This window comes from Gigantopelta aegis, chromosome 8 (assembly GCF_016097555.1).
Source record: "Gigantopelta aegis isolate Gae_Host chromosome 8, Gae_host_genome, whole genome shotgun sequence".
Lineage (NCBI taxonomy): Eukaryota > Metazoa > Mollusca > Gastropoda > Neomphalida > Peltospiridae > Gigantopelta > Gigantopelta aegis.
In genome coordinates this window covers 62,220,113-62,346,979 of record NC_054706.1, presented here as the reverse complement: position 1 = coordinate 62,346,979, position 126,867 = coordinate 62,220,113, and the positions used below count along the sequence as shown (strand labels likewise).

At 38.1% G+C, this 126,867-nt stretch overlaps 2 protein-coding genes across 3 annotated transcripts; both read left to right on the top strand.

Moving 5' to 3' along the window:
* The first annotated feature begins 5,279 nt into the window (after positions 1-5,279).
* Positions 5,280-32,060, top strand: LOC121379883 (VPS35 endosomal protein-sorting factor-like). Of its 2 annotated transcripts, none has more exons than XM_041508548.1 (25): positions 5,280-5,323; positions 7,163-7,253; positions 8,170-8,367; positions 9,448-9,595; positions 9,754-9,830; positions 10,773-10,901; positions 12,295-12,457; positions 13,135-13,279; positions 14,054-14,147; positions 14,819-14,896; positions 15,225-15,394; positions 16,355-16,466; positions 17,800-17,916; positions 19,223-19,276; positions 19,796-19,939; positions 20,922-21,007; positions 21,461-21,541; positions 24,584-24,746; positions 25,499-25,576; positions 26,562-26,676; positions 27,705-27,841; positions 28,760-28,925; positions 29,559-29,677; positions 30,418-30,564; positions 31,560-32,060. In XM_041508548.1, exons 1-25 carry the CDS (start codon positions 5,307-5,309, stop codon positions 31,653-31,655), a joined length of 2,925 nt encoding a protein of 974 aa, XP_041364482.1. In that variant the 5' UTR covers positions 5,280-5,306; the 3' UTR covers positions 31,656-32,060. The 2 variants fall into 2 exon arrangements, with proteins under 2 accessions (XP_041364482.1, XP_041364483.1); XM_041508549.1 differs by having other exon boundaries at positions 30,418-30,620.
* Positions 32,061-48,412: 16,352 nt separating this feature from the next.
* LOC121378764 (protein CLEC16A-like) lies at positions 48,413-116,900 on the top strand. The gene is made up of 23 exons (XM_041507066.1): positions 48,413-48,591; positions 57,342-57,470; positions 58,319-58,452; positions 59,019-59,086; positions 59,538-59,618; positions 60,072-60,177; positions 61,136-61,259; positions 63,113-63,302; positions 64,874-64,924; positions 67,015-67,125; positions 67,791-67,968; positions 69,241-69,400; positions 69,923-70,023; positions 81,772-81,824; positions 82,692-82,761; positions 83,615-83,769; positions 84,763-84,813; positions 85,690-85,818; positions 86,804-86,924; positions 110,562-110,604; positions 112,079-112,190; positions 113,430-113,703; positions 114,626-116,900. Exons 1-23 carry the CDS (start codon positions 48,515-48,517, stop codon positions 115,711-115,713), a joined length of 3,606 nt encoding a protein of 1,201 aa, XP_041363000.1. The 5' UTR covers positions 48,413-48,514; the 3' UTR covers positions 115,714-116,900.
* The last annotated feature ends 9,967 nt before the right edge of the window (positions 116,901-126,867 follow it).

The following is a 126,867-nucleotide window of genomic DNA, read 5'->3' as shown; positions in this document are numbered from 1 at the left end:
TACAATAACATGGTTGCTGGTGCCGATTATGGTTGTGTTATGTGAAGACGAATATGTCGAGCATTAATTTTGCGTGATTTGTTGACTTATTTATTGAATTTGTTCTTAGAAATGGCAAATGAACGAGTGTAATTAAATCATTCTGAATTTATATCTGAGTGTGAATACCTGCCAAATACTGTAAAGGAAATGTACATAATAAACATATTTACCTATGGCGATTGTTTTGCGTATTGTTTTTTGTTTTTGTTTTTTTAATGTTTTCCTCAAGTACCGATTCAATGGAGCAGGGGTGTGCGGTAATTATTTTATGTCTGGTGGGTTTGCTGGAATGTTTATTATTATTATTATTATTATTATGCATTATTATTATTATTATTAAAGTAATAATATACAATTGTATTTTTTGTGGGTGCGGAAAACAGTTCCTTCTCCATCCATTAACCCACAGTTCGAGTCCGGTTGGAATTTCTAGAAATTTGATTGGTATCAGTCAATCAAATACTTATGCACTCTGCACTATATTGTCTGACCATACATGTATATTGTCTGTCTCTACATATGAACACAGATAATATAGCGTAGCGCATAAGTGTTCCATCGACTTGTACTAATCAAACACCTAGAAACACCAGCCAGGACCCTAAGGCCCGTCCATTAAGCCAACATGATCGAGACTGCGATGAAGTTCAGACACGTACTTTCGTTGACAAAATCGTTCTGAAGTATTGGTTTTACACCCCATTACGGTTTTCACCAAATTTCAAACTGTTTCTTATGAGTGGTAACTACAAGTGCATACCCAGGATCATTTGTAGTCGGGGATGGGTAGGGGATAAATCCCTGACAATTAAGTAAAAATATGTCCTACATTTTGCTGTTATTATGAAAGAGATGCCTTTTCATTTGTCGGGTATTACAAAATAATAAATAATTTTAAAAAGTCATATAGAAAATTGAATGTTGCAAGATACCGTGAAAATTGAAGGCACCGCGGCAATATTCACAGCATTGCCCAATTGCCGTGGTTAACTGCGAGGCTTGCGGTAAGGAAGGAGTACAAGGGACTTTTCCTTTCTTTTCTTTTTAATGAAACACAGGGCTAACTCTGGGTCAGCAGAACATTTCGCCACATTATCTGTTACAACTTCAAAAATGGCAGAATCTCTGTTATTTTGTAACAAAATATCAATTATTAATTAAATTTATTTTGACAAATTAAAATACAATTCGCCAATTGTTTTTGAAATTCGCAATTGGTGAATTTGGCGAGTGCCAGAGCTAGCCCTGAACGAATATTTAACGACACCTAATGGGAAGAGAGAGGGAGAAAGAGAGAGGGGGAGAGAGTGAGAGAGAGAGAGGGAGGGAGTGAGAGAGAGACAGAGAGAGGGAGCGAAAGAAAGGGGTGGGGGACACACAGGCTACTACTACTACTGGATAAACATACTGAAGGATTTTTATATGTAATTTCCCACAGACATGGCAGTATATACCACAGCACTAGATGACGAGAGACCTTACGACACGTCGCACCTTAGGCGAGCGATCTACCACAGAGTAACATACCACCTCTTGTTTTACACCAGATGGGAAAAAAATGAAGGAAAATGGTTTATTTAACGATGCAGTCAACACATTTTATTTACGGTTATATGACGCCGGACATATTATGGTTAAGGACCACACGGATATTTATAGGAGAACGAAATTTAATTCACAACACACATAGATTTTTGTAAAATGGAAATACGTCAACTTCGTGCATCTTAGATGATGAACGGTCTCGGGGGCGTCGTGGTTAGGCCATCAGTTTACAGGCTGGTAGGTAATGGGTTCGGATCCCAGTCGAGGCATGGACCTTTTAATCCAGATACCGACTCCAAACCCTGAGTGAGTGCTTCGCAAGGCTCAATGGGTAGGTGTAAACCACTTGCACCGACCAGTGATCCATAACTGGTTCAACAAAGGCCATGGTTTGTGCTATCCTGCCTGTGGGAAGCGCAAATAAAAGATCCCTTGCTGCTAATCGGAAAGAGTAGCCCATGAAGTGGCGACAGCGGGTTTCCTCTTAAAATATGTGTGATCCTTAACCATATGTCTGACGCCATATAACCGTAAATAAAATGTGTTGAGTGCGTCGTTAAATAAAACATTTCTTTCTTTCTTTCTTAGATGATGAATTGTATATAAAACATGTCGGGGTTTGGGTTTGTTTTCATGCAAATGTAAAGAAAACAAGGATTGAATAGGAATTAAACATAACATTTGCAAAAGTCTTAGGGTCTAAACAATTGAACAGAACTATATAGTCTATGTGTACCCCCCAATGTGGGTAGCCACCAAATATAAAATCCTAGCTCCACCAATTCCTATGCACCCCACCTCCGACTCAACGGTCCCGGGTCTCGTTCCACAAAGCGATCGCAGCGTTAAGATCACCGTAAATACATAACTTACTATATTATGCACTTTAGGTGATTTTAGCGCTAAGATCGCTTCGTGGAACGGGGCCCTGATAAACAAAAAGTTGGTTTTGTTTGACGATACCACCAGAGCACACTGAAATATTAATCATCGGCTATTGGATGTTAAACATACAGTCTCAGAGAGGAAACCCGCTACATTTCCCCATTAGTAGCAGGGGATCTTTTATAGGCACCATCACACAGACAGGACGACACACACTACAGCCTTTGATATACCAGTCGTGGTGCACTGCAGGGTTTCTAAAAAAATTATAAAATCCACTAGCCATGGGATCGTTGATTTTTAAAATTTACTAGCCATGTTTAAAAATTCACTAGACTTAACTGCAACATTTGACCAAATATTTTCACTAGCCGTCGTGGATGGCAATAGTAGTTATTTGCTAGCCCAGTATTCAGTTTGACTAGCCATGAGAGTGGCGCTACCATAATCTAGAAGCACTGCACTGGCTGGAACGAGAAATAGCCCAATGGGCCCACCGACGGTGATCGATCCGAAACCGACCGCGCATCAAGCGAGCGCTCTACCACCGGGCTACGTCCCCCCCCCCCCCCCCCCCCCCCCCCCCCGCCCTCCTATAAACAAACAAACAATCAAACACTTACCTCTCCTGGTTCTGGTTACTTATCCACTCAATACTTGTAGCCTAGTTAGTTGTCGTCATTGAGTAATATTAGAGCCATACACATTTACATGTATACTCTTAAAATAAATATGCATATAAATGTCAAACAGCGATTCTGTTCGCACATTGCTGAAGTTAAAATTATATTCAGAAGAATGTACGTTAGTATCGCTTTGACATCAATAATCATATTAAAAGGTCAAACCATTGTTGACGTCACGTCAAAGGATCGTTGACGTTTATATGGTAACGTTTCCGGTGTAAAAGGTGGTGCACTGGCATAAATGTACGAGTGCACCTTGTTCTGTAACCAAATCACTCTACCTTATTTACAGACGACGCACTAGATTGTTTGTTTTTTATTTAACGACACCACTAGAGCATATTGATTTATTAATCATCGGTATTGGATGTGAAACATTTTGTAATTTTTACATATAATCTTAGAGAGAAAACCCATTACATTTGTCCATTAGTAGCAATGGATCTTTTATATGCACCATCCCATAGACAGTATATAACACATACCACGGCCTTTGATATACCAGTCATGGCGCACTGGCTGGAACCAGAAATAGCTCAATGGGCCCACCGACGGGGATTGATCCCAGACCGGCCGCGCATCAGGTAAGCGCTTTACCACTGGACTATGTCCCGCTCTACACTAGATAGAGATTCATGGAATCAACCACTATTTTGCCAAATGCCCATTCGACTTTGCATTGTGCCGAGATACGGCCCTCGTGTATTATGGCTTTGTCGTTCAGATTTACAAACATTTATAGCTTGCCTTATTAACAGGCTGTTTAATTAGCTTGTTAATTAGATAATTACAGTCATTAATATACCTTTTAAATTTTGAATACCTGCCTAGTTATATGTCGATACATCTGATACTCTATTTGTATTGTTCTGATACGAAGATATTCTTCACTATCGTTTTTCACACAAAAATAAATAAAAACAAAACAATGAAGGCTACAAACACTATTCATCTGTCCTCATCATCATTGTCGTCATGGGAATCGTTGACTCTTCTACAAAGATACCATACTCGCCATCTTGATGTTTTTCATAAGGGCCAACATAGATGTACCAGACACGACGTGCTTTTTGTTAAGGGCAGTCAACCCAAAACAAAGACGACATCTGCCTTTGGAACAATAATAGGCTCCTACTTGCTGAATTAACTTTATTTGCCCCTCTGGGTAATTGTTCTGAAATTGTGTTTTATTTAACAACATCACTAGAGCACATTGATTTATTAATCATCGGCTACTGGATGTGGAACATTAGGAGATAACTCATGACAAATTAATATGCTATAACGACAATTTCGATATAACCACAAAGTGACCCAGGGACGAACGTGGTCGTTGTAACGAGGTCATCGTTTCCAAAACAATAAAAAATAATTTGAAATAATTAAAAAAATATAATAAAATAGGGTCGGCCCTTTTCTCTAGGTAGGGTTGTGAGTCGTTAAAACTCTCTCAGGTTGGGAGCCAGTAGCAGGCTGCGAACTGTAGCTGTACGTACCAGCCTTATGTCTGATGGCTTAACCACGACACCACCGGTCGACAAAACAAAACAAACCTGACAGAAAACACTTAGTGGCGTAGTGCGCCAAACGAAGTGTGAAAATCAATAGGAAAGAATAGAAAGTAAAAAAAAAAAAAAATCACTGTAAGTGTATAGGTTGGACTATACCAATTCAAATCCCATAGGCGACCATGTTAACGTTTGTGTTTAAAAACACTATATGCAATATATCAACCAAACTGTGACCCATAAATATCAGTACTACAACCCCTACCTCAAAGTATTAACTGCAGAAAATGGTACCTTTCATGGCTCATTTTCGGTATAACCAGATGTTTCTGCAACACCCCTAGTTTCGCACAAAATTTGAGTACTTTTTTTTACAGGTACCCCATACATGTTCCAAGCACAAGGCTACTTGACACGGTGGTACTACATCAAATAAAATTGCATACATTTTTAGCCCAGATGAAACTAATTTTTTTTTACAACCAACACACTCACATTTATAAACAATCACAGGACTTGTGGTGTTAACTTCTCTATCAAAAGTTCGGTGCACCTCGAACTTCGACCCAGCCGGAAATTAATTGGTATAGTGCAACCTAAAGGGAAACTACTCGTAGCGTTTACTATCACGTGAACAAAAATGGCTACCATCGAATGGTATATCGCTTCCGCGATGTTTTTATTTTAGTTTTATTTACATATATAATTTTTGGTTTTGTTACATTACATATTGATTGCGCAGATAATATCTTCTTATAGTTTTGTTTGCAATTCATTAGTGCAAATGTGTTACTTTTGATGAATGTATTGACAAATTTCATTTAAATTTACAGACAGTCGATGGGGGAGGTGCCCCTAAAATTTAGGCTTACGTTTTACAATTAAGCAAGGTTTTTATATCATAAATAATAAATGAAACAGGTGTATTTTTTATTCATTTATTAATTTTGTGTATTTTTTACTTAAAGTGTCCGTTTCAAATTTGCATAATTTATTTTTTATTATAATAGTTTTTAAATTATTATTTATTTGTATTATTTTTGTGTTTGTTTTTAAATTTAAACTGTATACATTGAATTACATGTCTACAAAAACACATCAAACAATTTCATATATTGTAATTTCATTTAAAACTAATTTAATTTACTAAGGCCATGAGAATGAAAGTTATAGATTTGCGTCCACCGCGATGTGATTGGTCCTTCTGTTTCAGCACATCGAATAGACCAATGGAAAACTTCGGCTCTCGCACGTCCACCTTCAAACATGTCAAAGACCTCATTTGGACTTGAATCTACTATGGAAATAATAGATCAATAAAAATAATGAATAATGAAAAAAAGCCTCATGTGTTTTTAAAATTGTTCGGACGCAAATCTATAACTTTCATTCTTTTGGCCTAAGTAGGGCCTACATATGTATTTATAGTCATGCTAGCCTAAGTACTTTGATGGTAAGAGAGCTAGACGGACATTTGGACAGTTGTTAAAAACTCTCTTACTGTCAGAGACCAACCTATGTAATTATTTTGCAGTCACTGCCCACCAAACTGTAGTCAAAGATTCCCGCTCTAATTATACTAATACCACAACAATCCTATGTTTGACGTCAAATATCTTTACATCGATCATTTTCGAGTTCCTTGATCAACAAAAAATCCACATATCACTAATACATACACTACAGGAAGAAACCTGACAGCACGCACGTGCATCTAAGCTTTGGCAAACTTCGCCAGCAGTATTCCAAGCTCGCTGACCTATATATCATGACGTAGCATCACATGATCACTATTACGGCCCTTTCTGTGATTCATGAATATGAGGTAACGGATATGAATATGTATTCATGTCCATGAATACCAAAGTGAAAAGGTTTTGCGGAAGGGAAGAACAGTATTTATTTGTATTTTTAAAGTAAAAACTAATGAGGTATTTTGTGACTGAAGTGAAATCATGGTACACGTAGGGTACCAGTCCAAGGCGTTGAATAAAACAGGATTGGTCTATGTGCTTGATCTACTATAAAACCGGTCTGGACATTACCAAACCAATCGAATCAGTATTGCGTTATGGTTAGTGTGAATTAGAAACATAAATTGTACAGTTAGCATTACATAATATTATATACATTCATGTATTCGGTTCAGCTAGTGACAAATACAAATGCAACTATGATATAGATTGCTGTTCGGTTCACCATATATTTGAGTATATCATTGTCATAAATATATATATATGTACATGTATGCAGGCATCTGATAATTGAAAATTGGCGTAATCCATTTATGGTTAGGCAAAAACAAATTCAGTTAACCCATTTTGTTTTTAGGTAACCATTCATGAACATGTAAATGATGTCATAAATTCAATGTGTGAAAAAAAAATGGGTTATGCAAACTATACTTACGTGAGCGACGCATGAACGAAACTGTCGCTTTCGAAATTTTCAGAGGCCTGTGAATGTACATTTGTAACTTGTATCTACTCATTTCAGGTACCCTCGGCAACGAAACTATGATTCCGAGAGGAATTTCGAGGCTTGTATACCTCAACCTGCCTCCAGTCATCCGCTGAAACCTGTGACAGTGAGTTGTTGTTGAACTTTACTTTGCATCTATTTCATAAGGGCCGTTCTAGATATGATCACATTGGGGTGGAGGTACATTGGAAGCATTTGTTTACATATATCTCCCAAGCACAAAATAAAATGTTACCGCTCAAAAGCGGATGTTTTTCATGGTCCCTTTTTAAATATCAGTACAGAACAGAACCTCTCTAAACCAGATACCACTACAACCTGACTTTTTACTTGGTTTCTTGGGTGTCCTGTTTAGAGGGGTTTTACTGTATTTAATCTAAGTATACAAAGGAAAACGTGCCAGAACTACCAGAATTAAACAAATTACTGGGTCTCCCACCTCAATCCTTTATGATCAATTTGGAAAAGCTCTAAGGGCTTTTATAGTAATTTTTACATAAGTTTGCTTTTTTGGGCATTTGTCTACCAAGGGTGTGTGATGTAGCTTAGTGGTAAAGCATTCACTTGATGCGCGGTCGGTTTGGGATCGATCCCCATCAGTGCATTACGACTGGTGCATCAAAGGCCGTGGTATGTACTATCCTTTTTATGGGATGGTGCATACATTGGGCTATTTCTCGCTCCAGCCAGTGCATTACGACTGGTGCATCAAAGGCCGTGGTATGTACTATCCTTTTTATGGGATGGTGCATATAAAAGATCCCTTGCTGCTAATCAAAAAGAGTAGCCCATGAAATGGCGACAGCAGTTTTCCTCCCTCAATATCTGTGTGGTCCTTAACCGTATGTCCAACTCCATATAACCGTAAATGAAATGTGTTGAGTGCGTCGTTAAATAAAACATTTCCTTTCTTGTCTACCGAAGATAGACAGTTGGTAAAACAAATAAGTCACCTATCTCTAGTTGACTTTACTGTTATTTTGTGATATTCAATCTTTATGTCACATATTTTCCTCTGTCAGGTGACAGAAATGAAGAGAGCTGAAAAGCGTGGAGGCAGTAACACCCCACAGAAGTCCAGCACTACCACGAAGACCGAATTTGTTGATCCACTGAGTCTGAGTGATCCACTCTTTCAAGCTTTGGATGGATCAGATCCACTTTCCCAGTTGGCAGCGGAGAAAACCTCAAAATCATCAGGCAGATCAGCAAGTTTTGAGGTATTTCACTGTGCAGTGGTGATATAATGCTTGTTGTTTTAGTAAATGGTCTAATAAATATGGAGAGCTAGTTTACATTTCATTTTAACTTGATGGGGCGGGATGTAGCTCAGTGGTAAAGCGCTTGCTTGATGGATAGTCGGTTTGAGATCAATCCCTGTCGGTGGCCCCATTGGGCTATTTCTTGTTCCAGCCAGTGCACCACGACTGGTATATCAAAGGCTGTGGTGTGTATTACCCTGCCTGTTGGATGGTGCATATAAAAGAACCCTTGCTGCTAATCAAAAAGAGTAGCCCATGAAGTGGCGACAGCAGGTTTCTTCTCTCAATATCTGTGTGGTCCTTAACCATATGTCTGATGCCATATAACCAACCGTAAATAAAATGTGTTGAGTGCGTCATTAAATAAAACCTTTCTTTCACATACTAAGGGGAGGTAAAAATTACTCAAGAACTTTAACTTGATTTTTATGCTTGTATCCAGTTATGGTTCAAGCATGGTGTCATGGGCATATACATACATGTAAGCCAGCTGCAAGGCCAGCTCTGGGGTTCACCAAATTTGCCAGTTTCAAAACAATTGGTGAATTTTATTTTAATTTGGTGAAATAATTTCATATAATAATTTTTATAGTTCGCAAAATTACACACCCCCCCCCCCCCCCCCCAAAAAAAAGGTCTGCTGTCATGGCAATTTGTCCAGGACTAGGTCTAATTAGTTGTTAGTAGTCAGTGAGCAAGACAAAAGTGTAGTGCCCTGACACTTCTCACTAGGCTTTTAAAACTCTGGGTGGGAGCTGGTACTGGCATCATGCAGGCCTCGCTAGTACTAATTTAGGTTTTACAGTGTTCAGGTATGTGGAGTATTTCCTCAAAAATTATTCAAAAGTGGTTAATTTAAAAATAATTTTATTAGCCCAAAACTAAATGTTGTAGCCACTTTGTATATAAATTAGCAATTGGCTAATTTGGCAGTGGGCATACTAGACTACATGTTGCAGACATTGGAATATTTACTCTCTTTTTTTCTCTCATTTAAAAACATGTTTTTTAACGTATCTCAATTTTTCTTCCTTTAAGGGTAAAGGTGATAAAAAGTCATCAAATGAACTGGATGAGACATTTGAACCATGGTCACTTAAAAAGGCTGGAATCCTGGCTAGATTTACAACCTCCGAAAAACTCTCCATTACAACAAGTTTTCTCTCTTCTGCAGACAAGGAAAGAGGTAACACTGTAGCACAAGATGTATGAAGGGTAAAATTATGTAGGCTAAAATCTTGGAAATTAATGGATATATTTTTAGATAGTTATATAGTATGAGAACTTCTGTTTAAAATTTTGTCAATGCACAAATTTAAAATGTTTTTTTAAAATATATTCTAGTTGTTATGAAGACACAGACTACCACAGTCAGTGACAAGGTGAAGAATCGACTTGAGCAGCTTGATGATTTTGAAGAGGTTCGTGGTATTAGTCCTCTACTGGTCTAACCAGAGGGGACTATAGGTTTCACCTCCATGTTTTTGTGTATAGCTTTATCATGTACTGTTCATAATGATTTACACATTTTTCACAGTTATGGCTCTTGAACTTACAAGATATGAAAATTAGTTTTCTGGACTTTCTTTTCTGCAGTACCTGAAGATATTGAAATGAAATTTTGTGTATTGCTTTATTACTTACTGCTACAGATCAAGTTTTAACTTTCATGGCAAGTTACCCATTTTTGCTCAGAGTTATTGCCCTTGAATTTAGGAGATATGAAAGTTTGTTGGGCCCAGCAGGGAACATGTATTGCTTTAGCAGTATTTTCAGAATGCTTGTTTTATTTGTAGGGACAAATTCGGGATTTTGTGAATGGGTGGAACAGGGCCATGTGCTAAATGGAATATACACTATGGTGGATATTTAACTGAGCACTTGCTTATAGTGTTATGAGTTATCAACTCGATTGTCTGTGGGGGTTTTCACAATCCCAATCAGAGCGTCCTGACTAGAACATCATGCTATATGAAAGTGCATATAAGAGATAATTTACAGTTATTTGGTAAGAGCATCCTATGTAGCAATGTGCTTTTTCTGCCTTTTTGGGGGGGTAGGGGTATCAATCCTTGTTGGTGGGCCCATTGAGCTATTTCTAATTCCAGCCAGTGCACCACGACTGGTATATCAAAGGCCGTGGTATGTGCTATTCTGTCTGTGGGATGGAGCATATAAAAGATCCCTTGCTACTAATGGAAAAATGTAGCGGCTTTCCTCTGTAAGACTATATGTCAAAATTACAAAATGTTTGACATCCGACAGCCGAATGTGCTCTAGTGGTGTCGTTAAATAACACAAACTTCTTCTTCTTCTTCATTCTGCTGGTTGCTATAACTTATCTGATTTTGTTTAACTTTCAGGGATCTGTCCAGGAGATGTTGAACCTTAGTCAGCAGGATTACGTGAAGCGGATAGATGATCTAAACCTAGCTCTAATCAACTCCTGGGACCAGGACCAGAGGGTCAAGGCTCTCAAAATAGCAATCCAGGTGAGTCCAGTCAATTCGTTCGGACAGAAAATCATTTGAGGTATGCAGGGCTAGCTAAAGCACTCGCCAAATTTGCCAATTGTGAATTTCAAAAACAATTGGCAAATTTTATTTTAATTTGGAAAAATAATTTCCTGTAATAATTGTTACAAAATTACTGGGTTTTTGAAGGTTAATAGATTATTTGGTGAAATTTCCTGCTGACCAGAGCTAGCCCAAATAGTATGTAATAAAAACAAATTATTGCACACCAGTGTAAGATATTACGCATGTCATAACAATCTCTCAATATCTAACTAGTGTAATATTGGCATGTCATAGATCACTTGCTGACCCATTTTGTAGAAATTAACATGTAGTAGATCTCGACATCTGCTGACTTCTGCCTTGTGGCTTGTTTGCAGTTGGTTTGTAATAAATAAAATACTAAACTTGCTTGCCTGTTATTCCATTTTTATGAAACTCATGAACTGTGTTGGTATCTGACTTGCTTTCGCTCGTCAGATACCAAAACGTTTCACTCATTTTATAAAAAATGTTATGACAGGTATGCTCATTTAGTATTCTATATACATATCGTAACTGCCCATTCTAGACATGTGATTAATGGTTTGAATTTGTTACAGGGTTCTTACACGTTGTGGAAATCCTAGAATGTCCTGGAAAAAGCATTAAATTTTTATTGTTCCTGGAAATTTAACCTGTCTAAATTCAGACAACAGTTTGTTATAAAACATTCATTGATTGAACATTTAATGTCCTGGAAAAAAAAAATGTCCTGGATATGTCCTTGAAATTTATGTTTTTATCAAGTGTAAGAACCCTGTTTTAAAAATAGACATTGCGTTTCATGTATTTCACAAATTTTAAATAGCAGTTCTCTTACTATAATATTCTTTCTAAAAAAATGTTTAATGTATCCATTAATTTCCAAGATTTTAGGGTACGTAAACTCTCCCAATGTCGGGAATTTGTATTATTTCCCAAGTAAAACTGAAAGGAATAAGACAAGTTTCAATGTCATAAACTTTAAATACAACTGAAATTCAATTAATTGTAATAATCGAAAGTAAGCAGATTAAAGGCCATGGTATATTCTGTCCTGATTATGGAGAAGTATATATAAAAGACCCCTAGCTGCCTTTTGGAAGGAGTAGCCTATGTGGTGCCAGTGGGTTTCACAATAACAACATGACTGAAAAGACTGTGAATAGTCTAAATTTAAGATGTGTTGAGGTGACGTTAAACAGTCATTCCTTTACTTAGTAATGTTTTAAACTTACGGGTGGAAATAACAGAGAATTATATGTCTCCTAAATCTCTTGGCAACTTTGGGGTTAACATATTGTACCCATTTTCACGCATGTAATCATTGTCTATTTAATTTTGCCAGTGTTCTAAGCTGTTGGCTGATGTGTCTGTGATTCCGTTCTACCCCAGCAAGTTTGTCCTCATCACAGACATTCTAGATACATTTGGGAAACTCGTGTACAACCGACTCAAGGAGAAAGCGCAGTACTACCCACCAGGTAGTGGAGTTCCTGTTAAGTTACCTGGTAGGACCTTCTTTTGCAGAGAAATCATTGCTGACATGTTTATTTAGTTAGTTCACTATTGAATGACAACGTACATGTATGCAGGGCTAGCTCTGGCACTTGACAAATTCGCCAATTGCAAATTTCAAAAACAATTGGCAAATTTTATTTTAATTTGGTGAAATAATTTCATGAGATAAACGATGTTTTGTTGGAAAATAAATGTGTTTCTGCAGTTTTTGAAGTAGGATTGATAATGTGGCGAAATTTTCTGCTGACCCAGAGTTAGCGCTGGTATGATAGAATCTTTTGTGGCTGTAGATCCCTGTTAATGTATAAGGTGCATGTTAGGTCCATGCTTTGTAGGAGAGTACCTTTCAGTTTACCAGGAAGGTCCCTGTTTCATACTGAAGGTCTAGTATCCAGGCACATGTAGATCCATGTTTTGTAGCAGAGTGCCAAATGGGTCAGGTAGTTCCCCATTTAGTACTTAAAATACTTTTAATTTACCAACATCATCTTTATCAGTTGTATTTATGTGTCTGATATTTTGTACTTAATGCTAATTTTATGACTGTACAATGTTATTATTTTTAATGCTGATTTCAAGTACTATAGGTTTCATAGATTTTGATGAGTGATACCCCTGTAAATATACATGTATGTAACACAGAATTTTAATGTATTCTTTATTGTAGATAATTTTACCCCAAGTCAGGTTCCAGAATCGGCCAAAGAGACCTGCAGGAATTGGTTCTTCAAGATCGCCTCCATCAGAGAGCTGGTGCCTCGCTTCTTCGTGGAGTGTGCAATTCTCAAATGTTACAGTTTCCTTAACCCAGGGTAGGACACATGTCACTGAATGTTTTTCCGTAGCCAGGATTTTGATTGAGGGGGTAGGGTTATAGTGAGGCACGAAGTGACTCACACAAGGGCGTAAAGCACCCGAGTTGCTTAGGGGGCTCCGGGGGCTTATTGGAAAAAAAAGCCACCGGTGGGTGGGGTCGACCACCACCCCTCCGACCCCTCCATTGGCTACGGGCCTGCCGTAGACCATACATTATTTACTTGTGTAATTACAGTAAAATGTTGTCCTGAATATACAGTAGCTATACTTGTTGCAGATGCACAAACAAAATAAGTGACTTGCTAAAATGAAATACATAATAGTCAAGGGCATTGGTGGATTACCTTTATATTTGGACAGATGTTTTATTTTCAAACATGTATTAGGAAAAGACCAGTGGTAAATTATCTCAATAAGAGAATAATAAAATAAACTTTATTGACCTCATTAATATTATGTCAAGAATTATGTATTATTTTCAAAACAATGTTTCTTTATTATTCATAAAGTAAAAACAAATAGACATGGCTAATTTATTCTAGAGAAGGAGAAATACCCGATTTTGCTATTTGTAAAATGCTGTTTCTCTAAATAATTTTGCCCAAAACAATAAACTATTCAAAAGACTACCCCTTCCACACCGCCCACCCTCAATTTGTTTATAGCATCCCATACATGCAACCTCTCCCTATCAAAGCATTACAAACTTATGGAACATCTCCATTTATAGTGACCATTTACTTTATTATCTGGTTTGTGTGTGTTTACAGAGAGTATGCCGAGGCTCTGAACCGACTCACTCTGATGACGAGGGGTATCGGCAATCCTCTCGTCTCCATACACGCCAAGTGTTATCTCAGTCGGGTAAGTATTTTCTCCATCCCAGATAAACACTGTCAAAACAAGGCTGATTAAATAATACATTCATTTGTACTGTATTATATGATTTCAGAAGATGCTAAGATGCAAACCCAAAACCTACCTGCCTTAAAAGAATGGCTTAACCATTATAGGTTGCACAACACTATTTACTTTTATATACATTTCAATAAAATTTCTGTGTCAGAATAAATTCGGTGAAGTGTGCTATTTTGGGGTACTACTGTTGGGGCCCCATTTCAAGAAGCGATCTTAATGCTAAGATCACCTTAAGTGCATAACTACCTTATACACTTAAGGTGATCTTAGCACTAAGATTGTTTCATAACTTAACTTTGCAAAAAAACACAATATTGATTGATAATAAAAATGTTAAGTTATCTGCCCTTATATGTATATATTATATATATTAATGACGACCTGTTTTCTAAGCCTGACTATATTAATGAAGCTGCTACACAAAACAGCATTAAAGGAAATGGTGATGAGGTGCCTGTACAACTGAGTCCAACTCTTTATTAGCAGCATGCATGGGAATTTTTTAAGGTTTAGTAAATTTACACTCATCCATTTTCTGGTGATAAATATGTAATGACATTTCTGAAACTCATCTTGGAATTTTCATCATCTGATTATATTAAATTTGTTTGATTCAGGTTGGAATCTTGGTGGCACCAAGCATCAGAAACCATCTCATGCCTTGCTTTAATGATTTTCTGATGGCCTTTTCTCAGGTGAACTACTTGTTTTGCATTGCAACTTTCCATTAGTTTTTTCATAATTTCATATCAGGTGCTGATATAAAACAATATGTCACATTAGTGCATGTATTGATATATAAAACCAAATCATAAGTTTATACTTTAGAATGAGATGAAGTAAGGTAGAGAATATTGTTTTGCCTTTTTTTTTTTTTTTTTTTTCTTTTTTTTCTGGCTTATATTAGACAAAGAACCTATATAATTGGCAGTATTAAACCTTTTAATTTTTCTCATCAAACTGTCTACTATTTTGAAATTTATGTTTATCATTATTTCTGTAATAATAACATATTTGTTTCAGTTGCACAGTGATAGTGTTCAGAACACGTTAGCTGTTCAGAAGCTTGAGATGTCGAAATACCTGACACTCTACTCCCCAGCCCTCGACTGGATTCTTCAGTGTATTGCCAACAAATCTTCCGAGAAAACACTTTCAGAGATTCTGGAGAAATGTCAACAAGAATGTAACAGGTTAACTATTAGGCAGCTTTAAGGCTTATATAGACTGGATGCTGTGTGTGCGGTCTGGCTAAAAAAAACAATTGCAATACATTGTCTTCAATTAGAGCATCTAGACTGGATGTGTGCGATGTTTACATCTGCAAAACTCATGTGGCCAGCCGCAGTGAAATAACCGTATATGGTGTATATGCCCAAAGGAGCGAGACGTAGCCCGGTGGTAAAGCGGTCCTGTCAGTAGGTCCATTGGGCTATTTTTCGCTCCAGCCAGTGCACTACGACTGGTACATCAAAGGCCGTGGTATGTGCTATCCTGTCTGTGGGATAGTGCATATAAAAGATCCCTTGCTGCCAATCGAAAAGAGTAGCCCATGAAGTGGCGACAGCAGGTTTCCTCCTTCAATATCTGTGTGGTCCTTAACCATATGTCCGATGCCATATAACCGTAAATAAAATGTGTTGAGTGCGTCATTAAATAAAACATTTCCTTCTTCCTTTATAGTATATGTCCAAAACGTAAGCTTTTGACGCAACATTCGGACTGCACACACCAGTCTATACAAGCCTCTAAATAGTTTGCAGTTCTTCTTTTTGTTTTTATTCATTCATACATCAAAGGCTGTGGTATGTACTACCCTGTATATGGGATGGTGCATATAAAAGATCCCTGGCTGCTTATCAAAAAGCAGTCCATGAAGTGGCGACAGTGGGTTTCCTCCCTCAATATCTGTGTGGTCTTTAACTATATGTCTGACGCTATATAACCATACATTGACTGATCCAACATCTTGAATCTGGACATCCACCTCCACACACCCTTCAACAATAATACTTTTTAATCTTGTCAGTTTGTCTGAAGATACTAAATTTGAAGACAAAAATATTTCATTCGGCACTTGTATTGTTCTCATAAACATTTCATAATTTCCAGTCTTGTGATAAATAAAGAACAAATATTTCTCTTTGTTTCAGTGCCCTGCTTGTTAACTCGATCATGGCAGCATTCCAGCCTGAATTCATTGCCAATCGAGCAATAATGTTTACTGAGATGATCAAAGATTGTGAAGATACTGGTTTTCCTAAGGTATCTATTACTTTTATAGCCCAGTGGTAAAGCGCTCGCTTGATACGCGGTCGGTATAGGATTGATCCCCATCAGTGGGCTCATTGGGCTATTTCTCGTTCCAGCCAGTATAACTGGTGTAACAAAGACCGTGGTATGTATTATCTTGTTTCTGGGATGGTGCATATAAAAGATCCCTTGCTGCTAATCGAAAAGAGTAGCCCATGAAGTGGCAACAGCGGGTTTCCTCTCTTTATATCTGTGTGGTCCTTAACCATATGTCTGATGCCGTATAATCATAAATAAAATGTGTTGAGTGCGTTGTTAAAAAACACATTTCCGATTGCTTTTAATTACGGATCAGAATTAAGTTGAGCTTAATCTTCTTGTTCTTCTTTTCGTTCAAGCTAATCGTGACTGTTAAGTCCTAAATAGGTTGCTTTTCCAACTTAAATGATTCTACCTGACATCAGGGTGAACTGGGCAGTTTTCGTAAGGTGTTCTTTGTCGCCATGTAATTTTCCTGCCAGGGATACTTTACGTAAACATGCAATATATGGTCTCTTATTTACTGGTGCTGGCTGCAATCCTGTAGGAAGTGGGTTGTTGTCTCTTCTCCCTGTCCACGTAAGCACAATGCTGTATTCGAGAGCTTCAGTCTGTGTAGGTGGCTGTTCAGTCTGTTATGTTCTGTTCTCGGTCTTAAAATGAAGTAAGGAAATGTTTTATTTAACGACGCACTCAACATATTTCATTTACAGTTATATGGTTAAGGACCACACATATATTGAGGGAGGAAACCCGCTGTTGCCACTTCATGGTCTACTTTTTTTGATTAGCAGCAAGGGATCTTTTATATGCATCATCCCATAGACAGGAGTGCACATACCACAGCCTTTGATGTACCAGTTGTGGTGCACTGGCTGGAGTGAGAAATAGCCCAATGGGTCCACCGACAGGGATCGATCCCAAACCGACTGCTCAGCAAGCAAGCACTTTACCACTGGGCTACATCTCGCCCCCCGCAGTCTAAAAATGACGACTTGCTCCTCCCTTGTCAGTCCTTTGATTGAGTTTAATGTCTTTTTGTTGTGACATGATGATGTCATTATGCATATTACTGTGATTGGCCACCTCAGATACCTGGATTGGTATCCGTACTGTTCACCCCTGTGCCACGTTGAGGCTCAGCAATTAGACAATTAATTTTTTAACTGAATTTTTTTTAAAGTTTAATTTTAATTTTTTTTTTTTTTTTATTGCATTGAAATGAACATCTAGCAATGCAGCTTTTTAAAAATAAGATAATGTGCAAGGGTGTCGTTAAACAATAAAAACATTCCTTTTCTTTCAGCACCTGCTGTACCGGACCCTTGGAATCTGTGTGGTGATGGCTGACCCGCCCGAAGATCAGCGACTGGCTGTTCTCAATGAAGTGTGGAAAGCCGTCGTTAAGCTGAAGAACCCAATGGTGGGTGGAAGTCAGATATTTCATGAAGCTTTGAGTAAAACAAGCATTCTGAGAGTACTGTTAAAGCAATACATGTCCCTATGACCGGCCTCTGTGGCGCAGTGGTTAAGCCATCGGACTACAGGCTGGTAGGTACAGGGTTTGCAGCCCGGTACCGGCTCCAACCCAGAGCGTGTTCTTTAGGGCTCAGTGGGTAGGTGTAAGGCCACTACACCCTCTTCTCTCTGACTAACCACTAAAAAACTAACTCACTGTCCTGGACAGACAGCCCAGATAGCTGAGGTGTATGCCCAGCATAGTGTGCTTGAACCTTAATTGGATATAGTTGAGATGAAATGAAATGTCCCTACAGTCCCCTCCTGTTGGACCGGTAGGGTTACTATTATATTACTATTATTTTATGAACATACCACCTGACTGTCATCAGGTCTTACTTGTTACTCTGACTGTAGGTCTTGGCAAATAGAGTGGAGAGTGTTCGTTAAAGGGACGTACCCTAGTTTTTAAACACTAAGGCATATTTTTGACTACTATAGCCGTTTTTGATTTCTGTAATCTCGAAGTGTTTTTGGTAATCCTGGTGTTTTTAACATCACACAATAACTAAAATCATACTTTACTTAGATTTTATGGTTTAGATTATCAATTTCTGTACATTCGAAGTGTTTTTGGTCATCCTGGTGTTTTTAACATCACAAAATGTATTTCTCATATTTTTAAAAATGCAAGTGCATCTGAGAAGTAACAGTTATGGAGTCGAATTTTAGTCAATGTTTAGAGGGTATTTCACCATTTCAAATTCACAGACTCATGTTTCACTGAATTGTAACTTTATCCAAATGTGTTACAGGTTTGTAGATGAATTAAACTAAGTGAGAAATAGCCTAATGGGATCACTGATGGGGATCGATCCTAGACAGTTTCGCATTAAACTTAGTGAGAAATAGCCTAATGGGCTCACTGATGGGGATCGATCCTAGACCAATTTTGCATTAGGCAAGTGCTTTACCACGTTTTGCCCTCTTGTCAGTGAAATAATGTGACTAACATCCCATCTTATTGACACATGAGATCTTATATCTATCTTGACAATCTTGTCAACACTTCCTTTGAAGTCAGTCTTGTGCAGAGGGGTGAACTTGAAAGGGTTAATGGTTTTGTCATTTGGATTTAATGAGATTAGATGTCTAGTATCCGTGCTTTGAGAATTATCATCTTCAGCTTTTAGTGTATTGTAATCCATGGAAGTACATGTAGATATATGCTTCACTAATGACAGATTAAATTAGTTTTTTGTTTTTTTCAGGATTACATTGGGTGTGCTGAAATATGGATAGAGTATGTTGTCAAACATTTTGGTGTAAGTACAGTTTAGCACATTAAAAAAAACTAAAAACTTTAAAGTGGTCTCATACTCATAGAGATATACACATGGAATTATATTTTATTTTAACTTCTGACAGTCAACAGATTTCTTTTTCAATATCGGTACTTGTATTCATATATATTTTATGGCTTTTAAATTTGACAGCTATGAATTCTGAATCCAATATTTGGACAAAGGCCAAAATTCACCACTTTTATGGGTTTTTTTACTCCCAAGTATTATTAATCACTTTTTATTTTGTGCAGTGCACTTTATCTGTATACTTACCATACTTCACCTATATATCATACATAACAGTACATTGGTTTTTATTATGCTTTTGTTTGCCTCTAAATATTATAAACCACTCTTTATTTTGTGCAATGCACTTCATCTGTATTATTATGATATTTCACCTATATATCATACATAACAGTACATTGGTTTTATCATGCTTTTGTGAATACCAGTACATACAGAGAATGAGATTTCGTTGGTTACGTTATGTTGTAGAAAAGAGAGGTGACCACCATTCTGTCCGACATTATAAAGCACATGATACCAGATCGTGCGTTCGAAGACTTTTACCCACAGCTGCAGTCTGTGGTCTCCAAGATCCTGTCTTATCAGCACGACTTCTCACTACTCTTTGCTCTGGTGCGTAATTTACTTTGAATACTTCTATCACAAAATAGTTAACGTGAAAGTTTGTTTTTGTTTAACGAGTGCTCACTCGAGGTGCTTGTGTCACAGGATCCAACCACCTCAGTGGATACATTCAACTGATTGGAGAATTTCTCTTTCCAACCAGTGCACCACAACTGGTCAAAGGCTGTGGTATGTGCTTGTGGGAAAGTGCATATAAAAGATCCCTTGCTGTATTAGGAAAAAAGTAGTAGGTTTCCTCTGATGAGGAGATTGATTTATTAATCATCAGCTATTGGATGTCAAACATTTGGTAATTTTGACATATAGTCTTTGAGAGGAAACTTGCTACATTTTTCTATTAGTAGCAAGGGGTCTTTTATGTGCACCATCCCACAGACAGGATGCACACACCATGGCCTTTGATATACCAGTCTTGCTGCACTGGTTAGAGTGAGAAATAGCCCAATGGGCCCACCGATGGAAATCGATCCTAGACAGACCTCACATCAGCAGGATGTAATACCATGTAGTAGTCCTGTAAACCTCTGAAAAGAAAAGGGGGGAAATATTTTAACAAATAGTATTTTAAATGGCATAAAATTTGCTCTTTACATGTTTTTTTTTCAATATAGCATTTGCTGTACTCAAAGATTGAAGTTTTCTGGCTTTTTAATCATCTGTACCGTATTTCCAGGTGTTCAGCTGTTTTTCCACAATTTTCCATATTCTCCATCCATAACTTAGGATATGATTTTAGCTGCTGCTTGGTATACATTCTGAATGAGGGCTTCCATTTTTGACCATTTTGAACTTTAACCCTAGCTAGCTAGCCAATCTTAGTACCCATGCCTCAAACTCTTTTGAATGTAGGCATGTATATAAAGTAACAATAACAGTACCTGACCACCAATATTAAAATTTCAAAAATATTTCATAACACACTTTTATTTCTGTGTACTAATGATGCACATACCAGTACTATTACTTTCAGGACAAATTTATGCCATTCATTGATCTGTTCCAAAGAGAAGCTGTCAAGGTGGAGGTGTGCAAAAACATAGCAGAAGCATTCTCAAAGTAAGTACTAAATTGTGCAATAATTTGTGTCGTGGGCAATGTCTTATAATATGACGAGTATGATAAAGAGAGTCACCTTCCAATATGTATGTCAGTAATTATTACAGATGTGATGATGAGCTTGTGCACTGTTAGTTGTATTTTACTTGTACAAATTTAGTTGTACAAATTTAACCTCATTCAAAGTCTTTGATTCGCTGTGTAATCAGTTTGTAGATTCAGGCTTGTGTGCAGAGTGACGGTTTTGTGGGTCAGATTTTCTATCTCAATATATTTGGAGTTGAGCATGACTTAACAACCCTATAAACTTTGGTCATCAAAGTCTGGATCACCTCTGCTAAAATTGCTGCACACACGTTTTTTCAACAACAGAGTCAAAAGATGTCTTTAAGAATGTCATTTGTAATATATTACTGTTTCTGTACATGTCTTGTTTTATGTCTTGACTTTCAGACATCAAGTTGAAGTTACAAATGACCCGATTGTTATCAATGCGATGATGTTCATCTGTAAAACCATGCATGATGCCGTAAAGTAAGTGATTATATTGTTATATGTAGATCATTTATTGATTCCCCATGTACATGCAATTAGTTTACAAGTGCTACAAAGTAAAGAATATCCATGGCATTTGGGGAAATCTTCATTGAGGATGAAAATCTATTTTAAAAACTCCTTGTATCTAACTAAAACATATGAAGCTTGGTGGTAGAGTATTCACCTGATGTGTAGGATTAATTGGCCTTTGTTTTTTTAGGGGGTGGGGTTTGGTGTTGTTGTTTTTTGTTTTTTTTGTCATTCCAGCTAGGGAGGAGCACAATTTTTTATGTTGTAATTTGATACGTTAGTATTTTTGCAAATGGTGGAGTCAGATATGCAAAAAGGTCCAGCCTAGGATAGTACAAGACAGCACATCTGGAAACAACCAAGAAAAATCAGAGAAATTTGTTTTTAGTTGAGAGGACTTGCTGTTGACTCTTGACTTGAATATTTGTTTTTAGTTGAGAGGACTTGCTGTTGACTCTTGACTTGAATATTTGTTTTTAGTTGAGAGGACTTGCTGTTGACTCTTGACTTGAATATTTGGCCAGGATGTAGCCCAGTGGTACAGCGCTCACTTCATGCACGGTCAGTGTGGAATCGATCCCCATCGGTGGGCCCATTGGGCTATTTCTCGTTCCAGCCAGTGCATCATGACTGGTATATCAAAAGGCTATGGTATGTACTACCCTGTCTGTGGGATGGTGCATATAAAAGATCCCTTACTGCTAATTGAAAAGAATAGCCCATGAAGTGGCAACAGCTGGTTTCCTCTCTCAATATATGTGTGGTCCTTAATCATATGTCTGACGCCACATAACCATAAATAAAATGTGTTGAGTGCATCGTTGAATAAATAAATAATCTTTTTCTTGACTTCAATGAGGCAGTAAAACTACTGATCTAAGTTTCAAGAAGCATTATGAAACTGGACACAGAAGAAGGGTCAATATAAAATTAAAATCAAAAGTACATGTATGTTGTGGGTTATGATTGTCTCTCTTACCCCATGTGATCAGTTTCAGGAACATTTTTTTATTTAAGAAGCGAGTGATTGGCAACTTGATCTGCAGCTTTGTCCGACAAATATCCTTTATTTATTATCAGTAATTATGTTCTATTTCTCAGTGCGTTAACGCTTGACGATGAGAAACGAGTGATTGGCAACTTGATCTGCAGCTTTGTCCGACAAATATCCTTTATTTATTATCAGTAATTATGTTTTATTTCTCAGTGCGTTAACGCTTGACGATGAGAAACGGGTGATTGGCAACTTGATCTGCAGCTTTGTCCGACAAATATCCTTTATTTATTATCAGTAATTATGTTTTATTTCTCAGTGCGTTAACGCGTGACGATGAGAAACGGGTGATTGGCAACTTGATCTGCAGCTTTGTCCGACAAATATCCTTTATTTATTATCAGTAATTATGTTTTATTTCTCAGTGCGTTAACGCTTGGCGATGAGAAACGGGTGATTGGCAACTTGATCTGCAGCTTTGTCCGACAAATATCCTTTATTTATTATCAGTAATTATGTTTTATTTCTCAGTGCGTTAACGCTTGACGATGAGAAACGGGTGATTGGCAACTTGATCTGCAGCTTTGTCCGACAAATATCCTTTATTTATTATCAGTAATTATGTTTTATTTCTCAGTGCGTTAACGCTTGACGATGAGAAGCGAGTGATTGGCAACTTGATCTGCAGCTTTGTCCGACAGATATCCTTTATTTATTATCAGTAATTATGTTTTATTTCTCAGTGCGTTAACGCTTGATGATGAGAAACGGGTGATTGGCAACTTGATCTGCAGCTTTGTCCGACAAATATCCTTTATTTATTATCAGTAATTATGTTTTATTTCTCAGTGCGTTAACGCTTGACGATGAGAAACGGGTGATTGGCAACTTGATCTGCAACTTTGTCCGACAAATATCCTTTATTTATTATCAGTAATTATGTTTTATTTCTCAGTGCGTTAACGCTTGACGATGAGAAACGGGTGATTGGCAACTTGATCTGCAGCTTTGTCCGACAAATATCCTTTATTTATTATCAGTAATTATGTTTTATTTCTCAGTGCGTTAACGCTTGACGATGAGAAACGGGTGATTGGCAACTTGATCTGCAGCTTTGTCCGACAGATATCCTTTATTTATTATCAGTAATTATGTTTTATTTCTCAGTGCGTTAACGCTTGACGATGAGAAACGGGTGATTGGCAACTTGATCTGCAGCTTTGTCCGACAGATATCCTTTATTTATTATCAGTAATTATGTTTTAATTCTCAGTGCGTTAACGCTTGACGATGAGAAACGGGTGATTGGCAACTTGATCTGCAGCTTTGTCCGACAGATATCCTTTATTTATTATCAGTAATTATGTTTTATTTCTCAGTGCGTTAACGCTTGACGATGAGAAATGGGTGATTGGCAACTTGATCTGCAGCTTTGTCCGACAAATATCCTTTATTTATTATCAGTAATTATCTTTTATTTCTCAGTGCGTTAACGCTTGACGATGAGAAACGGGTGATTGGCAACTTGATCTGCAGCTTTGTCCGACAAATATCCATTATTTATTATCAGTAATTATGTTTTATTTCTCAGTGCGTTAACGCTTGACGATGAGAAGCTAGTGATTGGCAACTTGATCTGCAGCTTTGTCCGACAGATATCCTTTATTTATTATCAGTAATTATGTTTTATTTCTCAGTGCGTTAACGCTTGACGATGAGAAACGAGTGATTGGCAACTTGATCTGCAGCTTTGTCCGACAGATATCCTTTATTTATTATCAGTAATTATGTTTTATTTCTCAGTGCGTTAACGCTTGACGATGAGAAGCGAGTGATTGGCAACTTGATCTGCAGCTTTGTCCGACAGATATCCTTTATTTATTATCAGTAATTATGTTTTATTTCTCAGTGCGTTAACGCTTGACGATGAGAAGCGAGTGATTGGCAACTTGATCTGCAGCTTTGTCCGACAGATATCCTTTATTTATTATCAGTAATTGTGTTTTATTTCTCAGTGCGTTAACGCTTGACGATGAGAAGCGAGTGATTGGCAACTTGATCTGCAGCTTTGTCCGACAGATATCCTTTGGTCGGGACTTTGAGCAGCAGCTGAGTTTCTTCGTCGAGGCACGAGCTTCATTCAGCAACCTGGATGCCGTGTTAGTCCAACTCATACAGGTTTGTCTACTTTAGTCCTTAAAGGTTTGATGACTTACATCCTTAAAATAGTACAATTTGACGATAACACCATTTTTTATGTTTATATTCTTTTCAGGTTCAATCATGATATCCTTAGCAGATGCCGTAGCTCTCTGGGAATAGTGTGTTTGTGGTTAGTTGTTAGTGAGAAAGAAATTAGTATAGTGGTCTAACACCTAGTCGTTAAGACATTAAAACTCTCTCTAGGTGGGAGGCGGTACAGGGTTGTGTACCCAGTAGCTACCAGCCTTGAATACCATGGGGCGGGATGTAGCCCAGTGGTACAGCATTTGCTCGATGCGCGGTCGGTCTGGGATCGATCCCTGTGGGTGGCCCATTGGGCTATTTCTCATTCCAACCAGTGCACCACGACTGGTATATCAAAGGCTGTGCTAATCGAAAAGAGTAACACATGAAGTGGCGACAGCGGGTTTCCTCTCTCAATATCTGTGTGGTATTTAACCATATGTCTGACGCCATATAACCATAAATAAAATGTGTTGAGTGCGCCGTTAAATAAAACATTTCTTTCTTTAATTTTTTGAGTACCATGGCTATACCACTGATGCCATTTTGTAGACATATCAGAGCCACCAATTAAATAGCTGAGATTTTATTGAACTGATATTTCTTTAGAAGGTTATTCGTTTTAGGAAATTTGCTTTCTCTCTTTCTTTCACATTTCATGGCATTTCTTTCCTAAGTTTACCATTAGTATTTTGTATTTTCAGAGTGTTAATAACCTATCGATTGGTACCCGCAAGGTGGTTAACGGAAATCATTCAAGGAAGACCGGAGCATTTGTCAGGGTAAAGTATTTTGTCAAATACTTCAGGATTAGAGCACATTGATTTATTAATCACTGGCTACTGGATGTCAAACATTTGGTAATTTTGACATACAGTCTTAGAGAGGAAACCTGCTACATTTTTCCATTTGTAGCAAGGGATCGTTTATGTGTACCATCTCACAGACAGGATAGCACATACCACAGCCTTTGATATACCATTCGTAGTGCACTGGCTGGAACGAGAAAGAGATGGAGATCGATCCTAGACCGACCGCGCATAAGGCATGTGCTTTACCACTGGGCTACGTCCCACCCCTTTTTGTCAAATACTACAGGAGGGAGATAGGAGTTTTATTGAGATGCGTTTTTAAAAAATGTTATGATATTTATCAAATCAGACAATACACGGCTGGGCCTGTGCTTCCTGTACTTAGGAGCCATAACATGTTCGAAACAAGTTTCTTCTTTTCATATATAGTTACTAAAATACAGCCAGTCAGCACTATTATGTTCTTTACAAAATGATTTTCTATCTAGTATATATTACCAAGTTTGAAACCAAATATAACTACCAACACAAAATCTATTATTGGTCAAATTTACATCATTATGTAATTTGACAAGCATTATGTAATTTTAAAGGGGCAGCATCGTTAGAATTACCAAACCAACAAGGGGGAGGGAGTATAGAAAAAAAAGGTCAAATTTTGCTTAACATAATGGTTGAATGGCACCCTTAGAAAGTATTGTAAGTCTCCAGACTTGAATTAAATGAATCTAGTTTCAATTAAAGCCTTGAGTTTATATATGCTGGGACAGATTAGTTTCTTAATAGTTATTCATTGTTAAATTCAATGTCAAGACTAGTAAATTAAAAATATTTGTACTATTTAGTAAATTAAGAATTGTATATTGACTATTTAGCCATACGAACATGCCTGATTTGTATTTTATTTTATTTATTTATGTTTGGGTTTTTAAAATTATTTTTCCTTTAACTGCAGGCTTGTGCGGCATACTGCTTCATTACAATTCCATCACTAAGTTCGGTGTTCTCTCAACTCCAGCTGTATTTACTGTCGGGTCAGGTTGCTCTTCTAAATCAGTGTTTTTCACAAGGTGAGCATACTGCCTGTACTGTGTATGTTTGTGTTTTTAACAGTGAAGAGTTCATTGTAGTCCGTTGTGATAAAGTGTCACAGTAAAATTTCAAAATGGCTGCCAAACCAAAACACACATCGAATGGAGTAAGTGAAAAAATAACACTTGTAAAAGATGAAATTTAAGAAATACACAAAGAAATAAGAAGAAATGTGGATAAACAAAATCCTCTTAAAAAACCTTCAACTAAACCAACACAAAAACTGTGATGGTTTGGATAAACTGAAAGGTAAATAAAACACATTCAGATCGTAAGAGTAAAGGAGAAAGAAGGAAGAAGCTGTCACTTGATTGGAACAGGAAGCAGAGGACACATTGGCAGATTTAAGCTATTTCATTGGCTGTTGTGATGTTCAGACCAGTCTATTGTAAAAGGGAGAAATACCATTGGTTAGAGGTCAGGTTAAATTGAATAGAAAAAGTATCACAATAAAATATTTAAAGTCGCAGACCCTAATTTGAACCCATGGAAACAAGACAGTAATTTTAGTTAATCTACAAACCTGTAACATATCTTAATAAAGATGAAATGGAGTGAAACAAGAGTCTGTGATGTTAACACGGGAAATTCCCTTAAAAAATATACTAAAGCTTCTCTCCATAACCGTTCTTTCTGAGATGCTCATATATTTTTGAAATTATGAACTTTTTTTATTTTGTGGCATTACAAACACCAGGATAACCATAAACACTGCGGATGTACGGAAATGGATATTGTAAACAACAAAATGTAGGTAATGTCTGATATTAATTATTGAAAATGGCCTTAATAGTTAAAAATTTGTGGTAGTGTTTAAAAACTAGGATCTGTCACTTTAAAATGTTATGTTTTTGCTGAAAATTATATGTTAATTTGTGCAGGGTTTTTTAAATGAAAATAATGGTGTTTCTTTTTAACTTCTAGTGTAGAAGGAAAGATAGTTTATAAATTTAATTTGCTTGGTGTGTGATGTCCTGAACTGTAGTTAGTTAATTTTGTTTTTCAGCCGATGCCTTTTTCAAGGCTGCCATATCACTTATTCCTGACCTGCCAAGAACGATGGAGTATGACATGAAAAAGTCATCAGAGTCTTTCCTCTTAGAATATCTTCACCACTTTGTGTCAACTCTGCTTGCCGTTCCTGTAAGTTTCTAATACAGCTAAACCTGCTCAAGTAGCCATCTTTTGAAATTTCATTAGGTGGCTGCTTAACATAGGTTTTATTGTTGTTGTTTTTGAAAATATATATATACTGATGGAGTAAAAGTTTGTTTTATTTAACAACGCCACATTGATTTTTTCTTGTCATCGGCTATTGGACGTCAAACATATGGTCATTCTGACACTGTTTTTAGAGGAAACCCGCAGTCGCCACATAGTCCACTCTTTTACGACAGGCAGCAAGGGATCTTTTATTTGCGCTTCCCACAGGCAGGATAGCACAAACCATGGTCTTTGTTGAGCCAGTTATGGATCACTGATCGGTGTAAGTGGTTTACACCTACCCACTGAGCCTTGCGGAGCACTCACTCAGGGTTTGGAGTCGGTATCTGGATTAAAAATCCTATGCCTCGACTGGGATCCGAACCTAGTATATTTGTACATACCAGCCTGTAGACCGATGGCCTAACCACGACACCACCGAGGCCGGTCGATACTGATGGAAAGAAATATGGAAACACATGGTATTGTAGACCACATTTAGTTGACTACTAGCACAGTAATGTCTGTATAACAATACAAAGATGTCATACGGGATTAACTGTCTGTAATGTGAATTGAATGTAAGGAACACAGTTATCTTCCTCATACTATGGATGAGGGTTCTGGTTGCTGTCATTGTTTGCTGGTTTTGTTATGTGTTCCCTTATTTCTTTCCATCAGTATATATTTTAGTATGTGTTTGTGAAAAGTAATATTAATGTAAGATAATCTATCATATGGTTTATTTTGGATAAGGGTTCAGAAAATGGAAATTTTATTCTACAATCATTTAAGCTAAGCTATGATGTCTTACGAGTGAGTTGTATTGATTCAATGATTTCTTTTTTCCTATTTCAGGATAACCCTGAGTCGGGTGTCTTGTATCTTCTGCGCGGTCTACTGAACGTTCTGCAGGACTACACATGGGATATCAATGGCGACGCGAAGGTTATCTTTTACACCCGAGTGATAGCGATGATGTCAGCTTCCTGTCAGGAGTTCTACCTGTATCATGTTGATAAAGGTTTGTTTTTACTTGACTGTAATAATATTTCCATATATTTACCTTTTCTGATACCCAATAGCCGATGTGTATGTTTGTGCTGGGGTGTCCTTAAACATTCATTCATTCATTCATTCATTCATTACTTGACTGTAAGGCAGCCAATGTACGAGACTGTTTGAGAAAAGTAGGAAGCATTGACGTGTATAATTGTAAGCATGAAAAGTAGTTTGTGGTTCAGGCTACAGTAGCCTCCGAAATTCAGTATCTTTATTAACACATTTTTATACATAGTACAAACTCTTAAGGGGATGATTCAGTATCAATCCATACAATCAAATTATTAACTGTTAATGGCATTCTTTTACAGAAGTACTTTGTTAAAAAACATGATATTGATACTATTGTAATGTTCAACTATCAATTAGTTTAGTTTTGAGTTTGGTACGTCCACCTCATTAGGTTTTGGGGGTTTTAATGTATTATTATAATACACAAACTAATAAATAATTTTTTTATGATATTTGATAGTACATGTTAGTAGAGAAATTTTTTAAATAAAAGTGTTATTTAAAAAATAAAGTAATAGACTGTTAAAATGTTTAATCAAATTACTGCAGACTAAATGTTTACTATGATTGGTTTGATTTTCAGTTGATTCCAATGACATGATGTATGCATCGGATCCCAAGTATGTCAATGAAGTGAAGACAATGGCCAACACTTTAGTGAATGAAATCCTTTCTCATCTGAAAACACTGGCATCACCTGAGGTATGTCTCACCCATAACCGATACACATAGGATTAAAACATTAGTTTCCATAAGCAGTCAGAATGTCACAAAATGTTAGGACAAATTTGATTGGATAACCATACTTACTCATATTTGAACTGGATTTAGAAGTAAAATAATGTTTTCTATAAGCATTCAGAGTGCGACAAAATGTGAGGACCAATTTGATTAAATAACCTTGACCTAAAGACATTAATTATACTCCTAACTGGACCAGGTGTATGCTTGGCATATATGGTGTTATTTCAAATTTGTGTAATGTTGACTGAAGCAGAAATCAAATACCCTAATGTGACCTTGGTATTGGACCTCAATAAAAACAATTTATTAAAAATTTATCTGGAATTGAAATGGTCTAAACAATTTCATGAACCAGATTGCAAACATATTTTATGTGGTAGGAATTTCTTTGTGGGTTTTTTCAGTGATTTTGTTTTTACAAAATATATCACAAAATTGTTACATTCATCATTTGCCAAAGATGGTATAAAAACTTCTTTTTTCTAATACAAGTAGGCTCTAGAGGGATGGTATATGCACTTTGTAAGATGTCAGGTTAAGGATAGGAAATTGTAGAAGTTTTCCTCTACGGAATACATGTCAGAGTTACAAATGTTTGACACCAATAGCCAACGGTTAATTAATCAATGTGCTCCATTGGTGTCAATAAACAAAAAACGTTTAATATTAATTATGTTGTTGACTTTCTTTACTTGCAGACTGCTCGTAGACAGAGTTACCTGTCGTTGGAACTGGTCCAGACAATAATTGCCCATGGAGATGTTAGTGAGGCGTCCCTTCAAACTCTTGTCACAAATCTCTGGAATTTGGCTCAGAAGAATAAACAGGGGGATTCCAAACAAATGGTAACTGTATAATTGTATTAGCACAGAAGAATAAACAGGGGGATTCCAAACAAATGGTAACTGTTTAATTGTATTATCACATGGCTGTACTAATTTAACTTTACGGACAATAGAATTTATAGGATATTAAACAAGCTTCCATTTCATATCATGTCCTGAGTGAAATAATTTTTAGTTGTCACAAGGTTTACTGAGTGACAATGAAAATTATTTCACGAGGGACATAAACATGATAAAAAATGGTAGCGAGCTTAATATCCTATTTATTACCTATAATCGATCTTAATTTATATACGTTCTTGTAAGGTTGTAGTGCGCCAATTGATGACGTCATCGTGCGATGTCAAAGTGATATGTCCCACTTGGCGTTCTAGTGGGACGTATCACTTTTATATGTACCAAGACATTTTTAACCGTATGGGTAATAAATTTATATATGATCTGTTTAAAGGTATGACATGGTCTGAACTTTGATTTGGCCCGATATAATTTGTAGTTTACCAGACCAAATGTCCGACAGAAATATCAGCTAATTTTGACCCATGTGAACCTAGGACCTTTTTCTCTACATTTACTTCAAAAACCTTTATAAATAGTCTAATATTAAACAGCGAAAATTGATAGCAGTGGATTTGTTTTTTGCTCATACTCTTACATTTTGAATAATAATGAATAAAAATATAAATGAGTTAACAATCAGGACTGGCTGTATGAATGTTCGAAGAAGGGGGTTAATGTCCAAAAGGGGCACTGCCGATATTCCAAAGTACATTAACAGGCATTACATAGAGGGTTTCCATGGTTGTTTGAGAAGTTGAGGGGAGGGGTGAAACACCTCCAGTACCCTCCATCTCAATCTGTTTTTGACAATTTATATTATGCATGTACACAGACATTCCTTTCCTTCCTAGTATGTTATCGATGTTTAAAATACACATACCTGCATCTAATCACTAGTATTATGGTAAATGAAGCTGTCTTTAATCTTATTCCAGGCACGGTTGTTGGACTATATCAAACGAAGAGGAAAATCGTCGGATGGCAGAGCATTTCAAGAACTATCCTCAAAGTTATCTATCAATGTACATTAGACCTCACAGATGTGTAGTGACTTTTTCATATTTTTCATAGCCATGTTGCTGATAAAACCGACTTCGATGTCAGGATGTGTTGAAACTTTTTCAAAATTAATGGTGCAATTTTAATACTTCAATGTACTCTGTTAATGTGGAATACTGTAAAAATATTAAAGGATGATTAACCAAAAGTGATAGTCACTTGAATTTGAGATCCAGGATGGGTCATTCTTTGTTTCAAACATCTGTTTTTGTTTCTGTGTAAGCCTAAGAGAACAATATATATGCTGTGCCAATATTAATATTATAATATATTGTATGAATGGTGTTTATGGTGTGCATTTATATGTGTGTGTGTGTGTGTTTATGGTGTGCATTTATGTGTGTGTGTGTGTGTGAGTGCATGCGTGCGTGCTTGCGTGCGTGTGTGTGCGTGCATGTGTGTGTGTGTGTGTTTATGGTGTGCATTTATGTGTGTGCGTGCGTGCTTGCGTGCGTGTGTGTGTGTTTATGGTGTGCATTTATATATGTGTGTGTGTGTGTGTTTATGGTGTGCATTTATGTGTGTGAGTGCTTGTGTGCGTGCATGTGTGAGTGCATGTGTGCGTGCGTGTGTGTGTGTGTGTGTGTGCTTGCGTGCGTGCATGTGTGTGTGTGTGTGCTTGGGCAGATTCAGGATATATTTTGTGGGGGCGGGTGCTAACGGAGAAAAGAGCACATGGACAAACTCATCAAAAGGGCATTCCAATGGGGAAAAACATTAAAAGGGTAAAAAGGGGCACTTGAATATTTTTAAGGGGGATCCATTTCTCTGCGTGTGTGCACGTGTGTGGGTCTGTGTGTGCGTGTGTGTGTGTTCGTGTATGCGTATGGTTGAGAACATGTTGGTGAGTGTACATATAATATAATATGTAACTGCAAAAGAGTAATAAACTATTTATTTAATAATGTTGTGCTTTCTTTGACATTGAGACATTTTATTGTGGCTTAAGGCATGTTTTCACACTGTAACTTGTAGAAACAATTTATTCCAATGATCAAAGAGAAATGTTTTATTTAACGACACACTCAACACATTTTATTTACGGTTATATGGCGTCAGACATGGTTATGGACCACAGATATTGAGAGGAAACCCGCTGTCGCCACTTCATGGGCTACTCTTTTCGATTAGCAGCAAGGGATCTTTTATATGCACCATCCCACAGACAGGATAGAACATACCACTGTCTTTGATGTACCAGTCGTGGTGCACTGTTTGGAGTGAGAAATGGCCCAATGAGCCCACCGACGGAGATCGATCCCATACTGACAGCGCATTGAGTGAGCGCTTTACCACTAGCCTACGTCTCGCCCCTCCAATGATCATGTTACATTAATAGCAGTGGTGGATCCAGCGTAAAATTGAACGGGTCACAATGAGGCTGTGATTCTAGTAGATGGGGGGGGAAAGGTGAGTGGTGGTAATATTGCATTTTTTAAATACTGTCACATGAAGCAGGGGCAGATGTAGAATTTTTCTAGGAAGGGGCTGCAACACTCAAAAAGAGGACATTAATATTGAATTACTCATTTATTTAGAACTACAGTGTTATAACATGTATTATCGATATGGTAATCTTCAAAAGAAATATTAAGCTGACCATTGTAAACATGTTCCCTACGAAAAACGAATAAATGCATTATGTTCTGCTAAATATTGGATTGTTGGGGGACCCTTAAAATTTTGGAGGGTGTGCGCACGTTCAAGACCGTTGAGGGCAGTTCTTATGATTAAATTAATACTGTAAACTGATCTGAATTAACCTCCCAAAAACTTCTTGTAGTCTTATAATTAGATAAAGTGGAGGGGTGAGGGGGAGGGGCGGCGGAGATTTGGCCCTCCTCGGTCCCACCCCCCACCAATGTGAGTGGCCCTCAAAATAAAATCCTAGCTACGTCGATGCTTACGCACTCCTGTCTCTCACTTAATGGTCCTCATAAATAAACCATAAACCATGGCCTTTATTGAACCAGGTATGGATCACTGATCGGTGTAAGTGGTTTACACCTACCCACTGAGCCTTGCGGAGCACTCACTCAGGGTTTGGAGTCGGTATCTGGATGAAAAATCCAATGCCTCGACTGGGATCTGAACCCAGTACCTACCAGCCTGTAGACTGATGGCCTAACCACATGCCACTGAGGCCAGTTAAATGAGTGTGATGTCATAACAGAGTGTGATGTCATAACAGAGTGTGATGTCATAACAGAGTGTCATAAACAAAGTGTGATGTCATAACAGAGTGACATCATAACTGAGTGTCATGTCATAACAGAGTGTGATGTCATAACAGTGTCAAAAACAAAGTGTGGTCATAACAGTGACAACATGACTGAGTGTGATGTAATAACAGCGTGTGACGTCATAACAGTGTGATGTCCTAACACTGTGACGTCGTAACAGTATGATGTCATAACACAGTGATGTCCTAACACTCATGTCCTAGCACTGACATCCTAACGTTAGGACGTCCTAGCACTGTGACACCCTCACACTGTGACATCCTAACAGTGTGAGGTCCTAACAGTGTGATGTCATAACAGTGTGATGTCATAACTGTGTGACCATCAGTCTACAGGCTGGTAAGTACTGGGTTCGGATCCCAGTCGAGGCATGGGATTTTTAATCCAGATACCGACTCCAAACCCTGAGTGAGTGTTCCGCAAGGCTCAATGGGTAGGTGTAAACCACTTGCACCGACCAGTGATCCATAACTGGTTCAACAAAGGCCATGGTTTGTGCTATCCTGCCTGTGGGAAGTGCAAATAAAAGATCCCTTGCTGCTAATCGGAAGAGTAGCCCATGTAGTGGCGACAGCGGGTTTCCTCTCAAAATCTGTGTGGTCCTTAACCATATGTCTGACACCATATAACCGTAAATAAAATGTGTTGAGTGCGTCATTAAATAAAACATTTCTTTCTTTCTTTCATAACTGTGACGTCCTAACAGTGTGACGTCCTAACAATGTGATGTCATAATATAGTGTGACGTCATAACAGTGTGACGTCATAAAGTTAATTTTGTTTTATTTAACGATGTTACTAGAGCACATTGATTTTTTCATCTTATCATCGGTTATTGGACATCAAACGGATGGACATTCTCACACTGTTTTTTTTAGAGGAAACCCGCTGACAAACTATGGCCTTTGTTGAACCAGGTATGGATCACTGGTCGCTGCAAGTGGTTTACATCTACCCACTGAGCCTTGTGGAGCACTCACTCAGGGGTGTCATAAACAAAGTGTGATGTCATAACAGAGTGACATCATAACTGAGTGTGACCGGCCTCGGTGGCGTCGTGGCAGGCCATCGGTCTACAGGCTGGTAGGTACTGGGTTCGGATCCCAGTCGAGGCATGGGATTTTTAATTCAGATACCGACTCCAAACCCTGAGTGAGTGCTCCGCAAGGCTCAATGGGTAGGTATAAACCACTTGCACCAACCAGTGATCCATAACTGGTTCAACAAAGGCCATGGTTTGTGCTATCCTGCCTGTGGAAAGCGCAAATAAAAGATCCCTTGCTGCCTGTCGTAAAAGAGTAGCCTATGTGGCGACAGCGGGTTTCCTCTCCAAATCTGTGTGGTCCTTAACCATATGTCTGACGCCATATAACTGTAAATAAAATGTGTTGAGTGTGTCGTTAAATAAAACATTTCTTTCATAACTGAGTGTGATGTCATAACAGAGTGTGATGTCATAATAGTGTGATGTCACAACAGAGTATTATAAATAAAGTGTGATGTCATAACAAGTGACATCATAACTGAGTGTGATGTCATAACAGTGTGACATCCTAACAGTGTGACGTCCTAACACTGTGATGTCATAACAGTGTGATATCATAAAATAGTGTGACGTTATAACAGTGTGACGTCATAAAGTTAACTTTGTTTTAAATAACGATGCCCCTAGAGCACATTGATTTTTTTATCTTATCATCGGCTATTGGACCTCAAACAGATGGTCATTCTAACACTGTTTTTTTAGAGGAAACCCGCTGTCGCCACATATACGCTACTCTTTTACGACAGGCAGCAAGTGGTTTGCCCCTACCCACTGAGCCTTTCGGAGCACTCACTCAGGGTTTGGAATCGGTATCAGGATGAAAAATGCCATGCCTGGACTGGGATCCGAACCCAGTACCTACCAGCCTGTAGACTGATGGCCTAACCACGACACCAGTTAAATGAGTGTGATGTCATAACAGAGTGATCATAACAGAGTGATGTCATAACAGAGTGTCATAAACAAAGTGTGATGTCATAACAGAGTGACATCATAACTGAGTGTGATGTCATAATAGTGTGATGTCAAAACAGTGTCATAAACAAAGTGTGATGTCATAACAGAGTGTCATAAACAAAGTGTGATGTCATAACAGAGTGATATCATAACTGAGTGTGATGTCATATCAGAGTGTGATGCCATAACAGTGTGACATCCTAACCTCGTGACATCCTAACACAGCGAGTCCTAACAGTGTGACGTTTTAACAGTGTGACGTCCTAACAGTGTGAAGTCCTAACAGTGTGATCTCATAACAGTGTGACGTCATAACAGTGTGACGTCATAAAGTTAAGTTTGTTTTATTTAACGACGCCACTAGAGCACGTTGATTTTTTTATGTTATCATCGGCTATTGGACGTCAAACATATGGTCATTCTGACACTTTTTTTTACAGGAAACCCTCTGCCGTCACATAGGCTACTCTTTTACGACAGACAGCAAAGGATTTTTTATTTGTGTTTCCCACAGGCAGGATAGCACAAACCATGGCCTTTGTTGAACCAGATATGGATCACTGGTCGGTGCAAGTGGTTTACACCTACCCAGTGAGCCTTGCGGAGCACTCACTCAGGGTTTGGAGTTGGTATCTGGATTAAAAATCCCATGCCTCGACAGGGATCCGAACCCAGTACCTTCCAGTCTGTAGACTGATGGCCTATCCGCCACCGAGGCCGGTTAAATGAGTGTGATGTTATAACAGAGTGTGAAGTCATAACAGAGTGTGATGTCATAACAGAGTGTGATGTCATAATAGTGTGACGTCATAACAGTGTGACATCCTAACACAGTGACATCCTAACACTGCGACGTCCTAACACTGATGTACTAACACTGTGACGTCCTAACTCTGTGACGTCCTAATGGTGTGACGTCCTAACAGTGACATCCTAACAGTGTGACATCCTAACAGTGTGATGTCATAACAGTGTGACGTCATAACAGTGTGACATCATAAAGTTAAGTTTCGTTTATTTAACGACGCCACTAGAGCACGTTGATTTTTTTTTATCTTACATCAGCTATATGGTCATTCTGACACTGTCTTTTTTTTTTAGCAAAACCCGCTGTCGTCACATACGCTACTCTTTTACGACAGGCAGTAAGTGGTTTGCCCCTACCCACTGAGCCTTTTGGAGCACTCACTCAGGGTTTGGAATCGGTATCTGGATGAAAAATGCCATGCCTGGACTGGGATCCGAACCCAGTACCTACCAGCCTGTAGACTGATGGCCTAACCACGATGCCACCGAGGCCGGTTAAATGAGTATGATGTCATAACAGAGTGTGACGTCATAACAGAATATGATGTCATAACAGTGTGTCATAAACAAAGTGTGATGTCATAACAGAGTGACATCATAACTGAGTGTGATGTCATAATAGTGTGATGTCATAACAGTGTCATAAAGAAAGTGTGATGTCATAACTGAGTGACATCATAACTGAGTGTGATATAATAACAGTGTGATGTCATAAACAGTGTGACGTCATAACAGTTTGACGTACTAACACTGTGACATCCTAACTGACAGTGTGATGTCATAACAGAAAGTGATGTCATAACTCAGTGTGATGTCATAATAGAGTGTGATGTAACAAGAGTGTCATAAAGAAAGTGTGATGTCATAACAGAGTGATATCATAACTGAGTGTGATGACATATCAGAGTGTGATGTCATAACAGTGTGACATGCTAACCCCGTGACATCATAACACTGCGACGTCTTAACACAGTGACTTCCTTACAGTGTGACGTCTTAACAGTGTGACGTCCTAACTGTGTGACGTCTAGTGAACTAAACGTGCTATATTACATATACTTTACATAAGATCTTATCTCTGATCATACCTAGACGAGCCACGCGGGTATAACTGCCCGTTACAGATAGATCTAATAGATATACAATTAGGAGAGATATTTGGATAATCGTGTTTCATTCAGTTACGGGTATTGTAGGATCCCCGTGACAGGAGTGAAAATTGGGGCGCTCGCCCCGGATCTGAAACGGGACATGCATATTTAAAAAAGTATTGTTTGTAAATGGGGGCTTTATAAATTATTTTTACAAATTAACTAGAAGTAGCAACGTTGTTCACTAGAAAATTAATTAATAATAAGTGCGTCATATCTAAACATGGATAAGAATTTGCTGGATAGGCCTACGCTCAGTGTAGTGGAGATTAAGCGAGCACGTAAGGCCGAGTTAGTTGAAATCGCGAGTGAGCGGGTAATTGATTTAACATCAGCTAAAACCTTAGGAGATATAAGGACAATTATTATCCAGGAAGTTTTTGGTGATAGGCCTGTTATGGAAGACAGTGAGATTGTTCCAGAGATAGAGATAAATGAGTTAAGTGTGGAACAACTATTAGCTTTTAAAAAGCTTGAGTACGAAAGAGAAGAACGTGCATTAGACAGAGAGAGAGACAGAGAGAGAGAGAGAGAGAGAGAGAGAGAGAGAGAGAGAGAGAGAGAGAGAGAGAGAGAGAAAGAGAGAGAGAGAGAGACAGAGAGAGAGAGAGAAAGAAGAGGGATAGAGAAAAAGAGATAGAGAGAGATAGAGAGAGAGAGAAAGAGAGAGAGAGAAGAGAGGGATAGAGAAGAGAGGGATAGAGAAGAGAGAGAGAGAGATAGAGAAGATAGAGAGAGGGAGAGAGAGAGAGAGAGAGAGAGAGAGAGAGAGAGAGAGAGAGAGAGAGAGAGAGAGAGAGAGAGAGAAGATAGGTATAGAGAATTCCAGTTAGCAAAATTAAAAGTGGAACATGAGTTAAAGTTGAATACTGAAGAAGTTAGACGGGAGGCCGGAAATGGGTTTAACATGTCGAAGGATTATAGATCAGTGCCTGTATTTGACGATCAGGAGGTAGATATGTTCTTCCAACTTTTTGAACGGGTCGCTAAGCAGCTAAATTGGCCGCAGTCTAAGTGGACATTGTTAGCCGTGTCTAAGTTTAAGGGGAAGGCTAGCGTAGCTTATAATTCAATGAGTGATGAGCGAGCAAGTCAGGCTGCAGTGTTGAGGGCTTATGAATTACGACCTGAGGATTATCGTTTACGGTATAGCGAGTTGAGAAAAACGCAGGGTCAGTCTTATAGTGAGTTTGTGGCTAAGAAGGCAGGGATGTTTGATAAATGGGTGGTTTCTCATCAGGTAGAGTCATATACCGAGTTACGGGAGTTGTTGATCTTACAGGACATTAAAAATGGATTACCAGTTAGCTTACGTATTCATTTGGAGGATCGTGATGTCAAAAAGATAGAGGAGGCAGGCATAGTGGCCGATGATTACGTGTTAATACACAAAGCTGAGGCAGTACAGGGTAGCTCTATACAACAGGGTGATAAGAAGAAATTTCAGCCAGGTTTTTCCCGGGAAAGTAATTATCGGTCCTAAGGCAATATCAATCTATCGAGATACCGGCTGTAGTCAGTCACTGATCACGTCGGAGTGTTTAGCTGGTATTGAGAATTCAAATACAGGACGTAGTTTGGCCTTAACCTCGGTTACTGGAGAAACAATGGTTGTCCGGTTACATAACGTTTTCTTGTGTTCGAAGTTTGTGACGGGACCAGTCGTTATGGGTGTTTTGTTGGGTAATGATTTGACTAGTCAATGTTGTCAGCCGCAATGTGACCAATTGTTAATTGAAGACAGCCCTTTACCAATAGAAGAGAGTGAGGTTGATGAGATTAGATATCCTGCGTGTGTAAAGACTAGAGCTATGGCCAGAAGGGTAACACGAGACCCAGAGGATATTTGTGATTTGTCTGATACGTGTGTGAGCCATGAAATTGAAGTGGATGAGGTTATCAGTAAAATGGTAGATAAGTCAACTGAGGAACTAAATGTGGTAGAACCTGTTGATCTCCCGCAGTTGTGTTTGATAGAGGGGACTTACCTTGTAATAGACAAGAGTTAATCCTAGAGCAGGGGGCTGATCCAAGTTTGTTGGCAGCTCGCACTACATTGTTAACTGAGGGTGAGATGGAGGATCAGATGTCAGGGTATTATATGGACAAGGGAGTATTAATGAATAAGAGAGTTAGAGATAGGAGGTGGCAGGCAACCGAACTAGCTAGGAAGCAAAATAAAATCAGTGTTTCATAGGAAGGCTAGGAGTCGGGAATTTAAACCAGGGGATAGGGTGCTGCTGTACCTTCCCATTAAACGGGGTTCATTGCAGAACAGGTATTTCGGGCCCTATGTTATGCACAAACGGGTTAATGAGACAGGGTATGTGATAAACACTCCTGATAGGGTTAGGAAAAGTAGGTATTGTCACATCAATTTGCTAAAAGGTTATTTTGACAGACTGCCGATAGTTCCAGAGTTACCGTCCAAATTGAGAGCCACTCAATTTCCTGTGATGACGTCAAGACTGCAGAGATCAAATTAACCAACAGCCAGATTCTAGCAGACTTGAGCCCCAAGCGAGAAAAGTTGACTACGTTGAAACAAGACAATGTTTCCATTTGTCAGGACCTTCCAATGGTTACCAATACCTTAAGCCAGGATGTGCGCTTGGAACCCAACGCTACACCGATTCGACAGCATGCCTATCGGAGAAAACCTGGAAAACGTGCGACACTGAAAAAGAAGGAAACGAAGTTCCAGTGGTCAGATGAATGCGAGAAGTCATTCAACCGTCTCAAGCAGATGCGCTCCTCGTCTCCCGTGGTGGCAGCATCAGACTACCGAATGCCTTTCAAGCTGGCTGTGGATGCCAGTGACGTGGGAGCTGGAGCTGTGCTGTTCCAGGAAGACGAAAATGGACTGGACCATCCTGTAAGTTTCTTCTCCAAAACGTTTGACAAACACCAGGTGAACTATTCCACTATAGAGAAGGAAGCTTTGGCCATGGTACAAGCTCTGAAGCATTTTCAGATCTACGTGAAATCGGCAGTGCATCAAGTGGTTGTCTTTACGGACCATAATCCGCTCACTTTCATTCACAGAATGAAAGCCACCAACCAGAGAGTTTTGAGGTGGAGTCTTCTTCTGCAGGAATTCCCAATTACCATTGAACATATCAAGGGCACATCCAATGTAATCGCTGATGCCCTGTCCAGAAGTTGAACGTTATGATAATGTGTTGACATTCTTGATTTCTGTTTTGTTTTTATATATTTTATTGTATACCAGGGACTCAGAGACTCAGTGTGATTACTGGTAGTCACCTTATTACTATGTGTTATAAATGCCCGGATGCGTCGGTTAACGCACGTTTTGTTTTAATATAGTATATTTCCCTATTCCTAGAGTAGAGGAAATATCCTTTTTGAGGTGGGGGTGTGTGACGGAACATGCTCTTAATTTTGTTTCCGCCTGTGGCGATATTAATTGTTTTAGAGGGCCGTGTGCAGTCTCAATATGCACTTAAGCCCAGGTGGGCACTTTGTTACTTAATACCTCTGCGCGACGATGGTCGTGCTGTTTTCAATACACACCCAGACTCGGTGCGGAGGCCATGTGGCCAGTAGTTACGTAATACCTCCGCGAGTGCGGTTTTTACGACCGTGATTTTGGCGACTAGACGTCAGCAAGTCTGGCCATCTAAGGGAAATTCCCGTCTTGGTCGCTGTGGAAATATCACTTGTAGGTATTCGGTACCGCGATGTGCCCCCAGGCGATATTCGGGTTTATAATAAATAGCTAGGGTTTTAGAGATATGAGAGAGAAACATATTGGAAGGCTTCCAGGGAACGCGTCCGTTTGGACTTGGTAAATATTATTTCTGCTCTGTTGTATAACCTTGATGTGATTGATGTGACTTTAAATATTTTAATACTGTATTATACCAATATTATTTAGACGGTGTTTCCGGTAATCTGGCGAAGTAAACTGTAGGATTCATTGTTCTAAAAATTATTAAAGCTTAGCCAGTCATCCTAGAGGACCTAGGTAAACTAGGTTATTGTCTTTATGGTGATATGTACCAGTATTAATTCTGTATTACAAGGTTACTGAATGAGTAGTTAAGGGTTAATTAAAAATTAACCAGTTAGGAATAGAGTTGTAATTCCTTTATTAATTAAGTTCCCCTGGAAGCGTTTCTCAATTATCACACGTGTGGGTGTTGTGTCACAGTGAAGTGATGAGAATATTGTGTAAACTAGACACCTAGAGATTAACTAATTAAGTGATCAGTTCTGGGTTGTTATTATTTGTTGTTGTTAATTAACTACTGCGGCAGTACATTTGTCAGCGTAGTATTAATACAGATTCCAAAGTGTATTGTGTTTTTGTTGTGTTTTCTAGTGAACTAAACGTGCTATATTACATATACTTTACATAAGATCTTATCTCTGATCATACCTAGACAAGCCACGCGGGTATAACTGCCCGTTACAGAGAGATCTAATAGATATACAGTTAGGAGAGATATTTGGATAATCGTGTTTCATTCAGTTACGGGTATTGTAGGATCCCCGTGACACCGACCATAGAGTCAGGCTATTCTGGCCGTGTTGGTTTCTGCGCGACATTCGCTATACTACCTACTGAACTAGCAGCAGGTGAATGGGCCGAAAGCTGTGGTTGACTTCCATTATTGTTCATGAGCTCAGACAATTCATGTCTTGATGGTTGACGGTAAACATCTGGACAAAAAGCACTAGTGTACTGGTACTCACTAGGTGCAGACTCCAACATGTGGGAAGCTTGGCGAGAACGTAAATTTCCAGCCGGACCATCAAAATGATCCACTCTCCAAGATAGGGAATTACTAACTAAATAATTTTCCATTTTATTTCAATTTAATTCTAAAGTTAAGATTTATGAGTTATTAAAATAAATCCCACCGCTGCCACCATTAAGCTGTGACGTGTTGTGGGGGGGGGGGGGGGGGGGGGGGTGTTGTAAATATCTTCAAGTAGCGTTTTGGGTTTCTCTCCCCGTCAAACCACCCAACAGCACAGTTTACCAATAATTCTGAGTGAATAGAATAACACACTCGCTGTTTAATAATGAAATTACATTTATTGGTTATCACGATTAATATATTTCTACAGTAGAATTATAAAGTAACTCCTAGACTAGTATAAAAACGTAGTCTACGGAAAAATCTAAATAAACCACTGTAGGCCTAAATTGTAAATACTAATAATTGATTTCCTCGGCGACAATTACACGGCCTTTTGCCAGAACTGGATCTCCTAGGTGTCAAGACTGGAAACAACTTTCCTCTGTCGTGATTGGTAAAGGTCTAACTTACTGGCCTCTTGTTATATCTCCCCATTACTGGAAAAAAAATATAATTACGATATTTTAGGGGTACAAATTCAAATATAATTTTTTGAAATAAATGAAATCTTGGCTTAAACCAGGAGGAGCAGACGAAGATATGCCTAAACTATAAGAAATGTTTTGGATGAACAATTATAAAATGACTTTCCAAAACGTATTTGCTTAATTTAGGTCCCAGGGTGTACAAGCTTTTATCATGACACTTTCAAAGTATATAAATATAACTTGTTTCGGTAAAATAACACCAAAATGTTTGATCATGTTTGTTTTAACGTCAAAACAACGAGGTTTTTCTTCAATAGCTTTTTTTTTTGGTTGAACAAAATCGAGAATTACGTAAACATATGGATAGAGTAATCATTCTAAAGCCGTATCGCAATATTATTTTAATCAGAAAGGCATCCATCATGTAGCTGTAAGACAAAATGTACTCACCGTCGTGTAGCGAAGCGAGCTTTATCCGCCATTTTGGTAGTGGTATACGAAGTTCAAGCATGTATCATACGGTTTAGGTTGGACCCCATGAAGTTAGTGACGTCATTCCCGGTTGACGTCATACGTCTTTCTGAAGCTGACGTCATAAAATTCCCCGTCGTAAATACCCCTACACCCCCCCCAACACGTCACACAGAGTGACATCATAACAGAGTGTGATGTCATAACAGTGTGATGTCATAACAGTGTGATGTCATAACAGTGTGACGTCATAACTGATGCCATAACACAGTGACATTAAGAGTGTGACGTCATAACAGTGTGACGTCATAACAGTGTGACGTCATAACTGTGACGTCCTAACAGTGTGACATCATAACAGTGTGACGTCATAACAGTGTGGTGTCATAAGTGTGACGTCATAACAGTGTGACGTCATAAAGTAATTTTTGTTTTTATTTAAAGGAGCTTCTCAATCACGGATTTAGTGGGCTTGTTTCTCTAAATATGCATTATAAATGAAACTTATATTCATTTGGAATACCAAACCTAGTTATTGTATGATCCAAAATATTTTAATTGAATTACGATCAAGGGAATTCCATGATACGCTTCTGTTTTAAAATTTGGAACTCTTCTTGTGATGAGACATGAAAAATACGGGAAAACGGACTATGAGGCTATATATACGACAACCGTATAATGTATTTTTGGATTTTATATAAACGATCGTCTTGTATAGAGACTTGGCAAATGAGGGCCGGTGTAAAAGAAATGCAAGTCCTGCGGACCTCGGTTCCTAGGAAGCGTAGTCCTATCGGACCTCCATTCCTACACATGTAAGTCCTACCCAGACTTGCATTCCAAATATATTTTTCTGGGTTTTTTTTATAGTAAGCCTAGGACTTGTATTCCTACCGGACTTAAATTCCTTTTACACCGGCTATATACATGGCAAATAATAAAAAATATATTATTTCATGACGAAAATAACCGCGAATACGCTGAAATAAAATAATAAACAGTCGGAACATGAACTCACCATTTATTATTATTATTATTATTATTATTATTATTATTATTATTATTATTGATTATTATTAGGCGCGTGTGCAAATTAGTTTGACTGGTTCGCAAAGTGGTATTTCGATTTTAATGTATAGCGTAAAAAAAACAGTGTACTGTTGCATGTTTTGTCGTCCAAAGGTTGGCTAACCCAGTTGAATTCAGTTCTACGTGCAGGGACAAGTTCAGCCTGCCGTTTGTGCGTGTGTGCACGCACGTTAATCTTGCATTTTATAGCCAAAACTCCTCCAGATAAAACACCGCCCCTCCACCCCAAAAAGTAGTAGTAGGCTAATAATAATAATAATAATAATAATAGGAATAATAATTGTGTATTATTATTATTATTATTATTATTATTATTATTATTATTATTACATGCATTATAATGTTGGTAAAATCACGTCGCGGTGGGGTGGGTGGGGGCGGTTGTTACAAAAACATTAAATAAATTTAGAGGGGGACCCGCGAGTGGTCCCCCTCTAGTAGTAGCCTATATAAAATGTATTCTGAGTTTTATTGCCCCTTGCAATTTTGAGTATTTGAAATGTGACTAAATACAGCAAAATAACCTTTTAGTCATATTTATTTACAGTAAAATTAACGTTTTTACAAAATTTACGTAAGCAGCCTCAAAATTGCAATCTGTGAAAAATTATTACGTTCAAGCCCTATTGTTAGTTTGTGTACTGTCCGTAGTTAGTTTCTCTTTCAGTTAATCTACCTCAGCCGCTGATAATTTGTAATTGTTATTTTTATTTATTTAGTTATTCATCATCATCATCATCATCATCATTATCATCATATATTGATCTATTGATCTATTTATTTATTTATTATAATTAATTTTTTGTTAGTACTGTAGGAACAATATGACGCTATTCATATGGAAAACGTACACAAAAGGGTCCGCTAAATTCATATACTCCCCCACTCCCTCCCCTGTTCAGAAAATGCACTGTTCGTACAGTACTTAATATGTATTCCTCCTATTCCAGATGGTTCGGTAATATGGATCAATCAAATATACTGAACAAAAAAAGAAACTTTCGATTTGTACACATAATATTTGTTGTGTTAAAGAATTCATTGTGTAATGAAATTATATAGGTAGTATTAGCTTTGAGCTGTATTATCAGGATTCATGAATTTTATCGATTATTTTTGCACTGTTAATCGTCGACAACGTGAAATTCAATTTGCACGTGCATGCATGGTTCGACATGTCCCGTGTAGTATTCGGTCAATTTGTTTTACTTGTCTTACTGACATTGTTGTCAAGTGAACGAAAACGCTTCAAAATTTGTAAAAAAAATAACGTTTTTTACATTGTAGCATTTTTAGTATGCCAAGAATACCCAATAATTTACGCGAATGGGCGATTGGCATGCTTGATGCTGGCATGTCGACAGAAGACGTTACAAGGCATGTTGGGAGTTCTAGTCGAGCGATACGAAATCTTCGCGTAAGATTTCGAACGACAGGAAACACCAACGACTTGCCACGTCGTGGACGTCCGCGTGTTACAACGCGTGGTCAAGACCGCTATATCATGAACACGCATTTGCGCAATCGATTCCAAACTGCCACTGCTACTGCTGCTAACACACCTGGGCTTCATAATAACCGAATCAGTGGGCAAACTGTTCGTAATCGTCTGCGGGAGAACGGTTTACATGCACGACGTCCTTACGTCGGATGCGTTTTAACGCAACGTCATCGTCTAAATCGTCTTAATTGGGCACGTGTACACACTCGTTGGATACGGCGACGCTGGAATACCGTTCTTTTTTCGGATGAATCCAGATTTTCTTTACAACGTGGTGATGGCAGGGTGCGCGTCTACCGTAGGAGAAATTAACGCTATGCTGACTGTTGTGTTTTTGAACGAGATCGTTTCGGGGGTGGGGATTCTGTTATGGTCTGGGCAGCCATTGCCCATGGTTATCGTTCACCACTAGTCGTCATTGGTGGCAATTTAAATGCTCAACGTTACCGCGATGACATTCTCGCTCATCACGTCATTCCTCTGTTCCATAACAACGCCAACATCTCGATTTTTCAGCATGATAATGCCACCTCTCATACAGCTAGAGACACTGTAACTTTCTTAGGACAAATAACATTGATTTCATTGATGACTGGCCCGCTAAAGGTCCTGATCTCAACACCATCGAGCATGTCTGGGATAGTCTGGACAGACGATTGAGGCGTCGTCCCAACCCACCCGCTAACGTCAACGAACTTCGTCAAGCGCTCATTCAGGAATGGAACAATATTCCACAGGCAGAAATCAACACTTTAGTCAATTCTATGTGCCTGCGATGCACTGCAGTGGTCAATTGAAGAGGTGGTCATACCCGTTATTAAGTGGGTGGGTTTTTTTTTTAATCCCTACCACACTTGGTCAAAATTTCTCCTAGTTTCTGTTAACCTATGACCATGATTTTGCACCAAACGATGCATCATGGAACACTCTTTAAACGCATATATAACAATTATTCCCCCGGTTTGTTTTCATCAAGTTATGTTCAAGCAAAGTTAGCGGAAGTTTCTTATTTTGTTCAGTATACATGTACTTATTTACCGCCTATATACATTTTTGCTGTGAATATAGCCAGCCCTCGTTAGTGGAGGCTATAGACGCGGCCTTCGTATATATAGTCACATCGTATATAAATACCGTCTAGTTCAGAGTATTCTTTTAAAATGTAACAATTCCTATCCCAAGTCCGCTGTTATGGCATATTTTATATAATAATGAATTTGACAAGGTGGAAAATGACGGTGTTTGTGATCCAGATTTTTAGAGTTTTTCGCGTACGACTAACGATAAATTTACCTATAGATGCAAAGGTCTAACTAGTCGGGATTGTCGACGTTTAACATGCTTCTGTTACTAAAACAAATTAATGTATTTATAAGCTTATTATCATTCAGTACATGTTTTTATTATTTTTTAATAACTTATTTTCATTGGGGTTTTTTTGTGGGGGGTTTTCTATTTACCAGAGGACGGTTAAGCGTTCTCGTTACACGAGCTTGGTAAATCGTTTTGGCACTGCGGTTATTCGGGGAATGCCCGTCACGTGACTCAAAATAATACGTCACACCTCTGCTCTCCAAATAGCCGTTATTTTTCTCAGAATTATGGATCGTACCCATAATTCAATTATTTTTTTATAAAATATCAATAATAAGTGTGATATGGTGGTTATGTAGATGGTTCAATAAAGTACTTTTAGGTACAAATCAAATGTATATATTGTCATATAATACCTTGTTGGGTCAATAATTAGGTCAACCATCTGTGAGAGAGCGCATTTAAATGATAGAACAGTCGATTTTCAGCTAGACGATTTATCTCATTCCCAGAATTGTCTTAAAAATATGAATGACAGAACTGTATTTCTGAGAAATATACTAGGTGCATAAAACATTTATTTACGTGGTCCGTATGAACCGTATATGATACATGATACATATATTCTTTGAAGAAAAATATGTACATTACATAATATGTCCTTTAATTATGTTGCCGTAGCTCTTTTTATTTGTTTTCAACACAAAATATGGTTCAACACAAGGCATTTTCAGCAGAATAACATGATCTAATGCCAGATTATGTGGGTTGTGTTTGTGGTCCACGTCTTTAGGTAGAATTTACACCAAACGACAAGCAATGGACGACTTGTTGACGAGTGGGGGTGTTTGACAGCAATTAAAACCGTTTAGTTGTATTAATCTCAAAGACTGGACTTAAGAACACTTCTTTTTATTCCCTAGAAACATAATGTTTCAACGACCGCGGAGTTGGTTTTCTCAAGCGATATGGAAACCGAAAAATTTACATTCCTTGGAACATCTCAAGTAAGACATCAAAATTCGGAAAATATTTTTCCTTCCCATCGACCATAACATTGTTGTTTCTAAATTAGGGACCGCGGACACTTTTTAAATATGACAAGAATGACATTGATTGTTTGTTATACTGAAGAAATACCTTTAAAAGAATTTAAAAAAAACAAAAAAAATTCAATTAGCCCTGACCCCCCCCAAAAAAAAAATTGTAATCAGGGTAGGTAATTCCGTTTTGCAAAAAAAAGAAAAAAGATTGGCACACTCAAAATTGTAGGAATGTATTCATTATTTTCCAGTAACATTTTGTCCTACATCCGTTAATTATAAAGATGTGGTTATAGGGATTTTTTTTTATGTGATTCCCTAGCCCGAGTACTCTGACTGTAAGAGAGCTAGACTGACATTTGGACATAAACACGCTCTCATTACAGTCAGAGACCAACCTATGTCTTTTTTTGGCAATTCCTGACTACCAAACGGTAGGCAACGAGTCCCGCTCTAATACCACAACAATCCTATGTTTGATGTCAAATACCTTTACATCAATCATTTTCGAGTTAAGTGATACAAAAAAATCCACATATTAATCACTAATACACTTACTACAGAAAGAAACCCGACAGCACCCACATTCAGCTACGCTTCGTGACACTCCGTCGCAACAATTGCAAAGCTCAGCGATCTATTTCGAGACGTAGACCACGTGATCGCGCACTGGGCGATTCCGCCTTGTGCAGCAGTTACAGGGGCCGTCTCATATAAAGCGAAGTTACAACATGGAAGAGTTGGCTAATGCCGTTTTGGATGAATTTGGATTTCATTACGTCATTAAACCAAAACAATTACACATTATTGATTCCATTTTGAATTTGAAGGATACATTTGGGGTGTTATCGACAGGATACGGCAAAAGTATGTGCTACGTACTGCCTCCTCTTATGAGACGACCCCTGTAACTGCTGCACAAGGCGGAATCGCCCAGTCTCGAAATAGATCGCAGAGCTTTGTAATTGTTGCGACGGAGTGTCACGAAGCGTAGCTGAATGTGGGTGCTGTCGGGTTTCTTTCTGTAGTATGTGTATTAGTGATTAATATGTGGATTTTTTGGTATCACTTAACTCGAAAATGATTGATGTAAAGGTATTTGACGTCAAACATAGGATTGTTGTGGTATTAGAGCGGGACTCGTTGCCTACCGTTTAGTAGTCAGGAATTGCCAAAAAAAGACATAGGTTGGTCTCTGACTGTAATGAGAGCGTGTTTATGTCCAAATGTCCGTCTAGCTCTCTTACAGTCAGAGTACTCGGGCTAGTGATTCCCTAACAACAGATGTGACAGGGCCACAATAAATGTATTCATAATAACAAATCATTGAAAATGTAAACAAATATCCTCCATCTTGGATTGTAGTAAACGGATCGTAGTCATAACGGCCCCAGTACTAAACGGCCAAAGTTAAAAAGTCATAACGGCCCTTGAAAAAAGTCAAGACGGCCTTAGATTTATATTTCAAAAATGTATTTTATTTACACAAGTGTCGAGAAATGCAGGAGAGTCTTGATGCGTCCTTCAAAATAAGGATGTGTGTTGATCATGACGGTATCAAAGATCGGTCTATCGGTCTTTTCAAGTACAAGGTCAATTGGTGGTCTTAATTATATTAGTAAATTGGGGAACAGGCCCGTTGTGGCCCCCGGGTGAGCAGCGCCACTAGGAACTCGTTCAGACGATATGCACTCACCCGAAAATCCTAGATGGTCCACTACCCCCACCCCCCACCCCTTCCCTTTTTGTGATTGAATTATTAAAATAATGAATTACAGGGCGGGCACGCACGACACCCGACGAGTAGCACCACATGGAACTCGTCCGGGGGGTACGGCCGGGTCGGTCTATCAGTGTTGTTAACTAAAATGTTAATTGGTGGTCTTAATTACAATAGTAAATTGCGTTGTGTAGGTTAATAAATTGTTACCAGTGATTCCTTTGTTTTGGTTGTTTTTATACATATTTTTGAACTGCCTGTGATATAGGCTGTATTGATTACTAATTATTACTAATGGGAATTAATTTAACGTGATAGTACCTATTGGCCGTTCTGACCATTTCTTTTGGCCGTTTTGACTTTTTTCTTTGGCTGTTTTGACTTGCATGTTCAGGGCCGTTTCATCATCTCGCACATGTCAACAAGGTAACAAAGGTGTGAATAGCCAGTCCCAATTAATTAAAAGGCTAATATAACTGAAGTACAACCCCAGTCATGTTTAGAATTACTCTGTTTGTCTTATTTATCTATTGTCTTCTAATTTAATGTCTCGCTTAGTTGTGATAGGGATGTTGACAATCGGGGAACGCAATAACAGAGCGGGCTTAACCTGTTTAATTTGTGTAGCAGCTTGGATAACGTTTCACATCTGTACAAGATCATACTTTTTTTGGTCTAGATATCAATTAAAAAGTTAATTCTTGCCAATATATTTGTTGATATCTGTCTGGCAATGGATATATTGCCCTGTAGGCTACTTAAGCAACTGACATCACCGTTCCTGGTGACAATTCACTACCGAATACGCTGAACAAGACCATACATTATCGTGTTACATTGTATTATGCATTAAATTCTTTTGTTTTGGGTGGTTAAAGAGAGGAGTTTGTTAAATTACATACCCACCTAATTTATTAATTTATGTTTGAAATTTCATTCACCACTACAGGTCGAGATAAATTTTCACTAACTAATACTTATACTAATAATACTGAATTTTTTTTTATACTCATGTACATAAAAAAGGAGCAGAAAACAGGTCAGCTGGGTTTTTTTAGGTACTATAGGGGTTGGGTTCCTTGAAACATTGTTTTTCAGGCTTATATAAAGTCTGTTTTGGACTATTGCTTTATTTTGGTGGGCTAGTGAAATTTACAAACCCACTAGGCCTGTGGCTAGTGACTTTTAAAAAAGATTGTCATACCCTGATATATTTAAAATTTCATTGGCCTTACTCTTTTACACAAGTTGGGACTAAAAATTATTTTTAAAACGGTCAATAATTCTCGGCTTCAAAAGCTTGAAATTTGAATAATCTATTGCCATTCTTTGTTCTACAGATGATTAGGCATTCAGGGTATAATCTAGACGTTTTAACTATATATATATTTAAGGGTCCCTTTTTGGTGAATTTGGGAGGAAAATAATGTTTCAAATAGAGAAAAAAAGGGATTCTCAAGAATATAACCAATACCAATACACTGATCAAATTAGTGTTCTAGTTTTATATATTTTCATCATGGATGCATTTAAATTATGTACACACGAATGCGTAATAGTACTAATTAATATATGTACTTCATCCATATCCTTTAATTCATGTGGGACAGTTTTGTATTATTTACATGGTAAAAGTTCAGTAACATTATTACTTGACACTGTTCAAACTGGAAAATAGAAAATGGTAAAAACAACTGGATTTAAAAAAAAAAGGGGAAATGGAATTTGCCAAAATCTGAAACAGAAAGTCATGTATTACTTAATTTACTGGGTAAGTGCTGTAATGTAATTAATTAATTAAAATCACCATAAATCTGTGTCAGATTTGTTTCTTCTCCTTTTCCCCCTTGTATATATACATATCATATACATATATGTATGTACAATATATACAGCCAGTGCTCCATAACTGGTTTACATTATAACAAAGGCCAAGTTATATCTATAGTGTGCATTGTATTATCCTGTCTGGGAGTATAATGCTTTAAATATAAAAGATCTCATGGCTATTTGGCAGCTGCTAATCTGGAAAACAAATAGTGACTATATATATGCATGGTGGCTGTGGGGTTTGTCTCATTATGTGTGGTCCTTAACAATATATATTTCCGATGACATATATATATATACACATACACACACACACATTGTTAAACTGTATTTAAAATGTGATGAGTGAGTCGTTAAATAATACATTGCTTCTTTCCTACACATGTACATGTATGTATGTACGTTTTTAGGGGAAATGGTGTGTTTTTGTTATTTTAAACTCTAAACATTTTTCTTCTTTTTTTCTGTCAAAGCAAGCTACATGTAGATGGGTATTAAAAAGACTGACTGTCCTGAGTTTGCAGTCATAGTAAAAAAAACAACAACGTTTGGTTTGTTTAACAACACCACTAAAGCACATTGATTTATTAATCATTGGATGTGAAACATTTGGTAATTTTGACATATAGTCTTAGAGAGGAAACATGCTACATTTTTTCATTAGAAGTAAGGGATCTTTTATATATACACCATCTCACAAACAGGATAGCACATACCACAGGTTTTGATATACCAGTCATGGTGCACAGGCTAAAACAAGAAATAGCCCAATGGGCCCACCAACGGTGGTTATAAGATGTCTCTTTCTCTGAAGATAACAAAGTCTTTTTGGCAACTAAAATTACATATATTCATTATATTTTCTTATTTAGAATATAAGTGTCTGTATACATGTATATCCAATGTCTGTATATCTAATGTGTGACGGTTATGTGCTAATGTCTGTAGTGCTTAGTGATTTTTCATTTTACTTGGTAATATATATTTTCTCCTACATTTAAACAAAATTATTGGAAGTAAAATCTGGTTTGGGCCACTATGAACATTAGGACGACAACAAACACCTTGTAAATACAGATCTACTGGTTTACTGATATTCTAAACTGGAAAATATCTTTATGGTAATATATAATTTTTGGTCATAATAGATATCGGCTATTGGGTGTCAGATAAAGGTAAGTACATTAGTATGATTAATTGCAATAAAAATTGTATAATTATGTCATCAAAAAGTGTTTGTTAGTTGTGAACATGCTACAATGGTAACAAACTTAAGGGATAGTGCCTGTAAAAAGTAATTCCAGTGTAGTGGCTGGGATTACAACATGGGTGTGGTGATAAAAACAAGTGTAGCACACAAATAATGTGGATTAATTTAACATTCCTGACCATGTCATTTACTAACTAGCCACAGGTAGTTGCATTTAAGCTTCAAGTTATGTGAAATTCTTACAAACTTTACTCTGACATCAGGAAGTAATGAGAAACATTAATAAGAAAACATCTCCATCCACACGTACATGTACCCACCCACAGTAACTTAATACATTGATCATGTATATCTATGTATACAGGTCTGTAATTAAATGATGCTGTATTATAAATGACATGTACATGTACAAGGTACATTAATTAATGTAATCTTTACATTGTCATTGATACCTGTGCATATATAATATATATATATATATATATATATATATATATATATATATATATATATATATATATATATGCTGATCCAAAAAAGAAACTTCCTATTTTCAGATTTTCAGACATACACATGTATATACAGACATGTATGCTAAGTTTTTTTAATTGATTGTACTCACCGTGTCTGTAGTGGAACAAGGTGACAACGTGAAAGTTTATTTGCACGTGTAAGCATGACTCGACATGTTCCATGTCTTTTGAAGTGAAGGTTTTTTTAATCAGTTCATTGACTTTGTAGTCAATAAGAATAAAGTCTAAAATTTTGTAATTTATTGATAATTAAAAAAACACCAATTGATATGCCCAGAATACCAAGAAATTTATGTGAACACGTTTTCGGCATGCTTGATGCGGGTATGTCGATGAAAGAGGTTGGTAGAGCTGTTGGGAACGCTAGCCGTGCTATTTAGAATTTTAAGAAACTCTTTCATCAGACAGGACATACCAACATTTACAATGTCTAGACAGACGTGTAAGGTGTCAACCCAACTTGCCATCGAATGACGGTGAACTTCGACAAACATTAATTGAGGAATGGAACAATATTCCACAGACAGAAATCAACAAACTTGTCAGTTCCATACGGCGGTGATGCAACAGTCATCAATTCGAGAGGTGGCCATTCCCGATATTAATGTGTGTTTTTGTTTATGATCCCTACCACATATGATTTTATCAATAGATTCTTTCTGTTATAAAATTTGGCCCATATTACTTTTCCAAATAAATTCACCATAGAACACTCTTTCAATATAAATAATTTATTAAATTATAAAATATATTTTAGTTTGTTTTTAACCTTCCCAAATATATGCTGTTAAAGTTACCATAAGTTTCTTTTTGGGTTCAGTATATATATACTTTGTACTTTGTAGTTACATAATGTGACGCACATACATGTACAAACTACAATGTTCATTTGTGTGTAGCCCATAACAAGCCATACCACAGTAACATGTATATTTTGTAACTGATAATGTTTCTATTTTAATAAATATGTGTATCGTGTATCTGTCTTTAATCCATTGATTTAATGGTACCTATACCTGTAAATACACACCAGGGGCCTAGCATCCATATACGCAGGTACACAGCTGCATACCACCTGAAATTACAAAAAATGTTGGGGGGGGGGGGGGGGGCGGCCCACAGCCAATAGCGTTTTATTCCATTACTAAAAAAGTCTGCTTACCACCTGAAAATCCCAAGCTAGGCCCCTGCACAGGTACATGCATACATGTATGTACATGTGTATGTGGATGATTTACAAGAAAGGAAAAATCTTTTCTTCGTCTTATATTGGACAACATGTACTTGCAGGTTTTGTTTCTGTCAGGTCCATCTGTCGCCATGTACATTGTATAGTTTTAAAAACTTTTTTCTGAATACCTCAAGATATTGAGCTGAAATTGTGTGTATAGCTTTATCATATACAGTTTAGTTACAGATCGTGTTTGACGTTCATGGGGATTGGCCCATTAATGACAGAATTTTGGCCCTTGAACTTAGGTGATATGAAACATTTTTCAGCTCTGTAGGGGACATGGGTATGGCACTTTGAAATTGAATGCCAACACAGTCAACATGGGGATATTGGGGGGGGGGGGGGGGGGGGCTCCCCAGAATGAAAATGGGTTAAGTTTAATGTTAGGGTTAAGAAAATCATACATTAATGCTAAGAGTAATTAATTTTGGTTAACTTAAAACAACATTGCAAAACATTTGGGTGTGAAGCCACACAGTAATCAGTTTCAGGTTAACTTGACGGCACAGAACAATCAATTCCAGTCATCCTTATTTTATTGGATGGTATGTCCCTGGTGACCAGGTCATCACCATAGAGCAACCAATCACAAGACTCAAAAGTTATCTCCAACATATGTTGGAAGCTAGGAAGGAAATGTTTTATTTAACACTCAACACATTTTATTTACAGTTTTATAGTGTCGGGCATATGGTTATGGACCACACATATATGGAGATATGAAACCCACTGTCGCCACTTCATGGGCTACTCATTTTGACTAGCAGCTAGGGTTTGTTTTTATGCACCATCCCACAGACAGGATAGTACATACCACAGCCTTTGTTAACCATTTATGGAGTACTGGCTGGAACGAGAAATAGCCCAATTGGCCCACTGATGGGAATAGATCCTAGACCAATCCCATATCAAGCGAGCGCTTTACCACTGGGCCATGTCCCCCACCCCCACCCCCACCCCCACACATATATTAGAGACAATAATTATCTACATCACGTCATCTCTTACACAGGTATCTTCAGCAGACCTGTACAGAGGCCAGGATGAAATATACATGTACATGTAGCTTATTAGTACTAATTGTTAAGAACTGCAAGGCAAAAAAAAGGCCTATGAAAAGCTGTCCATTTTTTAGGCCTAGCAGGTGATATAGAAATTCACCTGCTAAAACCACCAAAAACAAAATTGTAGGTAATTGTTTTTTCAAGAGAAAGATGTTTGTATGATTATCTCCTCTGCGGTTTAGCTGTTAATTCTGTTATATTTGAATTCCATAATGCCTAAAATCCATCTCACAGGTAATAATTTTTCACACAGTATACCAAATCCTCATCTCACACCATGAGATCAAGTGCTATCTTTTTTTTTTATCCAGCAGGCAATATTTTTTTTGTTAGGACATATTTCTTTCTAGAAAATAACAGCAGGTCATATTTTACTTCCTATTCCGAGCTCTGGAACTTGACTGAATTACATGTGTGATCGGCTGCACCGAGTTGATATGTATCAGATATATATTAATTAAGGACCATGCTTTATATTATCCCAGCCATGGGGAAGTAAATATGATACCCATGTTGCTGATGATTAATATTACAATGAGAGCTAGATACATGTATAGCAGCCATGTGGTGGCAACAGATTTTTTTTTTCTCTCTAACAAAATATTACAATTATCATAAATGTACATTTGACTACCGTAATACGTTTGTGTGCATTTTAGCATGCAGGCATCTTCTAAACATTTTCAGTACATTTTGTACACAAATATATTAATACATGTATATTCATAAACATGTTTGTAAATTATACATGTACATGTATGTACTAATATGAAACAAAGTTAGTTTGTTTTGTTTAACAACACTACTAGGCACTAGAGCACATTGATTTATTAATCATCAGCTATTGGATGTCAAACATTTGACTTGTTATAGCCTTAGAGGAAACCCATTACATTTTTCCATTAGCAGCAAGGGATCTTTTATATGCACTTTCACGCAGATACTAAGAGAGAGGACAGTATGACATCATCGCTTTTGATATACCAGTCGTGGGGTATTGGTTGGGACTGGGGGAAAACCCAGTCAGAGAATGGGTTCATTAATATGAAATCTCATGATGATGATTAATATACATGTATGTACATGTATTACAAAATATAAAACATTTCCTTTTTGTTTTCAGGTTTCTTTATTCTGTTCTATGCAAGAACCAAACAGCATCAGAGCACAACCGAGGATTGCTCATCGAGACTTTGCGGTCGATGTCAGAGATTCTTATTTGGGGGGATCAAAATGACAGCTCGGTTTTTGAGTAAGTTGGAACATACATGTACTGGTATACATACTTTATATAAAATAAAAGCTGGTATTTTAATCCCTCTGTCATTTCAATCATGCTATAAATGTAGCAGTTATGTGTTGCTAATAACAATGGCTTTAATTGTGTTACATGTAGTTTCTACCAAATACAATGTATATGGTGTCACATGTATATATGTACATCACATGTACATGTACTTACAATCAAAAATTAAATTTTATAAACTTTCAACCATTCTAGATGTACAGTTGGACCTCATTACCACTGACTATGTTTGTCCCATAGTGACTGTTCTCATGTCATGTTTTCCATTGCAACACATTTCCCATGAGTTGTCTCCCTTATGTTAATCTTCTTTGACTAAATACATGTAGATGTGGGTATCCTGCCCTAGAATTAGTATAAATTTTATATCGTATCCAAAATAGAATATTCACAACAATTTTTACAAATTAATGCTTTCAATTATAATTATTTATGATCTTGTATTGAATATGAAGAATAGCAAAACAACACAAATCTAATCCCATAACTATGCACATGTATGTATGTATGAAGTTTAAGTAGACACTGATATTTCAGAAGTTTTCTTTTTCATCGTAGTTTCTGTGTTATTTATCTTCATATTTGCAGTATTTCTCTCTATACATGGACACATTTTCTATGAACTGAATTGTTTTGATCACTTAAAATTACCGTGACTACATATAGGTTTAACTGTGACCGTTTACATGTATTAAAACAATGTAATGAACACACCTAGTTATAATGTTTCATCCTGTAGATATTTTATAAATTTACACAATACATGTATACTTACAGTATGAATATATTTTCAGTTTTTTTTTGGAGAAGAACATGCTGTCATTCTTTCTGCGATACCTGCAGCAGAAATCTGGCAAATATCTGTGTGTTCAGTTGCTGCAGACTCTGAATATCCTCTTTGAAAACATCAGCAATGAAACTTCACTCTGTGAGTGTGTAATTTAGCAGTGGACACATTCAGTTTGGTATAAGTCTTGCTAAAAGATTAGTCAGTTAAACTTTTTTTAAAATATTTCACCGTCAACGCTTCATAGTGGCTAAAATTGTATTTTCATGTTCTACTGATTGGAGATGGCAGCCAATATAAATTGAAGAAGTGGGTTCATTAAAACCATTCATTCATTCACTCACTCATTCATTCATTCATTCATTCATCATTCATTCATACATTCTTTTGAAGAAGTGGGAAAACAAGAACTTGATAATCCATTGATGGTTGAGTTTGGTTTTAACATTGATGGGATAGGTACTACATAAATTCACCAATATACAAATTAAAAATATAAAATGTGCTTTAAGTCCTAATGTTTCATTCTGTTTGGTTGAGAGAAAATATATTTTACACATTTTCCAACACTTAATCAAATTACTAACCCTTGAATCTGGCATTACTGCACAGTTATATAAGACGTGTACGTTTATAATTTATTGATCAATATTTGTGTATATATGTATATACAAAAAGTTCATTAAAACATTATTTTGTCATTTCAGACTATTTGCTGTCTAACAACCATGTGAACTCTATAATTGTGCACAAGTTTGACTTCTCTGATGAAGAGGTAACTCATTTAAGTTATAATTAGTGTCTATTTATTGTATTGGATCTAATTACATTTTCTAATGTACGATATTAAATATATTGAAAATTACTTTTCATATTTAGTTACTTTACAGTCAGGATTTTTGTCAGAAAGAAAATGGGTTAGGTTTTGGGTTTGGGTTAAGAAAATCATAAGTCATTAATTTTGTCAGAGGTTAACTTTTAAAAAAAAAAATGCAAAAAAATGTGGGTATGGTGCCATACCTGTTTTACCCTCTAGCAGAAACCATGACAATTTTGACAAAGTAATTTCTTTTTTGTTACTTTTTTTTTTTAACACCTTTTATTTACCATGTTAAAAATATTGATAATTGTAATTCAACTTTGATGACTTCATACATGTAGTTTTAACAAAGTGATGTTGTTACCTTTTGGTTTTTAGTTCACTATTAACAATGCTTTCTTTTTAGGTCATGGCCTACTACATATCGTTTTTGAAGACCTTATCCCTCAAGTTAAACAGACATACCATTCACTTCTTCTACAATGAGGTTAGGCCTGTTAAAATTAATAGTTATTGTGTAAATGAAAGTACCAAAACAATCTGATAGAAACATATTGTAATATGTGTGATAAAAGATACCTGTATATTGTTTTATATTCAATAAACATTTATGTGTAAAACTGGATTTGAAAGAATAATAATTAAATGTTTAAAAATAATAAGCAAACATACATCAGTGATTTACGATTTTGATCTTCCTGTAGATTTTGAGAATTTCTGTAACATTTTAATAAAGTAATAACATGTTTTAATAGATCTATATTTAATAGCAAATGATAAAACAATGGTCTTTAAGATTGCAGTTGATGTAATGGAGAATACTACAAAAAGATGTGTTATTAAATCATTGGTTATTAGAAGAATGTTGACATTTTAAGAAATTAAATTATAGAAATACATGTAGATTACTTGTTGTTCATGCTCTATCTGTGTTTTGCAGCATACAAACGACTTTGCCCTGTACACTGAAGCAATCAAGTTCTTCAACCACTCTGAAAGCATGGTTAGGATTGCTGTGCGAACCATCACTTTAAATGTCTACAAAGGTATTGGTTTAACTAACCATGGTCTACATATTGACGTGCGGTTGGTCTTGGATTGATCCCTGTCGGTGGGCCCATTGGGATATTTCTCATTCCTGCCATTGCACTACGACTGGTATATCAAAGGCTGTGGTATGTGCTATCCTGTCAGTGGGATGGTGCATATAAAAAGATCCCTTGCTACTAATGGGGAAAATGTAGCGGGTTTCTTCTCTAAGACTATATGTCAAAATAACCAAATGTTTGACATCCATTGGCCGATTAATAAATCAATGTGCTCTAGTGGTGTCGTTAAACAAACATATTGACGTTGATTCTGTGTTATATTAATGGGTGCACAATTGCCATGTAAAGAGATGAAGGTGTGCTAAACTTGTAATTGCTTAACATGTTGGTAGGACTTTTGTCAGTGTACTATGTGTTATTTGAACAAAGCTCTAAGCCAGTTCAGGATCTGCAGGAGTATCCAAGAGCATACTAAAATCATTTTATCTATTGAAAGGTGTTTTCTGCCTTCAGAAATTGACTGGAATAAAGGTTCATGCTCATTGCCTGGACTAGCTCTGGATGAGCAGAACATTTCACCCATTGTATATATACATGTATATTAAACTTTAAAATTTGCAAAATCAATATTTATTTTTCAACAAAGTCTTAATCGTTACTGAAAGTGTTACACCAAATTAAAATATAAATTTTAAGATTTTAAAATTGTTGAATTGGTTGAGTGACAAGAGCTAACTTAGCTCTACATGACACAGTCACATTTACCATTAAATTATGATTTTGTTTATGAGCATTGAATTAGTATGGACGATTAAGTTGAAGGGAAGAAGATATTTGTTTTGACGAGGGCACATTAAATGAAACCATATTTTAACTTTAAAAACAGGATACACAGTTAGGTGCTTATAGGTGCTTATGTTACATGACTTAAGAGAATTGCATTTTGTTTTTATAGTTGAGGACAAGGCGATGTTGCGATACATTCGTGACCGCACTGCTGCTCCTTACTTCTCTAACCTGGTGTGGTTTATCGGTAACCACATTCTAGATCTCGACCTCTGTGTGCGCCACGATTCAGAGTAAGTGTAAACGTTTTCTCTTTTTCTGTTTGTTTTTAGTTGGGTGGGTGTTTTTTTTTTTCTTTATTATGCTAGCAGTCGGGATTTAGCTCAGTCTGTTGAGCGTTCGCTTGAGGTGCTTGTGTCGCAGGATCGAACCACCTCAAAGGATCCATTCAACTGATTGGGTTTTTTTCTCGTTCTAACCAGTGCACCACAACTTGTCAAAGGCCATGGTATGTGCTTTCCTATCTGGGAAAGTGCATATAAAAGATCCTTTTGCTGCATACGAAAAAAGTAGCGGGTTTCCTCTGTTGACTATGAGTCAGAAATATCAAATGTTTGACATGCAATAGCCGATGATTAATTAATCAATGTGCTCTAGTGTTGACATTAAACAAAACAACTTTTATTTTGTTAGCACTGTTTTTAAAAAGAATATTTATGGGTTGCAATTTGCTTTATAACAGCAGATGTTAATATACTGAAAACAAGTAGATACATGTAATTTATTTGCTTTACTACAGCAGATGTTAATATACTGAAAACAAGTAGATACATGTAATTTATTTGCTTTACTACAACAGATGTTAATACATGTATACTGAAAACAAGTAGATACATGTAATTTATTTGCTTTACTACAGCAGATGTTAATATACTGAAAACAAGTAGATACATGTAATTTATTTGCTTTACTACAGCAGATGTTAATATACTGAAATTTATTTGCTTTACTACAGCAGATGTTAATATACTGAAAACAAGTAGATACATGTGATTTATTTGCTCTACTACAGCAGATGTTAATATACTGAAAACAAGTAGATACATGTGATTTATTTGCTCTACTACAGCAGATGTTAATATACTGAAAACAAGTAGATACATGTGATTTATTTGCTCTACTACAGCAGATGTTAATATACTGAAAACAAGTAGATACATGTAATTTATTTGCTTTACTACAACAGATGTTAATACATGTATACTGAAAACAAGTAGACACATGTAATTTATTTGCTTTACTACAGCAGATGTTAATATACTGAAAACAAGTAGATACATGTAATTTATTTGCTTTACTACAACAGATGTTAATACATGTATGCTGAAAACAAGTAGATACATGTAATTTATTTGCTTTACTACAGCAGATGTTAATATACTGAAATTTATTTGCTTTACTACAGCAGATGTTAATATACTGAAAACAAGTAGATACATGTGATTTATTTGCTCTACTACAGCAGATGTTAATATACTGAAAACAAGTAGATACATGTGATTTATTTGCTCTACTACAGCAGATGTTAATATACTGAAAACAAGTAGATACATGTGATTTATTTGCTCTACTACAGCAGATGTTAATATACTGAAAACAAGTAGATACATGTGATCACAGAAATGAAGCAGCTATAGGCCAACCCATCCCCCGGGTCATGGCTAGCTCTGGGTGATCAGAACATTTCGCCAAATCAACATTTTAAACTTTAAAAATTGCAAAAACCCAGTTATTTTCTAATAAAATGACATTTATTACATGCAATTTATTCGCCAAATTAAAATAAAATTTGCCAATTTTTTTTGAAATTCTCAATTGGCGAATTTGGTGAGTGCCAGAGCTAGCTCTTCTTCTACAAAAATGTTTTTTGTAAATTTCAGTTTGGTTTGACATACAAAGAAAAGTGTTTTGAAAATAACACCTGGATCATGTACATTTACCTGAATACATTGTATTATATAATTATTCTGAATACATTGTATTATATAATTATTCTGAATACATTGTACATGTATTATATAATTATTCTGAATACATTGTATTATATAATTATTCTAAATACACTGTTTCATATATTATATTCCAGTCACCGGAGTCGCGACCTGCTGGCTGACCTGGTTGCTGAGCACCTGGATCACCTGCACTACCTGAACGACATCTTCAGTATCAGCCTGGACGGTCTCAACGAGGTCCTCACCGACCAGCTGCTGAACCGCCTGCTGATCCCGCTCTACGTATACTCACTCACCAAGAGGAAACGCATGTCCGATGTCGAGGTGAGCAGATGCTGCGTCTCTCTGTTGTTTCTTAAGATACCGATATCAGTTGAGTGCTCACTTGAGGTGCTTGCATCGCAGGATAGAAACATCTCGGTGGATCCATTCAGCTGATTGGGTTTTTTCTTGTTCGAACCAGTGCACCACAACTGGACAAAAAAAAAGAAAAGAAATGTTTTATTTAATGATGCATTCAACACATTTTATTTACGGTTATATGGTGAAGGATCACACAGATAATGAGAGAGGAAACCTGCTGTTGGCTCTTCATGGGCTACTCTTTTCGATTAGCAACAAGGGATCTTTTATATGCACCATCCCACAGATAGGGTAGTACATACCATGGCCTTTGATATACCAGTCGTGGTGCACTGGCTGGAACGAGAAATAGCCCAATGGGCCCACCGACAGGGATCGATCCCACACCGACCGTGCATCGAGTGAGCGCTGTATCACTGGGCTACTACAACTGGACAAAGGCTGTGGTATGTGTTTTCCTGTCTGTGGGAAAGTGCATATAAAAGATCCCTTGCTGCATTAGAAAAAATGTATCAGGTTTCCACTGAAGACTATGAGTCAGAACTACCAAATGTTTGACATCCAATAGCCGATGATTAATTAATCAATGTGCTCCAGTGGTGTCGTTAAACAAAACAAAACTTCTTGTTCTTACGATACTGATAGAAAAAACATAAGGGAACACATGGTGTTTGAGACCAAATTTAATTAACTTGTATGGTATAAAATACACAGATGTATTTTGGGATTGAATGTTGTCACTGTGGAACTGACTGCCAGTAACACAGATAACTTCCTAATGCAATGTATGAGGGTTTTTGGATGCAGTCAATATTTGCTGACGATAGTGATGGAAAGAAGAAAGTTGCTAAAATTCTTACACTCTAGTGCTCAATATGTGTAGTCTGAGTGGTTGCTATTGTCTAAAATAGAAATACTGGATGAATACTGGCAGTAGAAAATGTTCACTTAAAAATGAAAGTAAAAGTATAGGTGAAATTTATGTACATTACGAACCACCTACTGCTAAATCCTTTTATCATCCATTAAAGGCTTTTTTTAGGAGATATCGCTGGCACTATAATTTGCGATATCTCCTGCAATATTCTCCTAGGTGCTGTTATGTCACTGTGTATGTTTCAGCACTAAACTTATCATTAGTGACATCATGCTACTGTTGTTCTACTAGTTAATGAGTCTACTGCTACAAATATAACAAATATAGTGACATTTAACTCACATTTCTGACATTGTTTATAATTGTCGTAAATGAAAAGAATGATAATGAATGATAAAAAGAATACCCCCCCTCATGTCTTGGGATATCATAATTTGTCTTCATTTTAACATTTAGAAGTAGGTTAGAAGAAGAGTTACAGGAGGTAAAACATTATTTAAATAAACTATGGGCACGGTGTGTTTTGTATTTTGGGGGTTTGCTCTTTGTTTGTATATCGGTTGTTACAGATTGTAGTTAAAACTTGGAATGATTGGCTGGTTGACCTAGATTGAACACTGATCATAAGTGTTATAATTCTCTTCTTCTGTTTCAGGATGATCGGAAACACGTCAGCTCCGTTGTTGCCCTGTTCTTGTTATCTCAGGTATCAGCCTTTTTCTTTTCTGTTCAAACTTTAGTATTTGTCTTGTACATTCTGCACACACGTGTATTTTTAAAAGTTATTATTAAAATGTTTTTGGTCTTTGCAGATTATCTTTGAAAAATATACTCTTCAAAAAAAGAAACGCAAAAGGGTACAAATGGGTTATAACTCCGATTTTATGTTTCCTACCGGTTCATGCTTTGTGAATATAAGGTCATTGCATGTCCCAAACACATTCCCACGGTTACATTCGATAAAACGCAGCTACTGTACAATAAAGTTCCAAAATGTGAATATTCGCAAAAACGCAGCCACGTGCAAACCATGTCACCACTGCACGTGCGTTGTCTGCACGTGCAACATGAACACCGACAGTATAAAAGTGCAGGGTGTTCGCTTGCCTGGCCTCTGTATCTGGCCGACAGTTGACAATCCAGGACATGCCACGTCTCAGTGAACCGCAGAGAAACAATGCCATCGGCCGACTAGACGCAGGCGAATCCAGAACGGCCGTTGCCAGGGCATTCCATGTGTCCCCAAGCACCATCTCCAGACTGTGGGACCGTTACCAGCAACATGGATCAACACGTGACCTCCCTAGATCCGGTCGACCACGGGTCACTACCCCCGGGCAGGACCGCTACATCCGGGTACGCCACCTTCGGGAACGATTGACTACTGCCACCTCCACAGCCGCAGCAATACCAGGTTTGCGCAGGATATCCGACCAGACCGTACGGAACCGCCTACGTGAGGTAGGAATTCGTGCCAGACGTCCAGTTCGAGGTGTCATCTTAACACCACAACACCGTCGACTCCGACTGCAGTGGTGCCAGATTCATTGACAATGGCCTCAACTGCGATGGAGACTGGTGTGGTTCAGTGACGAGTCCCGATTTCTGCTCCGACGTCATGATGGAAGATGTCGCGTGTATAGGCGTCGTGGTGAACGTTATGCAGCAAACTGCGTGCAGGAAGTGGACAGATTCGGCGGGGGTAGTGTCATGGTGTGGGCAGCCATCTCACACACTGGCAGAACTGACCTGGTCCACGTGCAGGGCAACCTGAATGCACAGGGCTACATTGACCAGATCCTCCGGCCACACATCGTTCCAGTTATGGCCAACGCCAACGCAGTGTTCCAACATGACAACGCCAGGCCTCACACAGCACGTCTCACAACGGCTTTCCTACAGATCAACAACATTAATGTCCTTCCTTGGCCATCGATATCACTGGATTTGAACCCAATTGAGCATCTATGGGACGAGTTGGACCGACGCCTCCGACAGCGACAACCACAGCCCCAGACCCTGCCCGAGCTGGCAGCAGCCTTGCAGGTCGAGTGGGCCACCATCCCCCGGGACGTCATCCATACACTGGTTGCTTCAATGGGCAGGCGGTGCCAGGCAGTTGTCAACACACGCGGAGGCCACACCCGGTATTGACTCCAGATGACCTTGACCTTGGTGGTGTGCCCTATCACTTACTCACAATGGACTAGAGTGAATTGTGAACAATCCTGCAACATTTGGTAATTATCGGACTCACCATTCAATAATGAAATCAATTCTCCAAATGTTACGACAATGTGGTTTTGCGTTTCTTCTTTTGAAGAGTATATAATTTAACAAAATTAAATGTAAAAAATAGCAAGCAAATTACATACCTGTAACTGATTACTAATTGAATAACTTGTTGCTTTTACAATTTTGGGGTCACATATACAGTGAAACCACTCAAAACTGGACCCTCGGTCAGTTGGAAGTTCCTCAATACCAGATGTTTTTTACGGTCTGATTTTAAATATCCATATATAATAGAACTTCTCTAAACCAGTTACCCCTTAAAACCAAACTTTTTACTTGGTCCCACAGATGTCTGTTTTAGAGGGGTTTCACTGTACATTTAAATTGTGTGTATGAAAATAACCATAATATGTTAGACACCAACAAGTCATAGATGCAGACGTGCTGAGGTGTCCTTAAATAAAGATTTCTTTTCTTGTCCTTCTGGGTTTTTTTTTGTGTGTGTGTGTTTTTAACTCTAAATTTAGCTCAGTGTTATCACATGTGTTTGTGTTGTGGCAGGTGTTTCTGATTTTCCACAATCACAGCCTGGTTCAACAGCTAGCTGAGGTGATATTTCAGGGTGACATAAGTCTTACGCGGGCTGATGCAAAACACGACTCGCCAAAACTGGTTTGTTTTAGTACTTTTCATCTTTGTCTTTACATATTTTTGTTTGGAGTGGAGTGTGGTTGGGGTTTAGTAGGTGTATTTTTATATTACGGTAACTGTAATTATTATATTACAGCATGTGAAGAAATATATTGTCTTCTCTTTTTTTCCCACATAAAATACATATAGAATACTATACAAGTTTTTGCTAGATATCAGTTTTACGAAACGAGTGAACTTCCCAAACGTATCTGACCAAACGAAAGTTGACAAATCAAAATGCAGTTTGTAATACGCACCTGGTGGTACATACGAAATTTGTACAACATTGCTCTATTTTCACCAAGAGGGTAATAAAGAACACATTATCATCATATTGTATTGTTATTTGACAACTGTGTAAATTCCATTTTAAAGCCAGTACAAATGTACATAACTTTCTGGACAAATTGCCAGATTAAAAAAATATATCTCCTACAGTCCAACTGATTTCAATTTTGTTTAATTTCCTTCCAAAAAATGTTTGCTGTTGTTAATTTACAAATGATATGTGAATTAGTAAATCATTATTAGTCATGATAGTTTAGCCTAGCAAATCTGTTATTTCAAAATAAACCCAGCACACATTGGAACTGCAGTAAATGGATATATTGCATTATGGAAATGAACTCTTCATTTATTCACAGGTATTAAGGGAGTTCCAGGCACCAGTCGAGTCACTGGAAAAGTCGCTGGAAAGTGTCCGTCCAAAAGTCCGCTACAGTCAAATGACGGAAGAAAACGTGGCGCGAGTGTCGACCGAGGGGAATTCGACATTCTATCTTTCGAGAGATGAAGTCGCATCTCCATCATCCCCATCTACAGGTAATGTTAGTGGTTAGAGTGTTGTCAGTGGTACAGTTTTCTTGATTTGTTCTGAGTAAAATATTAAAAGAAATCTGACAACTAGACAAGAAGTAGTTGTAAAATACAATAAAAATGTTATATTTATTTTGAAGTCATTTCAAGAGATAATTGAGAAAAATAAAATAATCTTTTTCACTTTTGACACACAAAACTGGGCCCAGTAACAAAGCACTCTTAACACTTACGTCAGACGTACGCTACACGTTATGTATGGTGTACGCCACACGTTATGTATGGCGTACGTCTGATGTAAGTGTTACGAGTGCTTTATGTTAACAGGCCCAGATTACTAAATTTATTAATATACATTTATATATATATGTTACAGTTAATCTGTATAATCAGGTAATATGTATATTACCTGATTTTTTCAGCTAATATGTATATTACCTGTTTCACTCAGGTAATATGTATATTAGCTGGAAAAATCAGGTAATATACATATTACCTGAAATATACTTCACTAATTTATACAGATTACTTGAAAAAAAAAAAAAAAAAAAAAATATATATATATATATATTTTTTTTTTTTTTTTTTTTTTTTTAATATTGTTTTAATTAGCAAACAAAAATTAATCAACTTGGGTCACTATTCAAAGGAGTAAACTCATGGTCCTTTTTTTCTTTTAGTTCAAAACAACCATTTTAATGCAATATTTTCAATAATTTTTTTATAACATTGAAATAGCCATTACTGGAAATGAAAACATGTAATGTCCTCTCCTGTTATTTGGCTACAACTTGGCAAAATATTTTTGTCTGGGTTTAACTTTACTTTTTAATTAAGTTCAGTTAATTATGTCATGGGGACGGGGGTTTAGCTTATTCGGTTGAGCACTCACCCGAGGTGTTTGCTTCGCAACATGGAACCACCTCGGTGCCATTCGACGATTTGGTTTTTTTTCTTGTTACAACCAGTGCAGCACAACTGGTCAAAGGCCATGGTACGTTCTTTCCTGTTTGTGGGAAAGTGCATATAAAAGATCCCTTACTGCTAATAGAAAAATATAGTGGGTTTCCTCTGATGACTACGAGTTAGAATTATCAAATGTTTGACATCCAATAGCGGATGATTAATTAATTAATATGCTCTATTGGTGTTGCTAAGCAAAACAAACTTTTAACTTTAATTATGTAATACACTTATATGTATTATTGAAATATTGTTTGCTACTTAAAGCTACATTTGTAAATAAAGAAAAACATTTTTAAAAAAATCTATTTGTAGAAGGAGCCCTCAGCCCAAGCAGTGAGATTTATTCTGGTGATACAGACATATCGAGCCCCAATCAGAACTCGACTGACGAAGAGAAACTCTCACATCGCATGACGCTGGGGGTATCCAGTGGCGCCCAGAATCAACAAACAACTTTCTCGTTAGATAACAAGTCAGATATAAAATATTCTCTGTATAAAATATTAATTAATGAAATTAGAATTTCATACCTGTGTGTGGCATTAAAATAAGGACATAAGGTCTATTACTGTATAAAATCTAGAGTTTTATTCACTGTCTGTCAATACTTGTTATTATTCAAAACCTAAGATTGCTTATGAATGCATTTGTTGTCACAGTTCTTAAGAATGATGTACAGGTTAAAATGAATGATCTTTTCTGTGTGACTACATCAGTATGTTACTTGCTGTCTACAAATTTATACACTTGTCTTATTAACACAGGGCTCAAACTTAATGGAGTCATTGACAATAGTTGCGGAATGACTTGTCATAGGTCATGGCCTTTATTAATGGCATTTGTTTTTGCCACTTGATAGAAATGATTGTCTTTGGTTGAAGAAAGAATTTTAGGTTACTGGTTTAAAATTGCTATAGGCAAAAACCTTTCACAATTGCTGTGGGTAACAAGTGTTAATTTTGAACAAAGTTGTAAGTTTATAATGTTGTTACAGACCATACCTGGAAGCCATCTTCAATGCCTTGGAGTGTAGTGAGAATGACTATTCTGCCCTGTTCTCTCTCTGTTTGCTCTATGGTCTTGGACAGAATGAAGGTAAGTTGACTTAATAATGTGTGCATCTCTCATTTATAGAAAACTTCTTTTTTAAATGGCTGGAAATCTTTCAGCAAAATGTTGGACAAGTTTTATTGCTAAGTGTATTAAAAAATTTGAGTATCAACTGGAGTTATTTTTATGGGTTCATGCAAGTATGAAACTGAAAAATAAAAAATGAACACAGTATAACTGCATAGAGGGTCATACAACACATATCAACACCTGAAGGTCTGACATGTGCTTTCATTCGTTTAGCAGGAGCATGACGTAGCTCAATGGTAAAGCACTAACTTAATGCACGGTCTGTCTGGGATCGATCCCCATCGGTGGGCCCCTTGAGATATTTCTCGTTCCAGTCAGTGCACCACGACTGGGATATCAAAGGCTGTGGTATGTAACTACCCTGTCTGTGGGATGGTACATATTAAAGAACAGCGGGTTTCCTTTCTCAATATCTTGTGTGGTCCGATGCCATATAACCGTAAATAAAATGTGTTGAGTGCGTCGTTAAATAAAACATTTCTTTCTGGCTTTCCTTCGTTTTGTTGGTCACTGATTGTCATTTCGTTACCTGAATAACTTTTCCATTGATGCATTTGTCTACCCTGCTGAAACGTTTCCAACTAATATATCGTCGCGTGAGTGGCAGATACGACCTAAAACGTCTTTTTTGCATATTCAGAATCGCCATCCCCGATTACATATTGTCACAAAAAATTGTAGCTATGTCTCTAATTGCATCGCTTATACAGAAGCATTTAAATGGTCGTAAGTGAATCACAGATACCAGTTTGCACGAAACTAGACATAACTGACACATATGACTTTCCTCCGATTTGCTTGCTGTCCATTATGTGAACACGACTGGTCGTGTATAGTAGATACACCCTTTTTAAATACAGTTTGTTATATAATTATGTCTGACATAGGTCGTATGTGCCAAATACGACACATATGTATTCTTTGTTATCGGTCTGTGATAGAAATTACAAATGCGAAGTACAATAGAACATACATTATATCCATATTTTTATGTGCTTGAATCCTAAAAATAATATGACTTTTGTCATTGTGAGAGCCCGGTCTATTTAAGAAAAACATTTGGTACTGCATGCAATGAACCATTTGGCAACATACAAGAATAGTGTCTATATATATAAATAGGAATTGCAGTAACATTAATGTTTGTATGGTTTGCTATTTTATGGGAACCATAATTATGATAATAAAGATGCTTTAGTGAATTTTCTTGAAAAACAAATATCTATTTGAAATGTTTTTAATTGAAACAAAGTTTCCAACATGTAATTTGTATCTGTAGATAAAATTTTAATTCATAATAATGTTGTATGTGGCATATACGACCAAGGTGCAAGCATAATCACACTGATTTTGGATGTACATGTATTTAATTATGTTACGGTGATCAAATTCCGCCTTTCAGCTGCCTTTGAAGATCTTATTGATTGCTCTAATGTAGGCATTATGGATTAACAACATTGCACATACAAACGTCATTGTAAGTTATCCGGGATAAAGTCCAGTAACAAAATACAGTGTAATCAGACGTACGGTTAAAAGGTGAATAAAGTGAATGTTGCCTCAACATAAACGATAGCAAGATCTATGGACTTTGATTAACTATACAGTTAACAAATATTTGCAACAGAATATCCCTGTCCTGAGTCAGACCTTCGATCCAATCGGAGGCCGGACCTGGGATAGGCGTGTTATACCTAGTGGTATATGGACTATGGACACGTTAAACCAGTTACTAAGCTAAGCTAAGCAACAGAATGTTGAACGTGAACATAACACAACACACACACCATAACATTAGCACAACATAGCACGCACAACAGAAGCTGAACATGACATAGCACACACAACAGGACCTGAACATGATATATAGCATACACAACAGAACTTGGCACATCAATGACAACAAGCAGTCCTTGCCTTTTGAAAAACAAAGGCGAGTGAAAAATCGCACACCTCAAAACGCTTAGGCGAGTGAAAAATCGCAGCCGTCAAAATGCTACGGCGAGTGAAAATCAAGCATTTATTAATTTAGCAATTGGTACATGTACATGTAGAGACATATGTTGCAAAAATGAACCAATAAACCAATAATGTTTTCTTTTAATTTTATGTTGTTTGGTTCATTAGTGTAGTCAGACTTCTTTTCTATAGACATTACCTGTCCTCAAACAAGTGCACCTCCCCCCCACGCAAGTGGTCTGGTCCGAACATCCCAACAGCCAATGGGATGGCCTAAATTCTTCTACTGCATACTGCTCTCTAGTTCCGGTCACATGACTGTAACTTCCTTCTTTTTCTCTTCGCTAAAGGGTCTGGACGTCCTTTTGCTTGGCTCTGTTTGGAGTCAACTTTTATAAGACCTTTGGTTTTGTATTAGTGTTTGGGTGAAATGTTTTTCACCTTCGTTTTCATTAGCTTTCGTATGTTCTTTTCGCGTATTTCACTTGACTTCCAAGCGTTTAATTACATGAAATGTTGTTTATATTGCCGGTTGTCGTGTCGGACGCCATTTGCAAAATGGCGTCTGTGTTGACTGGCTTTGTGTTTGGGTGAAATGTTTTTCACCTTAATTTTCGTTAGCTTTCATATGTCTTTCGCGTATTTCGCTTGACTTGCCAAGTGTTAATTACATGAAATGTTGTTATATCGCCGGTTGTCGTGTCGGACGCCATTTGCAAAATGGCGTCTTTATTTACCGGCTTTGTATTTGTGTTATGGTTGGTTTTTCTTTCTTTTCACAGATTGAAAAATTACTATTATCATATCTGATAATGTTCAGGCGACTAGTTCGAGCGTGTTACGCTGCAAGAAGTTAGCCGGCGGCGACCCAGGTTGTCGTGTTCGTGTGGCCTCACTTCTAGATGCGACCTTTGTGCGGGCTTGTCTGATGTCGAGTTCGCGGCTTACCTGAAGGTGGTGTCAGCGAGGACCAAGAAGGTGGAATCTTCGAGGACCAAGAAGGTGGAATCTTCGCCTTCGATTGCTGACTCCGTGGCGGAAGAGTTACGTTCAATTCTACCGACCATGCTGGAAGAAACAATGGCGTCAATGGCGACCTTACCTAAATCGGCGAGTTCGGGGTCAGGTCCGGTTCCAGTCCCCTCTTCAGGGGGTGCGGCTTCTTCAGCTCCACCGTTACTTAAGACTTCGGATGACAGGCCTGCGGTCTCTACGCAGCCCTCTAAGAAGCCGGCTCATTCAGATAGACGCTCCACGGATTCCAAGGCTCACCGATCTTCGGCGGGGAAGTCCCCTTCGGCGCATCGGAGCCGGGACCGTAGCCGTTCCACATGACCTGTATGGCTCCCTACGGGTTCCACAGATCGTCAGCGCCAACCTTCAGTTGATGTGGCTTCCAAGGCCTCCGAGGGCTAGACGGGACCATCCACGGTCCGGTTTAACCAGCGGCTTCCATTACGGTACATCGATTGGCCTGTGCTCGAGTTCTACGAGACTTTGGTGATGAAGCGCCTGCGGCATCTGTCATTGAAGAGCCCGACTCTACGGACCATATGACTATGAGGGATTGCTTGGCGGCTGTCTACGACATGTTGCCGTCCTTGCCACATCCAACGACGATGTGGTCATCCGTTCCTTGGTATCCACACGGGACCGCCCACGGTCCGGTTCTCCGGTATCTCCATCGGGCCATGACCAGAGCGACTGGCCTGTTCACGGGTGCTACGTGACTTTCTGATGATGTATCGGTTCATGCGGTGCTGGAAGATCTGGATGCGGCGGACCACTTGTCACTGAGGGATTGTCTGGCTGTCATATCTGATATGCTACCGCCGCTGGCCCATCCACCGGTTTCAGCCAAGAAGGGTCCGGGTTCGATGATCGCCACGGAGGTTCCACCGGCAGATATCGGCATTCGATCGTTGGCTGCCACAGGCCCCCGTCGGTTTACACGGCTACCAGTAACTGGCCCGTGCGTATCGTTGTTCCAGCAAGCAGACGGAGCCCTGTAACGAATTGGAAAATTGCGTCATCGGCTCACCGTTCGGTACCGTCGTCCCGTGATCGATCGAAGTGGTGCAGTGTCCAGGGTTCCACCGGCTCCTGCCGGTCCGTGTACATCGTACCGTCCACACCAGTCGGCAGCTGATTCGGCGTTCAGGGTTACACCGGCTCCTGACGGGACCGTCCACGGTCCGTGTTTCCGATGCAGCCAGTACATTGGATCGAAGTGCCTGTGCCAGGTTACTGACCGATTTTCCAGATGATACGTCGGCACCTTCCGTTATAGAAGATCCGGACGCAGTGACCCACATGGCTGTGACTGTTTGTCTCGCTGCGGTGTATATGCTTTCGTCACTTCACAGTCCACTCGCACCATTCTAGAAGGTTTCCGTTTGAGGACTGATCCGATGTCGGTTTACTTGAGTAGACTTCGTTTGTGCCGTTCCCCATTCGTCACAACGAACGTATCCCGTCTTCAACCTATCCTTCAACGGTGTGACGCCGGCCTTGGATGACGCTGTTTCCGGCGGGACCAGACGTCTTCCTAGAACTTACAGATTGGCACGTCCTGTCGATGGCTTCAGTTCAGCGTACATGTTGTACATGGCGACCATAACTCCTCATGTGCAGGATGCCAGAGGATATGCCTTGTTCTAGCCGTCGACTTTGATGTTGGTCTACCTTATATCTTCCGTGACGTCGATGTGCACTACGATTGCACACTATCGTCAACCGACTTGCCTGAAGCGATCCATTCTTGACTTTCAGCACAAGCCGGTAATCTTGGCAGACCTGTGGTCTACATACGGCTCTTTGCCGTGAAGGGGTCGACGTTACAAGCGTTCCGGGTTGGTGACGAAGAAAGTCTACTGGTCCGGTCACTTGTGTTGAGATCCCGTGCACCGATATTCTCTTGTTCGAGGAAGGTTCAGCGACATTCGGCAGATCGTTCTCTATATCCGGTGGCGATGCAAGACAGTCGCTACTTCCGCTGGTTCCGGAAGTTATCCAGTTGCCATCACGTGGTACGGGGGTTTTACCGTCACCGTTTTCCTATGGTTCATTGCGGCTTATCAACTCACTGACGTTTACTGTTGTTACCGCCAGAGTTCGTGACCGATGCTGTCTAGATGGTCTCTGCTGCTGTTTCGCACCGGGTGGTGTGACGGCCGTGGATTTTAGCCGGTTGCTGTTTTGCGTTGCTTCACTTCCAGGTATATCGGGCATGTAGCGTAGCGAGTTGCTACGCTGTCTTGGCTCTTGCCTGTATCACGGGGTCGCTGTTTCCGATGTCTTGATTCCTGAATCACTCTATTACTGTTTCATGAAGTATCATTGCAAGAGTAATTTTGACGTCGGCGCAACATTTTATGCTTCGAGGTCGCGGTATCCAGTTTGTTTCTGAATCCATGCATTCAGTACAATAACGCAGATTTGCTGATCCGGTTACCAGTCGCCTTGCAGTCCAGTCCCTGTTGGTGGCTGTGGTTTCCAGATGAAGCCGATCTACACATCAACCTGTTGGAGATGTTGTCAGTTACGTCATCTTTCATTGGCGAGAGATGCTGTCAGGCGCCTCTCTCATGGTAGCCACAGACAGTACTACCGCGGTGGCTTATATCAACCGTCAGGGCGGAACCCACTCCAGCAGTCTGCTGCAGTTGACTTATCGTCTCTACAAGCTGGTTGACGAGATTCCGTTGCAACTTCGGGCTCGCCATATTCCAGGGGTTTCCAATGTACTAGTCGACACACTGTCTCGGCCGTCGTCTCCACAGCCGACGGAATGGATGCTCCATCCCGAAGCGTTTCGATGGGTGTGCGACAGACTTTGGACACCAAACATCGATCTCTTCGCCACACGATTCAACCATCAGCTGAGGGTTTACGTGTCTCCGGTGCTGGATCCCGAAGCTCTGGATCTCGACGCCTTGGCCATCAGCTGGGAACAGATGGACGCGTACGCTTTTCCTCCACGAATCCTCCTTCCAAGGGTGCTTCAGAGGTTTCAGCTGTACCATTGTCGCCTGTTACTCATTGCTCCAATGTGGCCATCCAGGATGTGGTATCCAGATCTAATACGTCTTGTCGATCCACATCCTTTACCGCTGCCAGACTGGGATCATCTGTTGCTGCATCCCACGTCAAGACTATACCATCCACGTCCGCAGTTGTTCCAACTGCACGCGTGGACTTTATCGCCAAGAGTTTGAGAAAGAAAGGTTTTTCTTCACAGTCTACGGCGGCCATTTTGAAAGGGCACAGATCATCTACTACTGTGGCTTACAACGTCAGATGGCTTTGCTTTCACCGAGGGTGTGTCCGGCAAAACCTCAAACCTCAGACGATCCAGATACTTCGTCTTGCTGGGTTTTTTGGCTGTATCTGCGGACCACTTTACGATTAAAGGGGTCTACCATCGCTGGGTACGTTTCGGTCATCGCTACTGTTCGTGATGTCGCTACTGGAACGAAGTTATCGGGTATTCCTGAGATCCATAAGATGATCAAAGGGTTTCGCCTTGATGATCAAGTACACCGGTTTCGGCCACCAAGATGGGACCTGAATCTGGTGTTACGAGCGTTATCGACCGCACCTTATGAGCCGATCGAATCCTCTTCCCTGCAAGACTTGATGCGGAAGACGGTGTTTTTACTCGGTTTTGCCACGGCTGCCCGTGTCTCAGAACTCCATGCTCTTGATGTAGACTTGGTACGTTTTCACCAAGATCGGCGTGCAGTCAACTTGGGGTTACTCATGAACTTTGTTGCAAAGAATCAGTTACCAGACCAAGCGCCTCGTTCGTATGTTGTGCAGGCCCTCTCCTCTATCGTTGGTCCGGCGGACGTTGAGGACTTGGCGTTGTGCCCTGTCAGAGCCCTGCACCAGTACATCGAGAGGACCAGATCTTTTCGACAACATCGCAAAAGACTTTTCCTTTCCTGTAACCAGAGTCGGTTGAGGGACCTTACCAAGAACACGGTGGCCACCTGGATCCGGTCTTCTATCCTGACCGCCTATCAGAAGGAGGGTTTACCTGCTCCGTCTGCTTCTAATCCGCATGAACTCCGTGCCTTGGCTGCCACGATGTCCCTGCACTGCAACACACCCATTCAGCACATTATCACTGGTTGGTTCTGGGCTACGGACTCCATCTTCGCCAACTATTATCTGAGGGATGTCTCCACAGAAGACGTTGAGGGGTTCCATCATCTGGGTCCGGTTGTTGCTGCACAGACTCTGTTGAATACAAGCCGTCCTCGTCGCCGTTGATGTCTGTCTGATTCTGGGCTGCATACCGAGATGTCCATCGAATAGACAGATGAGGATTGCTTAGACTTTTGTTCTTTTGCACAGTTCACGTACTGGTGCCGGAACTTTTGTCTCGATAACCTTTACCCTGCACTGCATGTGGTTATTGGTTGTCGTTATTGAACTAACAGATCTCTTGGTGTACTAGACAGAAAACACTCGGGGGTCTTGTTTTGTTCAATGTTCTGACGGATGCACCTCATTAGGTTGTCGCTTGTTATTGAAAAACTATAACACTTCAATACGTGAGGGTTACCTAACACCTGCATCCCTGGTGGCTACGTCTTCCCACCCTGTCAGAACCAGCATGAGATGTGGCTTCCGCCTCCTGGTCCATGTGTTCTAGGAGCCGTACCTGCCACTGCTGACGGATGCCACCATTCTGGTTGTTGTTACTAACATCACCTGCATTGGTCTGTGACGGGCATCCCTAGGATGAGGGCTTACCAAGGTTGGCCTTATTCTTCCACTAGTCAGCCTCTTTCCGGTTGGGGAGTTATCACAAGCATCTACGGATCTCGGCACCCACCACCATCTGTTGAATGCTGCACTTGTTTGAGGACAGGTAATGTCTATAGAAATGGAGAAAACTTGAGTGTATTCTCTTTTATAGATACATTACCTGTCCTCAAGATTCATCCCGCCCGGGCCTCCCCGCTTCCTGTTCTCCGTGCGATGCGCTCAGGGAAAAAGAAGGAAGTTACAGTCATGTGACCGGAACTAGAGAGCAGTATGCAGTAGAAGAATTTAGGCCATCCCATTGGCTGTTGGGATGTTCGGACCAGACCACTTGCGTGGGGGGGAGGTGCACTTGTTTGAGGACAGGTAATGTATCTATAAAAGAGAAAACACTCAAGTTTTCTCCATTTCCCTTTCAGGAATGGAGTTATAGTGTATTAAAAAGTTTCAGGAATAGTACTACAGAAATATTATTATGACATGTATACACTGATGCAGACCATTAAAAAAACCCACTGGTTCCGGGGAGGTGGTTCATGAACTACGACCCAAGCATATCAGGTGTGCACTACTGACTCATATTATTAAAACATTAAAAAAAAAAAAAAATCGTGAAACGTGGGCCTACAATTACTTCAATTGATAGGGTTAGTTGGGACATTGACACTGACGTGGCATTTTTAATTTAACCTACCGCTACAAGTTACAAACCGCTCTGACAGCGTTATGTCATTGATCTAGAATGGCCCCAATGTTGTTAATAACAAAATACACAAACTCTGAAAACAGAATCTGTCATTGCAAAGGATTTTATTCCAAACATGGGATGCCATAATAAAGACAGTAAAAAAAACCCCATAATTTTAGACACCATCATCAATGCGTAATAAGTTGCCAAGTAGATCAGTGTGTGCGTGCAGAACTCCAAGAGTAAAAATTATCTGACCCCGATAGCTCTGATTGGTCAATATGCCACAGACTACTGCGCATCAAATCATGTTCCAGTCACATGGTCTGTGACTTTCTAACAAACGAAACAAAAATTAAATAGTCAGAAATGATCATTGATTACTGTTACTATAGTGTGTACATAAATACATATCTAAACAACATAATATGCACATTCATTAACCTACATGTATGGCTGAAATACAAATATTTAAATGAAGTTTTATTTGATTTTTTTTTAAAGATAAAATAAATAGACAAATAACAGACGTAAAAAAAAGACCTAGGCTTATTCCTACACACCTATTATCATTTCTTTTCATTCTTTTTATTATTCTGTCTAATTTTTTTTTTTTTTAAAGAAAGTATAAAATTACACGATTGCCATTTTCGGGACTTTACGTAAGCTTTGTAGGCTAACAGTTATGAACTAATCAAGACAATTGTACCGACTTCGCTGATTTTCGTAACGAGTTCATTTGTGTAGGCTACAGAAGCCACTATTTTATTCTCTTTTTGTCATAACTATATGAACAGTATAAATGAGTATCCTTATCAGACATGATCTATTACCTTACAAAAGTGGACTGTTTCTAATTAATAATAAATTAAATAGGCAAAGAATTTTGATCGGATTGGTACGTCTTCGAAGATGTCTATTAAACCTGTGTTTTCCAATTTGTATAGCAAAGATAAGTACCAGTCAGATATTAAAATCTTGCATGGATGCTACCGTTCCGTAACAGTTTTTTCTGGTATTAATAAACAGATCTTTCTATCAGCTACATACGGTAAATAGTGGCAATCAATATACAAAAATATGCGCTATTTGTTAAGTGTAATGTGCATTATTTTTCACACTCGCCAGATTGAAATTACATGCGCTGTACGAACGCGATAGCACCTGCGCACCTTAAAAAGCAAGGTGTGAACAAGACCTGAACATAACATAGCAAAAAGCTGAACATGAGAAAATAATCACCATAGAAAATGAACATGACATAGCACTTGCGACAGTTTGTTTGTTTTGTTTAACAACACCACTAGAGCACATTGATTAATTAATCATCGGCTATTGCATGTTAAACATTTGGTAATTATGACTCATAATCATCAGAGGGAACCCGCTACATTTTTCCTAATGCAGAAAGGTATCTTTTATATGCACTTCCCCACAGACAGGACAGCACATACCACAGCCTTTATCCAGTCACTTGCGACAGAACCTGAACATGAAATAGCACTCACAACAGAACCTGAACATAATGGAGAACTCACAACAAAACCTGAACATGATGTGGCACACACAACAGAACCTGAACGTGACATAGTACACACAACAGAACCTGAACGTGACATAGTACACACAACAGAACCCGAAGAACATGACAGAACACACATACAACATACCATGATTATGACATAGCACACACAAGAGAACTTGAACATGACATATCAATCACAACAGACGCAGAAAATAATTTAGCACACACAACAAAAACCGGTGGATTGATCACTTAATACTCAACAAAACACGGAGAGAACACTACACATAACATACTCTGTATATATCATTGAACACACATCATACATAACCTGGAGAGATATCTGTACACAGTAGAACCTGAAGAGATCACTGAATACAATAGAACCTGGAGAGATCACTGAACATACATCATAACCTTGATTGATCACCGAACACACAATAGAACCTGAAGAGATTACTGGACACATAACAGAACTGGAGAGATCACTGAACACACAATAGAACTTGGTGATCACCGGACACACAATGGAACCTGGAGAGATCACTGAACACATAATATAACTTGGAGAGATCACTGGACACACAACAGAACTCGGAGAGATCGCCAAATATTCAATAAAACCAGGAGTGTGCACTGAACACACAACAGAACCCGGAGAGTGCACCCAACACACAACAGAACCTAGAGAGATCACTGAACACATAATATAACTTGGAGAGATCACTGGACACACAACAGAACCCGGAGAGATCGCCAAATATTCAATAAAACCAGGAGTGTGCACTGAACACACAACAGAACCCGGAGAGTGCACCCAACACACAACAGAACCTAGAGAGATCACTGGACACACAAATGACGCATTTAATTTAATCATGAATAATTGTCGTAACTACAACTATTTAAGCAAATAACTAAAACACCTAATATGCTATAAATACCGCAGATATACAAAGAAATCGTAAATATGTTCAGCTTTCATTGTCATTAAAACAAATTCAACATCTTAACTACTGATCAAGAAAAACAGTTTTCCTTCATTATCTTGGCTTTTTAAAAATGAATTTTGATGCACTTACGTCCTTCTGGATCTCGCGTAACGATATGATATATAAAAATTGTACTTTTAGGTTGTATTTGTATCATAAAGTTTATTGCTTTGTGTATCTTAAATATGTGCTTTGTTGAAATTTTTAATGTAAATATAGATTTCGAGAGACCTGAATAATCAGGCTACATGTTGTTGCAGAAAACTTGTGCGAGTTTGGTGTGCAGGTGGCATGGCTTAATTTTGTTCAGTTCAAATAGTAACACGAGAAAACTTAACATTCAACTAATCAGATTGCGATAAAGTATATAGATGGAACGGAAATTTAATTCTTACATTTTATGTTTTGTTTTGTTTTGTTTTTTTATTTTTATCCCATTGCCCCTTTCCTTTCTCTCATTTCTTCCCGATCTGGCAACTCCTATCTTTCAACTTCTTTCGCTGTCCACATCCACATCCCAGTCCTTGTCTCTCTAACCGTAACAGGAGCTTGTCTCTTGTGGCTATCTATGCCAGACACCTTCCATTCCCCATTAGCTTTTATCTGTGGGCTTAGTCTGACTACTTCGGGGAGTGTTCAGTAGTTACTTTTGGCATTGTTAAGAGGCACTTGTAACCACCTACTATGCACTCCTACTACCGGCGGTCATTTTATGTTTCTTTCTATCTTTTTATCCAAGGGGTATATTTTTGTTACTTTTACAGGAATAAGTCAAAACCTCTTGGACAGTGTTCTAATGCCAACAGAAAGATCAGAGGTACGTGGATATTATTTTTACTTTATTACATACACTGTATATTAGGTAATAAAACCTTTTTCACCTGTTGAGAAATCCCCCCACCCCATGTACTGATTATATGAATACAAGATGGACTACGGTTTTTTTTGGGGGGGTGGGAGGGTGGTGGCTGTAGGAGGATCCCTTTTAGAAGGGTATCTCTGTTTTGACTTCTGCTAGAATAGGCAGTCCTGATGGAGATAACCTTGACTTTGCTTATGTTTCTAGAGACAATAAATGTTTGAAAATCTTGAAGAGGATGTTAAGGACCTGCTGCTCTATCAGTTATAAACATTATTGCAAATTGACAAACCATTATTTCTTTTCTACCTAACTTGACTGCAAACAAAGGCTAACATTTAAATGGAGTAAAGAAAACAGACATCCAAACCATGCCAGCGAAGGAGAAACAAGGAAGTATCGGTCACATGACTGGAACAAAAAGTAGAGGACTCGCTGGAAGATTTTTAGCCATCCCATCGGCTGTTGGGATGTTCGTACCAGACTAATATCCCATGGGGAATATGCCTTTGTTTGAGGTCAGGTGGCGTATTTTTCAGGGGTTTGAATTCGCCTCGGATCAGCTGTTTTCCTCATGGAACATTGCGTTTCCTCGCATTTTAATCGTCCTTTCCTCCAAAATGTGTCAGATGGCACAGATTTTAACCTAGGATTTCAAAAATTTCCGGGACTCCCCTAGATTTCCTCTCTTTTTTTACAGTTCACCAATTCCCAACCCTGATTCTTAAAAGAAGAAACATTCCAATTTTTCTCAATTTTGTTTCTTTTAAGGTACATTTATGTTGGGTCTCCTGAAGAATTGTATTTATTTTTCTTTTCTTCCAGAGTAAAGACCACTATAACATCGCTCTAGTGGAACGACTCATCCGAATCATCACATTGGCATGTCAAACAAGTGAGTACAGTGCTACACGATTCACTCCGTTCAGTGACTCGGATCTTTCTTATGATTGGTTTTATAAATTGTACCAATTCAGGTTAATTTGCCAACACCCCCACATCCCCTACACCCCAATTCATTTATGTGTCATACTCTTTAATGGAAGCTCACAACTGGTACATCAAAGGTTGTGGTATGTGCTATCCTGTCTATGGGATGGTGCATATAAAAGATCCCTTGCTGCTAATCGAAAAGAGTAGCCCATGAAGTGGCGACTGGGTTTTCTCTCTCAATATCTGTGTGGTCCTTAACCATATGTCTGATGCCACATAACCGTACATAAAATGTGTTGAGTACGTCGTTAAATAAAACATTTCCTTTCTTCCTTTAATGGAAGCAGAATGATTTCAGAGTCACTTTTAAAACTTCCAATGAAGATAGTTGAGAATGCTCAAAATTAATTAAAAGTTTAACAGTTCATTACCTGATTAAAATAGAGTGAAATGTTTAATTTGCCATGTTAAACAGAGAGTGGAATGGGAAGCTATTTTTTTTATTTAAATTTATTGGAGAGGAACTTTATACAAGGTGTCTTGTATTAAATAATGTGAGAAAAAAAACCTTACCAAAAAATCTTTTTGTGGAATGTGTGGTTGTCAGTATAACAATGGTGTAGTTTTTCAAAGCCGTATTTAAATGGTATACCTTTCACTTCGTGTCTAGATATGCATGCATCATTTGTTGACTTCAACACATCTTTGCTCGACAGACCCTTGAGGTTTTTTTGTTTGTTTTGGTGGTCTTCATTTTAAAAATCATTTAAATAATCTACTATATTAAATAAAACCTCTTTATTTTCTCTCCACAGACAGTAAAGTTCGTCTGGCAACATTGCAGTTATCCATCAAGTTACTAAAGCAACTTGTGCTCAAGCTGGGCAAGTCATTCCTGCAGGACCGTCATCTGGCATCCATTGAAAATGCTCATGAGTGCAGCAGGCAGATGCTTAGGAACTTTTATAAGGTCAGTGGTGAGGTCTAAATATTAGTTAACAGAATAGGGCAAAGTTTAGCTATTTTGTAGAAATTATCTTACAAGGCCAGGCGGGATGTAGCCCAGTGGTAAAGCACTCGCCTGATGCGCAATCGGTCTAAGATTGACACACTCCATCGATGGACTAATTGGACTATTTCTCGTTCCAACCAGTATACCATGACTAGTATATCAAAGGCCATGGTATGTGCTATCCTGTCTCAGGGATGGTGCATATAAAAGATCCCTTGCTACTAATGGAAAAATATAGTAGGTTTTCTCAGGGCTTCTAGAATTTTTATAAAATCCACTAGCCATGGAATTGATGTTTAAAAAAATGTATCAGTCACGATTAAAAATTCACTAGCCCTACTTTACTTTAAGTTAATAAATTTTTACTAAAAAATAGTAATAATCAGATATGTCACCTAAACAGGCAGATGGAGCTTAAAAACACTGACATTGGGGGGTTGGGGTGGGGGACAGGATATTCATATTTACAAAATAGACTTAACTGCAACATTTTACAAAAACAATTTACTAGCCGTCGGGCATGGCAATAGTATTTATTTACTAGCCCAACACTGAATATCACTAGTCATGGGAGTGGGGCTACCATAATCTAGAATCCCTGATTTCCTTTTTTAAGACTGTTAAAATTATCAAATGTTTGACATCCAATAGCTGATAATTAAGTGCTCTACTAAAGAGTTGGAAATAAGGAAATCACAACATTGTTTACAGAAAGGGAGAAGAAACCTGCTGTCAGTACATAGGCTACTGTTTTTATTTTTTTTATTTGACAGATCTTTAATAAGCATTTTCTCAAATATAGATTAGGTCTTAAATTTAATTGTTACCTCAAATTCCATATGTTCAGTTAGAAAAACGTTTGTATTTGTAATAATAGTTTATAATTTCATGCCATTAATTTAGTTCATTTTCAGTAGTACTGTATTAATTATCTTCTTTATTTCACTGCAGAGTGAAGAAATATTTCTGGACATGTTTGAAGATGAGTATCGAGACATGAAGGTAAGTTGTAGGCAGTGCATTTTATTTTAGCCAGCAATCACTGTGTACATTGGCAAGATATGATGACTAGATAAATCTCTATATTTTCGGTCAAAGACCAAAAATATAGGTCACTATATAGCCCGACTCGACTCGAGTATTTCAGAGTAGATTTACAATAAACATAGTCTTTAAATCATTTGATTAAGTACAGTAAATACAAATAAAGTTTATTTTTTGCGATAACAATACAAAACTTATATTTATTTATGAATTAAAGTTTAGAAATGCTTTTTTAATGTGACAGAATGTAGCTAGCATCTTACAAATAATGACGTCATGTATCTTGTATGATGTCATACGGCAAAAGCCTTGCTAGGTTGACAATACCCGATTTGCATACACAAAAGTGGAATAAATAATGATTTTCCGAATATTCCTGTAGGATTGCATGATAAAAGAAATAACTGCTCAGGTCGAATGGCGAATGTAGCTCGGTAGAGCCTCACTGCATTCACCATTCTAACCTTCACAGGATAAAGCTGATATCTTAAGACAGTAACCAATTATTTCCTATATATTATATAATTATATTCTTCTAAAATGTCTTTGGCCTGTTCTAGCTAGGCTTCATTTCTTAAATATTGCTATCTTTAAAATAATAATTTAGTAGTTTTATATTATTATGAAAATTACTTTATTGATGTTAGTGGTTTTCTTTGTTAAAATGTTCTCTTTGATAAGACATAAACTTCAAAACAAATATTATAAGAAGATAGCTTTTAAAAAAATTAAGCAGATCTCATTCATTAAAATCCTTGTTCTGATTTACCAAGAGAAATGTAAATCATTACATGTATTATCATTACACATAATAATTTAAATGTAATTTTTCAGAACCATCCACTAAATGTTGAATACCTGACAATGGACTCTTCCATTCTGTTATCACCCACTGGCACCCCTCTGACTGGGATAGACTTCAGCAAGAGACTGCCATGTGGGGAGGTGGAGAGGGCAAGGCGGGTGAGTATTAGGCTCTTTTGTTCTATTCTTGGTAGCATTTTCCATTTTTGATTTTCATTGAATGTGATTTTGATTTAACAAACTCATCTGACTGGCTGATCTAATTATAGTAATTTAAACTCAAGATTAACCAATCCGATTATCTCGTTCCAGCCAGTGCACCACGACTGGTATATCAAAGGCTGTGGTGTGTACTACCCTGTCTGTGGGATGGTGCATATAAAAGATCCCTTGCTACTAATGGAAAAATGACCATATGTTTGACATCCAATAGCCGATGATTAATAAGGCAATGTGCTCTAGTGGTGTCATTAAACAAAACAAACAAACAAATCAATCCAATTATGAAAACAACAATGTAGTTCATGTGATTTTAATTTTTCCCGTTAGAGCATGTTTTTTAAGCTAAGCAAAAGGTTTTCTGTGTTTTAAAAAAAAAGTACATACAGTTGAATATCGTTGGAAAGTGTCTGACCCATCGGGTAGTTCGACCTAACCATTCGGTCAACATCGTGTCAGTGTAATTCGGGACTTCGTTTCTGGTTCACGCTTTACGCTTGTATTCGACCCTTCCAAGTTTGACCCAACGGGATTCTACTGTATATCCCCTTAAGATTTTGTTCTGATGTATTTTCACCTTCTGATTAGGTTTCTGATTGTGAATTGTTTGTAATAGCATCTTTATTTTTTGGTCTAGTTGTAATTTTTAAAATTGTGTGAGTGTGCGTGTGTTAACATGAAAACACGTATAAAATACCTCTACTGGACTCGGGTGGTGGAATTTTCATTTAGACCAGTCTGTAGAGCAGCGAACATTTATCGAGAAATGCAGGTTTGAATCCCATTAGGGTGCTAACCTATTATTGGAATTGCAAGAAGACAATAGTGGATAATGTACTGAAAGATCTAAGACGTTAAACATCTTCTGAAACGTACTTGAATCTGTTTTACTTAACATAAATAAAGTGATGAACTGGTTTTTTAGGCAATCCGTGTGTTCTTCATTCTTCGTGACCTGTCTTTGACCTTGTTGGATGAGACGGAAGTACAGCTACCATTAACAAAGGAAGAAAATTGCATTAGATGTGAAGACAAATTAGATCTCAGTAAGTGAACCAAAACCAGATTTTCTTTTCAGTCTTCTACTTTCCTAACATGGTGTCTTTAAACATTTTCTACCGGCCTTGGTGGCGTCGTGGCAGGCCATCGGTCTACAGGCTGGTAGGTACTGGGTTCGGATCCCAGTCGAGGCATGGGATTTTTAATCCAGATACCGACTCCAAACCCTGAGTGAGTGCTCCGCAAGGAGAGAATGGGTAGGTGTAAACCACTTGCACCGACCAGAGAGAGAGGAGAGAGAACTGGACAGACAGACAGACAAAGGACATGGTTTGACAGACTATCCTGCCTGTGGGAAGCGCAAATAGACAAGAGACAGACCCTTGCTGCCAATCAGAAGAGTAGCCAGATGTAGTGGCGACAGCGGGTTTCCAGGTCTCAAAATCTGTGTGGTCCTTAACCATATGCCTGACGCCATAAGGACCGTAAATAAAAAGTGTTTTATTGCGTCGTTTAAATAAAACACTTCTTTTCTTAGGTTTTAAACATCTTGTTGATTGCACCACAACTATCAGCTGAACAAACAGTTACCTGACACGTTTAGATCAGCTAAAAGTTCTTGTGTTGTGGCTAATTTTGGTGAGGTTTTTGATTTAGGGTCCTAAAATATTCTGTTTGATAATTTTGGCCTTGCAGGGCAAACAATTGCAGTCAATGTGAGCTATATATTGAGCTGAAAAACCATTTGACCATTGGAAATATATATATATATGAGATAGAGAGGGAGAGAGAGAGAGAGAGAGAGAGAGAGAGAGAGAGAGAGAGCAAGAGAGAGAGAGAGAGAGAGAGAGAGAGAGGAGAGAGAGAGAGAGAGAGCAAGTGATGGCGAGAGAGAGAGAGAGAGAGACAGACAGGGCGACAGAGAGAGAGATAGAGAGCAAGTGAGACGAGAGAGAGAGTGAGAGAGAAAGAGAGCAAGGGAGGGCAGACAGACTTTTAGAGAGCAAGGGAGGGCGAGAGGGCTTCCAGAGCAAGTGATGGCAAGAGAATCTGAGTAGCCCTCAGGAAGATTGGTAGAGATAGATAATTTTAAGGGAACAAGGAGAGGAAAGAGAAAAGGGAGGGTGAAAGGGATAGAGAGCAAGGGAGGGAAACAGGTTTTAGGAGCAAGGGAGGGCGAGAGTTTTTCTTAAGGGAGGGTAGAGGGATCTTGGGAGGGCGAGAGGAGGAGAGAGAGAGAAGAGGGGAGAGCAAGGAGGGCGAGAGGGAGAGCGAGGGGGAGGGTGAGAGGGATAGAGAGCAAAGGGAGGGCGAGAGAGAGAGAGGAGGGAGATAGAGAGCAAGGGAGGGCGAGAGAGAGAGGGAGATAGAGAGCAAAGGAGGGGGCGAGAGAGAGAAGGAGATAGAGAGCAAGGGAGGGCAAGAGAGGCGAGAGGGAGATAGAGAGCAAGGGAGGGCGAGAGAGGGGAGGGAGAAAGAGAGGGAAAGGGGAGGGCGAGAGAGAGAGGAGGGAGAGAGAGCAAGAGAGGGCGGGAGGGGAAGGCGAGCAAGGGAGGGTGAGAGATAGAGAGCAAGGGAGGGCGAGAGGGAGAGAGAGAGAGAGAGAAGGGAGGGGGAAGCAGAGGGGAGGGGGAGAGAGAGAGAGAGAGCAAGGGAGAAAGGCGAGGGAGAGAGAGAGAGGGAGAAGAGAGCAAGGGAGGGCGAGAGAGAGGGAGAGAGAGAGGGAGAGGGCGAGAGAGAGAGAGGGAGATAGAGAGCAAGGGAGGGCGAGAGAGAGAGGGAGATAGAGAGCAAGGGAGGGCGAGAGGGATAGCGAGCAAGGGAGGGTGAGAGGGATAGAGAGCAAGGGAGGGCGAGAGAGAGAGGGAGATAGAGAGCAAGGGAGGGCGAGAGAGAGAGGGAGATAGAGAGCAAGGGAGGGCGAGAGGGATAGAGAGCAAGGGAGGGTGAGAGGGATAGAGAGCAAGGGAGGGCGCAGGGAGGCGAGAGAGAGCAAGGGAGGGCGAGAGAGAGAGGGAGATAGAGAGCAAGGGAGGGCAGAGAGAGAGGGATAGCGAGCAAGGGAGGGCGAGAGGGATAGAGAGCAAGTGATGGCGAGAGAGAGAAAGAGAGCAAGGGAGGGCGAGAGAGAGAGGGAGATAGAGAGCAAGGGAGGGCGAGAGGGATAGAGAGCAAGGGAGGGCGAGAGGGATAGAGAGCAAGTGATGGCGAGAGAGTGAGAGAGAAAGAGCAAGGGAGGGCGAGAGGGATAGAGAGCAAGTGATGGCGAGAGAGTGAGAGAGAAAGAGAGCAAGGGAGGGCGAGAGAGAGGGAGATAGAGAGAGCAAGGGAGGGCGAGAGGGATAGAGAGCAAGTGATGGCAAGAGAGAAAGAGCAAGGGAGGGCAAGAGGGATAAAGAGCAAGTGAGGGCGAGAGAGAGAGAGGGAGATAGAGAGCAAGGGAGGGCGAGAGGGATAGAGAGCAAGGGAGGGCGAGAGAGAGTGAGAGGGAAAGAGAGCAAGGGAGGGCGAGAGGGAGAGGGAGAGAGAGCGAGAGAGGGAGATAGAGAGCAAGGGAGGGCGAGAGAGAGGGAGATAGAGAGCAAGGGAGGGTGAGAGGGATAGAGAGCAAGTGAGGGCGAGAGAGGGAGATAGAGAGCAAGGGAGGACGAGAGAGAGGGAGGGCGAGAGGGATAGAGAGCAAGTGATGGCAAGAGAGTGAGAGAGAAAGAGAGCAAGGGAGGGTGAGAGGGATAGAGAGCAAGTGAGGGCGAGAGAGGGAGATAGAGAGCAAGTGAGGGCGAGAGAGAGGGAGGGTGAGAGAGATAGAGAGCAAGTGAGGGCGAGAGAGGAGATAGAGAGCAAGGGAGGGCGAGAGGGATAGAGAGCAAGTGAGGGCGAGAGAGAGGGAGGGTGAGAGAGATAGAGAGCAAGTGAGGGCGAGAGAGGGAGATAGAGAGCAAGGGAGGGCGAGAGGGATAGAGAGCAAGTGAGGGCGAGAGAGAGGGAGGGCGAGAGAGATAGAGAGCAAGGGAGGGCGAGTGAGAGAGAGAGAGCAAGTGAGGGCGAGAGAGAGGGAGATAGAGAGAAAGAGGGGGAAGGGAGGGGGAGTGAGTGAGTGAAAGTGAGTAATCCCATGGCATGGTATGTGAATACTGTAACTAACATAATAAAGCAAATTGTTACTGATAATAAGACCCACCCCACTGGTTATAAATTTGTTAAGATGGCAGTAATATTCACTTGACTTTATAAAAAAAATAAAGAGTAAATTAGAACAGTATGTCAACCCATGAAACAATAAATGACTTGCATTATCTTTTTGGTGGGGCAGGTAATATGCAATAAAACGCTTTTTTTTTTCTTCTGCAAAACAGACTCAGAACTCCCATTTTCAAACAGTGTTCTTTTTCTTCTATAATACCTCCAAATGTGATTTTAAAAGGATTAAAATATTTAAATTCTCCTTTGATGATGCATGTGCATAGTCTAGTTGAAAATCCCCACACCTTGTTTGTTTCTACCTACACTTGGGAATACCTGTCAAACCGCCCTCCTAATGTTCAACTTATTTTCGTGCTTATATCCAATTAAGGTTCAAGCACACTGTCCTGGGAACACACTTCGGCTATCTGGGCTGTCTGTCCAGGACAGTGGGTTAGTTGTTAATTGTTAGTGAGAGAGAAGAGGGTGTAGTGGCGTTACATCTACCCACTGAGTCATTAAAACTCTTTCTGGTTGGCAGCCGAGACGGAACCTGGCTGCGAACTCTGTACCTACCAGCCTTATGTCTGATGGCTTAACCATGACACCATAGAGGCCGGTTGCCCTCCTATTCTTTCTTTCAACTTATTTTCGCGCTTATATCCAGTTACGGTTCAAGCACACTGTCATGGGCACACACCTCAGTTATCTGGACTATCTGACCAGGACAGTGGGTTAGTTGTTAATGGGAACCGGTACCGGGCTGCGAACCCGTACTTACCAGCCTTACGTCCGATGGCTTAACCACGACACCACCGAGGCCGGTTGCCCTCTTATTATTTTTTGTTTTCAACTTATATTTTTGTGCTTATATCCAGTTACGTGTCCTGGGCACACACCTCAGCTGTCTGGGCTGTCTGTCCAGGACAGTGGGTAAGTTGTTAGTTGGTTAGTGGTTAGTGAGAGAGAAGAGGCTGTAGTGGTCTTACACCTACCCATTGAGCCCTTAAGAACTCGCTATGGGTTGGAGCTGGTACCGGGCTGCGAACTCTGTACCTACCAACCTGTAGTCCAATGGCTTAGGTCTCACTACACAGATGTCATCTGCCATTGAAACCCATGTTAAACTGCCCAACTTCAAGCGAAGATTGCCCATAGAACGGGTTCTCGTTGGCACTAACAACATACACCATTGCGAACATACATTATATAAGCATTTATTTTCACTCCAAAATCGAGAACTTTTCCATCTCAGTTTTTTGCTATATGACCGCATCTGGCTGTAGTACCGGTCCAAACAGGTGGTTCATTAACCGATTCACTCTGGCTGTCACTTGCGCCATATACCCATGTCCCAAAAGGTCGATGCACAATATTACAAAATAACATGGGCAAAATACAGCCAGAAGGCTTACCATTAAACATACATATTGTTTTAATTCTTCACCATTTCCTAGAAGTGAATATGTGAACCATAACATGTGTCCTAATTAGGAACTATAGTGGACCGTGATGAATGAACTGTCACCCGGAAGTGATCTGTGTAGTGAGACCTTAACCACTGTGCCACCGAGGCCAGTTGCCCTCCTATTAGTGTCATTTAAAAGGGGAAATAACTCTTACTGTCCTGTTACCTTAGTATATGTATGGCTGCAATTTAAATGTATTGTATTGAACTAATCTGCCTGCAGCGCTCAAAGTTTTCGACCAACTGGTCGCATATGCGACTGGATTTTTCACGAGTGTGACCAAAAATTACTACCAAATAACTAGTTTTGCTGGTTGGAAAGTGACCACTGCATTGACGCATACTATGAAATTCGTAGTCTTAAGTTATAGCCAAGTGACTCACCGTTTTGTTAATCTGTACGTGATTAACAACAGAATCATAATGCTTGGTCTGGTGACGTCATCAATTCTGAGAAAAATACCACCCTGCACTAAGGCTGAAAAGAAACAGCTTTCGCTGAACATATTTTTTAAGCAGTAAGTTTGAAATTTGAGATGTACCTTAAATAGGATATCAACTCAGTTTGAACAAAATTATAATTATGTATACCGATTTAATCGGTTTTATTAGGATTCTCGTCTGATGACGGTTAATAATAACTGGAAACGAAATAACGCCAAACGACTACAAAATCACGGTAACGCGGTTCAAGATGTTTCTTACAAATAGGCCGTATTTTCTACGTGGCTCCATTTGCAAGTAGACTTTTAAACACGTTCACGATTTTAAAGACCTTTAGTTTAAAAGCAAGTGAAACCAATGCACGTGGCATTGTTACATTCACTTTAATTTTAACGCAAAACCTGAATTGTAATGTCTACATACGATCTGATCATCACGTCAATGTCTGGAAAGTTCTGACCCAGATACGTGTACTTTTCATCGATTGGCGACTGATGATTGGCCAATATTTATAATTCGGCATCATGTGACCATTGTAAAAAGGTGAAGGAGAGAACTGTTACAGTTACCGTCATTCTGATGGTCGTGGAAGCTTTGTTGTTAATAAACTTGTATTACTCTATTGTTTCAATTGTGATGTTTTATATCATTAATATCAAAGAATAAATTAGCTATTAAGAAGTACTGGTAGAACTATAATCATTACGTTCTTCTATAGCTTACAATTAACTACTATAGTATTCATTGATGATCTGGGGAGTCGGAGTTGGGAGCCTGTGGGGATGGTGGGGACATGTTTTGGTCCCCCCATAATTTGTTTACAAATAAGTTGTTTTTTTCATCTTTATTACGGATTATATGTTTAATTTTTACTCAAAATTGCTCTTTACCAGTTTCAAAAATCTCTCACTCGGAAACACTCCTCCCTCAGTGGCGTAGGAAGATGCCAAAAAGTGTGGGGGGTGGGGGCACACTTTTATATTTACACACTTTTACACTATTATAAAGCAAACATAAAGCAAAATATCTGAAAAGTGAGGGTCACATGCCCCCTTCCTCCCCCCCCCCCCCCCCCCCCCCCCCCCCCCCCCCACACTTCCTACGCCAGTGCCCCTGTCTTCATTTTGTACATGATGACCACCATCCCCCTTCCAGGAATGTAAACATTATGTACTTTATGGATGCCCCTATGAATATTCATCAGTGCTCTAAATTTATTCCCCAGTGCTCCTAAAATATGTAACTGTGCCCCTAAAATTAGACTGTTAGGAGCACAGTGCTCCTAAAACATTTTTCAAACTTTGAGCCCTGGCCTGATATTTTAATAGTACCACTAAGTACATTTATAAATCTGAAAATCTATTATACAGTGATATCAATCTGAAAACCTATTATACGGTGATGTCAGTCTGAAAACCTATTATAAAGTAGTTTGAATCTGAAACCGTATTACACACTGGTATCAGTCTGAACACATTATACAGTGGTATCAGTCTGAAAACATTATACAGTGGTATTATTCTAAAAACCTATTATACAGTGATATCAGCCTGAAAACCTATTATAAAGTGGTACCAGTCTAAAAACCTATTATACAGTGATATCAGTCTGAAAACCAATTATACAGTGGTATCAGTCTGAAAACCAATTATACAGTGATATCAGCCTGAAAACCTATTATTAAGGTGTACTAGTCTAAAAACCTATTATAAAGCAGTTTGAATCTGAAACCCTATTACACACTGGTATCAGTCTGAAAACATATTATACATGTACAGTGATATAAAGCCTGAAACCTGTTCTCAAGTTGTTTGAATCTGAAAACCTCTTATACAGTGGTATCAATCTGAAAAGCTATTATACAGTGGTATCTATCTTAAAAAAAACTTATACGGTGATGACAATCTGAAAGCATAATATACAGAGGTACCACTATCAGTTTGAAAACCTATTATACAGTGATATCAAACTCAAAACATATACAGTGGTATCAATCTGAAAACCTATTTTACATTTTATTTATTTATATATATATATATATATATATATATATATATATATATATACATACACACACACACATGTGTGTGTGTGTGTGTGTGTGTATTTAATATCTAGTTAAGGACCATACAGGTAATGAAAGACCACTGCTGCCACTCCCAAAGCTATTATTATCAAGAGATCTTTTATATGCACCATCACACAGACAGAATAGTACACACCACAGCCTTTGTTATACCAGCTGGAATGAGAAATTGCTCGATGGGCACACCAACAGGAATCGATCCTAGAAAAATTACGTCTTGCCTCCATCAAGTTTAACTTCCATGATCAAGTAAAGCTAAGTAGTGTACAGATTTACATCCCTTCTACTTGAATGCAAGGTTTTTCCCTCCTCTTAATCAAATCTGAACAACAAAACCATTAGCATATTTAAACTCATAAAACTGTCAATGATATATAGAGAATAATACATGAGTTACCATTTATCTCACAAGGAGTTGTTTTAAAATGTACAAAATGTATCTAATGAGCGAAAGTGAGTTTGATACATTTTTAAATAACAAGCTGTGAGATAAATGGTATCTAACGGACACTCATTTATTATTCTATTTCTTACATATTCTCAAAAACCAGGTTTTAAGCAAATTTTAACATCTTTATCGACTAAAAGATATTTACAACCCTTTGCACTTGTAGCTGACTTACCCGTTACACTATATGTCACAATGTAATCCATTTCCACCGTGCTTTTTTTTTTATTGGATATATGGCATTGGTGACCTGGTCATCACCTAGGAGCAGCCAGTCATATATCTTGAAATTATTAATGTGTAAACAACTGTTATTAAAAATAGCGCATGGTGTTCTCACCAACGGGTGTGTAAGAAATGTATTTAATATACATATGATACATGTATGTGCTGTTAAATTTGTATTTACATGAAGAAGTTAAACACTGAGAAATACATAACCAAATTAGTTGGGGGAGTGGGGTAGAAATGTTTATCTCTTACAGCTTCATTTTTTATGTCATATGATTTTAACACAGAAATACCTAAATTGCCAACATACACACATACATGTACATTACATGTATATGTCATAAAGTACAGATTTCAGTTCCCCAAAAGACAATCTACATATGGTGCATATAAAAGATCCCTTGCTACTAATGAAAAAATGTAGCAGGTTTCCTCTCTAGGACTATATATAAAAATTACCAAATATTTGACGTCCAATAGCTGATGATTAATAAAATAATGTGCTCTAGAACAAACATTAACTTTTTATACACCCATCAATTATGGGTCGTATTATGGTATGGCGTTGTCTGTATGTCTGTCCGTACATCTGTCTGTTAACATTTTCTTGTCTGGACCATATCTTGAATACAGATGCATACAGGACCATCAAACCTCACATGTATGAACAACATGGGATGGCGGTTTGTTGCATACTATTACTAGATCACTGTGACCTACTTTTCACAGTTTTACTTACTTAATCCCCTTCGTGCTAAGAAGCACATAAGACTACCGGCCTCGGTGGCGTCGTGGTAGGCCATCGGTCTACAGGCTGGTAGGTACTGGGTTCGGATCCCAGTCGAGGCATGGGATTTTTAATCCAGATACCGACTCCAAACCCTGAGTGAGTGCTCCACAAGGCTCAATGGGTAGGTGTAAACCACTTGCACCGACCAGTGATCCATAACTGGTTCAACAAAGGCCATGGTTTGTGCTATCCTGCCTGTGGGAAGCGCAAATAAAAGATCCCTTGCTGCTAATCGGAAGAGTAGCCCATGTAATGGCAACAGCAGGTTTCCTCTCAAAATCTGTGTGGTCCTTAACCATATGTCTGACGCCATATAACCGTAAATAAAATGTGTTGAGTGCATCGTTAAATAAAACATTTCTTTCTTTCTTTCTTTCTTTCTTTCACATAAGACTGTAACTAGAGATCACCACTGCTGCCTGTCTTTTGCCAGCTTCTCCAGCAGCCCCCAGCTCAGACTGCCCTCTCGGATTTTCCTTCTCTACTGTCCTCCTCTTTCACGGTCTACTGCACATTATTAATCATCGGCTGTTGAATGTCAAGCATTTGGTCATGTTGACACAGTCTTAGAGAGAAAACCCACTACATTTTTCCATTAGTAGCAAGGGATCTTTTTTATGCACCATCTCACGGACAGGATAGCACATACTGCGGCTTTTGATATTCCAGTCGTGGTGCACTGGCTGGAATGAGAAATAGCCTAATTAGTCCACCTATGGGGATCGATCTTAGACCGAACTTGCATCAGTTGAGCGTTTTACCACTGGGCTACAACCCACCCCGCATAGTGGTTAACCCATCAGCCTTTAGGCTGGTAGGTACTGGGTTCACATCGTGTAACCGTCTCCCACCCAGAGTGAGTTTTAACAGTTCATTTCGGAGGTGTAAGGCCACTATACTAACTTCTCTCTTACAAACCACTTGCTACTAACCCCTGTCCTGGACAGATATTTCAGATAGATGATGTATGTGCCCAGGACAGCATGCTTGAACCGTAACTGGATATAATGACAAAATGTTCGCGTTTATACGATTTACTATATTCTGATTGGACATCATCGAAGAAAAATTTAATGTTATCCTTCAATAAACCTCAGAAAATTATGTCATTACGCAAAACAGGTCATGGAAAGGATGCTAGAACAGGCTGTTTTATGTGTATTTTAATTCAATATGGTGTGTTCAGGTGCTTGTGCATAATTTTTAGAGGGGGTGGGGCTAAATTGTGGCAAGTGAAATTTATGGGAGGTTAAGACATGCTTTCCCAGAAAAAGTATTGAAAAAAAGGAGAACATTTGCTTGATCAAGGGGAGGGTTCGACCACCGAAACCCACCCTCTGCGCACGCTTCTGTGTCTGTAATTATATGAAACTGTCATTTTCTAATGAATTTATCGATGTACAACTGTTACAAACTACATAAAATTGCATAGTGTAGTGAAGATTTTAAATTAAAAACCTCATAAAAATGATTTTATTATGTCAAATGGGATGTCATTACGTAAAACATCATGGGTAGAACATTAGAAACTGATTTATAAATTATGTGTAGTTTTAACTAAATAGGTTGTGCTGTTTTTAATTATATGAATTGTTTGTCATTTTGTTGTGAATTTATCAATGTATAACAGTCAGTCACAAATTTAGTATAAAATTGCTTTGCTACGCTACATTTAAAAAAACAAAACAATTTGTAACTTATACACAGATAAATTCACAAAAAATTACAAACATTTATTTAAGTATGAAAGTAGATTGATATGAAATATAATCAGTAAGGGATACATTGTACTTCCTTTAGTTAGTTTATGGTAGTTGAAAAGTATTGGTGGTAGACATAACTACAAGATTTCCTGCACCATCTTGTGAGGATGTGCGAACAAGAAGTGAGTCATATGCATGGTTGACTTCAAAGAAAACCAGTATTTCGTGTGCTGTTTCTTACTGTGGTACGGGGTGGACAACATTCTCGTGGTTTTACACGAGAGTGGTGAAAACTGCGCACAGGTACAGGGCTCGAATCCCATTTCTTGTAGCCACTTTGACGTGGGGGATGTCTGGGTGGGTGGTAAAAGGCCACTACACCAACTATTCTCTCACCAACAACTAAGAACTAATCAATAACTCCTCCTCAACAGACAGCCCAGGACAGCATGCTTGAACCTTAATTGGAAGTTTAAAGTTTAGTTTCATGACACCCCTAGAGCACTTTGATCTATTAATCATTGGCTAAAGCAGGATGTCAAACATTTGATGATTTGTGACAAATAGTTTAACAACACCACTAGAGCACTTTGATTTATTAATCATTAGCTATTGGATATGAAGCATTTGGTAATTGTGACACAATTCATGTATCATAAAGGAAACCTGCTGTATTAGCAGCAATCACTTGCATAGGAATGTGGGCGAGTGGAGCAGTGATGCTTTTTATATATTTATACATGTATTTATATATGTGTGTATGTGCCCCCCGACACACACACACACACACACGTTTTGGCACCTTCCTACGCCCTTGGCAATGGATCTTTTAGATGCACTTTCAGGACAGGACAGCACTTAACACAGCCTTTGATATACCAACTGTGGGACACTGGTTTATGACAAGAAAACAAAATCAGATAATGGACTCATTGAGGTGGTTCAATCCTATGAACCAAGCACCTCAGTCGAGCACTCTACTGACTGGGCTACATGTAGATATTGGTTCCCCCCCCCCCCCCCCCCCCCCCCCCGATTAATGAAAAGACATAGTCCAACCACTTCTGGCTTGTCAAAAACACCAACTTGAGAACAAAGTTAAACCATGTTACAGTAGACATTCTTACAGTACATAACTGAATGTTCAGATGATTCTGAAAAGCAGACTTGGTTTTAAAAATTGGAAATCAAACAGTTTACAAGAAAATAATTATTTTAATTTATTGTTGTTCTTCTTCTTCCTTCCTTCCTTCATGTTCTTTTAAAGTTATTCATTTTTTTAATATTTAAACAATTTTATTTATTTATGTTTTATTTATTTGTTTCATTTATCTTTTATTTATTACTAATAATTTATTTATTTACTTAATATGTTTTATTTATTTATATTTTGGTTATGTGTATAACATTTAGGGGAACCCTTTCCCTACCACCCAATGATGTATAAAAACATTGTTTGTAATTTGAATATCATACCGGTACAAACATTCTAGATGTGATATCATCCAAATAAATGGTTACTCTGTGTCAGCTGTCATTTATAGGCCATGACCTCTTAAAGAAATAAACAGAAAATGGTCATCTCTGATGTGTTGGGTATAAAATTATGGTAATTTTGACATTCAATTTCCATTATGGTGACATCCTGCTTTTCTAATATACATTTAGGTTGTTGTTTATTAGTCAGGGGTGTTTCTTCACAGTGCCTTGTAGGACTTTATTTCTTTTCTTTTTTTTACATGTTTATTTTTATCAATTTACATAAGTCCCAAGCACGCAGGTCAGCTCACACCACAGCTTTTTACTTTCCCGCACCCTAACAGCCTTAACGAGGCCACTCATGTGGCCATATAGATCAGACTTTAAACATTTAGACCTTCGTTCAAAATTTTATGTCGAAATTACTTTTTTTTAAAATATTATTAAATAGTCCAATCCTCTCTTCTTTCTCTTATTTATTTCTGGACTGGCATTCTAAAATGCTCCAAATTATATAAATATTTGGCCGAGCAGTCAATTCTTTTTATTTTTGGCTTGTAACTTTTTTTTATTTATTTATTCTATTAACTTTTTTACTAATTGCTATTTTTAAAATTCGGCTCAAGTCGGGCCACCGATCTTATCAGAGGTCGGACTCGGGATGGACGTGTTTGAAACCCTAGTGGTATATGGGTATATGGGCACGTTAAACTAGTTATCATCATTACTTTACTCTAAGAGTTTTTTTGTTTTGTTTGTTTGTCTAAGATGTTATAGTTTCTAAGGAAATTCTTCTTGCTTATGTTGTTCATGGTATCCACCCAAACTAGTCCGAACTCTTCATTTTATTTTGTTCCAGTTTTGTCAATATCTGACCGATACAATGTACTTGTATGTACTACGATGTAGTGTATAAATCAAACATTCAATGGCATTTGAGTTCAAATGTAGATCAGGTCCGTAGGAACCCCAGGGTATGTAGGCTAGGGAATGTGTATTCCCTCACTCCACCACCCTACACCCTCCCACTTGAGATCTATAAGACTTACTAGCTTCAACAAAATAATGAAACAACTGGAAATTATCATCTCAAACATTACTGTTCTGTGTATTAGGCCATAAGTATATATGCATATTATATTATTAAAAAAACAAACAATTGCTTTGTATAGACATCATTATTCTTCTTATGACTATGAGTCTGTACATCATGTTTGCAGTCTTTTATATACCAGTTGTACAGTAGAAAATATCTTCTAAGTTAAATTAGAGTCAAAACAGCAAACACTGAGAGTGTGTCTTCAAAAGAACATTTCCTAGCCTGAATAAATGCCAGATCTTTGTATAAAAAAAACAACCCCAAAACCCTAACATGTCTGCATTGTTTTCACAAAGTGAAAATGAAAGTACATGACAGCTACCTGTATGTACATATATATTATATGTTTGAAGACATTGGTGTAATTCATGTAACACGGTTTACATACATGTACATGTACATTTGCATCTGTTTGAAGATATACACCTGGGGCCTAATTCACTAAACTCTGGCCACTTTGCGATCTCGCAGTGCAATGCTAAAAGACTTGCAAAGAGGATGCTTTGTTGTCTAGGAGAGCCTAAAAGACCTTTGTGAATTAGGCCCCTGGTCTCTTTGCTAAGCGCTCATGCATTTTTAGAATTAAAAATATTTCTTGGTTTAAGTATTTCACAAGTCCCTGGTAGAACAATTTAAAGAAAATCAAAATGGTTTAATAATATTAAGCTACTTGAACAGAATCAATGTAATTATTTACTTTTCAACTATATTGTGTACATGTAGCTGTCATCAGTTGCCATTACCGGTGTATTTAAGAAACAAATTTCTAATAAATAAAAATAAAAAACCTTCACTTTCAAAGGTTAAATTTATAATAAAATAAAGTTAAAACCATAAAAAAACACAAATGTTTTGTGAAGTTGTAGTCGAATATTGGGAGATGACATTATGTATGTTTTCATTTGCCATAAAGGCTGTTTAAATTTTATTTTTTTAAATATTGAAAATCCTGGATTAAAATTGCTTTTTGGTTAAAGGAGAAAGGACGCTCTTGAATAGTGATGTTATTTGATGTATAAGGCATCCTTGTTTTCAGATAAAGTTTGAAACATTTAACATAGGCATTTTGTAACATGCATTTCAGCACTTAGTACTTACATCAAAGCAAAAGTAGAAATAATATTTTTACTTGTTATCCTTTACAAACATGCACACATGCATGTATGGATGTGCCTGCACACACACATACACACACATGCTCACACACGCATGCTCACACACACACATGCACACACACAAATACACATGCACACACAAATGCTCTCACACACATGCTCACACTCATAATTATAATTTTATTTAATGTGTATTAAAACTGTCAAGTATATTAGATATAACATAAATATTAGTTTTAACATTATATGTAATTATTGCAATTGCAGTCAAAATACTCATAAAAACATGCATACAAAATACAATTATATAAAAACAACAACATGTCTTTGTATGTTTCTGAATAGCATTATATTTTAATGCTTAGCATTACTTTTTATTAGTTCTTTATGTGCATGCAACAATATCCATTGCCATGGTAGACAAAAAGCTGATAAAAACATGCATCTAATTATACTTTGTAGTTTTTGGAGAAACCTTTGTGAACAGGTTTGATGAAGGAGTCTTGATCTAGTGTTCCTGTACTGAGATAAATGTTTTACTTTTCGTTTTGTCCACTGACCCACTTTACAGAGCATTTTCCTAGAAATCCATAGATCCACTGAACTGGGTTATGCAGGACTTTGACTCCAGTGCCATACATAATACACATACACCACGGCCATGGGCGTAGGAAGGTGCCAAAAAGTGTGTGTGGGGGGCACACAAACATACATTGTAAATAATTAATGCGAAACATGCCATGCGGCAAACACATCGAGGCAATAATAACTTGAAGCATTTTCTTTAGACTCATTCCCAATACAAAAAATGTGCAGGATTTTACTATAATACTTCTCAATAAAATAAAACTTTTATAATATAAAGATGAAACAAAATACAAAAACAATTGTTCTTAAACATCTTTTTGTGAATACTTATTATATTTTATATATATATATATATATATATATATATATATATATATATAAATATAAATATATAAAACCATCGCTGTTGCTACAAAGTGGGGGTCACGTGCCCCTTGCCCCCCCCCCCCTTATTACACCACTGACTGCCCATACATATGTACAGTGTATATATACACATACTTTGCCGAATAGAACATAAACCGAATAGAACACAAACCATGTATATAAATACATGTACATTGCTGAATAGATTATAAACCGAATAGAACATAAACCACGTATATATACATATATGTCACAGGGATCCTATAATATCCTAGGGCATTGGCCGCTGAGCCGGGGGGATGGGGCTGGGGGTCCATGGCCTCCCAACTTTTTGGAGACGACTATTTTTTAATTTTTTTTGCTAAATAAAAATATATTCAGACTGGGTGACAAAGTGAAGTGGGCGAGTATGAGGGGTCTCAATCACACACCCCTCCCCCACCCCACTTTCAAATACACTCCTCAGGCCCTATATGCCTACGTGCACAGTACCATGTATTTTGATAAATCAGCTGACGATGTACGGTACGCTACGTCATTTCAACAAGAAAACGTCACTGGTAGAGTGACTCGGTGGCAAAGCTTTTGATGTCTCAGCGAGCCAGACGCATTGACAGTTTGATACGAGGATTTTTCACACATATTACGAAACGTGTTCTAGTACTCTAATTAGCGCGCCCCCTTTGTGTTTTGCATCGCGCCCGGGCGCTACAAATAGGAACAATACGGTAACTACTGGCCACATGGCCTCCGCACCTGGCGGGGGGTGTATTAGACGACCGTCGCGCAAAGGTATCACGTAACAAGTTGCCCATCTGGGCTAAGTGCATTTGGAACTGCACACGGCCTTCTAAAACAATTAATATCGCCACAGGCGAAAAGAGATTAAGAGCATGTACCGTCACAATATACATTGCTGAATAGAACATGAAACACATTATTGTTTATTCCATCAGATGCAATGATAATATATACATGTATGTACTAGTACATGTATATTGTAGTCTGTTGGGTTTTTCAAGATGGTGGGAGGTGTGCTTTTGCTTTTTGAAAGTGAAAGTAGCTTTTCTCTTTCTTTTTTTTTTTTTTTCTTTTTTTTTTTTGGTGTGTTTTAATACATATTATTATTATTATTAAGTGAGTTTTGATTGTATGAACATGTTCATAAAAACTAGAAAACTATAGTGTGTGGCATGTTTTGTTTATAAATACTGTATTAATGAATAAATTAAACTGAATTGTATTTTGTTCATCGATGGGTATATTGATCAATTTTAAATTATTTGAATTGAATAATGCAACAGTCATACATGTACATGTAGTGTAGCTACATGTAGACCTGTCTGTTGTTGGGAAAGGGTTTCACTTTTAAAGTGAAAGTAGATTTTATTTTCCAAGTACTACCTAATCTGGTTATTCTGTTAGCTGATGGACTGATAAATATGAGTTGTACTTGCAGCTATTTTTAACAGGGAGAGGTGCTTTTATAAATAGAAATAAGCACTGTTTCTTGGCATGACATTTTTCCTAAATTAACACCAGTTTGTTTGTTATGTAGGTACTACAGACAGTCTGTTTATTATGGAATGCACTGTTATAGGAAGGGGGGGGGGGGGGGGGGGGCGGTAATGGGGCATGTGCCCCTCACTTTGTGGGAGCAGCAATGTTGTTTTTATATATTTATACATGTATTTATGTATGTGTGTGCCCCCACTTTTTGGCACCTTCGTACGCCCATGGAATGGAAGATTTACTTTTGATAGAAGAAATATACTGGGTTACTTTTAGAGAGGGTACCCATAATCAGTAGGGAGTGATGTTTTATAATTTACTAGATTTATTCCATTAATCATCTGACAGACCATCAAAACAATATGGGTGTATCGGTGACTACATTGGTACATGTACAAGCTTTTTGTTGAAAAGAGTGAATGAGGATTTTGGGGTTTTAGTGGAACTGCCTTTCTCCTGACATGAATGACCGAAATGGTAATATTCTTTGACTGAAGAACATTTACACATAAAATTATTTTGATCAATTTATCTTTAGTTTAAAGTATGACTTTGTTTTGGTGGGACAAGGAAGATGTATTGTATTTCTAAGAAGATATATGTGCGTGATCTACAAAGTGAAAGTACGTGTATTAGGAACTACAACTAAAAGACTTGTCGGCAAATGGAAATTTCCGGAAATTCCTGCCTCTACAGTCATGTATGCAACAGCTTCCTGACTGTATCCGTGTACATGTTGTAATGATACCATAATTAGTTCATACTTAACACAGTTATCATTGGCGGATCTGGTGGGGGGTGTCCTTTGTTGTGACTTTTTCTTTTTAAAACATTTCATCATTTACAGTTACATATACTCTTCAAAAAAAGAAACGCAAAAGGGTACAAATGGGTTATAACTCCGATTTTATGTTTCCTACCGGTTCATGCTTTGTGAATATAAGGTCATTGCATGTCCCAAACACATTCCCACGGTTACATTCGATAAAACGCAGCTACTGTACAATAAAGTTCCAAAATGTGAATATTCGCAAAAACGCAGCCACGTGCAAACCATGTCACCACTGCACGTGCGTTGTCTGCACGTGCAACATGAACACCGACAGTATAAAAGTGCAGGGTGTTCGCTTGCCTGGCCTCTGTATCTGGCCGACAGTTGACAATCCAGGACATGCCACGTCTCAGTGAACCGCAGAGAAAAAATGCCATCGGCCGACTAGACGCAGGCGAATCCAGAACGGCCGTTGCCAGGGCATTCCATGTGTCCCCAAGCACCATCTCCAGACTGTGGGACCGTTACCAGCAACATGGATCAACACGTGACCTCCCTAGATCCGGTCGACCACGGGTCACTACCCCCGGGCAGGACCGCTACATCCGGGTACGCCACCTTCGGGAACGATTGACTACTGCCACCTCCACAGCCGCAGCAATACCAGGTTTGCGCAGGATATCCGACCAGACCGTACGGAACCGCCTACGTGAGGTAGGAATTCGTGCCAGACGTCCAGTTCGAGGTGTCATCTTAACACCACAACACCTTCGACTCCGACTGCAGTGGTGCCAGATTCATCGACAATGGCCTCAACTGCGATGGAGACAGGTGTGGTTCAGTGACGAGTCCCGATTTCTGCTCCGACGTCATGATGGAAGATGTCGCGTGTATAGGCGTCGTGGTGAACGTTATGCGGCAAACTGCGTGCAGGAAGTGGACAGATTCGGCGGGGGTAGTGTCATGGTGTGGGCAGCCATCTCACACACTGGCAGAACTGACCTGGTCCACGTGCAGGGCAACCTGAATGCACAGGGCTACATTGACCAGATCCTCCGGCCACACATCGTTCCAGTTATGGCCAACGCCAACGCAGTGTTCCAACATGACAACGCCAGGCCTCACACAGCACGTCTCACAACGGCTTTCCTACAGAACAACAACATTAATGTCCTTCCTTGGCCATCGATATCACTGGATTTGAACCCAATTGAGCATCTATGGGACGAGTTGGACCAACGCCTCCGACAGCGACAACCACAGCCCCAGACCCTGCCCGAGCTGGCAGCAACCTTGCAGGTCGAGTGGGCCACCATCCCCCGGGACGTCATCCGTACTCTGGTTGCTTCAATGGGCAGGCGGTGCCAGGCAGTTGTCAACACACGCGGAGGCCACACCCGGTATTGACTCCAGATGACCTTGACCTTGGTGGTGTGTCCTATCACTTACTCACAATGGACTAGAGTGAATTGTGAATAATCCTGCAACATTTGGTAATTATCGGACTCACCATTCAATAATTAAATCAATTCTCCAAATGTTACGACAATGTGGTTTTGCGTTTCTTCTTTTGAAGAGTATATATACAATACTAAATTGCCCTAAAAACAAATCTCTGAGCATATTTATTTGAGATTTTCCAGGGAGCATGCCCCCCATTTCCTAAATGAGGGTAATTCCATAAAAACTAGTCTGGCCTGGTGAACAGACTTTAATGAATATGAGTTTTATCAAACTATTTTTAGTCCATTTGTGTCAAAAGAGAATTGATGAATTGGCATAACATTTAATAAATAATGCCGGAACTGGTATAAAAACAGTTTATAAACAAATATTACTATGAAATTGTATAGATTAATTGAATCTCATTTTAAATCTCAGGTGTGAAGGCAACTGATGAAAGAGCCATGGTAAAGCAACTGCACATTCAGTTCTGCCTTTAGTCTGGGTGTACTGCATATTGATTACTCGTAACAGTCTGGTGTGACTGCTAAACTTGGCTGTTACAGCATTTTGTTATCACCCCTGTTTTAAAAATTAGATTTTAATCTATATAGTTTGATGGCAATCTATTAAGATTTCTTTTTTTTTTCTTTTTTTATAAAAGATGTGAGAGATGGTATGGCTTTAAAATTTAACAGAACATTGGAAAATATATTTTAATGGTCCTAGTATGCATTAATGTTGATAGTTTTGAAAGTTGATAAATGTTTTGTTGTTGGGTTTGTTTTTTGTTATTGTTGTTGTTTTGTTGTTTGTTTGTTGTTGGGGTTTTTTGTTTTTTGTTGTTGTTGGGGGGGGGGGGGGGGTCCTGTGAAGTGGAGAAACAACAACATTACTGCATCAGTTTTTATATGTCTGTCTACATCCTTCTGTCTGTCCATCTGTCTGTCTGTCTGTTTGTCCCTCCCACATATAGTATTCCAGACTTGTTTTTCTCAAGATATTCAGTTGAAATTTTGTGTATAGCTTCATTACTGTTACAGATCCAGTTTGACTTCTATGATGATTTACCCATTTTTGACAGTTATTACCATAGAATTTCTGATATACAAAACAGTTTTTTTTCATAATTTATTTATCTTTTTTTTTTTCTTCTTTTTTTTTTTTGCAATGCCTGAAGATAGTGTGCCAAAATATTTTGTATAGGTTTATCATGTACTGGTAGAGATCAAGTTTGACTTTCGTTGCGATTTACCCATTTTTAACAGAGTTATGGTCCCTGAACTTAGGAGATCTGAAAAAAAATAAAAAATTCCAGACTATTTTCAGCAATGCCTTAAGATATTGAGCAGACATTTTGTGTACATAGCTTCATCATGTACTGTTACAGATCAATTTTAACCCATTTTTTACAGAGTTATGGCCCTTGCCCGTATGAGATTAAAATATTTGTTGGGCCCAGTAGGACACATGTATTTCTTAGAATGCTTGTTTCAAAGAATTAGATTGATGGGCAGAAGCTTTTTTATTAGAACAAACTCAATGCTTGATGTTTTGGTGTGAAAAGATTTTTAAAATTTGCCCAGATTTTCAGCAGGAGCAGCTGTTTTCCCCACTCCATATACCTATATATATATATATATATATATTGACTTCATTACTTAGGGATAGTACAGTTAGCTGTATCTTGCACAGATCTATCTTACTGGTCAATATATGTTTGTGAAATTTTGTTAGACATTAAAGTTTGGGATTTAAAAAAATAATTGGTTTAATAACATGCATTACCCTTTGGTCCTAAAATTTACAGCATATATTTTTTTTAAATTTACATGTAGATATTTTACATGCATTATATATCCTTGAACTTGTCTTTTTCTTGGAAGGTAACCTAGATTGTGCGTTGACAGGCAGGGTCTGTTTGCAGATAACTGAAAGTGCTTACTGTGTGTACCTGTGTCAATATTGGACAACTGGGAGTCCGAATTTACCATGCGATGTGTTTGTACTGCAAACATCCATTGTATCCCAGATACTTAGATGATTTGTAAAAAAAAAAAAATCATGTTACATATAGGTGCCAGTTCAAAAAACTTTAATTTCACCTTTTTCTGTTCAGGTGTACATGTACATTGTATATGGCATTTATACTACATGTATATTATTATTTCTTATGCTGAAGTTTCTGACATTAGGATCTAACGTGCATTGGTTTCTTAAAAATTACTAAGATTATTGCTACATGTACACTAAATAAATCCTGTTACTAATTACTGCTGTTGCTTCTACATGTACTTTCGATGTGCACTTTTACAATGCAGTCAAACCTGTTTATGTAGCCACCTCTACTACAGCCACCTGTATTAAGATGTCTCCTTACTGTTGTACAAATATAGAATACTATATGAGTGGATGTTAGATACTATTTGTCTAATGACAAACTTTTTTTTAAACGTATATGTTTTAAGCGAAAATGAACAACGAGTAGTAAGATAAATGGTATTTAACAGGCACAAAGTCCAACCAGATTCAGAACCAGTAAAGACAATGTTACAGATGTACATGTATGTTTATGCATATATAAAAGATCACTTGATGCTAATCAGGAGTACATACATCGTATCATGTACAGACACGAATGTAGTATTCTATTTGCTACATAGTATCCTCAAGAAACCTGGTTTAAATTAAAGACCTATTTTAAGTATTTATGATATTTGTGCTTGCAGTTAATGTATGCGTCACAGAGCAATCAATTTCAGGTTAACATGTATGTCACAGAGCAGTCAATTACGACTGTGCTTTGTTTTTTGTTTTCATTGGATGATCATCACCTAGGAGAGGCCAGTCGCATGTCTTTAAATTGTATCACAGTTCCATAAATATGTGTTAATAGTATCTCTTATCAAAAATAATGAATGAAGAAAATTAAATTATTAATAGTACAAAGTAACTTGCATTAAGCAACCATCTGTTTTAAGCAGTCCTTTTTTTATGATCCCTTAGATACCATGCCATTACATGTAGCTGTTTAAGAAGAGTTGGTCATGGATATAATTTAAAATAAATAAATAAATAAATAAATAATAATAAAAATAAAATAAAATTTCAGTGGCTAACATTGAAACTTCCATGAGTTCTTTAAAGCACTCCAGCATATTTTAAAACTATGTCTCAATCTCTTAGGCTGTTTCAAATCTTTCACGATAATGAGAGAGGACACCTGCTGATAGATCTCACCTGCACCTCTTTGCATAACCCAATAGATCAAATTTTCATTTCCAAGACAATGTTATGCGTGTACATGTATGAAAATGCATATAAAACATCCCTTGATGCTAATCAGGAGTACATGTGGTTACCTGCGTTTCTTCTCTGACACGGTTTTATTGAATATCACAATTTATTTGACATCTTCATTGTACCTGTACACGACTGTTGCTTTTCATCAAACAATTTGCTGAGATGTCATTAAGCAAACATTCCTTTCCTTTCTAGTTAAAGAATGATCGATGTACATAATACAGTGAAACCCTGCAAAATCGGACCCTCTGTAAACCGGAATTCCATAAAAAAAGGACATCTTTCACGGTCTTTTAAAAAAAATCAATAAAGAACTGAACCTCTCTAGACCAGATACCTCTAAAAAGCGGACATTTTACCTGGTCATGAGGGTGTCCGGTTTAGAGGGGTTTCATTGTATATATAAAATGCTGATCCGGCCAAACTTGCTGATAGTGACACTGCCAGCTACATGCAGTCTCAGGAGACTAGTGCTGCACTGAACTCGACCCACATTATTGCTTTTCCAAGAAATGTCAGACCTTTTGCATAATATCTGTGTCAATGTGATTGGTGAACCTTGACATTTATGTATGAATTTAGTAGTACTTGTGTTTACATTCATAACATTTCAATGAGTTTTTTGTCATATTTGTTGTCAAAATGTTTTGCTTTACCACTGCTTCTCGGATTCATGTATTAACTTATTAAATACATTGCACATGTTTGTATTATATTAGTACCATACCTAGTTTAAAAATATTAGGGTGTGGGGGTGGAGAGTGATTTTGTTCAGTACCGGTAATACATATATCTGGTATTTTATAGCTAAAACGTTTAAGCAAAAAAGGGCACTGTTTCGAATTTTTCTGGAATATATTTGAAGAGTTCTTTTCCAAAATGCAACTATATATCCATTTACACTACTTTTAAAAAAAAAAAACACCTATGGTTTTGCTGTAAAAATTACTAAGCAGTTTTAAAGTGACAGACCATAGTTTTTAAACACTAGGGCATATTTTTCACTATTTGAGCCATTTTTGAAGACTGAAATTATACTTTACTTAGATTTTATTGTTTAGATTATCCATTTCCGTACATCCGCAGTGTTTCTGGTCATCCTGGTGTTTTTAATATCAAAAATTCTTTTTTCCTATTTTTAAAAACTCACGTGTCCAAGAAGTAATGGCTATGGAGTCGAGTTTTAGCCTGTTTTTAAGGGCATTTCACCCTTTCAATGTCACAGACTCATGTTTCACTCTGCTGTAACTTTATTCAAATGTGTTTCAGCTTTGTAGATTAACTAAACTTATAGTGTCAATTTTTACAGGTTCAAACTAGAGTCTGCATCTTTAACAACTTATTCCATGGACATAGATCTCATTTTGATTGAAACTATTATCATATTGCAAAGTTTTAGTAACATCAATACACCTTCACTGTTAACTCCAAAATATGGAAATTGGCGTACCGGTATATCGCATTTTGGAAATACTCTTTTTTTTTAATTGTCAGTACTCTTTTTTTTAATTGTCCCTCCCTGTGATATTTATAATAATTAATATATATATGACTAATGCATCATTATTAGTGACAGGTATGTAATAATGCTTTTAGACTAGTGTTTGCCATTCTTAATTGTATTGTTACATGTATCTTGTTTTGTTGTTTTCAGACAATAGTGATCTGATTGCCTGCACAGTGATAACTAGAGACACGTAAGTAATTTTTGTTACATACACACACACACACACACACACACACACACACACACACACACATGCACACAAACGCACGATTATCACCCACACCACCACACACACACACAATTATCACATACCCCACCACACACTCACACATACAATTATCACCCACCACACCACACACACACAATTATTGCCCACCACACACACACACACACACACAGATTCATCTAGGCATTAAGTGGGTCTGACCATAGGCCCCTTCCCAAAAGAAAGTGGCACTGAAAATTCACAATTTCCATGCTAAAAATGTCCAGTATATATATAATTAAGTCTGTTCTAATAAATTAATTTAACAGTGGTGTACTGCATCGGTCATTTGCCTGAAAAAATATTCCTGTTGTGATTAAATCACACTAATTTTCCCAATCTCATCAGACATGGGACGGTGGCCAAAAATCCTCTATAAATCCCTGTAGTATATACACAGTGTTTGTGGCATAAAATAATTTGATAGTACATAATAAATAGAGGATATTACATGAGTGTCCATGACAAACGATGTTTACGACACGAGTGCCTAAATTGTCATATTTCCCGAGCGAGATCGAGACAAATGTGATAATTTAGGCACGAGTGTCGTAAACATCGTCTGTCATGGACACTAATGTAATATTCTGTTTATTACTGTAGAACTGTCTTGCTAAATGAACATTCCAGTCATTGTTTACAAAATAACGTTTCCTTAATGGCGGAGTAATGTTTCTTCATTGATGTCTTGAAAAACCAAATCACAACCCTTTATAAAGTGACGTCATATTTATACGCCCATAAGTAAAGAGTACACATGTATCAACAGCTGTAAATTGTAAAACATGTTTATACCAAAAAGCAAACATATACACAGTAATTGAATTAATTAGTAATTTAATCAATTAATGTTTTATTAAATCAATTAAAAACATGTATTTATCAGTACGGCATGTCATAAACAGCTCGTGACAAGCTTCCACTCATAGTGAAAATGTATGAATGAAGAAAGTAGTATCTGTGGAATGTCGTGTCAGCCAATCAGAAATAAATGTACTCTTTCAACAGCCAATCATTAAACGACCTTGCCAGGATGACATACGATTTAGTTATGACATACGAGGGAAATCGTACGATAAATATGACCCTCGTTATGCTGTACCTCATAGGTAATAAAAACAAAATAGACATTAAGTGACCCTACTGGGTAGTTATGGATTTGATTTTTTTTTTGGGGGGGGGGGGGTGGGGGGGGGAATTGAACACTTGAGTTTCACATACTTTGACACATGTTAAACAGGAGTTCTCTGACTATCATCTGTCTAAAAATTATAAAAACATATCCATTAATTTCCAAGATTTTAGGGTACGTAATTTTACCCTCCGTACCCTCTGGCAGTAACCCTGCTTGTTTTGGAAATTTATGTTTTAAAATATGCTCTTATTTATTTTTTTACAGTCGGAAACAGGAGCGCCGTTTTCTGGTGATCGACCCAGTCCAGCTGGTTCTGGTTGAGCCGGATAACAAACGACTTGGCTGGGGAGTCGTCCGATTCGTTGCATTTCTTCAGGTAAGTCCTATCCCATAACTTGATATGATGTAGGGACGGGACGTAGTTCAGTGGTAAAGCGCTCACTTGATGTGTGGTCGATCTGGGATCGATCCCCATCAGTGGGCCCATTGGGCTATTTCTCGTTCCAGCCAGTGCACCACAATTGGTATATCAAAGGCTGTGGTATGTGCTATTCTGTCTGTGGGATGGTGCATATAAAAGATCCCCTTGCTACTAATGGAAAAATGTGGCAGGTTCATATCTAAAACTATGTCAGGGTTCGTAGCGGTCTTTAAATTCTTTGAATTTTTATATCTTTGAATTGTAATAAAAGTCTTTAAATTCTCACAAATCGTAGCCAAAGCAATGATGTTATCTTTTACAGCTGCATGCACTTGATATTTTTCAGTTACAAAGTTTAATCTGTCATGATGTATGTAAAAAAGCAAAATTGTTTGCCATGGACAGCAACGTAAATGAACTGATTTGGTATTTTTATTGCATTCTATTATCTTTGACCACTGTGTATGTCTTTGAAAGTCTTTGAATTGGTTTGGTCTTTAAGGCTATGAACCCTGCATATGTCAAAATTAGCAAATGTTTCACATCTAATAGCCTATGATTAATAAATCAATGTGCTCTAGTGGTGTTGGTAAACAGAACAAGACTTTTTGTGCAGGCACTTGATATGGTGTAACTTAATTGAGACTACAGTGAATGACTTTTGTGTGAAACCAAAGTCATTAAGACGATTTTTATTTCTATAGGATTGGAATTACTACGGTCAGTGACAGACAGTTATACATGTATTTAAATATAGTTGCAAAGTGAGTGTTCAACAGTACTGATCTTAAAGGGGCTTTGTCAGAGTTTCTCTCTAACAAATCTTTTTATTATTACGGTTGACGACAGTCACTTTTTATTGTATACAAAGCCAAAAGACAGGTGCGAAAAGTAGGGGTGTCACGATACACTGATGCATCACATGACTACTGCTGATGATACAATACATGATGCCCTTGTATATCGATTCATATTTTACCACCATGTATCGTTTTCTAATTTAATTTCATATCGATTTCTGTTTTAATTTTTTATCGATTTATCAACACCAATTTGTACTGAGATGTAGGCCTACTTATTGACAAAGACTCTTGTCATCAACCTTCGTAAAATATTTTGCTTTGGAATGTAAAGATTATACATTGTCTGAACTGTTAATCAATAAAATAACTTGATTTTGAAATGTGTTTTCAGGATATCGAGGTAACTGGCGACAAAGATGACAGTCGGTCGCTGCACATCCTGGTTCACAAACCATCGTCGTCGGTACACGCGCGGCCCCTCCCACTGCTGGCCGCCCGGTTCATGTTCGACGACCACATCCGGTGCATGGCCGCCAAGCAGCGCCTGATGAAGGGCCGGATACGGGCGCGCCAGCAGAAGATGCAGATCATAGAACGGATGCTGGACATCGCCCAGACTGACGGCGGAGACACGGCTGGGAGCTACAAGAACCTGCCCATTCCTGGTGAGATCATATACAGAGTGCTGTCACATTGTGATTTCATTCTTTTTTCAATTAATTTCTTCTTACGTCTTGGTGTTCAAAAACAGATCCAGCAATGTTTTTTAGGAGAGGTCCCAAACAGAAGTTAACCTGGGGGGGGGGGGGGGGGGGGGGGGGGGGTTCCTTTTTTTTTTTGTTTGCTTTTTTTTTTTTTTGCTTTTTGCAAGTATATAGGATTTTTTGCATGTACCTGTATTAATAGAATCAGTCATCATTGTGAGGTATAGATAAGGAATTCCAACCTGAGGGACAAACTGTGTTTTGTCCCTATGTTAGGTCTTCATTATAGTATTCAGTTTCTGCAGATACTCCTACTTAGTAATTGGTTATTTTATTAAGGAACTCTCTCATAAATATGTCATTACACACTAAAGGAAGTACTAAACCAAATAACTTCCGGCTGGGTCAAAGTTCGAGGTGCACCCAATTTTTGATAGAGAAGTGAACACCACAAGTCCTGTGATTGGTTATAAATGTGAGTGTGTTGGTTGTAAAAAATAATAGTTTCATCTGGGTAAAAAAAATATGCAATTTTATTTTATCTCGTACCAATGTGTCAAGTAGCCTTGTGCTTGAAACATGTATGGGGTATCTGTAAAAAAAAGTATTCGAATTTTGTGCGAAACTAGGGTAGTCATAGACGCTACCCGTTATCTCAGAAAAGAGCAGCTTGACCCACAATTTTTTCTGATTCACTTTAAGTGTGAGGGGTGGTAGTATTTATATCCGTGGCATTTATGTTGATTGATACGCTGCGTAGGAGTTTTAGCCACATATGTTACTATTGTCCTCTATGGGATTTGATTTGGTAGTATACACCCTAAAGCAATGAAAAAAATAATAATTCAACTACAGTATTGTAATCATAAATTATTTCCATCAGGTCGCAGCCATCCTGTAAGAGTTGGAGCTCAGGCCGAAGTGTCGAAAACAAAGGCCGGGGTGTCCAGTCAGGGCGCTCGGCCGAAGCAGAGGAATGCTACGGCGGAGTTGAAGAAGCTTCAGAAGGACGGTCGTCGAGGCTCGCGAGAAATCCGTCACGTCAGCAGTGCATCGTCGGTGGTGGAGGAGGCCCAGGAGGCGACGTCTGCCTTCGCCGTTCAGTCCTTAAATCACCACAGTCATGGGAGGATTCCAAGAAGGGTCAGGTCGCATTCGGGAGCAGTGGACAGCAAAGACGTAGCCCATGTAGAGATTCCCATGGAAGACCTGTCCATCAGCACAAAAGCTCGGAGCGGTTCTCTGGACAACAGCGTCAAGATACTGAAGCTGCCGGCTTTCAGACTGGAGAAGCACAGGAGTCAGTCGCACAGTCCGCGGAGGCACAAGTCGGACTCGAGCGTCATCCCGGTGCGGGCCGAGGGCGGCAGGAAGCATGCATGGTCCGCCCCTCCGCCTCACAACAGCAGGACGAGACAGACAAGTCTGATCAATTCTCGACCGCACAGCAAGAGCAGTCCGGCATCGGTGGATCATAAAAAGAAAGATGACTCGTCCTCGGACGAGAGTCCCGACATCGGCCGGTCGAGAAGTCAGTCGGGAATGTCTCCGAAATCGCTCCGACCGGCTCCCGCTCCATCAATGTCGCTGATCCCACATCAGCAGATGTCCGAGTTCCTGCCTGCTGGGACCATCAATTCACCCAAGTTGGTCCCGCCGGCCGAGCCGAAACTGACAACAGCTGCTAAAGTGAGTCACCGCAAAGCCTCGGCTGGTGATTTTGTGAGTGTTGGGGATGGGAAGGACAGGGATAAGGACAATGAATTGAGTGATACGAAGTCGACGGATTCGGATTTCTCTTCAGGACCGAACTTGGCACCGCAGGACAGTAACAGTGATTCCGGGGTCCACAGTGATCAGGTGTCCCTGGTTGCCAAGGTGACGACAAAACAGCAGCTGGCAGAGCTCGCCCAGGAGGTTCAGGAGCACTACGGCTATTCCGAGAGCAAGAAAGAAGAGCAGACCGGGTAGACAACTCTAAATGCATGTTGACTGTTATTGTTTTATTCGGGACAGGTAAACATGTACTTTCATATGCCCATATCCACGGAAGGTTCAGACATGCCTACTGGAGATCCAGTTTCTGATTTCCCAGAGGCTGGACACTGAGCGTGATTGTTTTAATGATGTGTATGTTTTATTTTTAACTTTTGTTGAAATCCTGTAACAAGATGTTACAGAATTGGTGGCATTGTTGGGTTGGGGTGGTGGGGAGGAGGCAGTGTTTTTATATACTTACATAATTGTTATTTTATACCTAGTATATCTACTGTATATATTTTTTTCTCTCTACATATTTCAACCAAGTATGTACTGAAATAAAAATGCAGCAGATACACCTGACACAAAATAAGGATTATGGAGCTTTTCCGGGTTCACAATGTTATCAATTCTGGAACAGTCTAAACAATTGAATTATAAAATACTGAAAAACTGCTTTCTAACCAAACACAGAAATTATTCCAATATCAATCAAAATTTGGAAATAAAAATTTGAAGATTACATCATTTAAAAATTTGACTTGTTTTAATATTTATGTTACGTTACCCACGAGTGTCCATACTAAATTTATTGCACACATTCATGATCACAAATGTGACCTGTAGTTTTGACATTATTAGAAAAATACAGCTAGACATATAGACAAAGTAAACCAATGTCATTAAACTACATTAATAGCACTTGTTTGATATATCTTGACTTTTATCTTCTTCTGGTTTTTGGTTTGTTGCTACATACACGTATGTTGTCACATAATTTGGATATATATCTAATATCTTATACCTATGTCTGTTTGCATATTTGAAGAGTTACTACATGTATATCTTATCAAATTTGTTTGCATATTTTCAAATTTTACTCTCGATTCCATTTACTCTCGATCCACATGAGACGGGTGTGATGTGCTAGTTTAGACAGTTACACAAGGCTTGAAAGTAATTTTGTTGAGTGGGAAGCAACGTCTGCTTCTAATACTTTAACCTGAAAGCAAATGCTAGAAACTGAGAAGCACTTCTAGATTTATTGTACTGATATTAACTTTAATTTTATGTAAATTTAAACTAGCAATTGTTTTTTTTATGTTTTTAAAGGGACAGACCCTAGTTTCAGCCCTTGAAAATGCACACTAAGTTTAGTTAAAGGGACAGACCCTAGTTTCAGCCCTTGAAAATGCACACTAAGTTTAGTTAAAGGGACAGACCCTAGTTTCAGCCCTTGAAAATGCACACTAAGTTTAGTTAAAGGGACAGACCCTAGTTTCAGCTCTTGAAAATGCACACTAAGTTTAGTTAAAGGGACAGACCCTAGTTTCAGCCCTTGAAAATGCACACTAAGTTTAGTTAAAGGGACAGACCCTAGTTTCAGCCCTTGAAAATGCACACTAAGTTTAGTTAAAGGGACAGACCCTAATTTCAGCCCTTGAAAATGCACACTAAGTTTAGTTAAAGGGACAGACCCTAGTTTCAGCCCTTGAAAATGCACACTAAGTTTAGTTAAAGGGACTGACCCTAGTTTCAGCCCTTGAAAATGCACACACACTAAGTTTAGTTAAAGGGACAGACCCTAGTTTCAGCCCTTGAAAATGCACACTAAGTTTAGTTAAAGGGACAGACCCTAGTTTCAGCCCTTGAAAATGCACACTAAGTTTAGTTAAAGGGACTGACCCTAGTTTCAGCCCTTGAAAATGCACACTAAGTTTAGTTAAAGGGACAGACCCTAGTTTCAGCCCTTGAAAATGCACACTAAGTTTAGTTAAAGGGACAGACCCTAGTTTCAGCCCTTGAAAATGCACACTAAGTTTAGTTAAAGGGACAGACCCTAGTTTCAGCCCTTGAAAATGCACACTAAGTTTAGTTCATCTACAAACCTGTAACACATTTGGATAAAATTACAATTGAGTGAAACACGAGTCTGTGACTTTGAAATGGTGAAATACCCTCTAAAAATAGACTAAAACTCGACTTCATAACTTTTACTTCTCAGACAAACGTGCGTTTTTAAAAATATGAGAAATGCATTTTGTGATATTAAAAACACCATGATGACCAAAAACACTTTGAATATACGGAAATGGATACTATAAACAATAAAATCTAAGTAAAGTATGATTTCAGTTATCAAAAACGGCTCTAATAGTAAAAAATATGCCTTAGTGTTTAAAAACTAGGATATGTCCCTTTAAAAAAAATTGGTCATCCTTATATTGACATATTTGGCACTAATTTTGTTTATCTGAATAGGAATAGTTGTATAATGCTTTAATATGGAAAACAAAACCTGCTTGAGAAATTGATCATCAGAAAGTATATTGTGGTTTTGAATGGCGGTTGCTTTGTGGTTTTGAGTGGCAGTTGCTTTGTGGTTCTTGACAGTTGCATGCCTTGGATACAGGCAAAATGTACGGGGTTTCCACAGTGATCAGATAATTGGGTCCACTGGCAACATGAGTGATGTTATCTTTACATTGATTGAAACAATTATTAAACACTTCACACTTTGGCTTGAGTGTGGTAATTATATTGTAAATTGTTATGACAGCAAGAATGTTTATCAATACAAATTGTAATATGTTGGTAAATATTTCCGAAAGTTTCTTGTTCAAAATATTTGTTGTTCATTCTAACTTGGGATAAAAAGTCATTGTTATGTACCTAAAATGTGTTACATACACGTAATGATGTAATTGTTATGTTTAGTTGTTTGTTAAATTGTAAATATTAACTGAACAGTTTGAGAGTTTATGTACATAGCAGCTTAATTTGTAAATGATATCTACATGTATATATACATTAACTTTATTTAATAGTGTGTGTATGTGTGTGTGTGTGTGTGTGCATGTGTGCGTGCACGCATGTGTGTGCATGAGTGAGTGGGTGCATGCGTGTGTGTGTGTGCATGCATGCGTGTGTGTAATATACTGAAACGTTATTGAAAATGCACCAGTCAGATTTATACTCATTGTAAAACTGATTTTGTATCTTTGGATGTATTCTTTTAGGCAATAAATAACCCAAAAATGTATACAATGGTTAGGGTTATTGTGTGTTTTGTAGTGCTCAACATCATTCAAGTGAAAACAATAACAACTGAAAATTGAGTGGTGCATTTTTTAATGGATTTCAGTATATAGTATGTGTGAGAGAGAGAGTGTGTGTGTGTGTGTGTGTGAGAGTGTGTGTATATGTGTGAGTGTGTGTGTATATGTGTGTGAGAGTGTGTGTGTGTGTATATGTGTGTGAGAGTGTGTGTGTGTGAGTGTGTGAGTGTGTGTGTGTGTGTGTGTGTGTGTGTGTGTGTGCAGATACACGTGCCCTAATCACTGGCCATGCCAAGATTGGGTATGGGAGAGATGTGATGGAACCTTAATTGGATAGAGGTATGTTAATAGAGTTTACGAGTACAAGTTTGTGTGAGGTTATGTGAATTTGTGTGTGGGTGTAATCTAGGGAACGTGCTGATAAATGATTTAGCCAGTTTTTAGAAATTTGTAGAATATTTATTCAGAAGTCATGCAGAAGTTTATTAGCTAAATACAGTCATGTATGTACTGAGTGAACCAGATAGGATATTATCGCAAAGTTAACTTTGAAGACAGATGGCTGCTTCACAGAGGTGGCCTTTTTATGCAGGTTTGACTATACTCTTTCGAATGCTATATATAAAAATGAAAAAAACTAAAAACTTGGGGTAAGTTCAGCCAGCCATTTGTCATTTACAATTGCTAGACTGGCTTTTAACAGTACACATTAAACCGAATGACTACTATGGGAACCAGTCAAAGTAGTTTTCAAATGTTTAGCAGTAAATTTGGCTGACTGAACTTACTCTAGGTGTCATCACTTTTCTATAGTACATGTATTTGAAAGAGTTAGGTATAGAAAGAGTGTAGAATATATGACTGTAGGCCTGACTTGAAGAGTACAAAATCTGGGGTTAGCTTCACAAGAAGTTGTGTAGGGCTGATTTAATGAAATGTGATCATCATGTATTCTTTTTAGCCTTGTATTCTTTTGGTCTTGACACACAATATTCGACATTCCTAATGCACATTGACACACTACGAACTGAAAGTGAATTTTGTTTTTCATGACATTAACTGTTGACACACCAGCCGCTGAAAGCACATCGAGCGAACTTAAAAGGTTTGTTAAAAGGTTTGTTTTGTTTAACTGAAGCACATTGATTAATTAATCATCTGCTATTGGATGTCAGACATTTGGTAATTCTGACATGTTGTCATCAGAGGAAACCCGCTACATTATTCCTACTGCAGAAAGGGATCTTTTATATGCACTTTCCCAGAGACAGGAAAGCATATACCACGGCCTTTGACTAGTTGTGATGCACTTGGCCTTTGAGTCTAGTTGTGATGCACTGGTTGGAACAAACAAAAAACCAATCAGTTGAATGGATCCACCAAGGTGATTCAATCCTGCGATGAAAGCACCTCGGGTAAGCATTCAACCGACTGAGCTAAATCCCATCGAGCGAACTGAAAGTCTTTGGTGTGCGTATACCAAATACAGTTATGAATAACAGGTGTGGTCCATTGTTTTCATATGATGTTACATCTGGTGCTGTCTAATCGCTTTCATATGACATGAACTGAAGCGAGACTGAATTGTGGCATTGGCCGTTGATACACCAAGAAAAACAACCAAATAGAACAGGAAATGAATTCCAATATATACCAGGGCTTCTAGAATTTTTGTAAAAATCCACTAGCCATGGGATCAGAGATTTTAAAACTTTACTAGCCAAGATTGAAATTTTTTCACTAGCCGTTAGGTATGGAATTGAAATTTGTCTATGCTTATTATACCCTCTTTCCAAAGCAACAAAAGAACAATGAATATTAATTGAGTTTTCTGTAATTTATTTAAAATTATTCATTCAGAATCCCATTAGTTTTTATGTTTATTAAAATCATCCATGTCTTGCGAACATTTAAGACCAATTTTGACAGTCTGTTTACTGTATTAATTATATCGTGAAAAAATATATATACAGTGAAACCTCTCAAAATCAGACCCTCTGTAAATAGGAATTCCCTCAAAAACCGGACGTTTTACAGAGTCCCTCTTTAAAAACCAGGACAGAATTTAACCTTTCTAAACATGATCCCTCTTAAAACCAGACATTTTTCTTGGTCTCAAGGATGTCCGTTTTAGAGGGGTTTTACTGTATATTAAAATTAACAGGGTTTCTTTTGTTGTACATTGTACAAGAATTTTGTCTTTCAGTATCAAGGTCTTTTAAATACTTGCTGCAATTCTTTAGTTCTAAGTTCATCACAGTTCATCGACTGATGACCTCATTTCACTCCTTGTTGTTTTAGTTGCAATTTGTCTGTTTGTCGAACACTGTCCTTTGTGTTGTTACATCTTCAATTTGTGTATTTGTCGAACACTGTCCTATGTGCTGTTACAACTTCAATTTGTTTATTTGTCGAACACTGTCTTTTGTGCTGTTACAACTTCAATTTGTTTATTTGTCGAACACTGTCCTTTGTGCTGTTACCACTTCAATTTGTTTATTTGTCGAACACTGTCCTATGTGCTGTTACAACTTCAATTTGTTTATTTGTCGAACACTGTACTTTGTGCTGTTACAACTTCAATTTGTTTATTTGTCGAACACTGTCCTTTGTGCTGTTACAACTTCAATTTGTTTATTTGTCGAACACTGTCCTATGTGCTGTTACAACTTCAATTTGTTTATTATTTGTGCTGACACACTGTCCTTCAGTTTGTTTATTTGTCGAACACTGTGCTGTTACAACTTCAATTTGTTTATTTGTCGAACACTGTCTTTGTGCTGTTACAACTTCAATTTGTTTATTTGTCGAACACTGTCCTTTGTGCTGTTACAAATTTGTTTATTTGTCGAACACTTCACAACTTAATTTGTTTATTTGTCGAACACTGTCCTTTGTGCTGTTACAAGTTCAATTTGTTTATTTGTCGAACACTGTCCTATGTGCTGTTACAACTTCAATTTGTTTATTTGTCGAACACTGTCCTATGTGCTGTTACAACTTCAATTTGTTTATTTGTCGAACACTGTCCTTTGTGCTGTTACAACTTCAATTTGTTTATTTGTCGAACACTGTCCTAAGTGCTGTTACAACTTCAATTTGTTTATTTGTCGAACACTGTCCTATGTGCTGTTACAACTTCAATTTGTTTATTTGTCGAACACTGTCCTATGTGCTGTTACAACTTCAATTTGTTTATTTGTCGAACACTGTCCTATGTGCTGTTACAACTTCAGTTTGTTTATTTGACGAACACTGTCCTATGTGCTGTTACAACTTCGGTTAACTTCTATATATTATGGTGTTCTCTTCATAATACCATATACATGTACCTGACACAAGAATATTATTGTATGACCAAGTCTGGATGTATAAATTACGAACAAATTCACAGTGCAATAAAATGTACATACAAAATATTGTTTGTTTTTTGTGTTGGTGTTGATTATTGTTTACCCGTAATATTATATTTTTAGGGGGTTTTGGGGATAATTTTTATATTTTAAGTTTTTAAAACTAATTTTTTATTCTTTTCTTTTGAAATATTAATGCAGTCCTTAATATATAAATTAAGAACTTTCTTGGTAATATATAATGCAAAACAAAATATTGAAGGTTTTAATACAAGAATTGCAAAGAAGGTTATGAAAGTCAGATTTGTTTGCATAGTTTGTTTTTAAAACTTGGTACAAGGTGGGGTTAGTAATTTGGCCCTGTTTACTTTCTTCTTTTTTTCTTCTTGTTCAAATCATGTGTTCTCTCTTATTAATAAGTTTGTGCCTATTCATTTATGTTCATTTCTAAAAAAAAGAAAAAGATATACATGCCTTGTCAAACAGACTAAATATTTAAAATTTACATAGTGTTTTGGTACAAATTCAAGTGAGTGACATTTTGACTGATTTCATTTTGAATCTTGAATTATTATTTATCACATGATCATTAGTCTTCATCTTTTACCTTGAGGTGAGACGTAGCCCAGTGGTAAAGCATTCGCTTGATGCGCAGTCGGTTTAGGATCAATCCCTGTCGGTGGTCCCATTGAGCTATTTCTCGTTCCAGCCAGTGCTCCACAACTGGTGTAACAAAGGCCGTGGTATGTGCTATCCTGTCTGTGGGATGGTGCATATAAAAGATCCCTTGCTGCTAATCGAAAAGAGTAGCCCATGAAGTGGCGACAGCATGTTTCCTCTCTCAATATCTGTGTGGTCCTTAACGCCATATAACCGTAATTAAAATGTGTTGAGTGCCTCGTTAAATAAAACTGTCTAACGCCATATAACCGTAATTAAAATGTGTTGAGTGCCTCGTTAAATAAAACTATGTCTAACGCCATATAACCATAATTAAAATGTGTTGAGTGCCTCATTAAATAAAACTATGTCTAACGCCATATAACCGTAATTAAAATGTGTTGAGTGCCTCGTTAAATAAAACATTTCCTTCTTTCTTTTCATCTTTTACCTTAGTTTGACACCCAATAGCCGATGTATTTCTCATGCTGGGCGTCTTCATCTCGGATGGGGCAGGATGTAGCCCAGTGCTAAAGTCCTCACCTGATGTATGGCCAGTCTGGGATCGACCCTGTTGGTGGGTCCATTGAGCTATTTCTTGTTGCAGCCAGTGCACCACAACTAGTACATCGAACGCCATGGTATGTACTATCCTGTCTGTGGGATGCTGCATGTAAAAGATCACTTGCTACTAATGGAATAATATACCAGAATGACCAAATGTTTAACATCCAATAGCCAATGATTAATAAGTCATTGTGCTCTAGTGGTGTTGTTAAACAAAACAAACTTTAACTTTTCATCTTTGACGTGTTTACCAACACTAGAATATATGTCACAGTCGACCTAGTTTGAGATGGTCGATTCTGCAAAGATCGAGAAGCTTCTGTTGCCATGAAGATGTCTGTATTCTGTTTATAAGGTGTCTTGCCTACTTAACACATTTACCGTCCTCGGTGGTGTTGTGATTAGGTCATTGAACATAAGGCTGGTAGGTACAGGGTTCACTGAAGTATGCCCAGGATGGCGTGCTTGAACCTTAATTTAACACATTTGAAAAATAAAGTAATGTACCTATGAATTCCAACTTTATTTCATGGTTTTTTATATTTAGTTTCTTCTTATTTATTATTATTATTTTGTTTGGTAGTTCTTTTTTAGGTGTTTTTTCTTTTCATCTTTTTTCAAATTATTTGAATATACAAATTTATGTTAACCAGCTCAGTGTGTTTTTGGCTTGATAAGGACACTTTAATATTTTGAAATAATTGCATGAAACATGATGTTGCAATGATAATTATGAAGGTTATGAAAGTCAGATTTGTTTGCATAGAGTTTGTTTTTAAAGCTTGGTATAAGTGGCTACCTATCAAGTAATTTGGCCCCGTTTTCTTTCTTCTTTTTTTCTTTCTTCTTTTTTTCTTCTTTTTTCTTCTGTTTTTCTTTTTTTTTCTTTTTTCTTCTTTTTTTCTTGTTCAAATCATGTGTTCTCTCTTATTAATAAGTTTGTGCCTATTCATATGTGTTCATTTCTATACAAAAAAATAAAAATAAAAAATATATATATATGGCTTGTCAAACAAACAAAATATTTAAAATTTACATAGTGTTTTTGTACAAATTCAAGTGAATGACATTTTGACTGATTTCATTTTGAATCTGGAATTATTATTTATCACATGATCATTAGTCTTCATCTTTTACCTTGGAGACGGGATGTAGCCCAGTGGTAAAGCGTTCGCCTGATGCGCGGTTGGTCTAGGATTGATCCCCATCGGTGGGCCCATTGGGCTATTTCTCGTTCCAGCCAGTGTTCCACAACTGGTACATCAAAGGCTGTGGTATGTGCTATCCTGTCTGTGGGATGGTGCATATAAAAGATCCCTTGCTGCTAATCAAAAAGAGTAGCCCATGAAGTGGCGACAGCGGGTTTCCTCTCTCAATATCTGTGTGTGATGCCATATAACCGTAATTAACATGTGTTGAGTGAGTCGTTAAATAAAACATTTCTTTTTTTCTTTTCATCTTTTGCCTTAGTTTGACACACAATAGCCGATGTATTTTTTGTGCTGGGGTGTCGTTAAATATTAATTAATTAATTTAGTCTTCATCTCAGATGGGGCAGGACGTAACCCGGTGGTAAAGCGCTCACTTGATGCGCGGTCAGTTTGGGATTGGACCCCGTTGGGCTATTTCTCGATGCAGCCAGTGCACCACAACTAGTACATTGAAGGCCATGGTATGTACTATCCTGTCTGTGGGATGCTGCATGTAAAAGATCACTTACTGCGTATGGAAAAATGTACAGGGTTTTCTCTATGACCTATAAGTCAGAATTACCAAATGTTTGACATCCAGTAGCCTATGATTAATAAATCATTGTGCTCTAATGGTGTTGTTAAACAAGACAAACTTCAACTTTTCATCTTTGACATGTGTTGACCAACACTAGAATATATGTCACAGTTGACTTAATATTTTGTAAACCTTGAGCGCACCTAGTTTGAGATGGTCGATTCTGCAAAGATCGAGAAGCTTCTGTTGCCATGAAGATGTCTGTGTTCTGTTTATAAGGTGTCTTGCCTACTTAACACATTTACCATCCTCGGTGGTGTTGTGATTAGGTCATTGAACATAAGGCTGGTAGGTACAGGGTTCACTGAAGTGTGCCCAGGACGCAGTGCTTGAACCTTAATTTAACACATTTGAAAAATAAAGTAATGTACTTATGAATTCCAACTTAACTTCATGGTTTTTTATATTTTATTTTCTTCTTATTTATTTTTCTTCTTTTTTTATTTTTTTGGTAGTTTTTTTTTTTTCGGGGGTCTTTCTTTTTCTTCTTCTTCTTTCAAATTATTTGAATATTCTCACAAATTTAGATTAACCAGCTCAATATTGTTTTGGCTTGATAAGGACACTTTAATATTTTGAAATAATTGCATGAAACATGATGTTGCAATGATAATTATGAGGTTTCAAGTGTTTACTTAAAAAAAATAACTTACATGTACATGTGTAATTCCTACAGAAGAAACTTTTTTTCTTCTTTTTTTCTTTTTTTCTGAAGGTGTGAGCCTAGGTGCTGCCATTGCATGTTTTCCTTTTGGTTTCTGGATCAAAACGAACCAAAGTTTTTTCTTGTATAAAGTTTAAATATTGCTAGAACATTCTAAGAAAGTCATCTCTACACTTGTATGTGTTTTCAGTGTCATTAAAAATATATTAAATTTAAAATAGTAATAATAAAAACATTGACATGTTGCCATTGTCAAAAATCACTAAATATTTTTTGTTGTTGCTGAAATGCCATTTAATTATACTATGACACAACATGTGTACAGAATATAAATTTTTATTTATATTTTAATTTTAGCTACATGTATTTTATTATATGCTTCTTTTCTCAATATAGAAATTCTGAAAATAGACATTCTTGACCAGATATTTTTCAGTAAAGAATCTCCTTGGGAGTGGCTGTCCTATAGATGAATCACTAGACAGATTGATGGAATCAACCACTATTCTGCCAAATGCTCATTCGACTGCATTGTGCACAGATATGGCCTGAGTCATGTATTATGGTTTTGTCTCTTAGTTGTTCATACTTAAACGAGGGGCGAGACGTAACCCAGTGGTAAAGCGGTTTTGGATCGATCCCCATCAGTCGGCCCATTGGGCTATTTCTCACTCCAGCCAGTGCACCATGACTGGTACACCAAAGGCTATGGTATATGTTATCCTGTCTATGGAATGGTGCATATAAAATATCCCTTGCTGCTAATCAAAAAGATTAGCCCATGAAGTGGTGACAGCAGGTTTCCTCCCTCAATATCTGAGTGGTCCTTAACCATATGTCTGATGCCATATAACCGTAAATAAAATGTGTTGAGTGTGTCGTTACATAAAACATTTCATGCTTAAATGGCTCCCTGCTTCTCCCTCCTCCAAATATGAAGATTATATATTGACCTCTCCAGCTGAAAGGTGAATTAATATTGAACTTCTCCCTCTACCCCCCCCCCCCATCCCCCCCCACAACACACATGCATTTGCTGGAATATTCCAACGTC

What these genes read in the sequence shown, in the direction of transcription:
- LOC121379883 (XM_041508548.1), top strand. An exon ending in ATAGCAGAAGCATTCTCAAA is followed by an intron (nt 21,008 to 21,460) that starts GTAAGTACTAAA and finishes CTTGACTTTCAG; the next exon opens with ACATCAAGTTGAAGTTACAA. An exon ending in CCTGTATCATGTTGATAAAG is followed by an intron (nt 28,926 to 29,558) that starts GTTTGTTTTTAC and finishes TTTGATTTTCAG; the next exon opens with TTGATTCCAATGACATGATG.
- LOC121378764 (XM_041507066.1), top strand. Translation starts at nt 48,515, where the DNA reads ATGTTTCAACGACCGCGGAGTTGGTTTTCTCAAGCGATATGGAAACCG. An exon ending in AATGACAGCTCGGTTTTTGA is followed by an intron (nt 57,471 to 58,318) that starts GTAAGTTGGAAC and finishes ATATATTTTCAG; the next exon opens with TTTTTTTTTGGAGAAGAACA. An exon ending in ACAGTGATAACTAGAGACAC is followed by an intron (nt 110,605 to 112,078) that starts GTAAGTAATTTT and finishes ATTTTTTTACAG; the next exon opens with TCGGAAACAGGAGCGCCGTT.